Raw genomic sequence first — 136,779 nt, 5'->3', positions numbered from 1 at the left:
AAATTTATTAAAAATTTATTAGAAAATAGATTTTGTGTATCATCTGCAGATGCTCCACCAACTGAGTGGTCTCCAGCCCTATAGTTTCTTAATGTTCATTTCAACAAAGAGCTCTAATCTCCTAAGGTCTTTAAACTTCCTAATGCTGTGACCTTTTTAATACATTTTAATACATTTTCTAGCATTGTGGTGAGCCCCAACCGTAAAATTATTTCATTGCTACTTCATAACCACAATTTTGCTACTGTTAGGAATTGTAATGTAAAGATCTTGATATTCAACCCCCCATGAGAGGTTCATTGGAACCCCAAAGAGGCCATGACAGTCGTTGAGAACCATACCCTGCATATCAGATATTTACATTACAATTCATAACCATGGTAAAACTACAGTTATGAAGTACCAACAAAATAATGTTATGGTTGGGTGCTCAACTAAATGCCCGACCTATTTATTCTGGTATAGAGATCATTTCCCATATCCGTCTCCATCTCCACATCAGCCAAGACAACCATTACTTTCCGTCCTGTGGCTCGGTCTCGGGGGATGCCTCTTATGCACTGTCTCAGATACAGTCCTTTGTGACATTGTTTAATGCCCTTTTTAAAAATGGCATTTTAATTAGCATACAAAGTAACTTGTTTCTTTACAGCCTTTTTGTGGACTTGGTTGAAACTGAGCCTCCACTGCTCTCCTCCATCCCCGTGGCCCACTCGTTCCCCTTCACCCTAGTAGTCCCTTACCTCCTTTTCAATATACATTATTCATTTAGTCATCTATCTGCTAATCTATCTACAGATATGACTACCGCGATTGTTACTGCAAATGAGTGGTCTCAAATATCGTGCTTAAAGCAATCATTTTAGATAGATGTGTACCTCAGTGGTCGTTCCCTCACATACATGAGGCCCTAGATTCCATAGCCAGAACAAGAATTATCTAGACAGCAGATGAGTCGGCTGCCTAAGTAATCTCTTCTCAACAGTGCTCAAAGACTCAACTGAGAAGTGTGAATCCTGACAGGATTCACTGAACATCTGAAGGCTAGAATCATGCAGACATGTGCTCTCATGTCTGCAGTGAAGCTGGGGTGACTCAGAATGGAGCTGCCAAGGGAGTATGGAAATAGTCTTCGCATGTGGCTTTGCTCCCTCGAAGCACACTGACCTCTGAGTAGTGGGACTTCTTATGCAGTGAGACTCCAAGCTCGAGATTCCTAGCGAACAACATAGAAATGGCCTCACCATTCAGAACTCAGCCAGTGTCACTCTGCCACCCCGCATTGTTCAACACAGTCTCACATCGCTCCCATACTCGGAGAAGGAAAAATGGACTTCATTTCTCGGTGAGAAGAGCGCCAAAGAATCTGGACATTTTTGTTTATAGTAGAGACACTCTGGGGGCCTTGCCAAGATGGAGAGGAAGAGGCTTGCTATCAAGAATAATAAAGAACTAAACTACAAATATATCCATAGTTAAATATTTTTAATTCTAAAAGGGCTCATGCCAATTTAAAAACCAAGTAAAAGGAAATTTTCATAACACATGTAACACGCTAAAACTGTAGTTCGAAGTACTGAGTGTGAGTAATTGTGCAAGCACTGAGGCATACTTATGAATCTGGTCATAAGTTATGCTGCTGGGGTTCAGGGTCTGCACCAGATGTTTCCAAGCTCCTGGTGTCTTTTCCATGCATGAAATATATATGCGCACAGGTTGCAAAGAGGCAGAAAAACTTCATTTGAAGCATAGCAGTGATACAGATTAAAGAGGAATACACGGCCGAGATTCACAGCAGATCACAGGAATAAATACATGCAAGGACCCCAGTTACTGTGTGGGGCTTCCTTTTATGGGGTTCAAGAGAAAGAAGGAGGAGCTTGGTTACTAGGAGTGTAGTTTGGATGACTCTATTTTGATTGACAGGTTTGGATTATCTAGGCTTCTGCTCAATGTGTGTGTCCCTTCCCATGTGCATCTGGTTTTAATCATATTCACATAGGCATGAGATGGTAAATAGAGGATTTTCTCTAAAGGTTCACTTTGAGGATACAGCCTGTCTTATTATATACACACCCAAAGTCATAGGCCCATTGCCCATAGTTCCCAGATGGTGCTCCAGGAGGTCTGTGAGTAGCTGCAGTCCAGTGCTGTCAAGGGATTGCTAAGGGGAGTACATTGTTTCCATTGCTTAAAGCAATGATGCTCAATGCAGATGGGTGCTAGGTTTCTAACAGGTTGTTAGGTGCATTGTTTAGAGAGAGGTATATGCCTAGCCCAAGCCAAGATGAGTCCTGGGTTGCTAAGGCAATCTCTATGCTGTCTGCCTGTTACAGCCACCAATCCACTACCAGTGTCCAGCCTCACATACAGCATCCTCCAAAGAGCAGAAACAAATGTCTAGAAACTCAGAGAGGGCAGAACTAAGTCCATCAGTCTGATGCTGGCTAAGTTCAGGAGGATGACCACCATGGGATTTTAAAGGAAGCCAGTTCAAAAGAAAACATTCTCAAAGTAGTTTAATTGTCTATCTTTCTGTCAGTCTTTCTCTGTAGTCCAGACTGACCAGAAAATTGTTATATCTTAAGAGGACTGAGTTAGCCAGAACCAGACTATACCCTGGCAGTTTGAACAACTAGGCCTAAGTTTTCTGTGTTTTCCAGAAATGAACTAGTATCCAGGAACCTGTGGTCAGCCAATCACAGCCATGGGCAGCCAATCTGAAAACACCTTATCATCTGGCCTGAAGGAAGAACAGGAAGCTAGAATGAATAAGTGATCCCCCCACAGGAAGATCCCCAGAGCCTAACCAATTGTAGAATTAGTCAGACCTCTAGAGGTAGAGCTAACCAATCAAGTCAAAGGGCTCATACCGCTCCCTGGAATTCCCTTACTGACAATAAATTCTGGGTCTGTGAGCCCACTAGGTGTCTCCATTCCTGAATAAAGAGACCCCTGCAATGCAGGAAATTCAGTCGAATAAACCTCTTTGCTTTTGCATAATATTTGAGTCTGGGGTCTTCCTTCAGCAGTTCTTGGTTTGAGGCCCAGGTTGATTTCAAACAGACAGCAATCCTCCTGCCTCAGCCCCCCAGATGTAATGCTAGCTATAAGCCTTAGTGAACAAGACAATTAGCCCTATTTTACAGATAAGGAAATTGGAACATGGGTATTGTTGAGGAAGTTGATCATGATTCCTCAGCCATAAGATTCAGCATTCGACTCCCTTTTATCTCCTCTTCTTCTGGGACTCCCCTGACCTGGGGGACCACTTTCATTTCTTGCTCATTTCTCAATTCTTTCCTATTGTCTAGTGTTCTGTGCTAGATGCTAATTTTTTAAATCTTTCTTTCATATTGTTAATCCTCTCTTTAGCTCAGATGTGTCTGAACGTGCTTTTTGCTTCTTAAAATATCCATGACTTTTATTTCTCATTTCTAAGAATCTCGCATTGTTCTTTTCAAATCTGCCTCACAGTTTTACAGTATCTTACTCTCCCATCATATGTTCAGATTCCCCTTTTGTTCTTAAGCATCCGGTTCTAGGCCCCATTTCTTGAGAATGTTAAATTGAATCCAGAAAATGCATTTTATTTTTTTTCTTAGTTCAGCACCACAGAGAAAGACTGAGGAAAAGTGGAGGTATGTACTTGAATGCTTAAGTTCTCCTGAGAAGCTTAGGAAGGGACCCGGTGCATCCTGAGATACATCCAGCTGCACGGGGCACTCAGACCCCTTCTGGTTCAATGTCCCTGTAAAAGAGCACCAACCCTTTTTTCTGGGTAACAGAAGGTGTGGGAGAGTAGAAAGCATCCTTCAGGCAGGAGCTGATGCCGAGGCCATGGAGGGTGCTGCTTACGGGCTTGCTCTTCCTGGCTTGCGTGGCTTGCTTTCTTATAGAACCCAGGACCACCAGCCCAGGGATGGCACCACCCACAATGGGCTGGGCCCTCCCACATCAACCAGTCATTAAGAGAATGTCCTACAGGCTTGCCTACAGCCTAGTCTTACAGAGCATTTCTCACTTGTGGTTCAGTCCATTCCAATGACTGTAGGCTGTATCAAGTTGACATAGGACTGGGCCAGCACACACTGTAAGGACCCTACTTGTAAATAATCTCAGATGCTGTGGGACTGGGGTAGAAGATATCAATATAATATGGAAGCATATCATTTTTCCAGGTCTGATACCTACTGCTCCCCATCACACACCACACAAACATACTTTACGACTTACATATACCTGTACACATATGTTAAAAAAGTGAACTCTGGGTTTCTCGGCATGGTAGAAATGCAGACATACAGACATGACTCTCATAGAGAAGGTTATTTACACAGACCCTTCAAGCAGGAAATGACACAATTCTATACCAGAATATCAAAATGAATAAAGATTTGTTTCTTAAGCTGGGGAAATGGCTCAATCAATAAAATGCTTGCCCAGAACAAATACTGAGTTCAGGTCCCCAGCACCCACATAAAAGCCAAGTGTCTACAGATATCTATAATCCTAACACTGGGAAGGCCAAGACAGGCCTGTCAATGAAACTCATTGGCCAACAGTCTCCGAAAACAGCATTCTCCAAACATCAGGCTCCAAAAGAGACCCTTTACTGGGATTTTTTTTTCCTGTAAGGAAGGCTATGACAGAGTGAGTATGCTGATGGGTTTAGAATTAAATAATTTGAATTATTTCAGAATATTCTGGATTATAGAGTTGCTCCCTAACCACCCGGCTCCAGAGGACTTAGAGCAGGGGGACATTGCATGGTAATAAAGCAGTAGTTGGAGATGCTAGCTTGGGGTCAGTTAGTATGTATCAAAGAGAATTTACACATTTCTGAGGAGCCATTAGCTAGGAATTAGCTAGCTTCAGAGATGCACATAATGAATGTCAGTGCTTTATGACACAGAAAATAGAGGCTAGGAGGTAGTTCCATTGGTAAAGGGCTTATCACGCAATCGTGAGGACCTGGTTTTGAAGGTGGCTGACGCTCAGCATGGTGGTCCATGTTTGTTCTGTCAGCACCAGGGAGGCTAAGACAAGCAGGAATCTGGAGCTGGGCAGGCAGCCTAGCCTAATCACCAAATGCCAGCTTCCAGTGAGAGACCTTGTCTAAGAAACAAAATGGCAGGCTCCTGAGGAACAGCACGTGAGGTTAGGAGGCCATGGTCAGTGGAGTTCCTTGATCTGCGGCTGTCCTTGGTCCGCAGAGGCTCTCGGTCTGCTCGTTACTTTTCTCTCTCCTCGGCCTTTTCTCCTATTTCCTTGCCTTTTTTGAGCCATCATGTTTGTATCCCTGCTGAGTCATGTGTAGTAAAGAATTGGAGAATAAACAGAGCATAGGTTTGTGCGGTCCAGCTTCTGTGCACAGCCAGCAAACATGGAGCTCTGATGCCCGGCCACAGAGTCTTTGCTGGTGATGATTAAACATCTCTTCCACATAACACGGCCCCTCCTGAGTCTAAATCACTACTCATGAACACCTTCTGTCCTTTGCCCAACATGCCGTGCAATACAGAGACACGAGGCAGGGTACTATGCTTCCGCGCCTGAGTCCTCTCTGCTCAACTGCCCAGTTGCTTTCCCTTTGTCTCTTCTCAGCACGTTATTTTTCTCTCCTTGCCAAGCAAGCTCATATTTCAAGACTGAAAAGTAAACTGTCACTTTAAAAGGAAAAAAAAGCAGCCGCCTAGTGACCTTCCCTGGGAACTGGTTGCTAAGCTGGTGTGTTTTTTTTTTTTCCCTGAGACATGGCTGCAGCTTCTCAGGGAACAACCTCCCTTACCCCAGCCCACCCCTTCGCTCATTTCTAAAAGATTCTCTAGCTTGACACAACTGGTCTCTCATCTCGTCCCTCCATCCCAGAAAGTGGAATCTGCAAACTTCGTTTTGTAGAGTGGATTAAGGTAAATCGGTTTTTTAAAAGAAACAGGGCTGCAGACCGAGTGTCCTGCTTTCACCTCCTTTCCTTCCGGCTTGGAAAGCAGCCTCTCCCTGTGCCATGAGAGTAGACCGAATGCTTTAACATTAGGGACTCTCAGCTCAGCTCGCTTGCAGTTTTACTCTATGAATGCAAAGTGGGGGCGTGGGGCACTGCAGAGACAGCTTTGATTTCAGCTGCGGTCTGGTCTCTGGCTTGCAGAAGTGCAAACCGATTGGTTCACAGAGAGCCTCGCTGGCCAGTGTGCTGCCAACCCGCTAGCTCCATGTTTACTTTTTGGGCCCTTCAGTTTAAAACTGCTCCAGAAGAGGGAGGGCGGGCTGGAGGGAGTGCTTGTGCTGCAAACTTCCTTTTCTTGGTATTGGACAAAAGCTCCGGACCCTGGCCACCAAGCTCCCAGAAAGTCCACTAACCATCAACTAGATTGATTGTTTTCTTTTTTGCAAATGGTTGCTAAGAAAAGCTAATAAAGTCTAATAAATACGTGTCTGCTATTGCAAACGTTTCTACAAATAAGTGTAATGACAGTATGTTATATATAGAGGGGGGACTGTATATGGATAGAGGGAAAATGTGTATATATATATATATATATATATATAGTTGACCTAGAGTTCACTTACAGAGTTTTTTATCGAGCATCAATAATACGGCAAACAATGAACTCAGGTTTGCGGTGTACAAAACGGCGGAATGGGTCCATGCTGAAAGCATTGGGGAAGCAAATGTACAAACAGATAAAGGAGTGCACATGAGATTGAGCGCCAAGAGGATTGTAAAAGGTCTAAAGAGAGCTCTACGCACAAAGCAGGACTCCTGCCACAGCCCCCCTGAGCAACTGAGCAATCCCACTGAGCAGAGCCTGCCCTCAACAAGTGAAAGGTGTCCCCTCCATCTGATTAAATGACCACACACAGCTGTGTCACTCACCTTGAACTCTGGAAGCCGGGGCTAAAATAACTTGCCATTACATAATTAATCATTTTAAAGGCACGTGACAGCTCCTGAGAGTTCCCAGCTTTGAGTGGGCCCTCCCACTGGAAAGGAAAAGCCTCCTCTCTGAAGAGAAAAAGTGAGTATGGTAAAGGGGAGGAGGTTCCAGCAACACTTTAAACAGACAAGGAAAGGCCATGTCCTGGGCCCGGCTGGAGGAAGGGGAGAAGAGACTTGCTTAGGGCTGTGAGGGGGTGGGGACAAAAACTAAAGAGAGTAAGGGTGCGCAACCCCCTAAGGTGTTTTTTATGATTCTCTCCTCTCTGAACCGATGTTTCCCCTCTTGATCCCTTCCTCCCAACTTCCCTCCCAACTGTGACCTCTTATAACTATTCTTGTTGGAAAAAGATAACTCCAAAGAAACATTTGTGCCTCTCCTTCTGCTATCAGACTATTAAGACAATTAACTCTAAAATTGTATTTTCTCTCAGTACAAGTGCTGGGAGGAAGGAAAAGATGGGCTCAAGTACCAGCGTGAATGACTACTCTCAAAAAGAGTTCTGCTTGTCAGTCACCTTGCAAGAAGATACTGGGACAGAGAGACAGTGGTCTTCTTCAGTGATGGAAGGACCCACACCTTGACAAAACTGCTTGGTTATATATCCTCCTTTCTTTTATTCAGACCCTAGATTTCATCAGGACTCAGGAAGACAGACTTTGACATCACTGGACACCTATGTTCCACTTCCCAAAGTCACCATATTATCTCTGACTTATCCATTATTTTTCTCTTTTGTTGCCCTACTGTGGCCGAGCCTATCTTGTTAGAGTTGCCAACAGTTCTGACCCTAACTCTGGCAACATCTATAATAAACCCTACCAGTACAGTGAGCCTGGTCTGTGACAGTCACTTTATTGCAATATTTTCAGTACAGAGCCCATAAGAAACCATCGTCACCTGAGGTAGGAAGTATGATTATGAGTTTACAGAATCGGCTGTGTTATTTCAAGATCACACAGCTGGCAAGATGGAGTTTGACAGGACCATGTTTTTTTTTTTTCAAACACCTCACTTTTAAAGCCATAATTTTCTTTGGTAGTTAATACATCATCCTTAGGAGCAACATCAATTAAATTGGCTTTATATACTACAGCCCTCTCAGTTCTTTCTCTGTATCTGCTCGGTGTCCCTGGGTTCTTGGATATAACTACTATGACGGCTGACTTTAGAGATAGGTCCATGTGGTCAGATAGCAGTGTCGGTACTATCCGTTAAAAATGTGTTGTTTTTCTGTCCTGTGTGAAACAGATTATTGGCCTTGTGTCGCCTGTGTAATGAGGACACTGCTATAGTGTTTGTGGCTTTCCATTGTAAGTATTTTCACACTAAGGATAGTTTAGAAGAGTGATGGTAAACGTGCTTTAGCAAGACTAAAGTGGGACCAGGGGGAACTTTGGAGCCCCAAAGCTCAGAGGGCAGACTCTGAGCTTGAGATTTAAAGACTGTGACCTCACATAACTTTGGAAATCTTGGTTTGCTTGGCTCGAAGTTGGCATGCGTCCTACTGAGACCTGCCATGTGTGGGTGAGGAGAACTCATGTGTGGAGGGAACGCAAAGCTCCAGTTCTACACGCCCAGGGCTCCTATTCTGACACTGTCACAGAATGTATTAACAAGTGACCATGGCAAATGCTGACGACAGGGGCTTATTAAAGCTGAGGGGTGTTTATTCATCTTTTCGGGGCCAGTAATGCTCACAGGAGAAATAAATTTTGGTGTCATTTGATTTCTTTCAAAACTCATTGAAAGGCAATGATGGGGAAAGAATGGGAGAGAGTAACCGAGTCCATTACATCTGTCATTTTCCTCCTAGAGTTTCTTCTTCCATGTACGATTTGTTGTTGATTTATAGAGAGCCCATTTTCCACTTCCTAAAACACTTTACATTCTTTATTTCCAGCTTCTAAGGACCAGTCGTATTTGTCAAAGCCATTGATGTCTGTAGGCATCTCCTTGTACATTTCCTGCCCTCTCCAATACCCACACACACCTCTTTACCTCTGGGTTGGCTGTCTTCCTCTCCCTTCTCTTGTTTTGGAGGGGTCTCCATGGAGGACAACTGACTAGCAAATCATTTGGTTTTTGGTTTTTGGTTTTTCACATGCTAACCCCCGAGAGGGTCAGCAAAACCTGGAGTGAGCTGGCTAAGTGCCCCAATGCAGCTAAGATTTGGCTCCCATAAGATTAAGAAAGGCTTAAGATTTGTCAGCCCTGTGCCTAACATTTCTCCTCATCTTCTCTCATTTAATTTTCATAGCATCCTACGGAGCCTTTGAAGGATTCCAAAGTATGCCTGAATGGATCCGAATAGCAACTGAGCCGTTCATTTGACAAACACACATGAACTGTCTACTGAGTGGCATGGGCAAAGGCTCTGGGGAGAAACAACACACGAAGTGCTTGCTGCTCCTGCTCTCTTGAAGCTCTGTTCTAATGATGACGGGCAGACACTGACATATAACTACAAATGCTGATTGGTGGTGAGTATTATAGCAATAGAAGTTGTAAGCTACTCACAATGTCCTCAGAGGATTCATAACACAATGGAAAAGGTACTCTATAAAGGACTCTCAGGGAAGACCCCTCCCAAAGTGAAGTTACTAGAGACCCAGAGGAACCTTGGTGTGTGTGTGTGTCTGTGTTTGTGTGTGTGTGTGTGTGCCTGTGTGTGTGTAAAACATAGAGGGGGGAGAGAGAGGCAGAGACAGAGACTAATAGTGTAGCTAGCTTATAAGAGAAAGCTCTAGGTAGAAGAAACAGCAAGTGCAAAGGCCCTGAGGCCAGAGGGTCCAAGTGCAAATCCATGCAGGGGAACTGTAAGGTTTCAGCATGATTTTGGGTTTCACTCATTAAGCAAAGGAAAGTTATTGGAGGACTGTGAGTGGTGAGATGTCACGCTGTTACTTAAATTTCCAACCATTCAACCTAGCTTCCACGTAGAGACCACTATAGGTGAGCAATGTGGGGAGCGAAGAGTCTGGGCGTTGCCAGGGCAATCCACAGGAGAGATGATGGAGCTTGACTTGACCACAGTTTTAGTGCAGAGGTCTTACAGGTGCAGGCCTCGATACATCTGGAAAGCTGACAGGATTTCCCAGGATGGGATGCTAAATTAGCCAGAGCTTCTCAGGGAAATTGAATACTGTATATGCTGTCTCAGAGTAGAGATCATCTTGAGTATTGTCTCCTCTGACGCTGGAGTCCCACTGTGAGCAGTCTACAGTCTGGGAGCCTTGCATGTTGGTAGTGCAGGGCAACAGTCCAAGTCTAAAGGTCTCTGATCCAGGGAAGCCACTATCACTCTCAGTTTAGGTCAAAAGCCTGAGATGAGGGGCTGGGGCTTTGGGACTGGTGTGAGGCCTGGTGTCCTCCTAAGGCCAGAGAGCCTGGGCTTCAGAAGATGGAAACATCCTGGCTACTTAGAGGTTGAGGGAAGGCTAATTCTCCTTTTGTATTTGTTCTCTCTGGATCTTGGATAATTAGATAATTCATTTTGGAAGTGGTTCTTCTCCACCGAGTCCATTCAGACTTAAACACCAATGTAACTTTGGAAATATGCTCCCAGGCACAGAGAATAGTTATTTCTTACATTGTCAAGTTGACATATAAAATTTTCACAGGTAAGCTTATCATAGGAGAATGGTAACAGTTAAGGATAGTTGCAAAGGTTCTGTCCTGGGTAGAAGGGATTTGTTTCCTGTAACAGAAAGTCTGCAGCACAGGCTAATAGACAAAGGCCAAGGGTTTCATTTAGGACCAAGGGAAGGCATCTGTGACACAACTGCCTATTGAATTCTGAAGAAGTGTCTAAACTTGGGTGTCAATGTGGGAAAGATCAGTGTAGACATGGTACGTCAGGCCAAGAGTTAGGATTAGCTAGCCGGGAGAGTGAGAGGAGACTGGGTGGACCCTCGGAGCACTCCAGTGTTTGGTGCTGAGGAGATGAGGTGCTGAGGGGTACTCCAGGAGCGGCGAGTGAGGAAGGTGTTTTGATGACACATCTGACGAGGTTCACAGCACATGAGCAAGAGCACTGGTCATCAGACACAGCAATGCTGGGGTCATCCACAGACCCCAGCGGAGAGGCACAGGGAATATTAGACACCCCCATACCCATAATAATAAAGATTAGGCAAAGGGTGGTGGGTGTTTCCTGAGTTTCTAGAAAGGCTGGAAAATAGAGCAAGAGCGACAAAGAGAAGAGAAGTGAACAGAAGGCATTTTAGTGTGTGTGTGTGTGTGTGTGTGTGTGTGTGTGTGTGTGTGTGTGTGTGTGTGTGTGTAAGGAAAAGACGAACTCTTTTTAACTCTGAGAGGAATGAGCGTGAGAAGAAATGGTGTCCAGGCACCAACATAGAGGTGGGAGGTTACAAGATCATGGTCTTAAGGGGCGGTGATGGGACCCATTGACAGCCTCGATCTGGGCTAAGTGAAAGCAGAGGAGGGATCAGAAAGACCCCTGCACTGTACCATGGGGAAGTGCTGTGACCCAGTGGGGTTGGCAGGAGGTGAGGGGATTTAGCCTCTCTCTGGTTTCACCTCTCTGCTCCTTGAAATGAGCGGATTAAAAATGGAGACTTAGCGGTCAGAAAGGGAGGGGAGCCAGAAAAAGTCCTTTTGCATTCCAGCTGAGGTCAGCTGACCACCACGGGCTGTACTAGGGCAGAGGCCAGCCTCCCCCCTCCCCTCCCACCTCCTCATCCCCTCCCCCCTCCTCTTCCTCCCTCGAATCCCTGGGGTCTGCAATACTTGTGGTGAACAGTTCAACAAGCAGGTGCATACATAAGCTTCCCAGTCTCTCTCAAGGGCAAGAGAGACATCGTTTACTTCACTATGCCTGACCTCTTCCTTGCTGTTTCTCAATCAGGGATCCATCACGGACAAGATGAATCCCGAAGAAGAAAAAGCAAAAATAATTTCAGAGGTAAGTTACTGCTCAGCTTCCCCTCAGGGCCCTTTGTGAGTGAGCAAGTTTGGTCTAGCAACAGGCATTTATTGCATGTGTTAAACGCAATGTTTCACACAACTTAAATTTAGTATAATCAGGCCAGAAGAGCTGTGGGGAGCTGTGCTCTGCACGGTGGCAGATACACTAAGGGTGGAAAAGAGAAGTAGGGGCCTAGAAAAGCTTGCCTGACTTCAACTCAGTGCCGCCTTGTGTCTTGGTTAAGGTTTTCCTGCTGTGAACAGACACCATGACCAAAGCAACTCTTATAACAGACGAGATTCAACTGGAGCTGTTTGATTTGAACATGTTTGATCATTTGCTGGCCTTCTCCAAGACAGAACTACCTGTTAGACACACCCATTTCAGTTCATTTGCATACTGAATTACCATCCATTACAGCTGACAAGTACAGAGGCACCCTTAGGCCAACCTTACTTTATCATCTATCAGAGCACACACTCCAAGTGTTCTTTATCTGCGTTTGGTGGGGAAGGAGGCAGATAATGAGGGCTATGCAGCCCTGCAGGCACCCCAGGGTCTAATTTCTGAATGTTCCAGACTGTTTGTCACCCTTTCATGAACCCAGCACACAGCAGCTCTCACTGTATGCTACTGGGCCCAGTACTGAGAACACCAATCCTAATAAACCTAAGCATTTCTGACTATTGCAAGTTATGAAGGAAATCCTGTCCCCGGAGTCTTGCCATTTCTGACCAGACAAGGGAAGCCACCTACAGTGGAGCGTATGCCCACTCAGCAGAGGCCAAAGTGTCCCTTGACACTTGAATTAAGGCTCATGGGTCTGAGACCACAAGAAACAAGGCCTGGGGGCAGTCCTTTTTTTGTTTGTTTGTTTGTTTGTTTGTTTTTGTTTTTTCTGCTTTGGCAGTTTACCCGCATATATGACTGTATGAGGGTGTCCAGGAGACTGGAACTAGAGTCACAGACAATTGTGAACACCATGTGGATACCCGGGGTTGAACCAGGGTCTCTAGAACAGCAGCCAGAGCTCTTAACCATGAACTGTCTCTTAACCCCTGGCAGCACCCTTTACAAAATCACACAGGTTCACGTCAAGCAAGTCGTCAGGTCAGTGTGAGACACACACACCTCTGTCTGTTGCTCATTCATTTAACAAATAGTCTCTGGTGGTCTAGTAGTGAAGAGAGTCCTGTGCCTTTGAGCTTGCACTCCATCCTCCCATAATGACCACTGGACACTTCCCCCATGGACTGAGGATTAGCACACTACTTGAAAACCAAGGATGACCTAGATGTCTCGATGGTTTGTTCAAAGCCTATGAAAACCAACAGCTGGGCTTTGAACCATGCTCGCCCACTCGGGCATCACCATCCTCTAGGGCATCTCTCACCTACAAACAGTTCTTTGCTGGCAAGTCTGGGAAAGGACTTTGGGTGGGGCCTCAGTACTCTGAGTAGAGATCATTCACCACAAAACAAAAATCCAAGTCATTCTCTGACTGGGATCTCAGCTCCCTCCTCTGGAAGTGACCTCCATGTCCTGATCCCTGTGGCCAAGGAGGAAGGGAACGAGGGGGAAGGAGAGCATGGATCAGCCACCAGCACCGGGTTTCTACACTAACATGCAGTTTCTGTGTTCCAGTTCTGCCTCCGTGGATTTGGCGAGGCAGTAAGAGAATCGATGGGCTTACTGTTGAGATTGTCTCACTTTGGAACTCAGGCTGGCCTTGAACCTTCTGGGTAGCCTAAGCTCGCTGCTTCAGCTCCTGGGTGCAGGACTGCAGGTGTATAGGACACAGTCAACAAATTTTAAGTTTCTTGATCACTCAGAAATGCTGAGATCACCATTTATATAATTTCATTACTCGAAAATGTTGGAGCACTTCAGAGATCTTTAGCTCTAACCTCTCAGTTAGCAAATGTTTAATACATAATGTGAAAATAAAACAGACATCAGCCTTTTCCCTATCCCAAGAGATCTGCTGAAATTCCCTGTGAGTTGAACTTTCCCTGCTAATTCAACTTACAGTGTTCTTTCCTTTTATGCTTACCTGCTACTCAGCCTGGAAAACTGCAAATGAAATCTCAAGCATGAGTCCACTGTCTGTCCCTGCTGCCTCTCCATCTGTCCTGGAAGCTTCACTCAGTAGTCACCTTTGTTAGAATAAGAGTGGGGACCACATCGTACTTCCCTATAACCCCAGGACCTGATATGCAGTAGGCCCTCGATAAATGTTGAAAGCACGAATGAGCACTTGTAACAATAAAAATGAGAGCTTTAATACCATCCCACTTACAATATTTCAGTTTGAGCAGGAATTGTCTAGAGCACGCCTATTTTGGGAAGAGTGGCTGGTGGGTGGCCACTTAGATTTTGTTTACTGTCCCTTTGCTCAACACCTTGGTAGTGGGTGGTGGTGGGAACTGATGTCAGGGAGGAACTCAATACCTCAAGAGTCTCTTCTCTTCTTGCTTTGACAAAGGACTTCACTGGAGATGGTGTGGACACAGAGGCAGGAAGACGGAAGAAGAATTCAAAGGTCCAAAAGAAACAGAGAAAGAAAAGGGTGAGAAGTGATGAGAACCTTTGTCTGTCCAGGCAGAATATTACCGGAACATGTCCCTGAGGGACAGCCTGCCTGTACCTCTGGGGAGCCACACGGGAAACACCTGTAATGGCTAATCTTTGCTGTCAGCCTGACACTCGTGGAAAGAGGGAACCTCAACTAAGGAACTGGCCTGTGGGATATCTGTGGAGCATTTGCTTGTTTAATAATTGATGGAGAAGGGTCTGGTCCACTGTGGGCAGTGTCTGTATAATAAAGATAGGTGATCATGAGCCTGGCAGCAACAGAGTAAGCAGTGTCACTCCCTCCACGATCTCTGCTTCAGTTTCTGCCCTCGAGTTCCTGCATTAAGTTCTGGCCCTGACTTCCCTCTGTGATGATCCATTACCTGGATACGTAAGATGAAATAAGCCCTTTTCTCCTCAAGTTGCTTTTGGTCACAGGAATAGAAACTTAACTTGAGTGTCCCCACAGAAAACAGCACTCTCATGGGTACCAACTCTTGGCTTACTCCTGGAAGCTGTGAGGCGGGAATGTAAGTGGATGGTCTGATGTGTGAGATGCTGGTTGTGAGACTTATAGAGAGATTGTACTTGGAATAAAGCTATGACCAGTATTAAAACTTTCTTTCTCTCTGTCTCCCTATCTCTCTGTCTCTGTCTCCTTCTCTCTCTCTCCCTCCTTCCCTTCCTACCTTTCTTTGTTTCTTCCTTCCTTTCTTTGTTTCTTCCTTTCTTTCTTCCTTCCTTCCTTCCTTTATTTATGTATGTATGTATTTATTTATTTATTTCCTTTTCTATATATGTATTATCCTGTCTCTTCAAGTCTAGGAAGAAAGCAGCGATTTGAGTGTTGCCACTGATAGACCGTGGCGGGCAGTAGATGGCAGTGCAGGATTACAAATCTTAAGAGACTCCCTCTTTCTTCTATTCCAAGTCCCAAATTCTGCGTTAGTCTCAGTCAGAGATTAACTCCTGTCTCCCCAGCCTGCAGCCACTGTTCCCCCACCTCTCTGCAGGAGCTCCCCTCCTCTGCTGGAAACATCCCTGTAAGGTAACTCTGTTCCCTTATAAAGGAGCTGCTCTCCTGGAGAAGAAAGGCAAGAAGGGGACTGTTATGGACTTGCCTGGAGTAATCATTAAAACAGCCTGGGAGGGAGGGGAAGAACTCGCCATTTTGAGTTAGCAGTCACATGATGAGACTGCCGGCTGAGAGTGGACCTGGGAGGTGGAGGGGACTGGAAAAGAAGAGGACTAACCACCCTTCTAGCTCCTGGGAACTGTGCACACTTCCTGCTTCCCAGAAAAGAGAAGACAAGAGCTTCCTGCAGGCTGAATGCAGCCATTTGGGGGAAAGTGCCAGGGGCTGAGGGAGCTGCAGCAGCACGATGGGGCCACTCTGGGAGTCCGGGGACACCCACAGCCTCATTGTGCCTGGAGCTTTCATCCACCCTTACCAGTTCAGCCTGTTTGTTGCTCTGCAGCCCTGGGCAGGAGACCCTGAGATGTCAGATAAAAAGTGCTTTAGAATCACAGAGTAAACAGGGAGTGACCAGAGATAAAGCTGACTGGCATCTAGGACCAAGTAGTAGGAAGCCACCAGAGGGGTTTAATAACTCAGTGGCTGACTTTCGGAAACCGAAATGAACCAGCATCCTCCTGATCATTTAGCCTGCTCTAGAACCTTGATGCCAACCAGGGTTTACTCAGCTGTCTACCTCCTTTGAGTCATCTATTTCCGTCTGTATCTCTCTGCAGCAATTCCTCATACATAACAATGAGTTCACAGAGAGAGGGCAGAGCTTCAGTTCCTTATTCACAGCAATGCTTTTAGAGAATAAGTAGTTAGAGGTTTGCCCAGAGTTCACAGCCAGGCTGAGTTGGCTGTGAGCTTTATGCTGCCCGGCCACACAGACAGCCATCCAGTCCTGCTTCCTCAAGCTTATGAAAATACTATAGGCTATCCTCAGGTACACCCAGTATAGAAATAGAATCAGCCCAGATTAGCCAGTGTAGATTTAAGGTCCTTCCTGTCTATTTGGAGCTGGAGGTGAAGTGTTCTCCTGTGATTTCCTGCATAGCTTTAAGGTTTTTTACCCCTAGCAAATGTGGAAATTATCATCTTATTTTGGCCTGCCTCAACACTATGGTGGGAAGCCCCCTATTAGCAGCTCAGGCTGACCCCAGTGATCTGAGTAAGAAACCACAGTCTATAATAACATGGATGATACTAGGGCTCATCCCTTCTAAGGGGACCCACCACATCTTGAGAGGAACTGAGTGAGCTAAACTCCAGACATCTCAGACAACTCTGATCTATTCACAGCCACCCGCCACTCCTCCTGAGGAAATGGTGTCAGACAAATTCCAAGATGGTGGGCAGCAGGAAATGGTGGAGGAAGAGCCTGAAACCAACCTCCTGAGCCTGCCAGCCCGGCGGGGCCCCCGAAGTAAGTATCTTGGTTCATTCAGCTGGTAGTATTAACTGCCAACCACGAGCTTAGCACTGAGCACTATGACGTTTGATTAGGGGTATTGTTTTTATGTATGATGAGGGACAAGGTTGCCTGGATGGGACAAAGCAAAGTGAATATAATAATTCTCGGAGGTTGAGTTTTGGAAGCCCCTCTTTAAGGGGGCCTCACCCACTTTGTCACAGCTCTGTGAGGTAGCATCAGACTACAAGATAAGACACACAGTTTGGGGGCTTCTCTGTAACCAGGAAAGGTGGCTAGTAGGAACTGAAGTAGAAATAGCAGGGATAATCAGATATGTCAGAATTGCAAGGAGAGTGGCACAGAGACACGAAAGTCGGTGAAGACGCAGAGAGACAGGAATCAGACTAAAGAACAGAGAGGTTGCTACTCATCCTTTCCAACACTGGCACTCATCCCCTGCACACTAATCTTCCACTTCTAGGAAGCTTGGGGCTGGGGGAGGTGGCTCAGTGGGAAAAGCGCTTGGTCTTGCAAGTGTGAAAGCTCAGTTCGAATCCTCAGAACCTGTGTAAAAGCCATACATGGTAACACATATCGGTATCCCCCAACACCTCTATGTCAATGCTTCCTATGGGAGGTGGAGACAGGAGAATCCCTCAGTGCTTACTTCCAGCTAGCCTGGCGTGCGTGTACACACACACGCATGCACATACACACAGACAACCAAGAGACCCTGTGTCAAACAAGGTGGAATAAGACTAACACCTGTGGTTTAGAAAGGGCTCACTGAGACAAACTCATACCTGCACTTAGTCACACAGATGTGCAGGGTCATACATACATACACAGAAGGATGTTTTAAAGAGCCTTGATCTGTTCTTGGACTTTACAGCATTAGCTCTTCTCCATGCAGTGAGCATCATTCATTTTGAGCCCACTGTAGACAAGGGAAATGTGCTGCGCTCTCCCAGTTACACCCTTATACTGTGGCAGAGCTGGGGAGTAGAGGAACTGTTAGACCTTAGAGGCCCTTGCAAGCCACTGACCTAAGTCCAACCCTAAGAAAAGTGTGGCTCTGACAACAAGTAAGAGTCATGCAATTAGAGCTGCTAAGAATCCCAGAAAAACAGGCCAAGTTGATCCCATATAGCTGTTCCTTTTTCTTTGCCTTTATCAGCTTGGGCTGCCCTAACTAAATATCATAAATTGCATTGGCTTAAAATTTGAAGCATGTTTTGCTCACTGAATGAGGCCCAGGGACTTCCTTATTACCAGATGGAGTAGAGTTGCTCAAGCATGGTGGGTGGCTCATGGCTGTGAATTAGCAACTGGGCAAGCAAGCCGGCCACCTTCAAAGGAATGGGGCAGCAGGAAGGACATGTGTGAGGGCTGGTATTCAGGAATAGAGATTCAGAGTACAAGATGCTCCTTGGGTACTCAGGTGGACATGGTCTGTGGATGTAGGACTCTGGTGGTAAGAGAGAGAGTCCCTCCATGTAGAGCAGTCCTTTCTCCCCTCCATCCTGTCCCCTGAACGGGTTTCTTTCAGTACACACCTCACCTTCTGAGCATGTGCCTATGAACTGCTGGGAGCAGACTGCGCTGCTAGGGCAGAGCTTCCTCATGTGCACGGCGTTCGCTCTGCAGATTGTGCCATCCTTTGGTGCACAGGGGGTTCTAAAGTTGGATGTAGCTCCACTGATTGCTTTGTTGTTGACACTTGTACATTTGGTGTCATTCTCCAAAAGGTCACGGCCCAGTTCAGTGTCATAAATCTTTTCCCTTATCCACTTTGAGTTACTTTTTGTTTATTAGGTAAGGATCCAATTTCATCTTTTATTAATTAATTTAATCATTTACATTGTTGGGGGACATATGTGTGCCATGGTGCACCTGTGAAGGTTCCAGGGATAGAACTCAGGTTGTCAGACTTGGTGGCAAATGCTTTTCCTGATGAGCCATGTCACCAGCTGCCAGTATTGTTCTTTTGTCTTTGGACATGTGTTTTTTCAACTCTGTTTGTTGACTAGCGATGCTCTCCTATTGATTGGTCTTGGCACATCTGTTGAGGATCATCTGACCGTATAGTCAAGGATTTATTTCTGGGTTCTCCATTCTGTTCCATTGGGTTACGGTTCTGTGTTTATGCTACTACCATACAGTTTTGATGATGTTAACCTTGTAATGAGTTTTGGAATTAGGAAATGTGAAACCTTGAAGATTATTCACTTTCAAAACAGTTCTAGCTATCCAAGGTCTTTCAAGGACCCTTAACCACTCCAAGATAAGCATTTCTATTTCTGTAAAACAAAAACCATTGTGCTTTCACAAGAATTGTGGTAAATCTATAGGTTGTGTGAGTAGTGTTGACATTTTAACAATACTGAGTCTTTAAGTCTACAAAGAGTCTTTCCATTTATTTTTCTCATCTTTAATTCCTTTCAGCTGGATTTTAGTTTTGGGCATATGTGCCCTTCATTTCCTTCATTGACTTCCTCCTAAGTGTATTACTTAGTTTCCGATGTTATTCTAAGTAGAATTGGTTTTTTAACTTCCTGTTGAACCATTTGTATTTGGTATATACAAATTCAACTGATTTTTGTGCATTGGTTTTGTATCCCACAACTGTGTTGAATTCCTGTTTTGTTCTAACAAGTCTTTTATGGAATCATTAGAATTTCATTATATCAAATCAAATAATCACTAAATAGAGATAATTTGGCTTTTTACTTCCCAATCTGAGTGATTTCTAACTTTCTTTTTCTTGCCTTGTTGCTCTGGGTAAGAGTTTCAATACTCTGTTGAACAGAAAGAGCAAAAGCTGTTATCTTTCTTTGTTCCTGATCTTAGAGGAAAAAAGAATTTCGAGAATTGAATATGGCATCCGTTGTGAGGTTTTTATATTTTCTTTATTATGCTAAGGTAGGCCCTTCTCTTTCTATGTGATGAATGATTTTATCCTGAAGAAGTATTAAACGTTGTCAATTAATTGGTTGATTGGGATGATCGAGTGGATTCGGCCCTTACTCTGAAGTGCCTTCTCAGTTGGTTTTCATATATTGAACCTTCTTTGCATGCCTCTTCCTGTCCCTCTTTTAAATGTTATGGGGAAGTTTCTGTGTTTGCAGTCTGAACCCATGGGAAAGGCTTGTTGACTTGAGTTAAATGTTCCATAAATCAATTGCGAAGCTATTCATCATAACCACCTACCAAACATTATTTACCTATGGTTCTCGAGTAAAACCTCTAATTTTGGGTTCCCCCAGCAATGACAATGACATGAAATTTTGCATACCTGAGTAACACTGAGAAAGCTATGGAACTTTTTGGTTTGTCTGGACCTTTCCCTCTCAATAGACAGAGCCATGGATGTTGAAAGAAACAGATAAATCAGATAAATCTGAAAATGTCAAGAACTTCAGACCATGTTCTGAGCTAGGCAATGATATGGCAGGTACCATACTATGGTTTTTTATGTGTATTATATTATTTAATTTCTCAAGTAGTCCTATGCTCAGGCATTGTTTAGTAGGTTAGGAGACAAGAGCTAGGAGGCACTAACAGCAGAAGCCATGTGAGCAAGTCCTGGCTCTGATATGCTGACCTGTATTCCACTTGCTGCCTGCCATATATCACTGTGGATCCACCAACTTAACCTTGGGTACTCTTTAGACTTAATAATGCAACCCAGTACTATAAGCCCAGCAGCAGTTCTTCAGAGCCTATAGAAAACTCCTTTAAGAAGGCATAGAATCAGTTATAACCTAAATGAGATTATAGACCCAGCCTTTCCTGCTCTTTCTTCATAAAGAGTCTACCCCTTACTTCCCAAAATAACATGTTCATTATTGGATTTTTGTTATTGTTGTTGACTTTTTGTTTTACTCTGACTATTCCTCTTTCAAACGTCAATATACATTAGTCGTCTCCTTTAGAAAGCATTCCCTAGGACCAGTGGGCTCAGTGGACCCTCCTTGTGCTCCCACAAGTCTTGTGCGTGTCTGAAAGCATAGTGTTGATTCACAATCTGTCCTCCCTCTGTCTGCAGACACATCAGATAGCCTTGAAGACACAGACTGGCTCTGAATTCTGCCTCATGCAAGGCTAAAATTCAGATGTGTCTCACAATACGTGCTAGATAAACTGTGTCTAGAACTAGCCTATGTGTGCTGTCTTCAGGCCTTGTTAGTTTAGGCGTGTGTGCTCACTTACCACTCTGAGCAGACTGTGCTCCGCAGCCTTCCACTGTCTGTCCCCCTGGATGAGTTTCTGTGACCCTTACCTTGACCCTTCCCAAACCTCACAAAGTTCTGGACTTCCCATCGGTGTTCACAGCATCTTGCCTTATCTTGTCGCCTTCTGTCACTCTGTAGCATTCATACAGGTCTTCCTGTGTTACACAACATTCAGAGATTGAAGGACCCACATCTGTGACCTCATGGCTTTCCCCCATGCACAGGTCTAAACAGTAAAATTTCTGGCTTCTAAATTGCCATGTAAGACACATGTGGTCCTGACATTCCATGTAAGAGAGAATTTCATTAGATGCATGCCAGTTCCAAATCAAAACAGCATCTAGTTTCAAAGTACATGCATCCCTCCTAGATCCACCTTGCACCATCTCCTAACCAAAACAGTCCAGTGTGAAGCCATTCCTCACTAACATCTGCTTTTTGTTTTCTATTCATTCTTGCTAGTTTCTCTGATTAAAGTATTACTTCAGGGCCAGTTGTTCAGATTTGGTGGAAAAGAAAATCCAATGAAGTTTGAGTAAATGAAATAGATGATGCATTTTAGACGTACATTTTCAAAGTCATCAAGACCCAGAAAGACAGACATAGGACACGAGTGTTCTGATGTTACACCCATAAGAGCTGCCTGAGGGAGTGAGGCTGGGTTACTGGGGAGCATCTGGGATGAGTATGCTAATTAGGAGAAGCACACGACATAATTTCAATGTCCTGAAAAGCTATGCTTCTCTGATTTCATTTCTCCTTTCATCCTTAGAAATTGCTGATATTTAAGATTGAAATATATGTATAACCTTTAGAGGTTTTAAACATTTCCTAATTCTGATCTCCCTTCCAGAATGTGAGCAACATTACGCAAGGCCGTTGGTAGATGCTTTCACATCTGGTCAATGGTAGCAAACCATCAGTCAAGAGACTATATACACGGCAGCGATAAGGATGTACAGGATACATTAAAAGGAGCTTCAGGCAAAATACATGTCAGTGTTATCTGAGTCAAAGCTGCTTGTGGCGATGACTGTTTCTTTGAGCTATATTGTGAAACCATTGCTACCACGGTACCCAGTGGAAGCCAGGGTGCTAATTCGCTGTCTTTGACCTAATGGTTAGGTACTTTAATCTTTGTTGTGGTATAGTGTGGAAAACAGTTACTTTAAACTGATGTAAATACTAAGACCTTCTAAGACATTTCCCCCCAACTGGTTGTCAGTGATTCTGTCTCCATTACTGAACCAACTCTGCAGTTCTACACTGGCTGGGTTTGTCCTGCCCTGGGAGGAGACTGGACTTGACAGCTTGAGGGGAGGATGTGATTCCATGTACAGGAAGATACACATCCAGAAAATGGCTCAAAAAACTAGCAAGAACAAAGGTTCCACGTCCTCAAACATAGTGATTGTGATGAAAATAGTCCATAAAGTTATTAAAGATTGATTGGGCAGCAACAGATAATGACTCGGATATATAGTCACTGCCACTGTACCAGTAGGCATTGCTGCCTACTAGACCCCTTAGCCTGAGGCTACATCAGCCTCCTGTTCCCAGATGGCTTCCAGACTTCTGCGCTTTCCTATCATCTACACTCCTTGTACTCCACTTCTTTCTGATACATTTTTAAATGAGATGCTAGACACTTTCTATTCTCTTTCTCTGAATATGTAGCTTAGATATTGGTGCCAATTCTCATTCCAAGCTTCCTCCTGAGAACTCTCAGCCTGGTTCTCATCTTCCTCACCCGTCTCTCTCTCAGTAGCATCACAATCTCGATGGCCTTGGTCTACTCTTATCACCCTCGCCTTCTCCTTTATCTTCTACCAAAGACCTCCCGAGTGTAGATGAAACAGCCACACTGCTTGGACTTGCTCATATTCTGACTCAGTGGCGTTGGCTGTGACTTAAGAAAGAGTTCTGTGTGTGAGATGTTCCTAGACCCAACTGCTGTTGAGTACCATGAGCTGCATCATAGTTACCAGACTCCATGTTCCTCCCCACCCCCTGCCTCTGTATGTGTGTCTGTCTGTCTCTGTCTCTGTCTCTGTCTCTCTGTCTCTGTCTCTCTCTCTCTTTTCTCCCCCTCCCTCAACCCTTCCCTCATTCTTTCTCTCTCTTTTTCTGACCCTCTCTCCTTATGACCTCATGCTATGCCATGCTACCTGGGTCTCTGGTGCATACTGCACCCCAGCCAACCTGTATCTGCCCTCCAAGTGGAACTGTTGGAAACACTAATGACATTGACTCTCTCCCCCTGCTTCAGGACTTCCACAGAAAACAGTCAAGACTCCTTAGCAGGACATGAGAGGCTCCCCATCCCTTCATCCCCAAATCCTGCAAACTTAACCTGCTTCAGCTTCCCACTACAGACTCTATTCCAATGAGCCTAATATTCTGCCCATGGAATACCACCTCACTTCCTGTATTTTTCATGGGGTGGTGTTAGTTAGGAAAGAACAGAACTGGCACCAAATCTCTAGTATTCTATTTTCTGGGCATATGATCAGGGAAGCCAGTCATTTGTCATCTTGAGCTCACTGTCTTCATCAGCAGTGATGCCCAGTGATGATAACACTGGAGCCTGGAGTTATCATCTAGTGATGACCCAGAAAAGATGCTATGGAAATCCATATGATAATTCATTCCATACATAGAAACGTACCCAACAAATGATAGCTGTACACTTGTTCAAGTGGTTCCCATCTGCATTCAGTAATATCTATGATGTGCGCATTGTCTCAATGACATAGCCAAGGGCTATAGCTACATCTTCAGGAAAGATTTCTCTAGTTGAATTGAGGTTTAACCTGAAACCTCCACTCCTCAGTCACCCATTCACCCGAGAAGCAACATGGTAGAGTCCAGTGCTGATGGAGTTGGCAAATGTTTGTGCCTTGGACAGTCTGGAGCCACTCATTCTCATCTTGACTAAACCAAAATGACAATACCCAGCAAGACCCAGTTCTCCATGCCAGTCCTAAGACACCAATGCATGTATGTCCACCTTCAAAAGAGGCCTCAGCATTGTGGCCTGTTTCCTTATGTGTAGCTCTGAACGAGCAAACTTACAACCCTTTTTATATTTAATGCATCCCCTGAGGGGATAAATGTTTTGAAAGTAATTTCCCTTTACTTATTTATTTTTTAAGGCTTACCTCCCATCCCTTCAGCTTCCAGAACCGGCTTTGCAGAATTTTCCATGAGGGAACGCATGAGGGAGAAGCTTCAGGCTGCAAGGGTAAGACAAACAGCAGGAATGTTCCCTTCAGGACTGATTGCAGTTCGCTGATGCAAGTCTTGCTTGCTTTGTATGCTCCAAACTGTGTGGAGCTGAGAGCCATTCCATCGGTTTTTCAAGTCTTAAAATGTTAACACATATACCATTGGTAAAGATGAACATTCCACTGAAAAACGGTGGTCATTCTAAACTGTTTTCCTTGCTCTGCTCGACAGAGGGACAGTGTATAATTTTTGTTACTGACTATTCTTTATTGAGGTGGCAGCCAAGGTTCTCTGATAATTCATTATATGTAATAATTTCCTGTTTGGTTTTTAAGTCCAAGGCGGAAAGCGCATTGCTTCGGGATGTCCCCACCCCTAGGCCCCGGCGCCTGCGCAGTCCCAGAGAGAGGGAAACAGAGACTGAATTTGGCACAGAGGTAAGATATGGATTCTTTCTACTTTGACGTAAGGCTCTCCTACTGTCTGGCCCTGGTTCCCACTTCTGTAAAACCGAGACAAAAACCACAACCAAATTCTTGATATTGTTTATGAACTGAGTTAACATGAGTTAACAGTGTTTCTATCAGTAGCAGACACGTGATGGTCTCTCTCAGATGGGAAGTTTCTTAGTTTTCTTCCTGAACTAGATCCAAGGCCTTGAGCATGCCAGGAAAGTGCTCTATCGTGCCTTATACACATAGGTCTGCTTGGTATGTGTTCTGAAAATATAACCAAATATGTCCTTATCGGCTGCAGACAGAGAGATGAGAATATTACTAAATCTGAACAATATCCAAAATCAGAAACAACTCTGGTTACAGGGTGATAAGGGCCATTCAACCTGTTTAGGCGGAAGACCCAGCTCAAAAAATAGCCAGACCTGAGGCTCAATAAGAAAGTTGCCCTTGAATCCTGGCTCCTATGCTGGACTTAGATTTGGTCACAATTGATGCTTTTATTTGGAGACTGGAAATGATCTTCTGTTAAATGATTTGTAGATCTACAGAATAAAATAAGACTGTTCATTCAGGGCCCACCGAGAATTAAGTTTTTTATTTGTTTAATCTTAACAGAGCAGGGATAAGTAAGAAAACATTCAGCCCCTCCATCTTCAAGTCTGTGAACACTGCAACCTGTGGAATGACAAGATGATCAAAGAGCAGAAGATAAGCTGTTAGTAGATGGCTCTGGTTTCTGTTACTGTGATAAAAATCTCTGACAAAAAACAAGTCCACGGAGAAAGGACTTATTTGGCTTATAATTCCAAGTTTCAGTCTGTCATTGTGGAGAAGTAAATTAGGACATTACATCCACAGTGAAAAACAAAGAATAAATGCACAGCTCCTTGCTTGCTTGCTGTTTGTATTCATCTAACTTTTCTTACTTTTATATAGTTCAAGATCCCCTGCCTAGGGAATGGTGCCACCTATGATAGGCTTTCTCCTCCTATATAATTGACCATCAAAACACACACACACACACACACACACACACACACACGGAGAAGGGGAGAAGAACAGAGAGAGGGGGGTTTAGGAGTGGTCAGTCAATCTGGTCTAGACTATTTAGAACAAGAGTCTTCCCAGGTGATTGTAGGTTCTATCAAGTTGACAGTTAAGCCAGCACAAAGGCTAACCCTCAACTTAGAATACTCTATGTTTCTAGACTTCTTTTGGTTTAATATGTTTTTTTTCCTTACAAAGCCAAGTACAGAGGTGCAAGGCACTCAGCAAGAAGATGACACCCGGAGTTATTCAAGAATTAAGTTGCGTGATTCTGTACGAAAAATTAAGTCAAAACCCCAGGTTAGAAATGCTGCTTAAAAATTATATTTCTGTTTTTCAAAAATATCTAATCATAGATTCATAACTGACTCCTGTTGCCATGGAGGTGAGATTAAAATACTGCCCCATGTGGGAAGGGAAGAGGGGGACTGGAAATGGTAATGAAGAGATGTTGTTCAGCTCTTAAGTTGCCTCAGCTTTTATGATGGGGAAGGAATGACAGTACCAACTCAAGAACCAGAACAATAATAACTGTCACTTGTTAAAATGAAAAGATCCTATATTTCTATTATTAAACAACAATGTCTCTACATTGAACAATGTGCCTAGTGTTCGACACCTTAATAATCTTTCCAGTAGCACGTACTTTTATAAATACCATATTTTTATGCTTACTGAGAGGCAATTGTATAATTGTTCATACTTTTAGAAGGTAGAGGTGGAGAAAGATGGCTCACCTACTAAGAGCACTGACTGCTCTTCTAGAAGACCCAGGTTCAGTTCCTGGCACCCACATAGCCATTCACAATTATGTGTTACTCCACTTGTAGGGAATCTGGTGCCCTCTTCTGGCCTCTGTGAGCACAGCATTCACACGGTGCACATTTATGCAGGCAAAACACTCATACACATATTATTTTAAAAAGTAACTGGGGTTACGTATTTTAAACATTCAATAACCGCCTGCTGCTTTTGTTAAAATTCATGACAATGTGGTGGTCAGGAGGCCTCCACAAGCTACACTAGCATCAAGCCAGCTATCAGATAATTACATGGGACTCATTCAGCTTCCCCATCTAAACTGCTGCTGTCTGTTTCTCTGCAGCCCCCTCCTGGTTTCCCTTCTGCAGAAGAGGCCTATAATTTCTTTACTTTTAACTTTGATCCTGAGCCAGAGGAGCCAGAGGGAAAAACTCCAGTAAAGGGTGGAGATGGAGCCCATCAAGAGGAACAAGAAGGAGAAGAAGGAGCACATACTCAAGAGAGAGAGAAGAAAACGGTATCTAATAGTGATGGTGGTGATGAGGGGAAGAGTGGGAAGACAAATGAAAGAGGGACAAGGTTAGAGGGGAGCCCTTGGGACAGCTTGGTTGGAAGCAGAAGGACCATTATGCAATGAGAAATGATCTAGTGTGACTTTCTGCAGCCTTTGACACAACCCACAGATTGGGTTGTAAGGGCCTTAACTAAATCTGCCCATCTTTTCTTGTACAAGAAGAAATAAAGTATCATAGCATGGTCTCAGGGCCATGCTAGACTCAACATTTCACACATAGAGTACTTGGCTCCAGAAGGCAAGGAAACCTGCCTCTCTCCCATGTGTTTACCAGAGAGTAAGTTTTTGTGCCAAATACCACCCCTGGGTATAAATTATGTTACATGACTATGAACCCGGGTTCTCTAAGTAAATGCACTGGAATAAGCATCTTCAAAGGCTGCAAGCCCTGTTAGGATTACTGTTGTTTGGGTTTCCACTTCTGAGCTGGCTTCCTTTGTTGTATAATTTTCCAGGTAGCTGGAAGAATAGCAAAAAGCAACCAATGATAACCCACTTGTGAAATGTGAAAGGTCACATTCATCTGAAAAGACACAAAAGGGAAATATAGTTTGTGTGTATATGTGCACAGTGTGTGTGTGTGTGTGTGTGTGTGTGTGTGTGTGTGTGTTCATGTGTGTAAATGTGGGTGCTGCCATGCTCATGTGTAGGCCAGAGGAGATCTTCAGGTGTCTCTCCTCATCTTCCACCTTGCTTGAGACAGGATCCATTGTGTTTGTCCACTGTGTGTGGCCAGTGAACCTTCAGGGCTTCTCCTGTCCCAGATCTTAGTGGGAATATTGTGATTACAGATGCTCTTGTTACACCTGGCTTTTACTTGGGGTCTAGGAACTTGAAGTTGCATCCTCATGTTTTTATAGTAATCCCCCTTCCCTATCTCCCCCAGCCTGGAAACCACAGATTTGTTGTAAGGTGTGTTGAGTTTCATGGGTTCCGTCTTAGTAATTCTCTTCTCAAGTCTGCTAAGAGTCTTGGTGTGACTGTCTCTCGTTGCTTCTCAATGCTGTGTAGGAAGAGGAAGAGCTGCTTGACGGTAAGGATGCTGAAGACTTCCTGTTGGGCTTAGATCCCACAGCCCATGACTTTGTGGCAGTCAGAGCTGCAGAGTACAAGAGTGCCCACGTTCAGCTGCAGAAGGAAAAAGAAATCCTCTTCACGCCCAGTCGGCTGACAGGTACTCACTCTTTCTATGTTCAGCTCCGACACCTTCATTTTCCTGCAAATGAAATATGTCTGACATAGAAGGACCACCCTTTCCAGAGCTGATTCAAGGTTTGGATATGATTTGCTAATTAAAAACGATCTTTGGGAGCTGGGGAGATGCCCCAGTGGATAAAGTGCTTGCTGAGCACTCAGGACAGCCTGTGTTTGGATCCTTGGCATCCATGTAGAAAGCCAGGCACAGTAGCACCTCCCTGTAATTCCAGTGCTGGGGAATGGCGACAGTTTGATCCCTGGAGCTGCCTAGCCAGATAAGCTCTAGATTCAGTGAGAGATCCCATCTTGTCTCAAAAACGTCACATGCACACATTCACACTTGCCTGAGCACACACATACACCTGCTCTGTGGCAAGCAGGAGTCAGAGAGCAGACTGCAACCAGTAACAGGCTCTCTTATTCCCAGGTGCCTTGGCTGAAGAAAGGAAGGAATACAAGTCACATAAACGATGACTTGGTGTGTCATTGAGGAGATAATATGGGTGAAGAGCCTGTGTGATGACCAGACCCCATAGCTTCTGTCCCACTGCTGTTGCTATTGTAGATAGCAGTGGCTTTTAAAGAGCATAGGCTTATCCCAGGGGTGCAGCAAAAGCACCTGTCTAGTCTAATTTAAACACCTGTCTAAGTCTAATCTAAGTAGAGTATGTAATACATACACATATATATATATATATATGGATATATATATATACATACACACACACACACACACACATATATATATATATATACACACACACACACACACACACACACACACACACATACACACACACCCACACTCACCTAAGTACACAGATACACTTGCTCCATGGCAAGCTGGAGTCAGAGCAGAGTAAGTATATAATATGTATAATAATATAGTGCATATATGGGTGAGCAATCAAAAGTATTTTAACAAAGAATACTGCTGATCTGATGTTTTAGTCTAATGAATGAAGAATGATAAAAGAGTATGTCCTGTGTTTTCTGAGGACCAGAGGAGAGTTTTCTAGGGATAAGGTTATTTCTGGTTGCAAGGGGTGGAGTATATAGGAAATACGATGTCTGATGGCCATACATAGACAAGACAGCATGGTCATGTGCTTAATCATCCAGAATGAGATACTCATGGGCCCTTTACTATTAACTCTTAAGTTACATCCTGGCCCCATAGGCCACCCTTCTGTCTTCTCCAGTCCACTGTGCTGCAGTGGACCTCACAGCCTTGACAGAATCTAAATTCTGCTGGGGTCCCTCCCCAGCACAGAGCTTCAAGCTCTACCCCACACCTATGATCTGAATAGTTCCCATTGCTCTGCCCTACCCTGTATCTCCTCTTGCTACACCACAGCACTCCAGAGGCAAGCTTGTCTCCCAACATGCACAGCCTTCAGTACAGTAGTATCTGAGGGTAGGAGTGCATTCTGAGAGAAGTCATTAGGTGAATTTATTGTTGTGTGGTACAGCCTCATATACATCTGACTTGTGTTCATAGCACATTACTCCAAAGAGAAGACCTGCATAGCATGTCACCATGCTGATATTATAGGAACTTGAAGTTAAGTACAGGGACACCTGTAATATAGAAACCTTTGAGCACCACTGTAATCTCATGATTGTGGGCAGAGCATTGCCAATGGAACCACTGTGCAGTTCATGTGGATGACGGCATGTGTTCTCACTTGCAGGGTCTCTCCTCCGGCCTAACACATCTGCCTCTCGACACTAGGGTTGCACGGTGCCTGCCCCTAAGCAGACCCCCGCTTGTACCTTGAGTTCACCTCTTCCCTCCTCTCAACTTTGTGTCACTTCATCAGAAGCCATTCTAGCGCAGTGGTTCTCAACCTTCCTAATGCTGGGACCCTTTAGTCCCCATGGGTTGAGTTGTGTCCACTATCACCTAAGTGATTCCACACAGCATTAGCCTGACCTGAAACCCTGACTCACACGAGAATATGTCACTGGAAAGTTCACAGTAAAGATCTGCTTTTTATAAAAAAAAAATAAAAAAACAAAACAAAAAAAACAAAAAAACAAAGAAATCAAGAGCACACAGATAGCCCTGGTCACTCTCACCTCACTCACAGAATTTGTTCCTTTTTAGTTCTTGGTACCAACCGATGGCCTTATGCATGTTGACCCCACTCTCTACACAGACTACATTGCCAGGCTGTGAGCTTTTTAGTTTGCAAAGCATTTCTTTGGACTGGACATAATCTAATCCTCCCAGGAACTCAGTGAAGGAAAAAATTAGCAGTTCTGATACAAAAGAAAAGAGCTCCAAGTACCTGGACTGAATTTGCAAGGCTAAAATGCAATAGCTCTGGTATAGACTCTATACCCTGATCCTTGGCTCTGAATGCCATGTTCTTCTCAGAACAGCCCACTGCTTAGTCTGGTGCTGAATTATGTAGGTGTTGTGTCCTAAGTGCACGATATTATATGATTTTGTAAATTAACACATTCATCTTTTCCTCTGTTCTGCTTCTAGAAATTAATTTAGAAAAAAAATTTTTTAATAAACAAACTCTGATGCTTGTTTTAATTACCCAAATGGCAGTTTAAAGGTTGAGGCTGGCACTGGTGTTTATTGTATTTGTTTGTGAACTACATAGTGCCGACCTATAAAAAGCTTCCTGAGAATATACAGCCCAGATTTCTGGAAGATGAAGGTCTCTACATTGGGGCAAGACCAGAGGTGGCACGCACCAATGAGAACATCATGGAGAACCGACTGCTGATACAGGAGCCTGTGAGTGGGGACTGCATTCCTCAGGGGAGCCTGGCACCTCACGTCATACACTGGACTCTTCCTCTGTAGAGTCTGAAGAGACAGACTCTATAGCGGCTTCTTTCTACTTTTGTTTTTTGTCTTTGTCTCTCAGTACATTCTGAAGGCCCAAACAATACCAACTCTCAGCTGCTCAGAGCATGCCTCCTGCAAACTAGATGCTGACATTTCCCAGGTCCCCAAAATTTTAATTGTCAACATGGAGAATGATTTCAATACTATGTTCCCTTTAAATCTTTAACAAAGAGAACATATGATTCTTATTAAGCATTCAATCACTTGTCCCCCACCCCCACCCGCACCCCCCCAAGCCTTGGTTTTTATTTTGTTTTTTGTTTGTTTGTTTGGTTGGTTGGTTTTTGTTTGTTTTTTGTATTGTTCTGTTTTGTTTCTCGAGAGAGTGTTTCTCTGTATAGCCCTTGCTGGCCTGGGTGCAGAACTCCCTCTGTAGACCTGGCTGGCCTTGAACTTTGAGATCTCCTAGCCTCTGCCCACCAAGCACTGGGATTAAAGGCATGTGTCACTTTTGCCAACCCACTTACTTGTTTGAAATGTAACTTAATAGTGGGGTCGTTCATGAAGAATCAATTTCATGCAGACAGAAACTCTTAAAGTTCTTTGAGGGCCCAAGGTGGCACATGAAATATGCAACTAACACAGAAATTGTCTGCAAATGTTTTCCAAAATGTTTTCTGCCTGAATATAAAGACACCCAGTCCTTCTCTCTGCTTGACCCACAGGAGAGGAAGTGGTTTGGAGATGATGGCAGAATCCTGGCACTGCCCAGCCCCATCAAGCCATTTCCCTCAAGGCCATCACTGTCCACACAGGAGCAAAGCCCCAAGGCTGAACTGGAGACTTTGTACAAGAAGGTACAGGTGCCCTCTTTGCTTTAAGCCCTTGTCATCTCATGAAGTTGAAGTTACCCTGCTTCCTGAATAGCTTGAGCTGAGTTTATAACTTCACTTAGATTGGTTTTTACATAAGTCACCGCCTCCCTCACACAGGAGCCCAAATAGCAATCCTCGGAGTGAGCTGAGTGTTCTTATCCTCACATTCTGTTTGCCCCTTCTTATCTCTTTATTATCACACATGCCCGAAAACTGTTCTCCCCTCTCTCCTAAGGGATGTTTACTGTCCCTCTACATCCCTTCCTTCACATCTGAATATCTCTACCACACTGCCGGATTTGGGTCCTTGATTTACTGCTTGTGTGGTGAACTGGGTCCTCAGTCTCTTTGTGTCTTGAATCTTTTGCCTGTAGAGTAGGATTAGCAATAGCATCTTCTTCCTAGAGACCCTGTGCAGACTGAATGAGAAAATGTGTGCTACCATGACAGAATACCTTAGAGATTTACTAAGAAAAGACATTTATTTATATCATAGTTCTAGGGGTTCAAGAGCACAGTGCCAACAACTGCTCAGCTCTGCTGGGAGCCTCAGGGAAGCTGCTGTCACAATGATGGGAATATGTGTAGGAAAGCTCATGTGATGATAATGAGAGACAGAGAGACAATTTAAAATGGCAGGATCTGCTTTAAAACAAATTGTCTCTTGAGAACTGGTCCACTCCATGGGACCAGCATGAATCACCTCTGAGGACAATCCCTACCGTGTCAACAAGCAACAAACTCGAGGTGACCAAACTTCCAGCATCCAGACTCTGAGGGACAAACATCAGACATCATTTCAAGTTTGTAGTATCTTTGCACTGATTAAATAAAACAGAATGGGCATATGACAGCCATTCTGTACAGTGGAGTGGTGAGCATATGACAGCCATTCTGTACAGTGGAGTGGTGAGCAGACAAGATACAGGTCCCACTCCATTTGTCTGCACACACATATACTGTCTGCTGTGCAACTCTGGGCAATCCCTTTACTCTCTGGTCTCTCCTTCATTAAAAAGTAGGAATGATAATAATGTCTATGACCTGCTAGGTTCTTGTGAGTGCTGAGATGACCATTGAGATGACTCTTTTTAAATTTCAAACTTCTGTAAAGTAGATCTTATAGGCAGATGTTAATGAATGGCTGCTTTGTGCAGAGGGTGATCCTGGAAGTAGGTTTACATGTAGGTCCCAGCCAGGGGGATTTATCAACTACTTATCACTAAACAAAGATGTGATAAAATTAGTAATCAAGACAACATGAACTTATACCTATGTCTTTTAACCCATCAATCCATCTCTTCATCCAGCCATCTAAACATGAAACGTTAATATAACAAAGTACTAAATTATGGATAAAATTAGAAAACTTGGATAACTAATAGAAAAGCCACCTTTGGGAGGCAGTGAATCTGTTCCTTAGCAGTTCTCAGCTAGTTTGGAAATGTACCGAAGTTAAGGAGTCAGATTGTCAGTTGCACCGAGAGTAAAACTGGCCAGGAGAATGCCGTTAGGATGTAAAACCGGATGGTCCTAGTCCATCTCAGGTGTGTGACCTTCCCCCTCTAGACACAGGCTGAGACCGCTAAAACTATTTGATGATTTACCTCACGAAGTGCCAAAGAAATTGTACCAATCGCCCAATTTGATCTAGTCAATCCTGCAATGGAGGGGTCTCCTCTTGGGTGTCTCTAGGTTGTGTCAGGTCGACAGTTAAAACTAACCAAGACAACATATAGCACTGTGTGTTTTTCTTACTTTCAGCATGACATTTGAAGGATATATACACTATAGAATAGTAGAGTCTGGCATTACTGATTACCTGATGGTTAGTTTTTGTGGGCTGCTAATACTTAACAGGTAATCTCCTTATATTTTCCAAGAAAATACACCACCATCAAAGCACCATACTGTTCAAGAGATCCCTTAAAATTGACTCTTCCTGGCTCTACATATATATCCTCTGACTAACACCTTCCTGTCCTCTCTCACCTCACCTGCCACAGTACTCTTGACAGTAGCCTGAAACATGGGAAGAATCTCACTGGCTATCACATGGATGGATAAATAAAGAAGATGTGGAAGATACACACGGTGACTGTGTTAGTCAGCTTTCCTTCACTGTAACAGAATATCTGAAGTAATCAGCTTAAGAGGAGAAAGAGCTAGGTGTGGTAGCACACTCATTTAATCCCAGCACTTGGGGTGGCAGAGGCAGACAGATCTCTGTGAGAATAAGACCAGCCAGGTCTACAGAGTTAGCTCCAGGTCAGCAAGGGCTACAGAGAAAGACTCCGCCTCAAACAACAGCAAAATGCTGTGCCAAAGTCTATCCAGAAATGCCTTTCTTTCTAGTCCACTCTTGGACTCAGCCATCTCTTGTGCTAAATAGCTTTCCTGGGCCCTGGCTTTGTTTTATCAGCTGATGGAAATAAAGCCCCACTACTAGATCAGGAGTCAGCAACCCTTGGGCCTTTAAAGGACTCTTGGTGCTCACACTGAGAGGCCCCAACTCCGATGCTCACTCGGCCCAGCAGGAACTAAGTACCATTAAATAAAGCCGTTCTCCTACACCATCAATTCCAATGATGGATGTGTGTTGCTTAAAAGCAGGATAATGTGCAGCTTCTGAATTGAGATGAGGTTACCAATGATGAAGGAATAAAAACAGATGTACAAACACACAGTTAAACTTCAAAGAAACTATACAATTTAACAGGTTTTATGAGGGGACCAATTCAAGTCTAAAATTTAAAAAATACCAAATAGAACAAAACATAATAGAAAATGCAGTTTTCCCAATGACAGTAGCAAAGTGTGCTAGTCACTGAAGGCCAGCCCGGCAGCTGCTGGGCTCCTTCCACCTTCCCCTTCTGTGCTGTTCTGTCTTTAACTGGGAATCTGCTGTGTACTATGCTGTACTAAGTTTTAGGAATCCAAAGGTTGCAACGTCCAAAGTTGCCCTTAATCTTTGTGTGCCATATGAGGAGACAGAAAAGGAGCCAGAGGTTAAAGGTACTATGTTGGCTGGGGACAGCCTGCTATACCAGTTTGAGGAAATTGCAAGAAAACCATCCTCTTTGCTAGTTACTGCTTGATAACATTTGCACTTGCCCTTCCTGCTCTTCTTCCCAATTTCTTACAGAAAGTCTGCATTGGTTGCAAATGCCAGAAACCCAGTGCAAACTAGTTCCCAAACTGAGGCCAAATTATAAACCTGAAGGAGGAGGCAAAGGAAACACAGCCAAAGACTAGAACTTGGGCCGGGTGCTAGAAGGGTCTCAATCTCTCTCTCTCTCTCTCTCTCTCTCTCTCTCTCTCTCTCTCTCTCTCTCTCTCTCTCTCTCTCTCTCTCTCTCCCGCTTTCCTCTGATTTTTGCCTTTTGCAGAATTTTCCATATGTTGGGAAAGGGGTGTGTGTGTGTGTGTGTGTGTGTGTGTGAGAGAGAGAGAGAGAGAGAGAGAGAGAGAGAGAGAGAGACCTTTGATGGTCTAGCTCACAGCTCTAGAGGAAAAGAATGCTATTTCCCCATCTCACTCTGTCAATACTTAGACAAATAACAGTCGGTTGTAAAGGAATCATATACCCACCCAGGCCATAATCCAGGCAATATGGCAGGGTCCTTAGAAAAGTAAACTGAGAATGGTCTCCAAGAAGACCTGAAAGAGAAGACAAGGCATCTGCCTGAGGTACTGCACTTGATTGAGCTTTGTTATTATTTTCTCAGGACTATGTAGAGAATACTAGTAGATCACCCACCAACGCTTCCTCTTACAGCCTTACTTTTTAGTTTTCAAATAAAGAATGAGGAATCATGTCAACTTCACAAGTTGAAAAACAATCTGGAAATACTCTCTCTCCTTGGAAGGAATCATTGCTGTTTCTTCCATGACAGTTCTCGGTCTCTAAGAAATGGAAGCAGATGGAAGAAGACAAGACCCAGGGTTCTTTCTCCCTGAAACAGTGAGGGTTGGGCATTCTGAATGTCTGAGCTTAGCACTGAAGATAGACCAGCAGCAGTTACTGGAGGGTGAGCTCATCCTGAGCTGGGAGAGGAATGCTGGGTAAAAGTGCCTCGGGCAACACTGGGAATGCATAGCAACAGTCTACCACAGGCTCTTACTCATCCAGAGAATACAGGCTGGAGCCTGAGAAACACACCCTGAATGACTATAACTCTGGAAACGCCCATGGAGAGGGGAGAGTGGGACAGGACTCAGCCAGAGAGGAAACTCCCATCACACCTGTGATTGACATTTAATTAGCCTTGTTTTGCTACACTGAAGTTATTTTAATTAATGCAGATTATCTGAGTGGTCATAGGAATATGTGAATTTTATTGCCACCTCTCATTTCCATACATATTTTCCAAATTAATAGACTGTCGATGTGTAATAGCCACTGACTGAAGTCAGGAAGGATTGCTTTAAGACCAGTTGCTCAATTCTTTTGCTGGAAGGAGCTTTGGAAGCTATTTGTGTTAACCAGAAAATTGCAAGATTGTGTGGCATAAATGTTTTATTTGCAAATTATGAGGCTAAATGGATGTTGTAAAACTCCATGGCAGCACTGGTGATCCCACCCTACATCATCTATGGGGAACATGACCAGTACTATCTACATGTAATTCTTTTGCATGTCTCAGGTAGGTATACTGGATTGGGACCAGAAGTCCCAAGGCTACCCTGGCCTTGCTTTGGGACCTTGGGCAAATTTCTGTGTATCTCTGGGCCCTTCTGTATCTTCATCTACAGAAATGGTAGGCTGAGGAGAAACACTTAGTTGGCCTTTGTCCAGCATGTGGAGCCTTGCATACATCATCCTCTTTATTCAGCAGTGATTGGTGGATGTCTGCAGTCTACTGAAGTCCAGAACCAAGTAGCAGCCAACATAGAGAAGGAAAAAGCCCTTACCTTGTGGGATGAGGCTTGGAATGTGCAGAAGAGGAGATTCTGGCATTAGAGAGCCATGATTATAATGTTAGTCCACAGCTGACTAGGAAGAGAAGGAGCCCTCTCTATACTTTTGTCACATCTGTGTATGTCTGTGTGTGTGTGTGTGTGTGTGTGTGTGTGTGTGTGTGTGTGTGTGTGTGTGCATAGAAACATCTCATTCATTTAATAGAGTGTCTGGCTTTGCAGTTATTATTGTCAACATAGTTTTCTGTATTTGTACTTCTGGTAAAGCATGCTCATATGAGCCTTCTTTTGCTTCTTTGTACTGGAATTCTAAGAAAGAATATATGAGTTTTAGACAGTCATTTCTTACTAGTCAGTTCTACATGGTTCTCCCAGATGAGCAAATATATACACTATTTATGTATATTTAGAATTAATGGTTTCTTATAGGACCTAATATAGTGTGTCCTATATTTAATTACTGAAACATTCAGATTCTCCTTTAAAATAGCATTCAGCTTAACTTTAATGAGAAGCCATACTAACTTTTTATTTATTTTTGACAATGTCCAACATGCATGCAATTAATTATGTCCATATTCTGTTACTCCATCTTATCTCACTCCTGAATACCCCTGCTTCCTCCCACCTAGTCCCCCTCCTTTATCAGACCTTATTTTAAACATCCTTTTAAAACTGATTGTGTGTCTTAAAGCATCATAATCTTGAATAGGAATACATTAGCTATGTGGTTTGCATATGAACTGTACTCCACAAAATGATGACATGCCCACTTCACTGAGCTTGCTTTGAGAGTTTCTGGAAACCACACTGTCTCTGAGGCTCTCTGTATCTTCACCTGTAGAAACAAGAAACTGAGGGGGATTTAATTGGCGTGTTGTGGCTCGATAGACATGTTTCCAAATTCCTCACATGTATCATCTGATTTATTCAACAATAATGAAGAAATCATAGAACTCATCTGTGCCAAAAGCATTGAGTACTCTGTCTCAAAGCACTTGGTACTGTCTTAAAGCATTGGGTACTCTTTCTTAAAGCATTGGGTACTCTTTCTTAAAGCATTGGGTACTCTTTCTTAAAGCACCACTAATGGCAGTCTGTCTCTAACCAGGAATATAAGCACAAAATCAATGATGCTCCCGGCTTCAGTAAACAGTGGTGATTGATGGGAAATATTTTGGAGAGGTTCTAGAAGAAAAACAGTCTCATTTGATACACTCCATACCAAGGAATTCCCTTCTTGTTTTCTGCACCTAGGGCTCAGCCTTCCCCCACTTCCCTCCCTCCCATTATTCAACATGCTACAAATTTTTAATTCTTAGTTACCACAAAGGGCATCTGTGACTCAAATAGTCATGGTCATCAGCTACAAAACACAAGACTTCAAGAAACAAGGAAGTCTACAGGAAAAAGATCCATGATTGTTTGCATCTGACAGACTTTCCTTTGAGAACAAAACTCAAGTCTGCTCTCTTTGGCAGGCAGAGAAGTATGTCCACAGTAGACAGCACATGATTGCATCTGGAGAGCCTCCAGGAAATTTCCAACTGGACATCGATATTTCGGGCTTAATCTTCACTCATCATCCCTGTTTTAGCAGAGAGCATGTCTTGGCATCCAAACTGGCCCAGTTGTATGACCAGTACCTTGCAAGACAGCAAAGAAACAAGACAAAATTTCTTACAGATAAGGTACTTGTGTTCTCCATACTTGTTGTTGTTGGGGCTGGTTATTCTGATTAACCACTGGGGATGCTTCTAACATCAAACATTTCTGTCCCCATTTCACATGTTCTCTGTCCAGGGCGTATGACACTGTCCTACCTAGAGGCAAAAGGAAGGTGTCTTATTTCCTCTTCCGGTTGCTGTGCTAAAATGCCATGACAAAAGCAACTTGAAGAAGAAAGGGTTTACTTGGGCTCACAGATCAAGATAAAGTCCATCACACTGAGAACATTAAGGAGGCAGAAGCCTGAAGCAGCTTACCATATCCATTATATGAAGAGCCCAGAAAGCCTCACTGTTATCTTTGAAAGTAAACCTGTTTCTGAAATACTTAGTAAACTTTACATTTCTAATGAGCGGTCTGATTATCCTGCTCCCAGAGCAAAGATGGATAAATGTTGTTCATAGAATTCCAGATTCACACAAACAGAATCAGCAATGTTTTGTCAGTGTCAGCTTTGGTGCTTTTGGTGAAAGGCTGAAGATTGCTGGAGCCTTGAGCATCCACAGAAGAGCTCTCATCTTTCAACTCATGGTTAAAGAGTTTCTAACCTAAAACTTCTATTCCGATAGCTTCAAGCACTAAGAAGAGCTGTTGAGACCAGTCTTAACCCAGAGAAACCTCATCAGTCTCTTGACACAACCCAGAAAACCATCAATGAGTATAAATCTGAAATTCGGTGAGTAAAGTTTTCAAGGACTTCCCTTGTTCCATTAGATGTGAGTTTGCAGTTCATATTTCCAGACTTTTGAAAATGCATTGAATTCAGGTGGAATTCTGCCAAATGAAACAGTGTTAGTAATTTAACATATTAATGCAGCTCAATTTCCAAGAATCGAGGATGGCAGAAGAGCTCACAGGTCCTAGCTACCGACCCTTTACCTCTGAACTGTAGGCTATACATAGACTCTGAGAGAAGGAATCACTGTCTTCGTGTACCCACAGCTGAGGCCACCAGGGTCCAATAGACACCTCCAATCTCAGTGTCACACAGATTGTCCTTGGAGGGTCATAAATGTGATTTGTGGAGAGGGTTCATGGTGGACAGGGGCAGTAGAGAGGTAAAAAGGGTAAAGACTAAAAAGTGTATATATGTGAAGTTATTAAAAATAACTTTAAAAATTAGTATAGCACAAAAGGTGCCCACCAGCTGGAACGAAGACCTGGGGCTGTATAGTCTAAAGAGCCACATGCCTGTGTCACAGGGAGACAAATGCCGTGATGTGTAGCATCATTCACAAAAGTGAGATTGAGAAATAACCCAGTGCTACCAGGATCGCACCTGGGCAGACACAGACGTCTGTTCCTCAGTTTAAGATGGATGTGCCTGATAACACGCTCCCACATCGGAAAATCTGGGACGCAGTGTTCTATGGTAAACCCGTCCACATAGACTGTCTGTTACACAGTGTGGCCTGCTGAGAGCACATGAACAATACCCGTTTGTCTCAGGTAATCATCTGTTCTGTGGACAGAAAAGGTATCCATCCATTCTTTATCCTGGGAAGGAGGAAAGCGGTGTGAATTTGGCAGGGGGAGGGCAGCCTTCAGTTGTAATATCATTGAAAAGAATTCAGAGCATTGAGAGAAGATGTCAGTGGGCAGCATCTTGTTCAGTGTCTAGACTTTTCTCTTTCTTTGAGTTATTCATAATTTTAAAATTCAAAATGTAAGAATTTAATCATTTCTCCTAAATAAGGAAGTATAAAATATGAATGAGGGTCTATGTGCACATGTTTTATTGTTTTGGGGAATCCTTGAATATTCCTTTTGTCACCTGCTTTTTTATGTGCTCACATCTTAGTCCTTTTCTTCTCACCACACATCTGAGTCTGTATCATTCAAAGGCCGCCATTTATTATATAGATGCACTAATACATTTACTATAGAGTGTGAAGTCCCCAAGTGACAGGCATTGCTCAGATAGTTTTTAATTGTACAATAATTAAAATCCCTGTGTATTAGTGTGTGGGTATTTTTACAGAACCAGGTCTTAGAAAAGAAAATAGTAATCATGGAGTCTCAATGTATGTTTTTCTTTCTCCAATCTAGGCATGAGTTGGAAATTCTGCTCGCAAAGTGAGAATTAGTGCAGTTTGTATACTGGAAAAGAATAAAAAAGTATGCTTAAAATGTTAAGTATTATTCTTATTACAATTATGTTGGATGTTCGGCAAGGCCTTTCTCATTATATAGACAAGCCTGCCCTCCCAGTGGCAGTCCTCCTTCCTTAGCCTCTCAAATCCTAGAGATATAGACATATATGGTCCTAAAATTATTTCTTATATTTAAAACACAGCCTCTATTTGATCGTAGTTTAGTTTTAGCTTAGAGTAAGTATGAAAACAGTGATGGACTTGAGAGAGACAAACACAGAGAGAGGAATAAGAGGGAGAGAAAGAAAGAGAGGGAAGGAAGAAACGGAGACACACAGAGGTGGGGGAGGTGAAAGAGACAGAGAGAAGAGAAACAATCATGGTTTTCCCTAGAACTGTACTAACAAATCACTGAAAAACAGTTAACTTGGATCTGAGGCAGACTCATTACACAGAACCATTACAGTTACTCCCCAGGTACTGGAGATGAAAACTGAGCATTAGCAGAGATGATGAAGTCTTTTGTTTGTTTGTTTATTTTTTAAAAAGGAGTTCAGTCCTTCTTTAAGTTTTCACTAAGGAAAACTAACCTTAGGTAGATCACTTGTTGAGTACACCTTTTCTTTAGCCCCCTGAAACCAGCTGATCACATACACCCCCAATTTCCTGTGGTTTCCCCAGCCTGACATCTGCTGAGCCCTCAGTTGGTATAGTTGACCTGGACCAGCACCACTTGAAACGTTTCACACTTGAGTTTTAAAGCAGCATCGTGAGTCTCTTGGTAATCCCTTGAACAAGAGTCAGAATGTATAAGGCAGGAACCATGGACGCCATGTGCTGCAGGGAGAGACTTTAACTCTCTACTGAGGCTTCACACTGGATGTGCTCTCTCTTGAGTGAATAAGAATTTAAGGACTACAGAAGTCATCCAGTTATACCTCTGTATCACACTTCTACTTATGGCCAAACTTCTGGAAAGCATTCACATCTGTACCATCTCCACTCCAGTCACCCTGCCTTTGAGGCAGATCTTACTGCAGCCTCTGAGACCTCTGCAGCCTTCTCAGCTTGCGGACACTGGCTTTCCGGCTCTTCCCTGGTGACATAGCTGTCCTCCTTATTGTCCTTGGTCCAGTTTGCCTCCTCTATCTAGCTAATAAAACTGCAAAGTGTGTTGTCATCTTAGCCCTTTAAAACGGTATTCTCCCCTAAAAGGCATCCTCTCCTGTTGATTAACACAGAGGTTGGTGCCCGATCTGGGTGCCCCATCCACGCTGCAGACTCCGCGCCCCCCTACGTGGGACTGCAGTACTACCTAGTACCCTGCTCAAGAATCACCCTTCTCTCTTCCTCCACAGCTCTGCCATGCTTCTACTTAAATGTTCTGGGATTCTTTGCTTATTTAATGCATATGAAAATTATTTTTGTTGTTGAGAAAAGTCTTCAGCATTTCTGAGAGATCATCTTGTTGGGAACTGCAAAAGGAAGTAGAAAAAACTCTGAAGGTGTTAACTCAGTAAATTAATTTGATATTTCAGTTTTTAAGAATAAGGCAGAGGGCTGAGCAGTGGTGGCGCACACCTTTAATTGCAGCATTTGGGAGGTGGACACAGCAGATCTGTGAATTTGAGGCCAGCCTGGTCTATTGGGTGAGTTTGGGGACAGCCAGGGCTGCACATAGAAACCCTGTCTCCAATAATTAAGTAAATAAACAGACAAATAAGGCAGGGGAAGTAGCAAATAATGGGCTAAAGGAGGATCAGATCATCTGACAGTGACAGTTGACCTCTGTAGGACGGAGGCCAGGCTAGGGTCCACACACATATCGTGTGTGATAACTTATCCTCCCAGCAACCCTGCAAAGTGACTTCTGTTAACAAGCCTATTTCACAGATGACCTTGGAAAGTGACTTAGCTTGTCCAAGGCTAGCTAGTAGGTGCCAAAGCAGAATTCACACAAGGCTGTCACTCCCTTGCTTCCTAAGGACATCAGAGATTCCTGAGTCCTGGAATCCCAACAGTAACTGTCATACTTTGCCACCCCCTTATTCTATAGCCACCTGTTGACCCACTAAGAAGCCAGAGGCCCTTACTTCTCTGTACTGTCTCTATAGCCCAAGTCAGTCCAAGTAGAACTGTCATTCTCAGGCCTTCCCACAGCCAGGATGCTGATTTCTGCAGTGTCCTGCCCCCTTGGCTTTCTCAGGATGTTCTCATAGGTCAACCCTGTGTCATGCATTGCCATCACTTGTGTGTCCATCTTCTGGGCTATACTGCAAACTATTTGAGCACACAGACACTGCCTGTTTCGTAGGCATATCTGTGCACCCTGGACAGCACATGGCACCTGTTCAAAATGAATCCACTAACTGACTTATGTTGTATTACAGTGAATTTGGAGTCTGGATTTGGCTACCATTTATGAAGAAGGTTTAATATATATCAGATTATCCCAAAACAGATTAAATAACAGAAATAAAAAGAAAAGCATTTTCAAATGCCATCTCTGGAGTTGAAAGCAGATCCGCTTGTCATCTCATTAGCACTAAACTTCACAGCAAGCAGCACTGCATCCTCTCTGTGCAGAACTCAGCGATTTATGTCAGCATGAAGAGCTCTCAGTGCTTGTCTGACACCTGAAATGCCAGCATTCTTCATCCGAGACAACCACTCTTGCTACTCTCTTCCTGTCATAACTACACTCTTGCTACTCTCTTCCTGTCATAACTACAAAGGAAGCTGCCCATAGGAGGGACAATAGTTTGAAAAGGATTTTTAAAAGATAATTTAGCCTATCAAATTGAGATTCAGCTCAGAGAGAATAAATTAAAGAAAATGACCCCATCCTATTACCCACCCTTTTTCTACTTTCTTTCACAGCTACTAACAAAACAGTTTCTCAAAAATACTGAAAACTCTTAGCAAGAGAAAATTGCCATATGAGTGAATTACAGAAGCAAAGAATCCCAAATTCACTCAGAAGCCGTGGCAGAGCTGTGGAAGAAGAGAGAAAGCCGATATGACACAGGGGGCTGGGCTGCACTTTTGCATCCACACATACAAGGGAGGGCTGTCTGCGTCAGTACGTAGTAACAAAGCACTATTAACGTTTTATAAATGAACACAGCTGATACAAACTCACCAGTGATTACATCTCGTAGGCAGACTCGAAAACTGCGAGATGCTGAACAAGAGAAAGATCGAACCCTGCTTAAGACTATCATAAAGGTCTGGAAAGAGATGAAGTCATTACGGGAGTTCCAGAGGTTTACGAACACACCATTGAAGCTCGTCTTGAGAAAGTAAGGCTTCTCAGATACTGGTTTATCTGGCTGCGTCATACATAAAGAGAGATGTGGAGTGCATAGATACAGTTTAAAGCAGCCTTGTAGCTGCTTCCCAGGCTGAGAACTAGAGTGTCTCGGGCACCTGACAGCTCCCATGCCTCTCTCCAGCCTCGGTAACAGCTGTCTGCTTCAATGACCATCGTTTTCCTGCCTCTGTATGTAACCCCTGAGAATACACAATTTTTTAAAAAAATTATTTATGTTAAGTTTGTGAGTACACTGTCTCTGTCTTCAGACACACCAGAAAAGGACATTGGATCCCATTACAGATGGTTGTGAGCCACCATGTGGTTGCTGGGAATTGAACTCAGGACTTTTGGAAGAGCAGTCAGTGCTCTTAACTGCAGAGCCATCTCTCTGAGAATACACAATTTAATATTGCTTGTTTTCCACTTTTATAGAATCATTGTGTGAATACACAGTTGCTTCTTTGTGCTGTGTATATTTCTGTGATGGACAGCTTACAGCTACAGTATTGTTTTATAAGTCCCTACTGTAGGAGCGGAGAAGTTGGCTCAGTCCAAAGAATGCTTGCAGCATAAAAATAAAGACATGAGTTCAAATCCCTAGCACCCATGAGAAAAGCCAGGCATGCTTGCACAAGTTTTAAATCCTAGTGCTTAGAAGCTAGTGTTGGGAACAGATGGATCCCAGAGGTCCCTAGCCAGCCAGTCTAGCCAACTGATGAGAACCAAGTTCGGGATAAGATACTGTATCAAAAAGTTAGGCTAGGGACAATAGTGGAAGACACTCAACATCTGTCTCTAGCTTCCACACATGTGTACACACACACACACACACACACACACACACACACACACACACATACATAACCACAAACTTCACTACATAGAGTTTCAGACTTACCCCTTAGTGTACATGCACCTTGGTTTCCTGGATGCATGTCCCTGGAAGTGAAATTGTTTTCTCCCACTTGACAAGCTGACTCCAAATGCACTCCACAGGGGTGATGCCCCTTAATGCCTTCACTAGTGTCCCTGTCACCAGTTGCGGTCAAACATCGGCTGGTATAATTTCTATTTTCCTGATTTCTCATAGGGCTGGGTTTTTTTATGCCTCCTTTACCTGTCTGTAATTTGCACGAGTTCTGAAGATCCCTGGGACCTGAACTTGCTCATGAAATGTGCTTCATGATGACCTCTCTGTTCTTAGGAGCTCTTCCTCCCTCTTCCTCCCCACTCTGTTCCCTCTGTTCATTTCTGACCCCTGCCCTTCCCTTTTCCCTCTATTGAGAAAATTTTAGTTTTAAAACAATAGAATATGCTACTATTTATTGTCTGGTACTTCCTGTCTCCTGTTCCATACAGATAACTACTTCACCATCTCCTGTAATCTTTCTAGTTATGTGTTTCCCATTTCATTTCCAATCAAATTTCAGTTGTTCCTTGTTTGTAGTATAGGAAAGGTATACTTTGCTGACACGTGTGATTCTAGTTTGTAAGAGCTCCATGTATGGTTTAATGCCCCACCGTGCTGTTGGTTTCCATGAAGGCTCTCTCTGCAGCTGTTATTGGTCCCTTTCTGCGTGTCTCTTGGAGCAAATGGTATACCCATACATAGGTGTGAAAAGTAACAAACTAAGGCAATTATCTAACACTTTGCTTAACGACAGATACTTTGCAGTTAAAGATAATTATAAATTTTGATGGAGAAGCTGTAATTGTCCAAAACTGCAACCATTCATAACATGTTCAGGGTAAATACAAGTGTGATTGCTCTTTGAGACAGGAGCCTTGCCACATTGGGTACATGGAACTAACAGGGCACCTTCCACTTAACATCCATTCAAATACTGAGTCAAAAAAATAAACCTCAAGTTAGAGATATAGCTCAGTAGTAGAGCCTTTGCCAACATTTAGCCAAGATACTAGCTTCAGTGCTCGGCCATATACAATCAATCAATCAATCAGTCAATCAATCAATAAAACTGCCTCCCCAAAAAAGAACTCACAAATTTCTCCCAGGATTTGTTTCTGCACCCAAATTTTGGGCTAACCCTCATAGGCAATGGAGAAAATTGCAGAGTATAAAGCCAGGAAGGAAGACCACACCAGGTAAAACTGAGTCAGCAGTCCATACCTAGCAGAAACTCCAGACTGCCAGGCTGACGTGGGTGCAGCTTGTCTGTTATGTCCCCCTCAAGAGTCTTCCCAGTCAGGAATGAGGAAAAGGCTCCTGGAAGACCAGCAGGGACCATTCACATATATTTAATCCAGTACTGTCTTCGTTTCATTTTATTGCTGGGAAGAGACACCATGACCATGGCAACTCTTAAAAAGGAAAATATTTAATCGGGGCTGGCTTATAGTTTCAGAGGTTTACTCCATTATCATCATGAAGGGAAGCATGGCAGCATACAAGCAGACATGGTGCTGGAGGAGCAGAGAGTTCTACATCTTGATCCACAGACAGCAGAAAGAAACTATGTGTGACACTGGGCACAGCTTGAGCATATATAAGACCTGGAAGCCCTTCCCCACAGTGGCACACTTTCTTCAACAAGGCCACACCTACTCCAATAAGTCCACACCTCCTAATTGTGCCACTCCCTAAGGACCAAGCATTCACACACACGAGTCTATGTTGGCCATACCTACTGAAACCATCACAAGTACTGAGGTGGTATAGCATGGTTGTAAGGGGCGGGGTGGGAGCATCTCCTTTTTATAGACATCTACAGAACACATGGTGAATATACTCTTTTGACTGGGATGACGAATAGCTTGTCAACAAAATCACCAGAAAACCTGAGGTCATCAACCCAAGTTCAGGAAGTGGCTTAAGGGACTCAGTAACAAAGACATAATAAAATGATTAAAATGAGTCCTCAGGCACTTTTGAGTGAGAATTTACTCTGTCTTGACAAATCATGGGGACATTTAACCAGAATGGCCTATTACTAAATGATCCACAGCTCTTCCACCTGAGTCCTCACGGGCTAGTTTCTTAACTGTCAGTTACTGTCTCCTCAGGGTTGATGATAGCACAGGGCTCACAGCTTAACAAAAGCAATAGCTTTAGAAGAGACCCCTGCACAGGGCAAGCCCAGCATTGTATCTGCTGCATGGTTACCATCTTACTTCATTCCAAGAAATAATCAAGATCTGCAAATTCATTTAAAGGGAAAGAGTTGACCAGAAACTAGATGAGGAGGTATATGAAGCAGAGATTCAAGCTGAGATCCGTGAACTCCTGGATGAGCACATGGAAGACTACGCCCTGAAGATGGAAGAGTACCGAGCTTCTCGTCAGCAGTGGAAGGCCTGGAGGAAGGCCCAGGTTGGCAAAGCATCACTCAGCCTGGAGTAGGGCTGCCTAGGGAGGGCCTCAGAGGACAAACCCCTGAGACAGGAAGAGGCGATCTCCCACGGACTCTTACGGGATTGATTGATTGGTTAATATCTGTTATCCAAAAAGCCACCCAGACACCATATCAATAGCACTGTATATAATCAGTAATGTATATGTCAAATGTGTATTTTCCATGCATGGTCACTTTAAATGGAGAGTGTTAATGCCCCTGCTGGACGCTTTTCAGATGTTGCCTCATTTCAGAAGTCCTGTGTGTGTGTGTTTGTGTGTGTGTGTGTGTGTGTGTGTGTGTGTGTGTGTGTGTGTGTGTGTGTGTGTGGTGTCTGTGCTTGTCTTCACTTTGGGGGAGAACCGAAGCACAGGGAAATGCTGATGGAGCCGGGCTCGGGGTGGGAGGCGTCCAGATTTCTCTGTTCTGAGTACCATGCTCCTGAAGGCCAGTCCTGGAGACTGTTTCAAAACCAGGTCACCTCTTACCCCACAGAGGGCCAAAAAGAAAAAAAAGAAGCAAACAGCAGAGGAACACCCTGAGGAGGAGGAGGAGGAGGCTGAGGAGCCCTTTCCTGAGGAAGAGGTCAAGAAGCCCATCCACCCAGAGCCCACTGACCCGGCTGACATAGAGCAGCAGGTGCGGGAGAGAGTAGCCCACAGCAGGAGGAGGCCAGGGGAGCCCGCACTCATTCCAGAGTTGAGTCTGGCAGGGAATGTGACTCCCAATGACCAGTGTCCCAGGTAAGCACGTTCTAAGCATACATGATATTGGAATGTACAAGGTAAACATGTTCTGACCATTGATGACACTGGCGCCTACTCACATGCACCCACACACATGAGCACACAGAGAAGTATATGTGTGTGTGTGTGTGTGTGTGTGTGTGTGTGTGTGTGTGTGTGTATATATATATATATAAAATGTGGTTATGTAATATATGATCACACTATACCATATGAACAGAGGAATCTTGCCCCCCCCATACATAAGCATGAGATTGAACTATGTTAAACTGCCCATGTATGCTTACGTTGGAGATTTCCTATGGTTCCCCCATCTTTGCACCCTGCTTATTACTCAGGAACACTCTTCATAGAGCTGTCAGTAAAAAAAGAACCCCAACAAGTCAATGCCTGCTCTCCATAGTGGCTTCCTGTACCCATGTCCCCTCAGGCTAGCAGATATACTTAGGTGTCTCTTTGCTTCTGAAAAGCTTTAAGTCAGTTCATGTCTGGATATGTCTAACTTGTGGGAATATAAAATATCAAAACTGATACTCCACTTGATAATGATTAAAGCATTTCTATTAGGGATAATGAAACACTCTGGAGGTATGTAGCAATGACTATTGCACAGGATTGTACTTAATGGTGCTAAGATGTAGATTTAAAAATAGTTAAAATGGTTGGGCATGGTGGTTCATGCCTGAAATTCCAACACTTGGGAAATAGAAACAGAAGGATCAAGGCCAGCTACATAAACTCTGTCTCAAAAAAAGTTAAAGTAATCAACATTATGTTTTACATATTTAACTGAAATAATATTTAATTGCTATGCTACTATTTTTATTTGAATATCCTAGCTTTCTACTTTTGTCAATAGGCTGTAACTGCTATTGGCTAGCACTTTTTGTAGTCTCTGCAAATATATATAATAAGATTAAACACTAATCCAGAAAAATCTGATCCGTTTTTAAACTCTGTGTGCTTCAGCTCTCTGGATGTGCCAGAACACACTCCTTTGTAATTTGAACGGTTTTAAAAGTAAGACATGTTTCTTAACACTGAGCACCCACTGAGCAGTCAACTACTCTATGACAACATGGAGGAAAAGCATAGACCTTAGAGGAAGAGACCTGATTTAACTGCTACTGTATTTCCTGGGTAAAAATCTATCAGCTCAAACACAAGTCATCACTGCTCCATGCATTTTGAGTTAACTCCTTTTTAGAAAGATTTTGTTGTTGGTTATGTGTCTGTGTGTGTTTGGCACATGTGTGTGGGTGCTGTGGAGGTCAGAAGAGATCATCTCATGAACTCCCTAGATCTGGAATTAAAGGCATTATGAGCTGCCTGACCTGGGTGTGCCAACCAAATTCAGATTCCCTAGAAGAACAGGAACCTCTCTCTTCCTCTTCCCGTCTCTCTACCACTGAGTCTCTCCAGTCCTGAGTTCATTCCATTTAACAAGGAACATGTTTACTTAAGATTTGGTTTTATATGCAAGCATAGGTCCCATTTAAGAAATTGGAGAGACTGTAGTCCAACAGGGACTGGATTCTTGGTCTGTCCCCCGTCCCCTTTCAGTGCCTGTCAATGGCCTCCTCATTAGTTCCATGTCACAATATTTGATTGTAGCAAGCTCCCCAAGATCTGTCACTGTCTGGGTCAAATGGACTGGCAGTAACCAAGAGTTGCCACTGTGTCCCTTTGTCATGGTTGGTGTCCATCCAGTTACAAATGCACGGTGCTCCTTAGTAATCAAACACTGACTACAGCTGTGGATGGTCTCACTTTGCAGGGTGGAGGTCTCCAGGAGAGAAGATGTCAGAAGGCGCTCTGTGTACTTAAAGGTGGTCTTCAACAACAAAGAAGTGTCAAGGACTGTTAGCCGGCCTCTAGGAGCAGATTTCCGAGTTCACTTTGGACAGATTTTCAACCTGCAAATATTCAACTGGCCAGAGAGCTTAATGCTTCAGGTACATCTGTTAACTATAATCCCTGCCCCAAGAATTTTGTGGTAGCTGAAATTATAAGATAGTTTTAAATCAGCTATGGGCAAACTGGCTGTTTTCAAGAAGAATGGGTCAACCTCTTGGTAATCAAATATCCCTTTGTAATGTCAGTAAAAACAGATAGGTTACCACTTGAGGTGTCTAAAAAGGTTCTTAAACAGTAAAAAAAAAAAAAAGGCTGGTAGGGAACTACTGGGACCAGAGAGTTCTCTAGCTGATTTGCTGAAGAAATACTTCAATGTGACCATCTACTAGGATGCAGACATACTGTTACCTATCTCCTAGATAGTCCTAGATCCCATCATGTTGATAATACTGAGTATCACAATGTCCTATCCCAGGAAACTAGAGTAACTGAGAATCAGGCTGGTCCCCAGCAGGGTATATGTAAGATGGTACCTCCAGCACAAACACCAACAGTGTAGACCAACAGCTGAGAGCACTTTCTATTGCCACCTCTACTGGCTGAGTCTCTTCTCCGGATTTCAGGTCTATGAAACGATTGGTCATAGTGGTGCCACCTTGCTAGCCGAGGTCTTCCTGCCTATCCCTGAGACTACCCTTGTCACGGGCAGGGCCCCCATTGAAGAGGTGGAGTTCAGCAGTGACCAGCATGTGACATTAGACCACGAGGGAGTTGGAAGTGGTAAGAAAGCTAATTGTTTTCAGCAGCCCACGGTTTTCATTGTCACGTCTGAATCTATCATTTTCCACATCACAGACAATTAAAAGTTATCCTCAAATAATTATAAAATTGGTGTCAAAAATTCAAAAGAAGCCAGGAATAGTGGCTCGTACCTGTAACCCTAGCACTCAGGAAGCTATGACAGGAGGATGACCACAGTTTAAAGTATAGAATAAAACCCTGTCTCAAGGTGGGGCAGTTAGGGAGAAAGGGGGCAAGTAAAATGGTTCAGCAGGTAATGGCACTTTGTGCCAAGACTGAGGGAGTGAATCTAATCTCCAGGACCCACATGGTAGGAGGTTTTAGTCCTTAACACGGTGTTCATAAGACACATGGTTGTTTGCCAAGTCATTTCTTTATGAAAACACATATGACTATACTACTATAAAGTAGTTTGTAGTATGAATTAAAGAGCTTTAATATTCTCTTTGATCCCTTAATCCCACTCATAATAATCTTTTGTAAAGAAATAATTTGAAATGAAAATGAAGAATTGTGCATAAAAAGATATACCACAGTGACATAGGTGTATAAGGCTAAATAAAGGACACTAATTTTAATCATTATATAGAGATCATTCATTGTTGAGGTTTGGTCTTGCCGTCTACTGTACTGCTACATGTGGGCCCCCAAGACCTGGAGTCTGCATGTAGCCCCAAGGGATACTGCCGCAAGTTATTTCTGATTGGTAAAGATGCCAACAGCCGATAGCTTGGCAAAAGAGATGTAAGTGGGGTTTAGGTTTCCCAGGCTTAGGGTCAGAGGAGAACCAAGAGGAGAAGAAGGTAAACTGAGGAAAGAGAAGCCATAGAGAAGCCTCCATGGGTTAGGTGGTCCTGAGGGCTGGCCAACTGGAGTTAGGGCAGCCCAGATGAAACTCGGGGTTATCAATAGGAAAATAAATTCTAACAGTATAGAAAATAGGTATCTGCCCAGCTCTTGTGCCATTTAAGGCGTATTATAAAATAAAAAGGCTGGGTGTGTCTTTTATCAGAGAACTAAGGGGACAAAGACTGGGTAGGAATACTGGATTGGGATTAAATATCTTCAACAATTCATTAACATTCACTATCTTGATAAAATGTATGATGGACCTTATGGTTTAACTACTTTTTACATGTATCTCTTTCCTTCCTCAGAGATGGTGTTTATTTGTTTGTTTGCTTAGATGGGTTCTCTCTATGTAGCTGTCTCTCTGTCACTTGTCTCCTAGATAATGCTAGATTCCATCATGTCTGTCCTGGAATTTGCTACGTACAAGAGGCTGGCCCAGAACTCAGTGATCCGGCCTGCTTTTGCAAGCCTGGCCAGAAAGTGTTTCTAATCAGGCTTCCTTGGCCACAGCATGAAAATGGCCATACCCCTGCCCCCTACAGCATACATTTTCTCTATATCTTTCCTCATATCTTCTTCCTTAATGCTTAATGCTCAGCAGCATGCTAAGCCTTGATCTCACTTACTAGCACTGTTACATACACTCAAACACAAACATCACAACAGGACTCAGTGTTCTTAAAAGGTCACATCAGCTCCTCTCTTTTAATTTGTTTAATTTCTTCACTGCTAAGTTCAGCCTGAACAGGAGCTCATGTAAATGTCTTAAATAAATAGGCAAATACCTGACTTTGAAAAACTTCTTAGAGAGTGCTGTTATTCTCCCTTATATATAAAAGAGCCAAGGTTCAGGAAATGTAGGTAATGCTTCAAAGTGCTCACAGCTGTGAAGTAGCAGAACCAGGACACCGCACACCAATGGTCTCGAGGACAGTACACCATGGAAAGTCTACTCTCTGCTGGCAGAGAGAGCTGGAATCTGTGCAGATTTACCTGAAAAAAAATCTAGTGGATCATGTGCTCCATCCCCACCCCCCACCTACCCCAGGTTCCATCTCTGCCATGGGCACTCTTGCAGGCAGGCCTGGGTTCTCTCCTTTCTAAACACCACCCTGTTGGCCTTGCTACTCCCTTAGGGGTGCCCTTCTCCTTTGAAGCTGATGGCAGCAATCAACTGACTCTAATGACATCAGGGAAAGTGTCTCACAGTGTGGCATGGGCCGTTGGAGAAAACGGGATTCCTTTAATCCCTCCACTGTCACAGCAGAACATTGGATTTCGAAGGTAACAGGACTAGAACAAACTGGTGACTATATTAGAGACATGGGGAGGCTTGGGATGTCATGCTCTTTCCTTTCATTTCTAGTTGCCTGTATTTTAATGGCACTTTTATATTTTTTTCTTAAAATTTACAATACTAATCTCCTGATATACACAGGATGGCCATTGGTGTCAGATACACCAAAAAAATTTTGTTTGTTTAATTGTCTCAGAAACTCTGTGTTCACCTCTCACCTGGTGAATTCAGATGTACGCAGCACATGGTTATATATTTCTTTCTCGATAAAAGTTCTTTGAATGTGACTGACAGATCTTGTTAGATGTGAGGAAAGTTCTGTTCTTGAGCTTTCTTCCCCAACTGCTAGATCTTCAATCCTCCTCCAGAGCAGAAGGAAGAGCCCTGGCCACGCAGTCTAGATTTGATGGCCACTGTGGACTGCTGGTCCAGGCAGTCTGCAGCCTGGAAACCTGCATCCTTGTATCAGAGGCTCCCTCTGCCATCTTGGCATAGACAGACTCATTATCATCTCATCATTTGTAAATAAAAAGATTTACAACCATGCATACAGACACAGAGAGAGGAGGAGGAAGAGGGAAGGGGAGGGGAGTGGAGGAGGGGGGAAAGGGGAGGAGGGGGAGGAGGAGGAGAAGAGGAGGAGTAAGAGTAGTAGTAGTAGTAGTAGTAGAGGAGGAGTAGGAGGAGGAGGAGGAGTAGTAGTAGTAGTAGGAGTAGGAGTAGTAGTAGTAGTAGAGTAGTAGTAGTAGTATGAAAAAAATGATGTATCTCCATCACAGAGAAGATACTTTTCCAAATGACTTCAACATATGGAAAATCAAAATGGGTTTGCTTTGTCCTCTTCTTGTCCTGCATATCCCCATACCAACCTGCCCCAAATAAGTGCAGTTCTGTGCCAAATCAAGAACCACTTCTGGGGAAGCCTGGCCTTGCCATACAGTCAGGCATTTTCTGATTGTTTCACTGGAGTTAAGTACTAGGGACATTCCCTGGGGCTAAAGCTTTGGTTCCTCCTGAAGTAAGGCAGAAATGAACAAGTAAAGAATGGTAATTCATGCTAAGCATGGATCTCCTTTGAGTTCTGTGTCCAAAGCTGTTATCCATTGGCCTGAGAGGTGGATCCCTGGACCAGCAGGGCCAGGATGTGGGGGACACATCACTGCACTGGGCAGAGATGTATCACGGGGTCACATTTGCATGACTTGGATTCCTATCTCCATTGCCTTACAACATGCTTAATAATCAAGTAAAGAAAAATAGCCAGAGTCTCCATAGTAAGCTTCCTCCTATAGAAGGTAATGGCTTCTGGAAGCAGCACTGGGTGTGCTGAGGTCAAGCTGATTGCTTTTTCTGTTTGTGTTTTTGTTGTTTTCTCCAGTGCTTTAAAGAGAGCAGATGCCATCTCATCCATTGGCACATCAGGGCTGACAGACATGAAGAAGCTGGCCAAGTGGGCAGCAGAGTCCAAGCTTGACCCCAATGATCCCAACCACGCCCCGTTGATGCAGCTGATCTCGGTAACATTGCCAGAGACACAAAAGCCATCTTTACATCCTGAGATGACGAAAAACCCGACCCTTTGCGTACATTCTCTTTTACAGTTTTCTGTACAGCCGTTTAAGAATGCAAGAGCTGTCAATCACAGTTTAAATTTCAGCTCTGCCACCTCCCAGCTGCGAGACACAGTTGAGCATCACAGTCCTGACCCTGTGCTGCCCTCACAGTAGACCAGGAGGATATGTGCTGATGTGCATAAACTCTTAGATGTGTACACAGTCCACATACAATACATATAATTAGCTTGTTCTGTTACTGTTTCCTGCAGCCTGAGACACCCCTAAAGAAAGGCTCCATTTCTCCACTACACAGAAAGAAAGCCAACTTTAGACTCAGTGCTCACTCACAGCCGCACTGATAATGACCCAGGTCCCAGAGCACATGCTTTTCCTCTTATCCTTTCAGTACTGCTGGGGTATTTTATAAAAGCTCTCTACAACTACATGACCCTAAACACACCCACTTCATCTTTCTTGGAATCAAATACAGTGGGTTTAACTGTCTCAAAACTACCATAAACAAACAAGTGGGTGTCTGTGGGGTGGCCATACAACACATGCTTGTTCTCATGGCTTATCAGTTGGGAAACTTTCATTTTCATCTAGGTTTCAAGACAAATCATCTTATTTGATCTTTGTTCCTTACAAACTTTCCTTCCAATGTGATGCTGCTTAGCACAGAGATGATTCAGCCAATGCCACCTCAGGTGCCCCATAGTTCATAGAATGCTTTTGAAGTCACATCTTAGTTACTATCTTGAAATCAACAATAAATAGACTTCTCTATCATGTCCCTTTTTTTTTCACCCAATAATTTTTCCATGGAAAAGCAAAGCACAGAGATTCCCTTCCAATTGGCTTCCCTAGCAGAAGAGCCAGGTCTCCTATGGCCCCAGAGAGCAACTGCCCATTTCTCTGTTCTTCCTAGGAGGTGGTCACAGCTGGGAAAGAACCAGGGAGAAGCTAGCAGTGCCCTCAGAGAGGCATCTGGGAGCTGTCCTTCCTGAGCCCTAGAAGTTGGCTGGCCCATGCCCATCTCTGACTCACTCTCAATTACGAAGGCCAGGAGATCCTGTTCAATGAGGAGACCCTGATGACCCTGGGAACTGAATGAAGCCAGCTGACCAGAAGGGTTGATCTACACACAGGAATATAAAAGTCCTAGATATTTTACACATATTCAGTAATCTTATTTCCAGTAAGGCACCTGGTCAAGGCTCTATACTGACATAGCTTTCCCTTTGTGCTTTGCATATTAACACAAAGCACAGATACCAAAAGTGAAACTAACTGGTTTTTTTTAAATGATTTGAGGTGATTAAAAAAAGAACCACTAAGTACCTACAGCAGCATCTGTCTGCCTCCATTACATTTTAATGTAACTTACCTTTCAAATCTGTCAGTTGGAAACTAGTCGGCATTCCCAGAGCCCAGCGCTGGTAAATTTGGAAAAGGATCTGCACGCCATCTGGAGTTATGCACTGTCTTGCTCTTGTAGGTTGCTACCAGTGGTGAATCCTATGTCCCTGACTTCTTCCGTCTGGAGCAGCTGCAGCAGGAATTTAACTTTGTCTCAGAAGAAGAATTAAATAGATCCAAACGGTTCCGACTTCTCCAGCTTAGAAACCAAGAGGTGCCAGAATTCCGGAATTATAAACAAATTCCAGTATATGACCGAGAAATTATGGAAAAGGTATTCCAGGTAAGAAATTGTCCAAAGAGGTGAGTGAAGGATCTGCGGTGGCACTTGGCCTGCTGCTGGGTGTGTATGTGTCAGTGCTTTCAACATTGTTGCTTTCTCTACCACAGCACAATTAGAATTATTATTAATTAGGTTGAAAAATACCTTCTGAGCTAATATGACTAATGATGCCTGCCTTAGTCAAGGATGCAACTCCATTTGAGTAGAGTAAGTCTGTGCTAAGGCCTTTCCAGGACACAGTAGCAAAACATGGGGAGAAGAAGATGGATAGGATTTGAGCAGCCAGGCCAAGAAGGAAGGCGGGGACCAGGTCCAGCATCTAAGGGCAGGAGGGGAATAGAGAGAGGCTCAGCAGAGACAGCTCACAGAGACAGCTGAGACCTGTTGGCCCTTGAGGGATGATGGAGAATGCAATGTGTTGGTGGAATGAGCCAGCAAAAAGCAGTCAAGTTTGTGTGTGAGGAGGTGGGTAGAGAGGTTCTAAAAAACATTTTTTATACAGATATATTTAGTTATTTGGTTCTTCCCACTATTGAATTTCCTCAGCTATCAACTGCAGTTAATTAGATGAAAACACCTATCACTCCAGTTTCAGGGGAATCTGATGCCTTCTCCTAAATTACGTGGGTACTAAGCATACACGTGGTGCACATATATGCAAGCAAAACACTTATACAAATAAAATAAATCTTAAAATATATGTCTAAGGTAAAAAATAAAAGTACATAGACAGTGCAATACATCTATGCCTCAAGACCACCCAGATGCCAGGGCACTTCTCCATCCGTCTAGGCTTCTGGTGTGGTGGTTTCTTTCTCATTTGTACATAGGCTACTCCAGTTGACCACATGATCACTATATCATCCAAGTTAGGATCTATGGACTTTAATCAATGTGAGACAGAGGTGCCCTCCTCCCCCAAGTTAATAAACCTTGAATGACATCTCCAAATCACTCAATCTGTGTTAGAAAGCAGGCAGGCTGGGCATTCAGCTCTGATGGGGAATGTGGTGATCCCAGGGGTACCCACACTGTCTTATCAGTAGTTAAAAGGTTAAGTCTGAGTACATGAAAGCCAAAACAATCTATTGCTGTCCTCCAAGAAGCTGACCCAAGTCACCTGTAGATAGACGCTATGTGATAACAGTTTTCACAAAAGCTTTTCACTATGTTTCTAACCACTTTATTTAACACTAATAAGTCAAAACATGCACAGGGCTTGACCGGGCTGCATGGTATACATGTTAGTACACTGAGTTATGATAACTCCCTCTGCTTCTCCCATGGTGTCTGCTCTTGCCTGTGTGAACGTTTTAACTTAAAGACTGTACAGTCATTCCAACCTACTGACTTGGAATCCTGTGTACTGCATGTGCACCAAAGGTCCAGAGGAAGGCACAAGATTTAGAATCATGATTTATGACTTAAGCCACATGTGATAAATAATTCTGCAATTCCAAGAAAAACATCGGAGAGCACTTTAAAAAGCCTGACATTATGATGTCCTTCCTTTTAATTTTAGGACTATGAGAAACGATTACGAGACAGAAATGTAATTGAAACCAAGGACCACCTGGACACGCACAGAGCCTCAGTAGCCAAGTACCTTCAGCAAGTAAGAAAACCACTTAAGGACCAACTTTACAGGGAGAAAGCCAGGCTTGTAAGATGGAAGTGTTTCTGCTTTTATGGATGCCTATGACATCTTATGCAAGTCACGTAGTCTCTCGGGGCTTGTCTTCCCACATATATAACTGGTTGACAACTTCATCTTCATAAAAGTATTTATAAAAAAATGCTGTGGTAACCACAACACATTCTTTTTATCCAGATTATCTCTGCTATGACTTATGTACCAAAAATAATCGCTGAGGTCCTTTATTTAAATTAGGAAGTGGATTATTCTGTAAAAGTAACAGGCACTAACCAATTAAAAATTTCACTGGAACTCCCCTGATACATTCTGAGTAGGGGAGAGCCCTAAGAGTTTGTTCTCCAGCAGCGGTTGCACTCACCTTTAATCCCAGCTCTCCAGAGGCAGAGCTCAAGACCAGCTTGGTCTACAGAGTGAGTTCCAGGACAGCTTGGGCTACACAGAGAAACCCTGTCTCAAAACAAAACAAAACAACAACCTAAAAGAGAATTTGTTCTCAATTGTTCATGCTTCAAGACTACTCCTATTTTTTTTTTTCGGGGCTGGGGATCGAACCCAGGACCTTGCGCTTCCTAGGCAAGCGCTCTACCACTGAGCCAAATCCCCAACCCCACTCCTATTTTTTAATATATTGTTGGTGTATTCATTCAACACAATATCACTATCTTCTGTTTCAGAAACTTTTCATTCTCCTAAAAATAACAGTGAACAAAATGAAAATAATGCAAACCAACTGGTCCGACTCTGCCCTTGAGGAGTCTACAGTGGAATGGGCGGGGGCGTGGGGACTAGCGAGTTTACAGCCATACAAGACTGGTGGGGGATGGGGTTAGAGGGAGGACTTGGTAGGATGAAATCACTCAAAGAAACTGAGCCAAAGGACATTTAAATAACTCGATCATCTTTAGTAATGCTGATTTCTTCTCCCAGGTTAGGGAATCAGTGGTAAATCGCTTCCTAACTGCCAAACACCATTTTCTTCTTACTGATTTGGTAGTAGAAGAAGAAGTCCCCAATATCAGGTAAAAGAACAAAGCTACTGTTACTGCTGCTTGTGTTTGATCTTACCCCATTACATGGAAGATGTGCGTAAGATTCTGTCATTATACTGTGTGCACTAGAAATCTGGGTCAACCTGATTAATGCTGATGATGATGTTAGCGGAGGGATTTATGTAAAGGCAAACATCCTTGGGCCTCTCCGTCGTTTTCCAGGAGAGCTCATCCCAGCCTTCTCTACTCTCAGATCCAGCTGGGCAGCCCTTGCCATTTCCCTGTCCATTTAAATGACTCTAAGAGCATCCCCTCCTATATGTCCTCCCGGCCTTTCTAGTCCCCTAATACCAGGCTTTCCCAAACCTCTCAGATGGTGGAGGTGGCTGAGATCATATCCTCTGAGGTTCTAGAATCCCAAGGGACAGCCTGGTTCTGCCACAAGGCTGAGGCATGTGCCTGGTGAGACCACATGGAAAGATGGATATTTACATGGAAGTTGGCCACTGGCTTATCTGCTTGATTCCCTGTCAGCCTATTTTTCATACAGTCTCCTTCAGGAGTGGATGCATGGAAATAAAAAGTAACTCCCTAGAAGGGCAGTCTTACGGGAGTGTTCATTCTATGACCTTAGTGGCCAGGCATCTGGTCTTCCATGTGTAAAAGCTTGAGGCTGAATTGATGACTCAGCAGTTAAAAGGACTTAACGCTCTTCCAGGGGACCTAAGTTAGGTCCCCGGCATCCACATTGGGCTTTTCATAGCCACCTGTAACATCTGTTCCCCTCTTCTAACCTTCATGGGAACGTGGACCTACCCCCACACAGACACATGAATTAGACACAATTAAAAATAAATATGCAAAGGTCATTTCCTATGCACCCACTTCCTCTCCCTCACCAAACCAAGAAAGAAGACACGGTATTATCCACGGCAGTCCCTTGTAATTCCACCCATGTGCTAAAGGCAGCAGTGACCACAGGCCAAACCTCTTCCTTTAGTCTAACAGCTCCTTGAATGATTGCACAGGCATAAAATCCGCAGTTAGAGCAGATGATGATTTTTTCATGCTGTTTCTTTTTCTTTCTTTTCTTTATTTTTTTTTCTGCTTTACTTTCTGCGTTAAGTTCTGAAGGCTCTGGGTATGTTCTTTCTTTTTTTTTAATTTTAGTTTGTTCTTACCTTTAAATTAAAATGCTTCCATTTCTAAGAGTCTCAGTCAGCTATGTGCTAGTAGGGAGGCTGCTAGCTAAGGAGGCATTGACATCTCACAAGAGCAGTCATCTCAGGGGCAGAAAGCATTGGCAAGGGAGGAAATGTGTCATGTCAGGCTCCCATCTTTGGGCTAGGTATGTGTCCCATCAGTGACTAGAACATGGCCCAAGTTTAGACCCTAATTCTCTTCCTATACTAAGCAGCTTTCAGCAAATCAAGGCACCTATCAAAGTCTGCTTTCTTTATCTGAAAAGTATGGTAAATATAGTTGTAAAGATTAAAGCTGTTATTGTAAGATTACTAGTACTCCTCTAGATAATACAGAAGACATTGATAAATGGGTACCAATTCTTTGTAAGATGCTAGAGACCAAGTTGGAGCCTCTCCTGGAATTCCCTGGGGATTCTTTGTGAGAGGCACCGGTAGTGCTCAGGTAGCAGCTGCAGGGCTCTCATCCTCAGCCGGTGCATGTCACCTGCAAAGAGGGTCTGGAAAACAGTCTGCTGGGCCAGGCAGGTCATTACTTAGGAGAAGGCAAAGTACCCAAACACTACAGACAGTACTTGCCTATGTCCTGTGGTGAATGGCACTATCACAAGTCATCTTCTAGGCACATGTTTAGGTCTGCTTTCCTGCTAAGTTCCTCTCATGATTCAGTAACCTTGCTGCTTTAGGCTGTGGGCAGTGTGTGTAGCACAGCCTCTCAGTAAAAGGCAGAGAGGATCCCTTTTCTCCCAGCACCCTTCCACTTCCCTCAACTCTGGCATAAACTCTCGTATCCTGGTCACTGCCATACCAACGCTTACTCATTTCAGGGCATCTAGTAAGTGCAAGACAAGTGCCAGGGTGCTGTGCACCCTTCCTCTCCCACCACTTCAAGATGCTAGTACTCTCCTTCTACACATGATGAAACAGACTCTTTGAGGTGAAATACCTTGTCACAAGGCAAAGAGCAGAGCCACAATTCACACTCAGGTCTGTGTAGCCTCAGACAGTAAGAAGCACTATCCAGGAACTTCCCAAGAAGGCCAGAGCATTGTTGGAGTTAGTGAACGAGGTGACTAATGGTGTTCATGCTCAGGGGCAGTGCTCCTTCCAACAGATGCATCTAGCTCTCTGGAGGGAGTGGCAAGACTAGCCTGAGGGTGGGGGGGATTGAGCTGCTTGGTAGGAGTCACTGTGAAAGGTGGGGAGCACAAGGCATGCTAGAGGGGCTGGTGAATAAGGTAGGGAGCAAGGCAGGGCATGCAGATGGGGTATGGGAGGGGGTTTGGATAGACCTGACTTTGCCTCCATTAATGAGTGACAGCTAGAATTTTAATAAAGCATGCAATAGGATGGCTTCCTCCCTGCTGGGCTTGGCAGAAGTTTTAGACTCTTCCCACCCTCCTTTAAAGGGAATGTCCAGGGGTCTCTGAGAGGCCTTGGAGCATAGTCTAATAACCTAGACCTTCCTTTTCTACTGGATCCTAATGCTGTTCTATAATCATTAGCATTTTGGGCCTAAGCCTTTTCAAGCTGGCAGAACAAAAGCGACCACTGAGGCCCCGGAGGAAAGGTCGGAAGAAGGTGACAGCCCAAAACCTGTCGGATGGAGACATAAAGCTGCTGGTGAACATTATCCGGGCTTATGACATCCCTGTAAGGAAGCCTGTGGTGAGGTGAGAACCCTGGGAACAGTTCAGTGTGCAGAATGCAAACCAACCTGGACCTCCTTTAATAGCCTCAGTGCAGTGGGACCTGGACATCCCTGCAGACGCCAGGCCCGTATTGTTTGCAAGAACAACGTAGTCGTAGGCTCAAGAGTGTGTGTGTGGTGGGGGGTGTTGGAAACATCCTGTAGAACCCAAGGACAAGAGGCACAGATGAGCTGCATGATAAACGATAAACCATGGGGATCAAGGTGCTTTTCCTGGGTCCTCCTTGTCTCTCCTGCTTGCCTCTCTCTGTTTGCTTCATCTTTCTTATGAGATGGAAACAGTCCATGGTCAGGCCACCTGTAACAAAGAGTCAGGGCCTAAGAAATGAGCATGTGCTAGACAGGAACATCCGTGTCTGTCCATGGCTCACCTCTGCTACCTGTTCAGAAAAATGGGTGATGACTACCGTGGTCCACCATATTGGTGGCAGTGGGGAGAACATACCTATAGTGGAGTCAATTCTGATTTCTTAGATAGAAAGATAAAGAGTTGAAGTTCTTTTGTGGGTTCCCTTGTTAGTGTAATGGAAGAGAGTAGAGCTAGTCCATTCACCATGAACAGTACCATTGTCATTTTGTTTAATTCTCACCACTATTACTAGGTCTGTTTTACCAGGTGGAAATCAAGGAAAGATAGTGTGTGTGGCCTAGCCCAGGTCATCCCGCACTCTCAGGTTTCAGAGCCAACATAGCTTGCAGAGTCTTCTTTCAGATTCTCTAGGTGCTTTCTTTCTCCATCTCCCTGTCCTCTCACCCCACTATTTTGTCCTATTTTTCTTTTTCCATTTTGTGCATGTATATGAATGTGTGGTGTATGCACACATGTACATATGGCTGCGTGCACTTCTATGCTTGTGTTCAGAGGCCAGAGGAGGTTGTCAGATATCCTGCTCTATCATTGTCTGCCTTAATCATCTGAGATAGGGTTGCCCACTAAACTTGGAACTAGGTTGGTGGCCAAGTATCCCTCCTTTCTCTTACTGTCTCCACCTCCCATAGTGCCAGAGTTACAAGTGCATGCGCAGTCATGCCTAGCGTTTTATATGGGCACTGAGATCCAAACTCAGATTCTCATTCGTGCTCTGACTTGCCAGCATCTCTTCAGCTCCTGCCTTTTTCTTTACTATTCTTCATCCTGTTACAGAACATCTATTGATACAGTGGAAGAGAACCATCATGAGATCGAGTCAGGATTCTGCTGCCAGGAGGGACTGGGGTTCACAAGACTCAGACGCCTTTGAGAGTGGAAGAGAGGGAAAGATATCCTTTCCTCTGCTCTCAGAGAGACACGAAGGCCTGGGAAGGGAAGTTGGGGAAGGCCTTGGTAATTGGACCAGCATGTACTTAGATGTCAACAAGCTTAAAGTCACGGTAGCTGGCCCCTCTGACAGTTACCAGCACCACACATCTTTAAACTAGCTCAGTAGATGAACGTTCTTTGTCATTTCCTGCTTTCTTCCGGTTTCCCTCCTAGCAAGTTCCAGCAGCCATCAAGATCTTCAAGAACTTTCAGTGAAAAGCAAACTGCTTCTCCCAGCACACACAGCCCACTACACAACGCTGACTATCCCCTCAGCCAGGTGAGAGAACAAGGCTGGGTTTTTGCTTTAGATCCTGCTCTGTATGTCTTTAAGAATCACCTTTATACGGGCCTTGGATATTGCTCAGTTGCTGTAGTCCTTGTTTAGCATTCATGAGGCCCTGCATTAGATCCTTGGCATTGAGTAAACTGTCTAAGATCCTGGCACTTGGGAGGTAGAACAAAAGGATCAGAAGTTCCAGGTCAGAAGCTAGAGAGACAGCTCGCAGTTAAGCACCTATGACTTCCTACAGAGGCCCTATCCCCTCCTCAAAACTCACAACCACCTGTAACGACAAGTCTCAGGGACATGATGCCCTCTTCTGGCCTCTGCTGGGTACTAGGCATTGTTGCACATGCCTTTAAAGTCCTAGCACTCCAGAGGCGGATCTTGTTTCATGGCCAGCCTGGTCTACAAAAGGAGTTCAAAGCTAGTCAGTGTTACATGATAAAAATCCTGCCTCCAAATGTTTGGAACAAAGAATAATCTTGGTACAGCACAAAAAAGATAAAACAAACAAACAAAAAACCCACACACAATTTGAAAACAGTTCAGCAAAGCAATAATCCTTTTGCAAAATGGGTGCACCAGAACCCCAAAGAGGCTGGGAGCACAGAGGCAAGAAATCCACCTGGTCTTTGTACTTACACAGGTGGTGACTGTGTCTTCTCGCCTCTCAGTCTTTCACAATTGGCTAGTTTTGAAAGAATCACAAAGGAAATGTAGGAGAGGGGATGGGATCCAGTCACAAGAGGATCAAATTCCAGGAATGCGGGGGCAGTGTGGCTTTCTGTAAATACTTGTTTTACCAGATGAGGGAGATTAATGGTTCTTTATGGGAGATGTACACACACACACACACACACACACACACACACTCACACACACACACACATGTGTATATATATATACATATATATACATATACATACACACACACACACACACAAACTTCAAGGTCATCTTCAGCTTCATAATGAGTTTGGGGCAGCTTGGTCTGATTGAGTGGCAGAAGCCCTAGGGACATAAAAGGAGAAACCTGTCTCCTGGAAAAGATGTACAATTTTGTCAAATATCCTTGTGGAAGAGATCTGGGACTCAGCCAGTCTTGGCCAGTGAACCAGGCCTTGGCCAGTTCTGTTTAGTTGTATGTATGTCTTGTTTTCTATTTTAACCCTGCCCTCACCTCAAGATTCCAAAGAGGGGCTGGAGAGATGGCTCAGCAGTTAATAGCACTGACTGCTATTCCAGAGGTCCTGAGTTCAATTCCCAGCAACCACATGGGGGCTCACAACCATCTGTAATGAGATCTGATGCCCTCTTCTGGTGTGTTAGATAAAATAACAATAAATCTTAAAAAGATTCCAAAGATGACCTGGGAGGTGGTAACTAAATCTTTCTTCTTCCCAGTGTGACTACATTGAAGAAATCTCCCTTTTCTTCATTTCACTATTAAAAATTTACCTATAAACTCCTGAACAGGGTCCTGTTTCGTTTTCTTCTGAAAAAATACTACTTAATAAGCATGTACTACTTTGCCTGAGATAGAAAATGTTCACATATTTGATAATCATAGCTCCTTCTGTCAAGAACAAAATGACTTATCAGTACAGACATGGGTTTGCTTTTGACTTTCAGGTCTTAGTCCGGCCCTTTGTAGAGGTCTCTTTTCAAAGAACAATTTGCCATACAACTACAGCTGAAGGTCCAAATCCCAGCTGGAATGAAGAACTTGAACTTCCATTCAGGTAAGTGGAACTCTCCTCCGTAAGGAGCTGGAGTGGCTGAATCAGAACAAAGTGTCATGGTGGGGAAAATGGAGCCAGAGACAGCCTCTCTCTGTGGGTCAGCGGAGTGAAGTTGATGGGTGCGGTGGTGCATGCCTTTAGCCCCAACATCCTGAAGTGGAGGCAGGTGTATTTCTGTACGTACAAGAGCATCCTGGTCTCTCCAGCAAGTGCCAGGCCAGTCAGAGCTACATAGTAAGACTCACTGTAAAATCGCACTCCCTTTTGGAACAATCTACTTCTCTCCAGTCTCTGACTACTTACAGCCAAAGGCTTTTACTAGTTTATTACCCAAAATGACCTAAATTAACCCTCAACTTTCATGAAGAAGAAATTAAAACCCTTACAGGAAAGATGGTTTAAAGGCTTCAGTGGTAGATGTTACGTGTAGTCTGTGTCCCATGTGAGAGATCCTAGAATGAAAGACAAATTAGGATAGAATTTAGAAGTAATTAAAAGAAGGCATGGTCACTACCATCATGAACAAAGCAAGCACAGGAAGATCAGATGAGGATTGTCTGTCTCTGTGATACTCCAGTCTCTAGCCCTGCTATGGAGGGACATGTTTAACAGGCATAGCTGGGCCTTGGTGACCACGGTCCAGGAAAGAATTCTCTCACCCTTGTATTGTTTGACTTCGTGCAGGAGAGTGAGGAGTAGCAGGTGCCATTTCTTCAGTCATAGTCTAGCAGGATGTTCATGACTAGCAGGTACTTAGAAAGTTGGCTGGAGACCTTGTACCTTCCACAGAGCTATCTCAGGCCCTGGCAGCTAAGATCCTTGTAAGACTTAGCATGGAGTTTAGGGAATACAGTATTTACCAGTACAAGCCAGTATAGGATTTGTATCTACAGTGCCCAAAGTTCAGATCCAGTCCCATTGGAGTGTATACTTAAAAGATGTATTTATGCCCTTGTGTAAGAGCTCCTTGGGATCAAAGGACTGCATGTGCTCCGACTCGGCATTTTGGAAGCATTAACATTGAGCATTCATAGCATCTGTTTTGCCTGTTTTCATGGTCTCTTCATGTGTGGTCACAGGGCCCCGAATGGGGACTACAGCACAGCCAGCTTACAGTCGGTAAAGGATGATGTGTACATTAACATCTTTGATGAAGTGCTGTATGATATCCTAGAGGTGAGTTTCTAGTTGTAAGGGAGTCATCTGAACTCTGCACGTATATTCAGATCTCCTACCACTGTTTAGGTCCTGAGTATAGGGGGAAAGCATTGGCGATTGTGTCTGCAGAGTATTTCCTCTTCCAGGGTTAGGGAAAACCCTGCCACTTTCCTACTGGCAAATTAATTATGGGGCCTGGGAGAAAGATTCAATAAGCAAAGTGCCCACTGCCAAGCATAAGTTTGGAATCCTAGCACACACATAAAAGCTGAGTGGGATGTTGTACCCCTACTTGAAGGTAGAGGAATCCTAGGGCTTGCCCAGACTCCACTGGTCTAGCAGAAATAACAATCTCCCATTCAATGGGAGATCCTGTCTCAAAGGTGGCGAAACAAGTAGGAAATATATTGGCATTGAGTTCTGGTGTCCATATGCATAGCATGGTCAAGAGCACCTATCCATAGCTGTTCACATGCACACCGTTACTGACATAAATGTCTGAAGTGCTTAAATAATTAGTACTTCTCATGCTTCCTTTAGGATGATCGTGAAAGAGGAAGTGGGATCCACACCCGTATTGAGAGACACTGGTTAGGATGTGTGAAAATCCCATTTAGCACTATCTATTTCCAAGCGAGGGTAAGTAACTAAAGTCGGAATTAGATGAGACTAGGAAACACCTCTAGCTATCCTTACTGTTAAATTCTCAAAGCTGTGAAAATGTATGTGCACAGAGCTTGGACAAATGAAGATCACCACATCAAATTATTGACCTCGCATCACTGTTGCATGGTGTATATGTCCAACACCCCTGTTCCTTTGCCTTATCAGCTAAGATGTGACAATGTGAATCTCAGAGTCTTTAAAACATCAACACAGAAATGAAGAATGTGGGACAAAGTGAGAAACTGTCACAGATGACACAAGTGAAGTGGATGGATGCAAAAAACAGGGCGGTTGACAGCCCAGTTTGTCACAGGCACCCTATTGATATTTCTGAAAGTGTGTACTATTTAAAGCATGAAAAAAATCATTAACACAGGCATGCTTGACAATGACACCCTCTGCAGGCATATGGTTCAGCTTAAGGATTCCATGAGGTTGGCAATTCTTTCATGCCTTTGTAAGTCTACTGAGACAGCTGAAGATTCTGGAATTTCTTGGTGTCCCAGCATTAAATCTATTGCAGTAGGAAATTATGTGCTGCTGTGATAATGACATACACCAGGTGCTATCTGGACCACAGGGTCTCCACCTGGAGACCCAAACTAACCGCTACTCTAAGAGGCTCAGTTTGGCTATCAAGCATAAGCTGGAACTGCAATCTTAGCCAATGGGACAGTCTACAGGTATACAGGATGTGCAGTGATACGCTTGCTGTGAGCATTATAGTCCCTCTTCTAATAGACTTTAAAAGAAATAAATTAAAGAGCACAGCATCTTACAAGTGAAGCTGCCTGTAATGGTTGACACTTGAATCTCAGGTTTGGAGGTTATTTAAAAATCCTTCCTCTTAACGCCCTGATGTGTCTGCCTCCTTTGCATGTGGGGGCAGCACCCACACTCTTACAGCTCATCCTGCAGGAATTCACCTCTGGAGGCATATATACTTACAGTTAAAAACACAGCTATAAAGCACAGAGAGATGAAACAGAGGAGCTAAAACAAAAGTCCTTTTTGCAGAGCAATCATCTACACTGTGGCAAATACACACTACTGAAGTCAAGCAGAATATGCTAAAACATTAGTGAAAGAAACAAGCTACATATGAGGACAGAGAGTTAGCAAAGTAATCCTGAGATGACATTAGACCTAAGCCGTGAAACGTAGTTAAGATTCTGGAAGGCAGAGAAGGAAAGCTGGGAAATCAGAAAGGGAAGGCTGCCCGCCAGGGAGCATGCGCCACACACAATACTGTTCTCAGTGCCTTCATCTCTTAGCTCAGTCCCTGCCCACAACAGCTCTACAAATTAGGTCCTGGGGTTTTTTTTGTTTTTTGTTTGTTTTTGTTTTTGTTTTTCTTCTTCTTCTTACAAATGAGGCAGCTGAAGCACTTGAAGTTTAAGACAAGATTTGAATCCAGGAACCTTTCCTAACCAGTGCACTCCATAGCAAACAAAGAAAAGCAGTCAAGGAAGTATACAGCCCTTTCTGTTGAGAACTTAGAAGTTCTAGCCTGGATGGAGCTTAGTGTTTATCTGATGCATTAGATCATGAGAAATGGCCCTTCCCTTTGAACTTCTGTAACAAAAAAAAAATCACAACAGTACTTACCAAGCCATGTTTTCTTCACAGATTGATGGCACATTTAAAATAGACATTCCTCCAGTTCTCCTGGGCTATAGTAAGGAGCGCAACATTATCATGGAACGAGCCTTCGACTCTGCCCGAAGCCTGAGTGAAGGCTCCTACATCACCCTGTTTATTACTATTGAGCCTCAACTGGTTCCTGGGGAGCCAATTCGAGAAAAGGTAATGGGGTACCATCTGGAAAGCCACGGGGGATGCTGAAGCCTAAGGGATGCTTGCCAGGCTTTTATCCACTTTGACTGAAGTGTATCCACAGAAGTTCTCCTACTGCAATCTCCATTCGTTACACTTTCGGCTAGGACCTGAGGTGAGGAAGGGACAGACACACGTGCATTTGCTCTTCACCATCGAGTCGTTAAGGCAGTCAGCAACCCCAGCTTACAGGAAAGCCAGACAAATGTAAACATGTCCTGCTTTTAGAACAATGTTTTCCATGTGAATAAAATGAAGTATGACAATTAGAAAATCAGATTACTATTTGACATTTACTGGCAAGCATGCAAGGAAAGTTTTCCGTCTTTGACCTTGGGTCCCTGGCTGTACTATGCATCCAATCAGTTCACACGATCATAAAGTCAGGTGACCTTCAGATCACAAGGTGCCTTATGAAAAAATGTATGTGTCTTAAACAGCTCCAGAAAAGCTCGTAGAACTTTCAGGCAGCATCACTGTTTGAAGTCTTTGCTCTTTCCTGAGCACTGGTTCTCCAACTTAAAGCTGGGGAAATGAGTCTGGATTTATCTAGAGCCACGTACGCAGCATCCCGCAGACGTTAACGTTTAACTCTCCATTGTACGCATTCACACATCTTACTGGGTATCCAAGATGTAACAGGCATTCTTTAGGCACTAGAGGAAGGATGGCCTACAAAAGGAGATGAAAAGTCTATTGTGTAATAGGTGCACACTTTTAATCCCAGGAGAGATTAGGAGCAGATGCAAACAGATCTCTGAGTTTGAGGCCAGCCTGGTCTACGTAAGTGAGAACCTGTCTCAAAACCATAACAAAGTCTACCATGCTTACATTACATCCTGTGTAAACTTAACTTTAAGGTTACTGTGTTGTAACTTACCGTGTGAAACCTGGGTTTCCAACTGTCATTAAGTCTGAAGAGGAGATGGATAACTGAGCTCACCTCTGTTTTGCTGTTTTTCTAGTATTGCAGAGGGAAATAGTAGGACTAGTGCTCACCAGCAAGGCCTGTTCAGGAAAGGAAAAGTTTGGGAAAACACAAGTGTACTAAAAATCTAATCTCAGATCCTCGGCTTCATTGCTAACACTGAGCTTCCCAAGAAAGCAGGATGGATCCATGTCAGATTATTTTCAGAAAGTGAAATACTCTGAATGTCTGTCTCTAGGTGTGAGCTCAGGAGAAAAACCACAAGCATGTTCACACACACACACAAATGCTCTCAGACCAAAGACAGAATTCTGACTTCAAACTTAGCCTGACAACCTGTTGCTGCCTTTGGTGACATTTCTCCGCCCCTGTGGCTGTATGCAGCATTTTCCATTGTCCTTTCATATGACAGCCAAGATATGATATCCTATAGATGGAGAAGTAGAAAGGCCCACCTGCGATGTCCCCCACAGGCTGTTAAAGAAAGAGAGGCTTACCCTGAAATACTAGGGACCAGAGCCTAGAAATGGTTTCCCACTAACAGCAACTTTTTAAGATGGCAAATTAGAACCGTCCCTCCACCTTCAAATGATTTTTTTTAAAGTATTTACTAGAGCAAAAGTTTTGTAAGTCAGTAGCAACCATAAAGTACTTACTTTAACATCCCTGACTGTAGATGTTTTGGTTAGAAGCCTTCAAAGCTGGTTGTAATACTGTTTTTCTGTCATTTCTTTCTTATTGCCTATGGTAGATGAGTGGCATGCTTAAGAAGGTACCGAGCATCTTCTTTTATAATCCATCAGCCAACGCTTTCACTAGCTGCTTTTGTTTACTGCCTCCAGGGGACAAGTGCTGGGTGCCAGTGTATGTGTGATCCCTTGGCCATGAACTGTAGATGCCTGTGATGCCATAAAGAAATCCAGCCATGTGTGTAGCATGTGCAAGGCACTGGGTACAATCTCGAGTAGAGAAGGAGAAATGCCTTTTGGCCCATTTACTATTTCCCTTTGTCTGCAAGTGACTTCACTGACTGTCTGAACGTTTTCTGCATTTGGGGAGCTCGGCTTCACTTGCCAGAACTGTTTCTTAGAGAAGCAGTGCAGAGCTAACGGGTATCTCTAGTCAGTTGAAGGTCGTCACAATTGACTATTCCATGGTAGGACGAACATATTCTGTTTTCTGCAAATGTCTCATTAACTGACAGGTCAAGGAACTGAACCAGCTAAGAATCTGCTACATGCATTCTGAATAAACCTGAGTTTGTTAATTCCGTCGAGATTTGCTTCAGAATAAACAACTCAAATTCTTGTAATATTTGGCCTTTCCATGAAACGTCTCACATCACAAACAGCACACTTCTCCTTAGGTGCTGGTGTCCTAAATGCATATTAATGACTTGATAGTGACTAGGTGCCAGCATGTGTATATTAGGTGCCAGGTACAGGAAGCAAAAGGTCAAATACTGCCCCTCCCTTCAAGATGCAGAAGAGCATTTGACTCCAAGAAGCTGAGACATTTTCTGCCACACTTTTCTCAGCCAGACAGGCCAACAGCTGCACTGGCTCAGGATCTCTTGCTTGGGTCAGTACCTGCAGCTGCTTCCCCTGCATCCGCCTAGGTCTCCCCATAGTGTCCTGTAGAATCTGCTCAAACTCCTCGGCTGTTGGTTGGTTATCTTTCTTCCTCTCTACAAGGTCCTTAAGATTTTCTTACTCCTTAATCCAGAGTGTCTGGAATCTTTTAGACTCTTGGGAAATATTTTTCAAATGATTACATAAGTGAGTAAACGACAAATTTAAGAAACCAATTTAAAGGAAAAGTATAAATTCAATCATTTATTGCTCCATAATTTTCTGTTTTTCTAAAATCACAACAATGTCTGACTTGACAGTTCCACCCCAGGCATCTGTACCCGTTCCCTTTGACATGGGATTCTGAACGCTCTCCCCCTGCAGAGGACGGACTCAGAGCACACAGAAAACTCTGTTGCGTGTACTCAGCAAGCAGATCAGTACTTCAGCCTTTAACTTGTATAGGCTTTTTTGTTTGTTTTATTAATCTAATAATTTTCATAAGGCTTGTCAATTCACTACTTTCTTTCGGTCTTACTGAATATAAATTAGTATTTAAGTATTATTTTGATTCTTAAATTATCAATACAATTAAATAAAGCTACAGAAATACCAAGAAAAATGACTTTATTAAGAATCATTTAATCATACTTCCCAAACCACAAATTCAGTACATAGTGTCTATGAAATCTGAATGTTTTGTCTCCTGTAATCATATATACCCCCATGAAGTATTTCTTTTTGAAGTTTGACACCCAGGAAGATGAGAAATTACTTCAAGCAACAGAGAAATTTCAAGCTGAATGTGCCTTAAAATTCCCCCAGCGTCAATGCCTCACAACAGTGACTGACATGAACGGAAAAACAGTTTTTATTACGCGTTACCTCAAGCCTTTAAACCCTCCTCAGGAGCTTCTTAACGTCTACCCCAACAACCCACAGGCAACCGCGGTGAGTCTGCCATGGCCAGTCAGTGCAGTTACAAAAAAGGATTTAAAATTTCAACATACTGTCAAAATGATTCAAAATGTTTTACCGCAGTGAGGATTTCTTTTATTTGGGGAATCTGAAAGTGCCAAAGATGATGAGAATCCTTGGTTCGTTCTTTCCATAGATAACTGAGTGCTTACTATATATCCTTTTTTATATTTTATATTAGGTTTTATATTAGGTACTGAAAAATTAACATAGAAAACTTTCAAAATCAAATTTGGTATGCGTTAGGCTATACCAAAATAACTACTCAGTATTCTACTTAACGCTATAAGCGTTCCTAACGTGAACTCACACTAAGACACTAAATAGACACGAACCATTCACTGGCTTCAAAACTCCATACCCACCGTAAAATTCACCATACATGAATGACTATGAGCCATATATATGTTAAGCCAATTTTAAGTGAACCCATAACTGTTGTGAGGCTATGTATAGTAAAGGGAGCAACTGTTTCTAAGTTTTTAATATGGTGAGAATGATATAGATAGATATAGGCATATAGACAAATAGATATAGATACGACTTCACTATATATAGTTAATTTCTATAGGAAACTAATAGGACTTGTGATTTGCTGGTTGATTCCAGGCCTTGGGCATTGCTCTACCACTGAGCAGCATCCTTAGTGCCCACAACAGCGGTTTTTGTTCTGCTTGGTATTGTAAATATGCATGAACTTCTCCCAGGAAGACTGTTTAGAATATTTCAAACATTATTAAAGTTATGGCTACGATAGAACGAAGAGAAAAGAAATCAAAAAGAAGAAAGCAGAGTACACTAGAGTGATAACCTGAAATAGTGTTTGATCTCAGGTTGTCTATTAACTCATGACTAGGTCTGGGTATTGATGAGCCTCAAGGCTGAGGGACAGAGCAAACAAATCATGGAGATAAAGCAGACGTGTTAAAGAGATAAAACACCCAAAATGTTATCTAACCCAGTTTCTAATATTGTTCTCTTCTGAAACCTCTTGAATTGGGACTCCACAGTTCACATAGCTCTCAACATTACTGTCTTTCAAGATCCTGGTAGGATGACCCATTAAACTCTGCTTACAGTAGTCAAGCACTTTTTCTAGTTCAAAGTCTCAAAGTCTTCTACATCTGTCTAAAAATCCACATGGGCAGATGTGTAACACAATAGCCCAATTCCTAATACCAACTTCTGACTTAGTTACTTTTATGTTGCTATGGTAAAATATGATCAAGACAACTTCTAAAGAGTTTGGGGGGTTATGGGTTCAGAAGGTTATAGTCCATGATGGTAGAATGTAGACCTGCTGAAGGAATAGCTGGGAGCTCACATCCTGGTCCAAAACTAGGAAGCAGGGAGAGGGAGAGAGGGAGAGAGGGAGAGAGGGAGAGGGGAGAGAGGGGAGAGAGGGAGAGAGGGAGAAAGAGAGAGGGAAAGAGGGGGAAGGGGAGAGGGAGAGAGAGGGAGAGAAGAAGGGAGAGAGAGAGAGAGTGCGCGCGAGCGCACACATGCACTGGGAATGACACAGGTATTTTGAAATCTCAAGCCTGCCCCCAGTAACACAGCTTTAATCCTTTGTATACAGGGACCAAGTGCTCAAATATATGACTATGAGAGCCATTTTCATTGAAACCCCCCATGCATGTGTTCCAAAACTCAAACTTAGGCCATTAACCTCAAACAGCAAGTGTGCATACCGGCTGAGCCATCTCACTGGACCCCAAATATCCAAATTCTTAAAACGAAATTCATAGAAGTATAAACATGGAAAGGCAATAACATATAATTATCCCCTGACAGATGAAAAAAGTGTGACCAAGTTTGACTCCAATATTTTGTCCCCTCCTAAAATGAGCCAGTGTTCCATGGAGGAGTGGCTGCTTTCAGGGATAGACTAAGAAAAGTACAGAACAAAGAGTCTTGTGCGTCAAAAACCAAGGAAATACAGATGAGAAAAGAAATGAGGGAGATAAGGACATTTCAAAGGGACAGGGCCAGCCTCGTTGTAAGACTATACAGATAACCTTCTGCATGGCTTTAGGAGGAGATGAAGATATTAATGTAAGCACCTTGTGAAAACCAGTTTCATGCTTCACACATACATGAAACTTCTTTTAAGAAATTGAGTAGCGATGAAGCTTTCTATTTCCTGGAAGTTATCTGTAAAGTTAATTTTCTTTACACAGGAGCTGGTAGCCAGCTTTCTATTTCCTGAAAGTTATCTGTAAAGTTAATTTTCTTTACACAGGAGCTGGTAGCCAGCTTTCTATTTTCTGGAAGTTATCTGTAAAGTTAATTTTCTTTACACAGGAGCTGGTAGCCCGGTATGTGTCCTTGATCCCTTTCTTGCCTGACAGCGTTTCGTTTGCTGGAGTCTGTGACCTGTGGAGCACATCCGATGTGAGTCTTCCTCCCTCGCTGCTTCACTGCCTTAACTGCACATTAGTGAATGGCTTGCATAATCTTCAACTGCATCCTTCACGAGTTATTATAAAAACCTACTTGCCCATCTGTTAGCAGGATGAGCTAAATTCTGAAATGATTTTCTTCCTGGTTCGATTCTGTCAAACTTCAGAAGCTAAAGAAAATAGAGTCAGATGCAGATATGTGCACCCAACCAATGAACAGAAGCTGCTGACCCCTCTGGTTGAATTTGGGAAAAGCTGGAGGAAGCTAAGGAGGGCAACCCTGTAGGAGAACCAGCAGTCTCAATTAACCTGGACCCCCAAGATCTCTCAGGCACTGGACCACCCACCAGCCAGCATATACCAGCTGAGATGAGGCCCCATCACATATACAGCAGAGGACTCCCAGGTCTGGGTTCAGTCAGGGAAGATGAACCTAACCATCAAGAGTGGTGGGGAAGAGGTATGGGATGTGGAACAGTCAGAGGGTGGACCAGGAGGGGAATAAAATCTGGAGTGTAAAAATAAATTGATTAATTAAAAAAAAAAAGAAAATAGGGCTGGGGATATAATTCAGTAGTAAATGCTTGCCTAGAGGTGCAAGGATAAAGGTTGATCCTCAGCAACCTCCCACTGCCTCCCAAAAGTATTGTTTTGAAGTATTATTCACACAGAGAATGAGAATAACATTTCATCTATCTTAATTCTGTACTGTCCTAATACTGCATTAATAATATCAAAACTTTGATTAGAAACAGTCTAAATCTCATGCTACATGAAGAAATTTCTCAATCTGTGGGGCTTCCTAAGGTATACCATGTCAAATATATTCAGTGTATATTTCTTAGTCACTACCACATACACTGGACTAAATCATGGATCACAAGGTGATACAAGGCAGAACAAACCTATAGCACCACAGGTGTTTAATATGATTCTGGATTTCAAGTTGTCTGATGTCTCCATAAAATTTAACATATACATTTTCTTTGGTGAAATGTCCTAAGCATACCTTTAACTTTTTTGCTCCCAGTTGCATTTTGGCAACATAAGTCGAGACGTTTTCAGACATACGGATTTTAGAGCCAGGAGGGATCTCTTTCTCCAGAGGATACATGAAAATAAAGACGAAAATAACAGAAGAGCAGGGCTGGACTAGGTGCCCACCTCAGAGGTGTTATTACCTCATCTTCGCCTCCACCTCATCTACAAGGCTGGATAAGAAGAGTACGGCCCTCAAAACACTGCTCTGGGATAATCGAGCAATGTAATGCACTGAGAAAACAATGAGAAAATGTTTAACACTCAGATACACATTAAAGTGAGAACATGGAAAGCTACTGTTTCTATCCACTACACTCTACTGATTCTAGATATTCATTCATCAGCATCAATGTTAAAGAAAACATGATGTCCACTAAAGAATCAGAATATTAACAAAATTAGAAGATTGAAAAATGTCTGATACTTTAAGGCACTAATCTCAACATTACATTTTGCTTGAGATCCTAATGTGATGGGACATGCATGCCTTTAATCCCAGTACTTGAGGGAAGGAGACTGAGGTAAGATGATTGCCAGTTCAGGGCCAGCCTGGACTACATATCAAGTGTCAGACCACTCTGAACCACAAAGCAAATAAAATCCTGCACGGTCGATCTAGAATGAAACAGTCGATGTAACGTTTTTCTTGTTGTTTTGTTTTTTTCTTTATTACAGCAATTCCTTGATCTCCTGGCAGGGGACGAAGAAGAGCACGCAGTACTGCTATGCAATTACTTTCTGTTCCTGGGTAAGAAGACATGGCTGGTGATGGGCAACGCGATTCCTGAGGTACGGCCAGTTAGGGTGCTATTAACAAGACTGTGGCTATCTATCTAGATGCTTTTCATGGGCAGGGTGTTTTCAGGACCGTACTTTGAATTGCTATGGAAGTGCCAGAGCAGAGACTCAACATGGAGTGGTGGTACCCATTAACAGCATACTCAGGGCTCTCTGCCTCAGACTATTTTGGCAAACCTGAACACTGTACCATGACAACCCCTATCTGATGCACCCTACTTCATCAGTGCTCTCTCAGTCTCAGTCCCTTGGCAATATCACACTAATGGGGCATAGGGAATTCTCTCCATTTACCCTTTTTCTTTCACTGCTGCTCATTTGGGAGGAAGTGGCGAACACACCAGTTAAACACATTAGAAGGGACGTTGGCAGCTCTGTTCTGCTACTGTGTCAATGTTATTAGTGTACAAACTTGGTGACTCTCAGCGTATCCCCTACCCCACTGCAAATACTAACAGCTGGGGCACAATGAGTGATTCCGGATCCAAGATTAAATGTTCACGTGATGTAGCAGCTCTTCTGAAATGGTCCCTGAAAGACGCCACGATGCTCTAGAAGCCTTGAGGTTCATATCCCTTGAGTTACCACCTAATACAAGACAAGGCAAAAAAGGCATGGGCCTCTGTTCTAGCTTTTATGGCCCTCAGCAAATTCTGTCCTAACTCCAAGGCTGTGTGTGACACCAGGTGAAATCATGCATCAGCAATACATGATGCTCACTGAAAAAAAAAAAAAAGAATTCACAAAATATGACTATTCCAAGTAGGAAGTAAAACTCCTTCATCTCAACAGCTTGGTTCTAAATCTATGTGTTTATGTACCTATGTGTTATGTATCTATGTGTTATATACCTATGTGTATCAAAGGTAAATCACTTTATTAGGAACTAAGGAAGTATTTTGGCATAAGCAGCCTTCTGAATATTCAAATGGCAACTTTACTGGCCCTGGAAAGAATCCCACTAACAAGAGTTCTTCAGCAAGCCTTCAAACATACTGATTGGGTAACACAATACTATAACTGCAGTATACTAGTATCAAATCCAAGATTTTAAAAACATATTTCTGCTAAATCCATTAGCCATCAAATTTAGAAAGCAGAAGTTTCTAAATGGAGTTGATCTGGGAGCTGGAGAGATAGATCTGCAGTTAAGAATACTTACTGCTCTCACAGAAGACCCAAGTTCAGTTCTCAGCACCCATATTGTAGACCTCACAGCCTATAGATCATGTTCTAGGAGGTCTATTGCGCTCCTATAACTCCTCACGCAAGAAACACGCAAAAAAGTAAGCATAGGCAAGCATGTGCGTGTGTACACACAAACACACACGCACACACACACAAAACAATCATTTTTTAAAAGAATTCTACAAACTACTATAAACTTGTTTTATAATTAACTGAAAAATATTTTAATAGCTATTTATTTTCAGGGTCCAACTGCCTATGTGCTAACTTGGGAGAAAAATTACTATTTAATATGGAATCCCTGCAGTGGACATTGTTACGGACAATTTGATGCATTCTGCCCCTTGAAAAGTGTGGGCTGTTTAATTGGTCCTGATAATGTGAGTATTACCATTTCCTCTTAAATATGATTATTTTTTAGGTTGACCAATTTATTTACATATTTTACATAGGTAAAGACTGTTTACATGAGTATTTAAATGAATAGTTATATAAATATAAGTTGGCAGAATTGGTAGAAGTGCCCACTTTGATTAGTCCTAAATTAAACTTGGTTTAATTAGTCACCTGAAGAAGAGTACAGAAATTAAAAAAAAAAAAAAAGAACTAAAGTATTTAGATTCAGAGGATCCAATTTCTATCCTGGCTCTGTCTTGCCCACAACAGAGCTTACAATGCCCAGTTCCTTCTGTCAAAGCAAACTGCTCACCAGAGAAGATTGGGTTTCACTTTTAAAAAAGTCCAATGTGTGTGTGTGTGTGTGTGTGTGTGTGTGTGTGTGTGTGCGTGTGTGTGTGTATGGGGGGGACAACCAAGATATATAACTGATTGTAAAATTCATAGAAACTTAAAATTTAATGGAAAACTGTAGCCTGTGTGAATCTTTGCTTGATCACTATCTCTCCCTATATCATAGACACACATCTGTGTACATATCTGCTAACATATATCCTAATGTACTTTTTTTTAGATTTGGTTTAATATTCAACACCATGATTCGCCATTAAGAATAAATTTTGATGTCACAAAGCCCAAACTATGGAAGTCTTTTTTTTCACGAAGCCTTCCATATCCTGGCCTGTCCAGTGTTCAGGTATAAATATTCTACTAATACCCAAATGTGGAAAAAAAGATATGAAATCTTTATACAAAGTAACTACATATTTGTTGGCCCTCAATTCTACTCCTAGTTATGTAATTTACTAAATTTATATAAAATATAAAATATTAGTTTTCTAATGAGATGAATTTACGTGAAGAAACATACATTCACAAATATGAAAAACATTTTAGACATATTTGGAAGTTTTAATATAGGAACTATATGACTTAAACAGAATCATAAAAATACAGCTAAACTTGTATAATATTAAGTCACTAAATTAATTTCTTAAGTGCTAAAGATGAAATCAAACTACAGGTCCAACCCATTCATAAGATTAATTTCATAGTCTGACAAGTAGATTCCAATTTGTAAGCATGGATATTATTTATTAAACATGTTTGGGTGGACACACAAAAAACTGAGTTTGTGATATAAAATAGCTTTTTACCATGGCACGAACCTTTCTTTTTTTTTTTAATTTATTTACTTGTTTGTTTGTTTATTTTTTCTTAATTAACTTGAGTATTTCTTATTTACATTTTGATTGTTATTCCCTTTCCCGGTTTCCGGGGCAAACATCCCCCTAACCCTTCCTCCTCCCCTTCTATATGGGTGTTCCCCTCCCCATCCTCTTCCCATTACGGCTCTCCCCCCAACAATCACGTTCACTGGGGGTTCAATCTTAGCAGGACCAAGGGCTTCCCCTTCCACTGGTGCTCTTACTAGGCTATTCTTGCTACCTATGAGGCTGGAGCCTAGGGTCAGTCCATGTATAGTCTTTGGGTAGTGGCTTAGTCCCTGGAAGCTCTGGTTGGTTGGCATTGTTGTTCATATGGGGTCTCGAGCCCCTTCAAGCTCTTTCAGTCCTTTCTCTGATTCCTTCAACGGGGGTCCCGTTCTCAGTTCAGTGGTTTGCTGCTGGCATTTGCCTATGTATTTGCTGTATTCTGGCTGTGTCTCTCAGGAAAGATCTACATCCGGGTCCTGTCGGCCTATACTTCTTTGCTTCATCCATCTTGTCTAATTGGGTGGCTGTATATGTATGGGCCACATGTGGGGCAGGCTCTGAATGGGTGTTCCTTCTGCCTCTGTTTTAATCATTGCCTCCCTATTCCCTGTCAAGGGTATTCTTGTTCCCCTTTTGAAGGAGGAGTGAAGCATTCGCATTTTGATCATCTGTCTTGAGTTTCATGTGTTCTGTGCATCTAGGGTAATTCAAGCATTTGGACTAATAGCCACTTATCAATGAGTGCATACCATGTGTGTTTTTCTGGGATTGGGTTACCTCACTCAGGATGATATTTTCCAGTTCCCTCCATTTGCCTATGAATTTCATAAAGTCATTGTTTTTGATAGCTGAGTAATATTGCATTGTGTAGATGTACCACATTTTCTGTATCCATTCCTCTGTTGAAGGGCATCTGGGTTCTTTCCAGCTTCTGGCTATTATAAATAAGGCTGCTATGAACATAGTGGAGCATGTGTCTTTGTTATATGTTGGGGCATCTTTTGGGTATATGCCCAAGAGATGTATAGCTGGGTCCTCAGGTAATTCAATGTCCAATTTTTTGAGGAACCTCCAGACTGATTTCCAGAATGGTTGTACCAGTCTGCAATCCCACCAACAATGGAGGAGTGTTCCTCTTTCTCCGCATCATCACCAGCATTTGCTGTTACCTGAGTTTTTGATCTTAGCCATTCTGACTGGTGTGAGGTGAAATCTCAGGGTTGTTTTGATTTGCATTTCCCTTATGACTAAAGATGTTGAACATTTCTTTAGGTGTTTCTCAGCCATTCAGCATTCCTCAGCTGTGAATTCTTTGTTTAGCTCTGAACTCCATTTTTTAATAGGGTTATTTGTCTCCCTGCGGTCTTAACTTCTTGAGTTCTTTGTATATTTTGGATATAAGCCCTATATTTGTTGTAGGATTGGTAAAGATCTTTTCCCAATCTGTTGGTTGCCATTTTGTCCTAACCACAGTGTCCTTTGCCTTACAGAAGCTTTTCAGTTTTATGAGATCCCATTTGTCCATTCTTGATCTTAGAGTATAAGCCATTGGTGTTTTGTTCAGGAAATTTTCTCCAGGCACAAACCTTTCAAACCAGTTTTACACTGCCCAGGATAAATTCTCACCTGTGACAAGGTGGTATATATGAGTTTTCACAGGAATTAGATCTGCGATCATAAGGATTGGAACAACAGGGGCCATATTATACTACATGACAGAATACTTTGCAGTAGTCAAATGATTGCCTTAATGAATCTTAGCTCTGTAAAAGTGTGTTATTAGCACTAATACAATGCAAAGGGAGAAAAAGATTTTATGTATATAAAAATAAATCTAAAATTTAGAAAACAAGGAAAAACGCGTGGATGTCCTAAGAATACAATTCTGTAGAATAACTCTGAGACCCAATGCATTGGGTCACGTTGTCTTCACTTACTACACTGTGAACCAGACGGGTTTGTTTGTGGCCATGTAGTGATGCCCACTGCCTGTGATGTGCTCGGCAACAGTGCATTCTCAACATCAACTGAATCAAAGATGATCTGAATAGAACTTCGGTTCATCATTACTCGTGTGGCAAAAGTTAAGGGACCTGCAACTGAGGAGTAACAGAGCACTGTAATTTATGACACTTCCTTTACCACTGGTTCTACATTCCTTGGCATCTTAGACTGTATTTTCTTATTCAGCCTCAAATTTTAGTACTTAAAAAGGGGGGAGAGAAATAATAACTCACAGGTTAATTCTGCTCCTTTTGCAGAGGACTTAGTTCAGTTCCAGCAATCATCTATAACAACAACACTAAGGGCTTTTTCTGACCTCTGTGGAATTTAAGATAAATTTAACAATAGAAGGAATGCCTATTCAAATTAAATGTAGGTGTTTACTTAACTTTCTCTCTTATAGCCTGAAGAGCTAATTTATCAACACACAGACAAAGCAGCTGCTGCAGAACTACAAGACAGGTAATAAAATACCCATAAGTCCACAGGCTTACTCATCACTAGAAGCACAGTAACAAACTTTAGACTCTCAGCTTGGATCAATATGAAATGATTAGGGTAGTTAAGACTTTATATCTGCAGACAGAAGTACAGATGTGATGTCTAAACCCCGTGGCTTAGACCCCATGAAGGAAGTCAGCATAAACATGTTGTATGACACACAGGGGTGGACATTAGTAACATGTAGGACTTCATCTAGTTTGTGAAGCTAACCCATAGAGAAGGCTGGTTAAAGCTGAGTTTTTGTTGTCCCATCAATGCTGTAAATTGACCTTACTCTCCATTTCACAAACATGGGAACTGAGGTTCACAGTGGTCCACATGCTTGTGAAGTGTTAAAGTGGGCTTCCCACACCAAACAGACCATTCCGGTTTCAACATCTGTGCTTTACCCCTTTGAACCATATTGTGTGAAGAATGGTTTGTCAAATTATACAAGATTAAAGACATATTTGAGACATTACTACTAGGAACACCAATTTATTCCCAATTTCTCCATAAAGCCTTTGTGTGAGACCTCCATCTAGAGCAGTGGTTCTCAGCCTTCCTAAAGCTGCGACCCTTTCATACATTTTCACGTATTGAAGTGACCCCCAACCATAAAATTTTCATTGTTATTTCATAACAGTAACTTTGCTGTTATGAATCATAATGCAAATGTTTCCCAGTGTTCTTAGGTGACCTGTCAAAGCATTAGTCAATCCCTAAAGGGGTCACAACCCATGGATTAAGAACTGCTGCTCAGGAGGAACCAACCTACTTACAATCCCGAGTCTCATCTAATGGCTTCAGCATACTAACTGATGGATTCATTGATTCCGTCATTTTTAAAGAGTCTGACAGTCCACCCATGATTTTTCACTCAGTCCATCGTACAGCCCAATGATTACGTATTCAATGCTAAGAAAGTGAAGCTATGGCCTCTGAGCAATGAGATCCCTCAGCCTGTGCTCAAGATGGCCAAGAGGTTTTAGAATAAGCAGCGTCTAACTTGAATGCTACTGTCCTTGCCTTGGTCAAGTTATTTATCCTACTGTAAACTGTCTCATCTGTAAAACTGTAATATCCCCTACAACAAAGCATTATTGTTGGATATCATTCAAAATGTATGAGACAATTAGCACTGTGGCTAATAATGGCTTAGCAAATGGTAAATTTCTCTCATTCTTTGTTTACACTTCATAGCCTATTAACCCAATGCTATAATTGGCATTTTAAAGGCAATTTTTAAAAACTATTAAAAATAAGTAACTCAGTTACAAATGTTGGTACAAGGTATTAAAAGCTTTGTAGCTACTTAGGATTCCCAACATAATAAAAACCTTATGCCTACTGGAACCTAGAAGACAAGGTGTATGCTACAAACGGTAGAGCTGGAGAAGTGACCCAAGCTCTTGGAGGAGCCTAGAAGATTGTGGGTGGATCCCAGACACTGGATGGAATGTTAGAGTTTGATTTTGCTTTTGATTGTGACTGTGCCCTGATATTTTTTCCCTCTTGAAGGAAGAAAGTATTTTAGTGGAGCCCACAGTTAAGAGACTTTGAATTGAAAAAAAGACTTTGAATTTTAAAAGAGATTGGATATTTAATGGGACTGAAATTTTAAAATGTAAAGACTGTGGGACTCTTAAAGTTATTTAGACCTTGGGGATGAATAATAAAGTGAGGTTTAATAGTGATGTGGTTGTGTGTCAAGTTGACAAGGGGTCAATTGTACTGACTGGTTTTGTGTGTCAACTTGACTCAAGCTGGAGTTATCACAGGAAAAGGAGCCTCAGTTGAGGAAATGCCTCCATGAGACCCAGCTGTAAAACATTTTCTCAACTAGTGATCAAGGGGGAGGACTCAGCACAGTGTGGGTGGTGCCATCCCTGGACTGGTAGTTTTGGGTTCTATAAGAAAGCAAGCTGAGCAAACCAGGGGAAGCAAGCCAGTAAGAAATACCCCTTCATGGCCTCTGCATCAGCTCCTGCTTCCTGACCTGCTTAAGTTCCAGTCCTGACTTCCTTTGGTGATGAACAGCAACATGGAAGTGTAAGCTGAATAAACCCTTTCCTCCCCCCCCCAAAAAAAAAAAAACTTATGCCTGGGCCTGATTTACCTGCTTATTGTATTACCAATGAATAATAGGAAGATAAAATGTTTTAGATAAATGTCTTACAGAATGTATTCAATTTAGATAGCCCTGTGTCATCCTAAGCATTGTATTCCTGTTTATCCTGTCTATGCTGATCTCTTGTTGGAATGCATATAATTTTTGAGAATAAGGATCACCCATAAGTAGCTAATGGCCTAGAAAAACCACCACCCAAGAAATAACAGTCAGGCATTCACTGGAACCCGATACTGCAAACAAATCTTACAGTTTCAACATGGGAAATGTTAAACAACAACAACAAAAGGTTTTTGTTTTTTATGAATAGGATTGAAAAAATACTAAAAGAAAAGATCATGGACTGGAGGCCACGCCACCTGACCCGATGGAACAGATACTGTACCTCCACCCTGCGCCACTTCTTGCCTCTGCTGGAAAGAAGTCAAGGAGAAGATATAGAAGATGACCACAGGGCAGAGCTGCTGAAGCAGCTGGGAGACTACAGGGTAAGCACATGTGCGACAAAATGACCAATGGTTTTTCTCATCTTCAAACTGGAAGCTACCCAGTAATAATTTGGGGGAATTAAACTACCTACACAGACTCATGAAGCATATATGTGAGGTAGGGTAACATACACCGAAAAAGAAATGCAGCAAAGCATTTTAAAACCCAATAAAACCCTATGAGAAACAACACTTTCTATGAAAGGTATCCTACTCTAATACGTAAAAAACACCTGGCTAAAGCATTAAACTATACACAAAAGTGAAAACACTTTTGGTTAAGTTTTGAGGGTATGATTTGTTTTGTTTTTGTTTTTCAAGACAGGATTTCTCTGTGTGGCTCTGACTAATTTTTGTGTCTGGGGTGGAATGCCCTGGAACTCTGTAAATCAGGCTGTCCTTGAACTAACAAAGATCCCCCTGCTTATATCTCCTGAGTGCTGGCATTAAAGGCATGGGCCACCACCACCTGACTTAAGGGTATGATCTTATAATGATTGATTTTTCATTAAAGGTTCTCACTAATAAACCATGTATGCTGTCTATTACCTGTTGGTTCTTCCTATATGTCATGTACTATAACTAAGTAATAAAAAAGGGAATTTCATAACTACTGCATTACAATAAACATGAAGGCCGAAATGGATCACTGAGAAAATGCAATCAACAACTAATCATCAAAATGTGTTCCGTTGTCATAGTAAACTTGAGCAGTGTTCCAGTTCTCTGCAAGTCTTCCCACTCTGACCTCCATGTGGTAACATCATGAGGCAGACTTCATTCATAAAGACAAATGCTAGAACAAGTCCATAACATATTTGCCCACACTGCCCAAAGCAAGTCATCTGTGTCTATCCATGTCAAGTATCCAGAGACTCACACTACATGCCCAGACCTGTAAACTCATTTTTGTGTCTGGGGTGGAATGCACTGGCTAGCTCTCCCTGTCTGTGGGAGTACATGGGCCATGTGTGTACTAAGGGCTAAGAGAGATGAGAGCAATGAATGACTGGGCCTACTATTAATATGCTAGTAATGAAAAAAAAATCTTCATTTTTTTGTTAACATAGTAAACAGAAACAAATTACCTCATTATCCTAAAGGTTTAATATTAATATTATGTAATTTACACAAGAAAAAATTATTTTTCTTCAAACTTTACTCATCAGTACAAATATGTTCTTTCTCCTCAGTTCTCTGGATTTCCTCTTCACATGCCTTATTCGGAAGTGAAGCCTTTGATCGAAGCTGTGTATAGCACTGGAGTCCATAACATTGACCTTCCTAATGTTGAGTTTGCTTTAGCTGTATATATCCACCCTTATCCCAAAAACGTTTTGTCTGTTTGGATCTATGTTGCTTCCCTTGTACGTAACAGGTAATTTTTCAATGTGCTTTTTATATCACCTGAAGAGTATTGGAATATACATTTTAAATTATAATGGAATCAAGAGAAAATATTATTTTGAAGTTATGAAATAAAATATTATTTGTACAAAACTGTTTTAGTCTGTCTCCTCGTGACACTACCAGACTGTCTATGAGCACTAGCCTCCCAACTTTTGCACCTGTTTGTCTGGAGTACCCTTCACTTCCTTCTGTCCAGCAGAATGATGACTCCAAGATCTAGTACATTAACTCTTTATAACTTGTCCAGGGTAACAAAGAGCAATTCTGTGGCATCAAATATTGTAAATGCTGGTGATCTCATAAAATTAATGGTACTTTATAAAAAACAAGGCAAGCATTTACTCTCAGAGTCTTGAAAACAATACAATGCTGGGGTGAGCAAAGAACTGTATTTATGTGTCAAAAGGGATTTCAAAAAGAAAACAACTAAGGTGTGGCTATGTCCTTCACACCTTTGCTCCTTGAAACTCAAACCAAGTCTCTCATCCCTAGTATGAAGTATTTCAAGATAAAGAGTTTTGTAGAGACGGGGCTGGGATTTAGCTCAGTGGTAGAGCGCTTACCTAGGAAGCGCAAGGCCCTGTTGGTCCCCAGCTCTGAAAAAAAAACCAAAAAAAAAAAAAAAAAAAAGTTTTGTAGAGACAATTAGGTCACGAAGGTAAAGCTTCTACAAGGTTGTTACTGCAACTCTTTACTGGTTTTTAGTACAACTCCAAATTAGGTGCATAGAATATCAACACCCCACTCTTCCCTGCACAAGCAAACACACACACAGCAGGGTGGGAGGGAGAATTCTTTTCTGCCTGAAGGCAAGATCTTCAGAGGGTCTTCCCCATCGTATCTGATCCATATTACTTTGGAAGGAGTCCAAAGCCCTTTCTTCTTTCCTATTAACTTCAGGCCTGCTCCATTTCTTGTGTTCTGGGTTGCTGCAGAGAGTCTGAGTTTGGAGGTGCTGGGAGCCTCTGCTGTGCAAAGAGACAAGCTGCTCAGAAGGCAGAGAAAGAACAAATCAGAGGCTTCTTGCCTCCTACAAACAGATAAATAAAGGAGAGAGACAATGAGGTTTAATTGTTTTTAAGGATAGAAGGGAGATACAGCAGTTGTTTAAGTATACATGGAATAAAGAATACAGGCCTTTGACCTCAATGTAGGAAACAAAGGCTCGTAGAAAGTCAGTCTAACTCAACAAATAGAGATACTACCCTCCATAAAAGGGAGAATGAATGAGAAAAATGCATTAAAGAAAATTTTAAAAGGTCTATGCCAGAGCAGGCAGCTGAGTTCTTTGAACGTGGGCAACACGGGAATTCTGAGATTGTTTAGCCTGGTATGACAAATAAATAGCCTGGAAATAGGCTTGTATAGTAAGTAGAAGGGAATTTAATTGCAGCTAAATACAAGGATGTTGGGTTGGGGATTTAGCTCAGTGGTAGAGCGCTTGCCTAGGAATTCAAAAAAACAACCAAAAAAAAAAAAAAAAAAAAAAAAAATTCATTTAAATACAAGGATGTTAATTCAAGTTATATAAAGAGAAAGGGGAGACACACACACACACACACACACACACATCCAGAGATTAATCTGCATAAAATGGAGAATTTAAGTATGTGTAGATAAATAAATTTAAGCCTTGATCTATTAAAAATTAATTGTGTAAGAACAAGACAGGGGATAGTGAAGGAGCACTGTCTCAATGAATAGTAATATTTGCTTAGATTGCTTTAATTGCTTTGAATTGCTTTAATTATCAAAATGTGTGTGGTTATAAGTTTGATGGTTATATTAAAAATCCTCTGGGAGAGGTCAAAATGGAGCAGGTCTAAAGAGAAAGGGGGCTGCTAATTTGAATCAATCGATACCTTTGATAATATCAGGTTACTGGACCAAGGACAAACTATTTTGGGAGAGAAGCTCTGTATCTGTTTTAATAGGAAAGAAGAAAGGACCCCTTCCAAAGTGATATGGATCAGATGTGATAGAGGAAGATTCCCTGAAGGGTCTTGCCTTCAGGCAGAAGAATTTGAGATCAAACAGGACAGGAAACATGCTGATTCTTCCTCTTGGGAACAGCCCTGTAAGTGGCTCAGACACAAAAATGTCTCTAGCCAAAACTTCCCCTGAAATTAGACAATAAATCTTGTTAGTTATTAAGTTCTTAATATTCATCACACCATCCTTCACATGGCATGAAGATCTGTTACAACTGGATATTGATCAAATTAACCCATAAAAGGATCACTCCGCAAACAAGGAGCAAAAATTCATCCTTAAGAGATCTGAGCACCTTGCATAATAAATACAAATATCTTAATAGTCCTAAAATTTTGGTTCCAAGATTCATATATTGCTTCTATACAGTTGTGGAAAGATTCATCCTCGGGGATGCTGAAATGACCTGCTGCTCCAGTTCCCTGCCTCCTGATGCTATTTCCAGAGACTTGCTTCCAGAACGGCTTCAGGAATAGCTGCTGACTTCTGATGGACTGGGTTCATCCAGCCTTTCAGAAGATCCAGTGAAAACTTGTCAAGCCCTGTGCCTTCTAAGCATACAGAGACTAGATAACAGATGCTAAAGCTAGCTTTAAGTCTAACCAATTTTTCTAATTTTCTTGCCCTTCCCACCCCTTTAAAAAAAAAAAACTTTGCTCCAACTCAGCAGGAAGAAGTTGTGGAGAATCATCAGTGCCGAGAAAGGAAGAAGATGCAGGTTTGAGAGCTGTAGAAGACAGAATACCAATCATGTCAGAGCCGGAAAAGGGTGGCCCCAAGCACCCCACCCTGATTGGGTCTAGGGTAGCAAAGATGCAATATAGATTTTAGTAAGTAATAACTTAGGGGTATCAGAGGGGTGGCATTAGCAACTTGAAATTTTGGGAGTGACCCAGCCATTAAGCTGATTAAAGCATACTAAATAGAAGGCTGTGTGTGTGTCTTTCGTTCGAGAATCCAGAGCATTGGGGTGGGTAGGGAAGAGCTTGCTCTGCTTCCAGGAAGATTAGATCACATTAACTATCTACCTCTACAGCCTTGCATTTAACACTTATCAGGTACTGTGATATAATTTATATAACTGTTACATTTTATTCTCAGAAGGAAATCAATCACAAAATCTCAAGTAAATTGAAACCAAGTATATAGAGTCATGTTAAACTATATTAAGAATAAAAAACAAGAAAATGTATACATAAAATAACCTTCCATTACTTACAATTTCAGGAAACCAGCTGTTTAAAATTATTAAAGATAATATCCAAGGCTACAGAGAAAAAAATCTCCCTATAAGCTATACTGTTTCTTGATTACCTATGGGATAGGTAATCTCTTATCATGATAATCCAAGACCATTGTCAATTGTGTATTTTCAAGTTGATAATGGGAAAGTGAAGTAGACATTTGCATGAGACTCCTTCCTGGGGAGTTTTCGGTTTGTTTTCCCAAAATGATACATGCTAGCAACTTTTAAATAAAGCTTTATTATACACTGAGAGATAAAAACAGTCACTCCAGCAGATCATACAAAACTGTGAAACTTCTGACTTGACACTATACTCGACTTCTTTTCACAATCTCACAGAAAATGAGATATTGGTTTTCTTTCTGTACGTACTTATTAGAGGAAGTTAATTTTAGTGTCCCCTAAAGACTTGATGACTTCATCACAGAGGTAACATCCTCAAAATCTTAAGATTACCTGCTTTTACATGTGCTCGGCCCTATGCCAAATTTTTAGGGTTCTCTTTTGTTTTCAAATGATAACAGTAATTCTTCAAACTGAAAACGCTTGACAGCAGGGTAATACTTCAAAGAGAATGTCAGTAGATACACCAAAGTGCTTAATTCATATGTCAAGTGAACTGCAAAGTGTTCCAGAATTCCTCTATGTTCCCATTAGATCATTCTTGCTCAACTTCAGACACACTGGAAACAGGTTTGCATCAGCCTGAAAGGAGACCTGCTCTTTGCAGTCACGTCTTCCTAGCTCCACTCTTTTGCAAACAGGCAGAAAATACTTACAGCCACGGAGAGGCTGACTCAGGATCACTTCTTCCTTCCACAGCTTTGCTTACACTCAAGAGGAGGGAGGGGCACTATTTTCTCCTCATGACAAATAATTATAATTATAATTAACTTCAAAAAATTTTAATTCAGTAATATTTAGTATCTAAACTGTTCAATGTGTCAGGATCATAATTTCATGGACACTCAAAAAACAAAACATTTAGTAAACTTAGATTGAGATTTAAAATAAAATCACAACACAAAAGATATTGCTTGGTAAAGTTCTCAAAGTAGATTTTATTTATACATTTCTTCAAACAATTGTGGAATTTTTAAAAATACCTCCCGAATTCAACAGTTGAGGGGCAGCCGTGGAAGCAGGTGTCTACAGCAGTACAAACAGACTGCTGTTCTGCTGGCTCGCTGGGCCGGCACCAAGAGGCCAACTTATTCTATAGTCTTAAAGAATCTCGCTTCTAAGTGTGTTTGAATTGGCCCCTGAGAATTGTTCAAATAAAGAAAACATTAGGGGAAAAGAGATTCATTTCTAAAATGTTCAGACTTTGAAAATAAATCTTCAGAAATGTATATTTGAAAGGAGCTGCAAAACTTGGTACAGTGTTTACACATAAGAGAACCAATAACCCCCATTGACTAAAATGCAAATAATCTAAAAATATTTTAAATAGCATGGTATTAGTGCTATTCTTTTTAAAGCATTTCACTTAAAAGAAACCAGAAAGACTGTTCTCACCCTAACAAAAAATCCTAATCCTTTTCCGAAACAAAAATATATTTTGCAAAGAAAAACAACATTGTACAGTTCACTGCTAAATTAAATTTCTGAGACTGTAAGAAATGGGGCCAAAACAAGACACACCCAAAATGGGTTAACACAAGAAATGTGCTATAAGTAAAGTGCATGAAAGGAAGCCTGCTCAGCTAAATGAAGTAGACAAAGGTCAGAAGTCAAGGGTCATTCGCCAGAGCGGCAGCAGGCTCGAAAACCACACTGCAAATTCTGGCATCCACTGGCGGTGTCAGCATGAGGACCTGTATGAAAGTAAACAACATGTGAAGGGAGGAACTTGGAGGTCATGCAAACAGTTCTGCCGATGATTCTAACCTGTTTCACTAGCACTTCATTGACATCACACACACGACGTACAATCTTAAAACAGATACATTAAAAACTCAGACACAAATAATCAGCCAATAGCTGTCTGATTCCATCTAAAATATCCTCCTTGGAAGAAGAAACATAATAAAATTTCCCAAGAAAAGGGGGACAATCCACAGAAGCAAGACTTCTTTGAACATCCTTTCTAGAAACATAAGACAAAAAACAAAACCTAGCTGAACTGTGTCAGCTAAAGAATGCAGCAATGAACAATTAGAATAAATGTCATATTCAAAATTTAAAACAATATATATGTCTTCCATACTCTGAGTATTTGTAGACCTCTGAACAAAAACAATAGATAGCTTGAGATGAAAATTTATCCCAGTGGTAGGCGCTTACCTAGGAAGCGCAAGGCCCTGGGTTCGGTCCCCAGCTCGAAAAAAAAAACCAAAAAAAAAAAAAAAAAAAAAAAAGAAAATTTATCCCAAAACTGAATGCAAAACAAGTGGTCAATTAAACATCTAGAACATAAAACCATGATTCACTTACAATAATAAACCACTTATGGAATAACTGGAATTTTACACCAGCTGTACTATACTACCCAGAACTAGATAAAAGATCTAGACTTATTCAGGAACATTATTGGAAATTAGAAAAGTAACAAAGAAATTTCAGAGTTAGAGAATGTTCTGAATAATACAATTTTCATGAGAGGAAACAAATGTAGAGGATTGTTTCTAGCATTTCGAAGACTCAATGTAACTGGTATCCTGAATTAATAAGGAGCAGCTATTAATACTTCCACGGGAAACCAAAGCTTGCAAATGTGATACACAAGAACAAAACAAAATGAGAAGACATGAAGCATCAGAACATGGTTACAGAACTGATCTAATGAACTTAACATCGCATTACCCTCAGTGCTTCCCAGCCTAACAGAATCTACTTGCATCCTACTGCTTTACAGGAGCAGAAGTATGCTGCGGAAGAAGGTGACTATGCTCACACCCAGAGACTGTAACTAATCCTTGAAGCTAAACATTTAGACTACATGTATCACCACAAGTACAACTTTTCCTTTTAGCCCAAGACAGCACATATACAAAAGTGAAGAACTTCTTAGGATAAAGTCATTAAAATATAATGTTCATATATTTTACTATGGAAATGACAAATTATCTTTAAGCACTGAATTTTATTTATGTGTAGAATTGCAATCGATTGTTCACACTTAAGACTGACGTACCTGGGATTAGCTTCAAACAAGGGAAAATGGGCAGTAGTGTAAATTTATAAAGAGTGAGCTCTGATTTTAGACAGTTGACATGCTTGTAGGCTTAAAAAGCACCCTTACAACTGGAGTGCTACAGGCCAATTTTTATTTAATAAAAATTAAAATCTTCCATTTTTAATTGTTATATGTGAAATTCTTAAAATTTATAACACCATATTAGGCAGCATTTTCTGGATAAAATAGGACATACAGCTAAAATTAGAAAGAATTACTGTATATTTGTAGTTGCTGGAAATACCTTGGTAAAGAATCATAAACTTTAACATTCCTCTCCCACCGTCAGTCTTTAACCAAGTTTTCCTTGTAACATATTTCCAGCTTGCCTACACACCAGTCAATCCTCACCCATCCCCTTGCTTAGCTTGGCTTCACCCAGCACATGTTACTGCTTTGATATCAAACACCTGATATCTCTGTAAAACCCAAGCACTGCCTTCCGCCATCTCTCTATCCACCCCTTGAGCCTTAATCTAATTAATGCTTAGACTGCTAAATCTTAGCAAAATGTGTACCTATCATTTATCAGTACATAAGTCTATTCTCAGCAACTGTTGAAGACATGAAGAAATTAATTTTCCAAATAAAAGACCATACATGTCTATATTCATACAACACACACACACATTTTTGTTTACTTGTCTCTATTTTAAGAGACAAGATCTTATGTCTCCCATGCTGGCTGCATGAACCTAGGTTCATCTTTGTACCTCAGCTTCCCAAGCAGCTGGACTACACAGCTCCATATACTCTGCCTACATACATGCCCTTTAATTTTAGAGACAGAAGGGTAAAGAAGGAATATTATACTGAATTCCATGGTGGTCTAGGAAAACAGTCAAAGCTGGAAGCATCAAAGAGTGCACAGCTAGTTTTTAAGGGAAACAGTAAAAGGGCTCAACAACACAAGTGGTCAAGGACACTATTCTCCCACCTGACTCACAATTCAAAGCATCATTCCCTATGCATATTTGACTTCTGCTAGCAAATTTCTATCTCACTGTTGAAAAAAGGAGTAAGACAATTATTATATATCTGGCTAAATTATAGTAAGAAGAAAGAAAATTAGAGTAAAATGTCATACTTGTTAAAGCAAAGAATCCTTTTTTATATTTAGATGAAAAGAGCTACAAAGGAAGTTGATTCCATTTATAAAATGACGTGTTTTTTCTTGGTTTTACGTATATATTGCTCATGCTATGAGTATGTCTGCACTTACCTTCACTTACCTTTAATTCCTTTTTTTAACTTAAATTAGAAACATAAGAAAGCAAATCATCTGAGACTGTCACCTTCAGAACTACGAGCTAATCTACCTTTACTGCTAAATTATGCAAACTGAAATGCAAAGCAGCACAACAAAGTTACTCACTAGCATTGTTCAAATGTTCTTCAGAGCTCTACACTATGCCATACAACAACTTCATTAATGATAAAGGTTTGTGTAAATATTATGGCTAAGACACTTCACACATCTAAATCAAGTAACAATTTAAAAATCATGGCGACTCATTCAGAAGAATCAGATATTTGATTGGCACCAGAGCTTAGTACAGTATCTTGCTCAATATAGCACTGGATAGCTGATGGCTCACACCTTTCCCGGTGTCTCTGCCTTTGCTTAGGAGGCAGACTATGCTCTCTTTTTGTTTACTATCTTGTCTACAAGTAAATTTTATCAGCAGTAACTTCTTTTACTAACAATGTGGTAATATGTAGATTTTCTTTTAACAAAATACATTTTAAATTAAATGTTACTTCAAATATGTGTGCTTCCTCATTACTCTGAATTAACCATGTACTAGATTATTACTATTTTCAGAAATAAAAATGAGGGCTTCTTAACCCTCAACAAGTATTTCCTGTATAAGTTGAGTATTTTTGAAAGAAGCCATGTCAATGGTGTCACCTTTTACAAGTGGGTACAATTCCAGCACGTTCTAAATTGTATATTCTTTTACAAAAAAAGACTGACTCTTAATTACTGCTTTAAAAGCACCTATCTAGACTCCTAGAAAATGCATTATATATAAACTTTAAAGCATTTCCATTTCTTCCAAATCATGCTCTATCAAGAAAGGAAATTTAGAATTGTATTATTTGTATTATTGAACTGTAAATAGCTTTCAAACCTTAAAAGTCAGATCTCTCAAAAGTTTCTACTAAAAATTTGAAATAAAAAAATTTACATTTAACAGGAGTAAATAACTCCTTTGGAATGCTAATATTATATATTTAAAACAGATTAAGATAAATATTGAGAAAGTACAAAAGATTTTAAGCACTTTAACCTTTTCATCTAAATATTTTCCAAAAAGTTTAAAAACAGTTAAGTACAAAGTAAGTAGGCAAATAAGACTGAGCTAAGTCTTTACACTTCCCACCAAATACCTATCTCCATTAAGCAAAACAGAGTTCACTCACTGTGAGATTTGTTGCCAAATGCAACCTACACCAAAATTATATAAGCAACTCAAATGTAATACACAAATAAAATATCTTCATTAAAATTATGTATTCATCTTAAGCTTAGGAAGCTTTGTTTTGTTTTTTCTTTTTTTTTTTTTTTTTGGAGCTGGGGATCGAACCCAGGGCCTTGCGCTCGCTAATCAAGCGCTGTACTGCTGAGCTAAATCTCCAACCCCAGGAAGCTTTGTTTTTAAAAGCCATATTTATTTTTATTCGTTCAGACTGCATAGACATGTGCATGGGTACACATACATATGAGTGCATTGGCCACAGGAGGTCAACAGGTGTTGGATCCCCTGGAGCCAGAGTTACAGGCTGTTGTGACCTGCCACATGAATCTATTGGGAGAGCAAGCTCTGATCCTCTGTAATAGCAATATGGGGTCATCCACTTAACCACTGAGTCACCTGTCCAGTCCCCCATGGCTTTATTTTTAACAGTAAGCAAAAACTTCCATTCATGAACATAATTTTGCTTTTATTTGTTCAGCTAGATATTTAAAAAAAAATCATTTTTCCACTGCTTGGTTACACTGCCATCAAGAGAGAGCAATACAGGCTCCACCAAGTTGCTTCTGTTAAGAACATGTCAACTCTTCTAGAAATAAGAGCTGAGATCTCCTTTCTTCTCATTTATTTTAAGAGAAATCTAACTGCTAAGCAATAGAAAACTTGCTAACTTCTCTGCATTCTAAAATATTATTATTCTCTCTAGTTTCCCTGAATCCATGATTGTTCTCCCTGAGATAAACTCTGGTCTCCCCTCTCATTTGAGAATAAACTGGGCTCTCAAAACCAAAAGTATTCAGTATAAATAAAAGATACGTGAATAAGAGAATGGAGCTATTTAAATCTGTTTCCAGTTACAAATGCAGGATGATTTGTTCTGTTTATTAATAATCGAGGAGCAGCTTTATTATGCTTCTGAAATATTCAGTTTTTACTACATGAGATCAAATGCTCCAAAGAACAACAAACATAATTTGAAAATGCATGTTTAAACAGGCTCAATGAAAAACAGATGAGAAAAAAATGGGGGGGGGGTGTTTAACTAGTGGTACGTGTATATCTGTCTGTGTTTGTGTGTCTGTAGGGGTTAAGATGGGGTCTCACATAGCCCAAGCTAAACTTGAAAGAAAGGATGTCCTTGAACTACTGACACTATCTCCAGAGTGCTGAAGCGAATGACAAGCACCGAGCCAGCACCCTTGTGTTGTGTGATACTGGGGCTTAAACCCTGCACTTTATGCATGCTGGGCAAGCACTCTTCCAACCAGCTACATCCCATGCCCTGCCTCGTGACTTTTAAGTTGGCTCAGGAATCAGCTTCTGAAACAGTATAGAAACTGTCATGCCTGTGCCTCCTGAGGAGTTCCCAGTCAAAGTCTTCTTTTGTTATCTACCAAACTTAAATAAAGCAGTGCTGTGAGAAAAATGTGATCCTGTCATTCCTAAGAAATCAATACTTTTAAGTTATTCATGGGTAAATGCTAGAATACTACAGTGGAATTCCCAAAATCTTAATAATCTTAGTATTTCTATAACAATTTGTCATTTTTAAGTGATTTAAACTATTACATGCCTAAAATTCTGGTACAATGGACAAGAAACTTACCTTCACAAAGTAAAAATGTGTGGCATTTTGCTTTTATTAGATTAAGGAACCAAATCATTTTAATTTATTAAATTTAAAGGACTAAACCTGAAAGTGAGACAATTTGTGCAATTAGGAAATAAAAACTATAAAAAATTACAAAAATCTTAAATTCTTCAAAGTGTCTCAGTTAAAAGGCATTACCGTTAATGTTGTCACAGTAGTAGAAGTATTCGTCATTTAGGGAAGGACATGCTGAGACCAAATCCTGCAGTCCTGCACCAGTTACAGTCAGACAGCCAGAGAGATTCAGGTGCTCCAAGTAAGGCAGCCCTCCTCCCAGAGTCAGAACCCTGCAAAAGAAATACTGTGACAGTCAGGAAAGAGTAACCTTTGGAATTTTTAATATTGCTATGGCCCACTTGTATTGTACATACCTCTCAAGTTGGCAATAAGTTATGAATTTTTATAAAACACTGATAACTGACTCCTCCTTAGACAGAAATACATCCGACTCAAGAAAATGTTCTACATTTTTCTTGTCAAGACTCCAATAAAGCATATGACACTTTATAAAAACATTACAGTAACAATTCTCATACAAACACCGAGACCTAGGTTGTACTGTTCATTTTCCCACCAAGCTGTATAAGAGAATAAAAAAATCAAAAAATATTACTGAAATCTGAAACCTAATTACCAGTTCCCCCCATAAGTCAGTGAGGGGTGATACCTGCAGTTTCTAACAAAGAAGTAGGCTGAAGCACTCAGAGAGATTAAGAATGAAGACCACTGCCTAGATCGTCGACCTAGATCAGACGGCGGGGGCGTCTAACGCCAGGCAGTCATTGCTGGCATACTTAAAGCACAGTACAATCTGGGAGAAGGTTTCCAGGTAATATCAGCCAATTCCAGGTGCACAATAATGCTTAAGGTGTGACTATATAGAAACTCTATTACAAAGTTCATGTCACCACGAAGGTTGGTTCTATAGCTCAAAGACCTAGAATCTAATGTGGTTTCTGACCAATAGCAAGTACATATGCTATCTCCCCTAAGGATTAGGAATGGTCTAGGGAGAAGAGTCTGGGGTAATTATTCTGGGGATTTGAGTGAGAAGTCTGTCTCTATAGCAAAAGGGGGTGGTGGTCTGCCTCCACAACCAGCAAGGTCACCAGGTCATTAACAAACTCCACTCTCAGCTTTCTGGATGGGATGCAGGTATCTAATTATTATCTCCTCCACTGAGACACTCCTGCATGATTAACATTCTGCGAGTACCAAGACTCTGTATCCCCCAACAACCTAGGAATCCCTCTCCTGGGTATACAAACACAAGAGAACCAACAGTCTTACACCAAAACTAGCACAGAAATGTCCACAGCAGCGTTATTCACACCAGACAAAAAGCAAAACACCCTGAACGCCCACTGATGGATGTATAATTGCCAACAACTGAGGACAAGAAAAAACTGGAGTAACTGCTACAAGTATGGGTTTTTTATTCTGAAATACATTAAAATTTAATATATATTGAAAAGATATTAAAAAGGGGGTTCATGATAGTAAATTTAATACCATGTAAATTCATTTCTGTGTTTAAAAAGAAAACATAATATCACGTTCAAGTCTAAAAACCACAGTAGAAATTAAAATATAAGAATAAAATAGGGACTGGAAAATTTCTATACAATAACTAAAGGAATATTAAAACATAAAAAAAAATGAGATAATTTGATACAAAAAAGGTAAATTACAAAACTAATATACCAAATTTAGTTTTAAAATTAATGCAGTTAAAGTACATTAGGAACCAATGTAAGAAGTAAACTATTATGGAAATAAGAACAAACTATGAATTTCTGGGGTTTTTGGTTTTTTTTTGCCGGACAGTACTGACTAGCCTAGAAGTCACTGTACAAAATAAGTTGGCAATGAACAGCAGTTCTCCATCTACTGTTTCTCAGAGCTCAGATCAGGCATATGATGCATCTGGCCAGGCCTACAGGAATTATCAATACTCAGAGAGAATACTGAATGGTAAAGATTGGGAAGGGCATGTTTTAAATCTATTTAATCTTATATTCTAATCTTATATTTCTAATTTTATATTCTAAATTCACCATTTTCCCATCTCTATAGACTTCAGGCTAACAATGGTGGTAGTTCAGAATCTATGTGGTTTAACATGAATGAGGACATTTTTTTAGACAGGGTCTACAGTCCAATCTGACCTTGAACTCATATACCCAAGGATGGTCTCAAGCTCAAAATTCTTTTGCCCAAGCCTCCCAAGTGCTGGAATTAACTGGCCCAAAGAAACTTTTTAAAAGGAAGAAAATACTTAAAATTCAAAAACTCTTAAAGTCTAAGACCTTGAGAAGTTCGCAATAAAAAATGTACCTTTCAAAGGGGAGTCTGAAAGCTCAAATGGTGTCTGAATGAAGTACAATGTTACAAATGTGCCTATATCTGTCACTTGGTCAGTCACTGGCTTTACTGGCTCTTAGTGGAAAAACAAACTATAAATACAAACAAGCAATTACAATACCTTTTGACAAATACTCTTCTAAGAAGACACAGAAGGGTCTTGAAAGATCAGAAAATGTTTCTCATACTAGCATAAAGGCATATGCTATGAAAGAAATAATGAGCAGAATTTAGCCACAGTACTATGTTACAAAGAGAAAATACAAAAAAAAAAAACCCCAAAAGAAACAGTACCATAAAAAGGGAGAAAATGGTTGTTTAGGGCTAACATATATATATGTATGTACATACTATGTATGTATGTGTGTATGTATGTATGTATGTATGCATGCATGTTTGTGCAAGTATGCCTGAGTATTCATTTATGTATCTGTGTGTGTGTGTGTGTGTGTGTGTGTGTGTGTGTGTGTGTGTGTACACGCATGCACACACGTCTTGAGGGCAATGATGAGAATGAAAAGAAGTAAAGGGATATCAAAGTTAAAATACTGTCTTTAGCCAAAGGCAGTATATCTCATTGAAAGACTAAGGTATGGTAACATACAGTAAGAAAATATATTCCTCATATTGGGGAAACATTTAAACAATTAAAGCATACAAAAAGGAGAAAAAGCTACAGAAACATGTATAAGTTATAGAAATGATACAAACAACAGTGACTCAAAGGAGCTAATCTTTGTTTGGTTTGTTTTTATTTTTCAAGACAGGAATTCTCTGTGTAAACTTGGCTGTCCTAGAACCTGCTCTGCACATCAGGCTGGCCTTGAATTTATAAAGACCCACCAGATTCTGCCTCCCTATGCTGGGAGTTAAGGCATGTGTCACCACTGCCTGGCAATAGGAAGATTATTAAAGAATAAAACCATGTCCCAAATTCAACAATATATAATTCGAACTATCTAGTGCCCAACCAAAAACTATTAAATATTAAAAAATCTGAAAAAATACATCAGTCAATAGAAACACACAGAAATAAATTATAAAGATGGTAGGATTAGTAAGTGATGGCTTTAAGAACTTTTAGAGATGGCAGCAAGACAGCCAACTAAATGCCCTAACAAATGATCTCTCCCCGGAAGACAGCAAAGACAACCAATGACACCAACACAAGGAGAAGGACCAGTACATTAGAAACCCTGCCAAGCCCAGAGCCTGGAGTAGCCTCATACAAAATGAAAAGCATCTCATCTCCAAAGCCCAATCCCCAACTAGCAACCAGGATGCACGTCTATTCAGGGTACAAGGAACCTCTAGGAGACCCGCAATCACCTTGAACACTGACAGTCCCTCACAGGTATTAAACGCAACAGCTACCTAGAGACCACACATCTCTGACATGCCACAGAGGGAGCCAACACTCTGTCCCATCTCCAACCCACACAACAACTACATTATATATTTTGAAACCATGAACAACTGCTGCCCTGCTCCAGAGGGAAGTAATCATGGCATCCTTCCATCTTTAAGACTTTGTAATCACAGTCATCCCTGGTAGCCCATGATTCCAAAGTCCCAGAGAGTCAATGCCTTAATCATGATTATGTCCCCTACTTGGGGTGAAATAGTGCCCTGCCTCCAGGGAATAGTACCTTGGTCATCCTAAGCAGTCATACTATTCCCAGTTTGAGATGGCACACTGTCTTCTGTGGAAACTAAAACGTAGGACCCTGGGCTCACGATGCTGATGGGTGCTTCAGTGTCACTGACATTAGTTTTGGTTTTATTTTATTTTATACATATGAGTGTTTTGCCTGGATGTATATCTATGTATCATGTACATGCCTGGTTCCAGTGGAGGCCAGAAGGCAGCATCCGATCCCCTGGAACTGAACTTACAGACATCATGTAAACAATCATGTAGGTGATGGGCATTGATCAAAGGCAGCAAGAGCTTTAATCACTCCATCTCTCCAACTCCAGACACCAGGGTTTTGGCTCATCTGAAACCAAGTCTGCCTCAGAGATTGACAATCTTTTAAGACTCAAGTATCACACAGGCTTCTGAGATTGTAAGCCCAGAACTGGATTCTAGAGCTGCTCTCAGAGGCCTACACTCTGAAATACAGCATTTCTGCAGCTGCTTCTAAAAGACATGTCAGATTAGAGGGGGAAAAAATGGCAAAGTCAAATGCTGTCCTGGCAGTAGGTCTCTGGAAGGTTTTGATGCATGACTAGTGAGTGGCTCACTAAGGAGCTGAAAGAAGGATTAAATTAAATGACAGAGTGGGTGAATGAAAAAGATCAATTCTGGGGGCAGTTTCCTTCCCTATAGTAAGCTTTGTAATTTCTCCCCTATAAATATATTGAAGGACAAGATTATTCACTCAACGGAGGGCCTTTGAGCAGCCAAGTGTGGCCCATGGAGAGGCTCCTGGAGCCTGTCAGAACCTATTAGTCAGCTCCAGGAGCAGCCCTGGGAAGCACGTGCATAGCTTTACTCCCCCTTATCCTATCCTGAGCCAGAGCAAGCAGTGTAAGCTTGCCCTGCCAAACTCACGGGAGGTAGCAAGATACCCAGCATCCCTACAGCAGCACTTCAGGTCTAAAATCCCAGCACTCAAGAAAGACAAGGGAGCAGCATCAGGAGTTCAAGGAGGCCAGTTTTGAATACATAAGTATTCAAAATAAGTAAATCTGAGGTCAGCCTGAACTACGTGGGATGAGATTCTGGATCTAAATAAATCCCTTACTTACTCCCTACCTATGAACCCTACAAAAAAGATGAAAACAGTTTGAAGGAAGGCTCCCTGCATGCAGAGGAAAAAAAGTACTCTTAAAAGTCACAGTACCAGAAATGAGCTCCTCTCTATGTTCTGGCAGCCAGGGAGGCCACCACTACTGTTTTGTTTAAATAAATGTGATATGCCTACATACTAGATTCTACAAACATATGTGTTTATGACCACAGATTGCTGTGGCTGTCAATCTTAGTTCTGGAAGAAAACTTTAAGCAATTTTTTCAGAGACTCAGAATTTGTCAAGCTACTGGAACTAAATGACAGCTGCCACTGTAGCAGGTGCTATAATGAATGCGCAGACGTAAATGGAGCAAAAAGGTCAGATTTGTGTACCAGCCCCTCCAAAACCCAATACTATCAGGGATGTGGATATAGGATGAATCAAAGTGTTAGAGGAAGGGGTATTGTGTACTATTCCTCCAGTAAATAAAAGGGGGAGGGTGAGAAAACTCTTCTTAGAGCTGGTTAAAGGGAGAGCTGGGTACAGCCTTTATGACTCATCGTGGGCTTTTCAGTGGTGCAGCTACCTTTAAAATCCATATTTAAGATCAAGAGACTCCAGAGAGCCAATCTTAAATAACAGAAGCTGGAAGACAAATTTCTAAACTTATTACAGAGCTATGGTCACTAAAACTGCACTGTCATTTCTACTTATGTTAAAACACTGTAAGTTTAGGCAGAACAACTGGATAAACAAAACAAAGCAAAGGCATCCAGACAGGAAAGCTGTAATTTAAATAACTGGCTATGTTACATGCAGAAATCCTCAAGGATTCTGAAGAGCTCTTTGACATATCCAAGGTCCTAGGTACCTCATAGTGGAAAAGGGTCAAAAAAAACAAAAAAAAACAAAAAAAAACAAAAACAAAAAACACACATACAAAACACAGAGCTAAACGGTTAAACAAAACAGAGGTTTAACAAACCAACACATAAAAAACTAATTCTGTTACTAAACACCATGAGGGCATACATACATCTACAACCCCAGAACTTGGGAAGCTGGAACAGAGTTTGAGGGAAGCCTATATGGTAAACGCCGGTCTCAAAATCAAATTATTTTCTATATACTAGCAATGAACAATTGAAAAAGGAAATTAAGAATGTAATTCTATTTACAGTTGTATCAAAAACCACAAGATACTGTAGTATTTGACAATTTCAGCTTACTTTAAATTACAGATGTGTATGTTTCTGCATTTACTGCCTCTAACATTGTATAACTGGGGCTGGAGAGAGGACTCGGAGATTGAGTACTAACTGCTCTTCCAGTGGACCCAAGTACTATTCCCAGCAACCACATCAGGCAGCTCACAACCAATCATAACTCCAGTTGCAGAGAATCCATTGTCTCTGGCCTCTGCAAGTGCTATGTGCAAATGCAAAAACATACACCAGGCCAGCCAAGGTTCCTTACGAACAGTGTCTCAACAACGGCAGCAGCAGGTGGACACAAGTCAACAGCAATTTGGTTTATAGGCACCTCATGGTATAAAATCACACCAAACTACCACAGCCATGGTTGGCAAAGTCCTCAATATAAAATTTACTTCTGTAATATGTCCTTGAGATTATAACCTATAACCTATACATTAATCTACCAAATTGTATTATAAAAATGTAATGTGGCCAATTCCTGAGCACTTAAACGTCTAAATGTATATTCCTCCATATCCTACAATGTATCTGAACTGACTGAAATGGGACTTCATGTTGGCATCAGAAGCACTATTGCCCCAGTACTTGTAACAAACCTTGGTTAACTTTCTTGCTTAAATAAACCAAGTAAAAAACTTAGATCAGGAATAATATTTCATCTGAGAATAGATCCATTTCCTAGTAACTAGAGCTGATCACTCACCTGAGACCATGGTCTGTGATCTGGTAACATCCAGACAGACTGAGGAACAAAAGTACTCGTCCAGTCTCTTGGTCAGACTTTTCACTCCCAAAATAAATTAAGTCTTTCCCCCTGGGCAACGTAGTCCTTAATGCTTTTCTACACACTGCAGAAGCCGCTGGGAGTGCAGACATAGTTCTTAGAGCTGTCCCTGTGCAACAGAATGAATGACCACAATACGCAAAGGCTGGAGAAGCACAATGCTGCTGCCAACAGACACTAGTCCTTAATCCCACAATGTCCTTGCTGTAACAACCAGAGGAGGAACAACCAAAGTTGGAGGCTGTTTCCATCACACAGAGACTTTCAACGTTTCTGTGTCTCCATTCTACAGCATCTTCGATATCGGCCAAATCTTCAGCATCTAGCATCCACACGTAGGGAGGAGTGAAACTTTCAGAAGACACAGGTTCAGTCCAAGTGTGCTCGTTGTCTATTTCTTCACCAACGCCTTTGTTAGTTAAATTGTGCAAACAGGCATACTGCGTGGTGGATGGCATGGTAATGTCTTTATTTGTCCATGGAGTTGAAGTAGTCTTGCCTGCACTTTTCAGAACGCCACTCTGATGAGATGTCAGAACTCCAAGAGCTCTAGAAATCTTCTCCAGAGCCATGTCTGTGATTTTTTCACATCCAGACAAGTCAAGATGCCGAAGACTCTGGCAGCAACCAAGCCAAGACCAACTACAAAAGGGAACAAGACTATCAAATTCCTCGAAAGCATTAAACTATGTATACATACGGGCATGAACATTAAATACAAAATCATTACTTAAACATTCCTGGAATTTCTACCATCAGGAAATATTTTAAGTGCTGGAAATAAGAAGAAAAAGGGAAAAAAAAAAACCCTAAGCAAGTCATTTTAAAGGGGGAGGGGTGGATAGGAGAGACTTAGTTTCCTGTACTAAAAGTAAGCACTTGGAGGGGAGGTAGCACACACATAAAAGAGCTGCTACAGCATAATGAAAATAAAAAAGAAATGAACACTGGAGACAGGTAAAGCCCTGTCTTCCCTGTGAAACAGGGTATGTCAGAACTATAAAGAAAGGGGAACTAAATAAGAAGAAACCTACTGGTCTCTAAGAAGAATCAATTACCTGGTTTGAACAGACTGGTACTGAACCAAAAAACAATGAATTAAATGAAAAGGGAGTTCTGTCAAAAAACACTGAAAAACTGAAATAAAACCTTGAGAATAGTAATACTGATCTACACAGCAATTATAAAGCAAGCTTAGTAAACCTAGATAAGACCTACAGATGGCAGTACTAATGTTCTGGGCCTGTAAACAAAGGAAAAGACTTGGGAGGATTCTATTAAGTTACCACCATATATGGCAGGGATTCAGCAGCAACACAGAGTAGGAGTAGTAAATAACAATTATGTAAACATGAAAATAGACAATTTTTGCTAGTTTTGTTCTATTTTATTTATTATATTTAGATATTTAAAATAAATAACCTGTCAAATGCAGAATCGGAAATGTCAGTCTGGGTAAGATCCAGATGTTCCAGATTAGGACAAAGCTCTAAAATCTGCCTAACCTAAAAAGGAAAGGAAAGCCATCGTGAGGACCTGTAGAGGAACTTCAGTTAGACAAGTAACAGACAATGATAACTATAATACAGTGGTTTTTCCTAAGTCTACATGCATACTGAAAGAAAAAAAAATCACTCAAAGAACACATTAAAATAGTTACACTCTGGTGTGGTGTATGCGGATGCCAGAAGTTAATCCAGTGTGTCTTCCTCCATCTAATTTTCTGAGACACCATCTCTTACTGAACTCTAGGTTCTGCTGGTGTAGTTGCACAATGAGTACCAGGAATCTGCTGCCTCTGCCCCCATTTGCCCTGGCCGCCAGCACCGTGGTTACAGACACATGCCATTGTACACACATCTACATTCTGGGGATGCAAACTCAGGTTCTTATGCTTGCACAAAAGGCACTTTACCAAATGTGCCTTTTACCTCTCCAATTCTTGGGCCCACAATTCTAGTAATTGTCTTAAAGATTCTTAAAAATTAGACCCAGAAAAAATCACCCTCTTAAAGGAATATTCAAGGAGATTGCATGTAGGAAGTCATAATCTTATAAAACTAGTTCATCTCACTTGTGCATCTTGCCATGCCTTACATGTTATAATCAACCATATAGAATTAAGACTCAACACATAACATCTACAAATTCAAGTAATGCTTAGCTGACTAGTTTTAGTTCCCTTATCTATGACACAGGCAAGATTCCTACGCTACAATACCCTAAGAAATGAAATTATATGAAAACAAACAGTGCACTCCTATCCATGGGAAGACACTATTCTCCCTCTTAAATAAGCATTAATAACCAAACCAAAGTTGTCTGACTGCTATTTTTCTTAATACTCAAGCTAGGGTTCATTTGTACATACCATTTTGCTGGAGACTGCAGAGCTGTATGCTAACACTAAAGTTTTTACAGAGGTACCAACATATGGCAGAACATTATGAATTAAGCCATGGAGTAAACGTTTTTCCATTTGTGCAATGCTGATAGCAACCGATTCCTCTGCAGACTCTTCTGTAAAATGAATTCAAACATCTAAGAACTATACACCAATTATATAAGTAGGCCACCAAAAGGATGCATCAAAATACTAAATATAAAACTCTATACTATCCTCACTTTTGCAAACCATTCACTTTCTGGCAACAAGAAAAAGTTCTGAATAGTCAAAGAACTGTAAAACTTATTCAGGAGAAGGAATAAATGATCTACAAATTTCTGGCTCTTTTTAAAAGTAACATCAGTTATTCTACCTAATTAAAAAAGACACTGCTAGATGTGAAACAACTCCATTAACCTTATCATTATGAAGACACCTTAGCTCATAAGAAGTTGAACAGAAGCAGGGCCTTTTGCACTTAGTAATTTTTATAGCGCTTGGATATCTCTATAACAAGATACTTCTCTAACAGCAAACAAAAAAACCACAGGATTAGCCTGTCAGAAGACAGGCTGGGTGAAGGATGGGTGAAGACCTGAGTTCAAGCCCCAAAATTAAGGAAAAGAACTTTTCTTACAATTCCAATTTAATAAAAAGAAAACACACTGTATGTAGGCCTAAAATATGTTTCACTTTTCAAGATTCTATCTTTACTATACTTACCTAAACACCTAACTTGAATGTCTCGAACCATAAAGCAGCTTAATATATTGAAGATTTATTTAAAATAAAATTGCATATAGTAGTTAAAAGAAAGCTATGTGAAGAGTAATTACTAAATATTTTACCGACTTCGAATATTTTATAAAAACCTCAAATTCTTCTTTTACTTAGACAATATGTGTATCACTAAAAAGCACTTCAGCAAACATTATTTATTACACTACACTTTTATTCTTAATTCATTCTTTTCTCCGTGGCCCTCCCTGTCTGAGTATGCTTTATTTACTTAAAACCAACTACAGTTACATTCTACTGCCTGCCACAGAAAAGCATATGACTGAAGCTAACTAAATTAGTCTGTCTTATTAAACGAATTTCCAAACTCCTAAAACTATACCAAAATGGGTCCTCTTCAATTCATAAAGCCCAAAACACTTTCACTACCAAAGCAATAATCATTGTAGTTATTTCCTACACATACAGCTCTTCCATCAGACCAGCTTATCTTAGCTTTATGAACAGAAACTTCTTAAGATTTCTCATCTATAAATTTTCACTATTGTATGATCTTTTTAAAATTACCTAAAGTAACGTCAAAGACACAATCTGTTTTCCTCCCCTATACTTTCAAACATCACTGTGAATCTCTATTACAGCAATTCTAATTATGTACCTCAAACAAAGACATTACGTAGTCTAAGTTCTACCATACCTCTATTTATTTAACAGTAGGGATAAATTTTATCCATTCCCAGACCATCCCTCATATCGTACTTTGGGTGGACCAAAACTGTGCAACACAATTAACTTTCATGTCTGAATTATCTTTTATAGTGTGGGAGACTAAACCCAGGGCTTTACACATGTTATACAAATGCTATAAGCTACTCCCACCCAAAGTCTCTCACTTACACACATCACCTGTTGGCTCTATCACAGGCTGGAGGCAAGTGCCATGACTTTACATCATCCTGTCTCCCATCTCTCAACTACAGACGACTCAATAAACTGACTAACCGAAATACCCCTCAATCACATATTGTAAGCTGTGAAGCACTATAATGAAGATAGTTTATTTCCACACAAAAATAGCCATCACTTTCTGATTTTATTATTTTAATATTTAAAAAAAATCAAAAGAAACCATTCTCTTTAAAAAAAAAATACTTCCAGCAAGAATTCTAAATGTACTCAAATTCCTCAGAGAAGTGGGCTTTTAAAGTCTTTAAAAAACATAAAACACATGAATTTTAAGGCCTGATAATTATTAACCAGAATGCCAATTATTTAAACACCATGTAATAATTTTTATTCCAAGCATGAAATACCAGATTCATCTATATCGGCATCTTCGTCCCATTCCTGGAAAGCACGACTTTCATCTTTCCTACTTCTCACCCATTCCTCATCAGGTTCAGTATCAAGTTCAGTGGCAGGGCCACTATACCAGTCACCTACACAGTGAATGGGCAAGAGGAGCAAAGTCAAATTAGATAGATCACTATAATCTCCTATTCACATTTGAACTTCGGCAATGGCTACTTTTAAAAATATCTGTGATTTATAAAAAAAAAAACTACACATATATAGGCAAAGGAGTCAATTTAAAACATAAAAAAAACTATGACTGTATGAGTTTAATTAATAGCACTAATTACTAACCAACAGGAAGTATCTCCCAGAGTAATCTTTCTTTAAAACTAAAAAAGAACTTGAGAGGCTTACATAGTCTGCTGTATCTATGTTAACCTTTATAAAGGGTATGAATAATAAAGCTTAGTATAATAAGGTTTCTAAGTATAATCTGGTTTTTTAAAAAAATTATTATCAGTATCTATAGGCACAATTTTTAAAATTACTAGAAATAACCTAATCTTTTCTTTCCTACTGTGACTTCACTTTGGGCCCAACAGTAGCCCCATTCTGAGAACAGTTAGCTTCTCTATAGTGATTGGTCAACAATGTACAGGGGGTAGGAACAGAAGACAGTGGACACACTGAGGTAAAGCAAAATCATAAATGTAAGCGTCCACAATCACAGTACATGTATTATATGTTCATGAAGATTGGAAAATAACAATCAATTTATTAAATTCTTAAAATTACATCTCCCTTAAGATTTCCCAACCTAAATACCATGGACATCTAGGGCTGGGTAGTTATTTGACATAAATTACTGACTGACAGTTTGTAAGGTACTTAGCAGCAAGATAGGCCTCTACCTATTACATCAATGGTTCTCAACTTTCCTAATGCTACAGCCCTTTAATATAGTTCTTCATGCTGTGGTGACCCCCAACCATAAAATTATTTTGTTGCTACCTCGGAACAGCGATTTTGCTACCATTATGAATCATAATATAAATATCTTATATGAATATCTGATATTAGGACTCCCAGAGGAGTCCTAGCCCCATAAGTTGAGAACCACTACACGTGCAGTAAACAGAATCCAGGTAGGCAAAGATGTCTCCAGATACTGCAAATATCCCTGACAGGGGCAAAAACTAATATAGGCTTGGTTGAAATATGTTAAAAACAGAAAAACATGAAGTAGCTTATTTACGATGCAGTGGTTTCATGAAATAAACACAGCATGATCACCTCTGATAGTGTTCAAACCATTGAGTCTGTCTTGATTCTTAATTAAAAACAGCTGAACAAGAAAACACTGATTCATTCATGGGCCTTATCTGATGTTTTACTCAAATTTACCATCCTACAAGTAATATGAAAAATAAATCCATACAAAACTAATAACTGATAACTTCCAAAACACTATTGAAGAACAGCTTATTTCAAAACTGCCTCATCAGTTGCCTCTAATTTTAGCACTAAGGAGGCTGATGCAGGAGGATAGAGATTAAGAAGTCATGCTAGGGATTGGGGATTTAGCTCAGTGGTAGAGCGCTTGCCTAGCAAGCACAAGGCCCTGGGTTCGGTCTCCAGCTCCAAAAAAAAGAAAAGAAAAAAAAAAAAAAGAGGTCATGCTAGGCAATAGAATAAGAACACTTTTTAAAGTGCTGCCTTTCAAAAAAAAAAAAAAAGCTACACATCTTACCAAATAAATTGTTTTTAAATGATACTCAAAATTTAAATCAGCCAAATTTTTCTTAAGAAATATATATTTCCATTGCAAAATGCCCTATAAGGGGAAGATGATACTTAAGACACCATTTTAATTCAGTGACAAAACAATGTAGTATGCAGTAGCTGTAAACATGCCATGATCATATTACACACTCATGAGAAGTCTCTCTAAACCTTCATATGTGAACGTAACTCAGCACAATGAAACTAACGTGATTTAAAGAACAATACATTAGCCATCATTGTAAAAAGCTATGTTAAAGACAAAACCAGAGTCAGTTACTTTAAGCCACGACCAAAGGAAAACTGTATCTCACCTTTATATTTTACACAACTAATTCTATGTTTAAAATACTCAAATAACCTAATTATTTTACAGTTCTAAAAATCAATTACATTTATCTTAAACTTTTGCTATGAAAAATGCCAACAATTGTCATATGTACAAAGATATAATACGATGAATTTCTGTGTACTCATTTATCTTCAACAATTATCAACATTTTACCAGTGGTTTTTACAATCTCTTTGACATATTCTTCCTCGTTATTCTTAAGGAAATCGTAGCCATTAATAATTTACTCACAAATACTTCACCACTGCTAGCTCTTCTAAAATGTACACTAAAATCACATCAACTATAAAATCTATTTTTTGGTCAAACCCTCAGAGTTTCCCTTCCCTGGCATTACATATCAATGGCTATGACTATTTGCCTGAAATAGGCAGACTGAAATACTTTGTGAACAAATTGAAAGTCCCATTTACGTACCTCTTGCCCAATGAACAGGGTAAAGATGTTTCCACAAAGATCCTGTTTTTGCCAGCTGAGACCACTTAGTGCTGACTTGACTGCACCGACACAATTCTTGAGGATTAAGGTAACTGAAAATGGACAGCATTACCTCAGGAGGAAGATGGGTTATACCTGTGGAGTGTTCTGACACTTCCGCTTCTGAAATAAAAAAGAAAATGTTTAATAGTACGGATACATGAGCAAATGCAGTAAGAAATTACAATCATAAGTAAAAGCCAGTGCCTGTAGTTAATTCCTTCCTGCTTGCAACATGTGAAAAGGAAATAACACGTATTAGAGGTAACATGGGGATGTTGAACTTGTTAAGAACCCGTAGGGTTAAACTATCAAGGCCCAGATCATACTTCATCAGTGGGAGCTACAATAATGAACACAGAATTGACTTCCTCTTACAAAGGCGTCATAGAAAAAACAATACTCACTTTGTAGCATAAGCAGCAGCATTTGAAAAAGGAACCAAACAGGTTACACTGCTTTAAATCAGCAAGCGCATACTCAGCCAGATTATGAGGTCTACAAAGCACTGTTAAACGACACACATGCTCACATTTTCTATTCATACACTAAGGCTCCTGTTAGATCCTTCCTTATGTTCGCTCTGACTTTGACATTTCATGTACAAAGTCTACAAAATCAGCTTTCTTTAATCTACAAATACCATAAACTATTTAAGCCATGTGCCTACTCTGTAAACAAATTTCCCTTGGTGCACAGTAAGAAATCTTGTTATTAAGAATTGTACAAAGATACAACTTCCTATGGTCTCATAATCTATTAACATTTTTCTGGAAGAAAAATGAACATGGGGTATTATGATAAACTGAGTTAAATACTATTTAAGAATTTGAGATTTACCCGGCAGTGGTGTCTTTCAGGAGGCAGAGGCAGGCAGATTTCTGTTAGTTCAAGGACAGCCAGAACTACCCAGAGAAACCCTGTCTCAAAAATGCCAGGAAAGGAAAAAGAAAAAGAAAAAGAAAAAGAAAAAGAAAAAGAAAAAAGGAAAGAAGGAAAGAAAGAAAGAAAGAAAGAGAAAAGGAAGAAAGAAAGAAAACAGGAAGAGGGGGAAAACAAGGAGAAAAAAATTTGAGTATCATATATATGGTTTGTCTTCACAAAGAATCTTAAATATAGAAACATATGATCAAACTACTTTAAACTGCCAGTTTTAAAATGCCAAATATTTTAAACATAATGCAGCTATAATTTGCTTTGAAGGAGAGGGAAAATTAAATGTGTGTGATGCTTTTAAACTCCATCTTATAGTTACAATTAAACAAGACTTAACAGGCTTTGGCATGGTATCCAAAGCACGAGTTGTATTTCAAGAGTAAAGCTCATAAACTTTATGGGTTTAATCATAGCTTCAACTTGTTTTTGTTTAAACATGAATCTGACTACTTTAATATTGGAAAAAGACCAACTTCAAAAAACTGTACAGTATTTTACAGGACTAACAATGCCATTACCAATCTAGAAGCACAAATGCTACTAGAGTGAAGATGCCAACCATTTTTTTTTTTTATGACAAGTCAGTTTTACTTACATCGGGGCTGTCCAACAAAAACATTGTTAGCCATTCATGATCTGAATTTGGTGTATGAATTAAATTATGGTAATATTAAAACCATGAGACATTTGTTTTATAATAAATAAGGTAGTAGAATTACTCATTAATAGCCTTTTTAAGATAAGCTATTAGGTCTGCCCTTTCTCCCTTCTTAATTCCAGCGAAGATCATTTTTGTTCCAGAGATATATTCTTTGGGATTTTCCAAATACTCCATCAGGGTATCCTCTCCCCAGGTGATGCCTTTGTTCTTGTTGGCATCTGTGTAAGAGAATCCAGCAGCCTGACCTGTCTTCCGCTCAGACAGACCATGGAGGTATGGTCCAGTTTTATGCTTGCCTCCTTTTTCCACAGTGTGGCACTGGGCATACTTTTTTTTTTTTTAAACTGGGCACACTTCTGAACAAAAATCTTCTTGCCTTTTTCAACATCACCCATTTTAAATTCGGTCCGGGCTGGTCAACACCACAAACAATCAGACTCTTGGACAGACATCCTGCTCTCTCCCATTTGTACTCTTTTGTTTGTCTTTGTCTATGTAGCAGTGGTGGGCCTGGAATTTGCTATATAGACTAAGCTAGCCTCAAACTTGGAGATCTGCCTACTTCTGTGCCTCCAAAGTGCTGGGATTAAAGGTCTGGACAACCATGTCTAGAACCAACTGGTTTTTTAATGTTTTAAAAGCAAAACAATTGAGATGAATAAAAATAAATCAAAGTCTACTGAAGAAATAAACATCTATTTTACTTGCACTTCTTGCATGCATTCTCAAATGACTAAAGTTTTGCTTTGCTTCTCTCTCACTCACTACCCTGAACATTACTGGAGATAAACTGAGAAAATGATAAACATCAGAGGATAAAAATAAAATTATAAATATTCCTTTCCTTAACTCACAATAAATTCATCCTAAGTTCAGTATATGCGGAAACCAAAGTGCCCCTAACCCAGCAAACACGAGTTAGTAGATCGACTATTCTCCATGAATGACATGGTTGAGCCCTGGAATAGCCACGGCTGACTAGGAACCGTGCTAGCTCACAGCTGCTCCCTAGCACTTGGACGTTTAGAAAGTCTTATACTTTCTAAACAGCACGTAAGCTAGGCCGATAGAAAAAGGGTCAAAATTCAAAACTGAAATATGCAAATTAATTCCATGTCATTATAAAACCCAAAATTTCTATGTTAAACCTAAGTCAAGACAATGCTTATAAATTAACTGGCTTTGAAAAGTAAAACATGCTACTATGCAGCTGGAGCAATGCCCCAAAGGTTACCTAGCTGTTCTCCCTGAGGATCCATTCACAGGATCCACATGGTAGCATACAATCAACTCTAACTCGAGTTCTGGAAGACCTGACACTGTCTTCTGGAATATGCAAGTACTGAGTGCAAACGGTACAGAGATACACATACAAACAAAACCCATATGCATATAGTGAAAGTAAGTAAAAACCCTTAAAGCTGTCTCTATAATCAAGAGAGCTCAGAAAGCTGGCTGACACTGTATTACTACTCTGAGCATGGCAGTCCTGAATGTTCACTGGTCAAAACAGTACTCACTTTATACCTATAAATTCACTTAAGAAGTAACACGCTACATGTGAGCCAACCCTAGTTGGAAGATTATAAACACTAAATTCTACTGAATAAAAACTACTGTCTTTAATTATAGCTTTATTGAAAATGGTTTAAACTGAACACAGCATGACCCTGATCTAAATTATTCCTCAAACAGAATCTATAACTAAATGTCAACAGCACTGACTACTAAATTGTTCTATCAAAAACAGGTGAGTCTTACCTGCATCTGACTTCTCATCCACAGAATATTTGAAAACTTTCTGTCGCTCTTCAGCTTGATTCCACAGACTGAGCCCTCTGAGGAGTTCTGCTGTGTCCTTCTGTGAGCAGTGTTGTGCGATCACTTTCTTTTTGATATCTTTAAGCTCTTCATAAGTAAAATATTCCATTAACATGGGCTGAAAAACCTAAATTGAAAAGTATTCATGGGGAAATGTTTTCAATTTATTTTATCCAAAACTCTTTACTAATGGTTCAAACTGGGTATTATGAATATACATTCAAAGAGATAAAAATTGTAGTTATTACTTCTAAATTATCAAAGTTTTAAAGAACATAGTATAAAGTATCCTTCTCTATGATTTTGCAGGCCTCTATGAATTTTTAAAGAACAGGAAGGTTTTCCTGCACCACACTTGTTAAACAATCAATCATTGAGCTATTGTTCAGACATTTAGCCCAGTACCTGCCTATGGTAGTTTAAGACCCCATAGGCTCATATATCTGAATGCTTCGCCATCGGGGAGTTGTACTACTTGAGGAGGATTAGGAGATATGGTCTTGTTGGAGGAAGTATGTCAGTGTGGGTGGGCTTTGAGGTTTTAAAAGCCTACACCAGGCTCTTGTGTGTGTGGGGTTGGGGAGGTGCTCTCATGCCCACCTGCCTGCATACAGATCAGGATGTAGCGCTTAGTTACTTCTCCCATGTTCCCTGCTACACTCACAGACTTAGTCCCTGAAAGCGAAGGCAAGCCCCAATAAAAATGTAATTTTTATAAATGTTGTTTTGGTCACAGTGTCTCTTCACAGCAATAGAACTAAGACACTGCCTTCGGGTAGGTACTGAGTAACTGAAATCTACCAGAAAAGGGCCTTTACCTTACATGAGTATGATACCCAATATACCAGAACCCTAACTATCTCAACTCAGTTGACATGAACTATCCAACATTGCTAGTTCAAATCATTATTTGAGTTCAGTGGGTCCTACAAAACTTTTCAGAGATTTCCTCTGCAAAACTGCCCTAACCTCCAACTTATAGGGTTATAATTTTTAAATGAAGAACCAAGGCTTTGTTGTTGTTTCCAGTTTTATAGATATGGCTTCCAGTTCGGGTGTTTATGGGATTCCTGGGTATGCAACTGAGAGGCTCTCTGACTCTTGTGCCTTCTCTTGGGTTCTTTTTCCTTCTGTTTGTTCTGTTCAATTCTGAGCACTAGTTTTTGTTTTATTTTATTATGATTTTACTATTCCACAGAAGCCTGTCTGTTGTCTAATGAGAAACAGAAAGGGAATGAGATCCAGATGGAAGGAGAGGTAGACAGAAGCCAGGAGGAGTAGAGGGAGGGAGTCTGTAACCAGGAGAAATTAGGAGAGGGAATAGAAAGGACTGTTATAGTTACTTTGGCTTCAGCACTGGCTGCATATGACAATGTAAACAACAACTATCAAGTGCCAAAGAAAGAGCACCAGGGCAATGCTGCCTCTCCCAGGAAGAGCTCTGAGAGCAGCTTACACCTCATCTTATTATCAAGGCATTGGAAGATGAAACCATAACGGCAAGTCACAACGATAAATGATTTACAACTAAGAGAGTATCTACAGGCCAACACAGTGGCTTAGTGGGTGAGAATATTTGCTCCCAATAAAGATGACCAGAGTTCAATTCCCAGAACTCATAGTAGAAGGAGACAATTCCCAAATGCACAATAAATGTTTTGATTTCAGAGCAGGGCTGGAAAGACGGCTAGGCAGCTAAGGCTAGTTGCTGCTCCTGCAGAGGGCCTGGTCCTGGCTTCTAGCACCATATGCCGACTCACGGCATCTATAACTCCACTTCAAGTGATCAGACGTTGTCCTCTGGCATGAAGTGCACATGCAAACATGCAGAAACAACACTCATACATGTAAAATAAAAATAGAACTTTAATAGAAAGAGAAGCAAAAGTATGCAGTCCTCATAGGATAGTTTCTCTGTATCTTCCATTGGATACTCAATCATCCTTTATTACTGAAAGAAGACAAATTGTTTTGCAGTATGTTCAATGATATGCTACTGCATATATGTGAGGCACAACAGTAATAAATTTAAAGTCACCATTTAGTTACTCAAGTCCACTCATAAAAAAAAAAAAAACACTAAAGACTCTTTAAACCTGACATACAGAAAATATTTAAAGACTTATAGAATCTTCTAGAAATTCTGAAAAATTAGTGAAAATTATGAAAATGTACCACAGTACCATCACACATAAAAATATATTTATTTCTTAAGTAAATAATGTCATTGAGTAAAAGTAGCAACCTTTCTAAAAAGCTATGCTTTTTTATAATTCCACTGGATTTATCCCTGTTCCCAAGAAAAAACAGCTGATTCTATCAACAGAACATTCTCTTTTAGGCATTATTTTGAGGAACTTAAGGCAAAATAGCATTGTCAGTTAAATTATAAATATGAATCACAGAAGAGAACCCTGCTTACCTCCTCCTCCTCTTTCATGTGGGGAAGGAAATCTCTCGTGAAGGCCTCCAATCTCTCCTTCAGCTGCTTTGCATAATTCAACTGTTCACACTCATTCTAGAGACAAAGAGAATACACATGTAGCAGGAAGCAGAGGCGCTTATCTTTAATGCCAGAAGTCAGGAGGAGGAACAAATGGCTCTCTAAGTTTGAGGCCAGCCTAGCCTACATAGCAAGTTCCAGACCAGCTGGAGCTACATAATAGGACCCTGCCTCAGTTAGAGCCTTGCTACGGTGTAATGTTGAATAAAGATTTGTTTCATTATGTACTGCTTGATCAAAGCAAGTCCATTTGGTTTTCTTTTAGCATAAAGATGTCCTTGGAGCTAGGGTGCAGCTCAGTGCTGGAGCTCTTACTACTGTGTCTGACACTCTACACTCAGCCTTGGCACACCACCTCCCACTGACAGCCCTTAAAACAGTAAGCTCTGAATTCCTTACTAACACCAATCCTGGTTTTTAAATTTTATTAAAATATAGCAAATATATTTAAAATATATTATAAATATACTATAAATTTCCATGATATATTTTAGATTATCCTAACAGGCCATGTATATTAATATCGACATCTCTTTTTTTTTTAGATTTACTTATTTTATGTATGTAAACACACTGTCGCTGTCTTCAAACACACCAGAAGAGGGCATCAGATCCCATTACAGATGGTTGTGAGCCACCATGTGGTTGCTGGGATTTGAACTCAGGACCTCTGGAAGAGTAGTCAGTGCTCCTAACCTCTGAGCCATCTCTCCAGCCCCTAATATCAACATTTCTAAAGGCAAGGCACTCCTACTTTAAAGTAAATCATTGTAATTCTAAACACCTCTCAAGAACCAAACAGTTCTTTAACATATGAATTAAAATCACACCTCTCTGTAATTTATCCATCTTTTCCAATGTAAAAATACAGGAACATTCAAAATAATGAAATATTTAATATGATACTGTGGTGTTCTGCATGAGAATGGTCCCCACTGGCTTTGGCACCAGCCTAGTAGCACTGTTGGGGAGACTTAGGAAATGTGGCTTACTAAAAGATGTATGTCACTGGGAGCAGACTTCCAGGGATTAAATCCTCATTTCTTGTTCATTTCCAGCCAGTCTACTTGCTGTTTCCTGTTTGTGGTTTAAGATTTGATTACTTAGTTCTCAGCTCCAATCACCATACCTGCTGGCTGACAGACAGACTGACAAGACACGCATGCATGCACGCTCCCATGTGCACAGGGAAGGAGGCATGCTATGGACTCATCCCTCTGGAACTGTAAGCTCTAAAGAAACTGTTTTAAGTTTTCTTGGTCATGGTGTTTTACTACAGCAATTAAAAAAAAAGTATGACGAGTACTAATTTATCTCTGTCCTGGCCTGTTTTTTTCCTCTTAGATATGTATTCAATTACTTTCCAATATTCAGTTCATTGTTGAACTCCGCTGAGATTTTTACATATCCTTTAAACACATCCATATGTATGGCTTCCAATTCTACTTATATGCTAATAATTATCAAATCTGCATTTTACAATACTTCACTCTTTGCTCTTCAAATCCACCAATGCCTTCTCCAGCTATTAATAAACATACACTTGTATTATCTAAGTAGTTTACGATAAGCCTTAATCCCTAGCCCTCTTCCACATACAAAGTCCAATACAATTCTCACTCATTTCTTTCTCTTTCCTCTGCCACTTTGTATAATCCCAGGATTCTTCTGGTCTTAGGTCATACATAATTGCCAAACATGTTACTTCCCCTATATTTTTAACAATCACTACTTTGCTTCAGAAATTACTGACTACATAATACATGAGTATGTTACAAAACACCAAGAGCACCAAGGAGTATTCAATAAAAAGGTAAATCTTTTTCTTACTATGCAGTATTCATCCCTCTTCTAATCAACCACCTCTCCTCTGGATATCTACGTAGTGTTTTTCCTTCCAGAAACTACTGGTAGAATGTCTTACTAATGGTCTTCAATTTGAGTGTTTTCTGTCCTTTGAGATTAATCTTCCCTTTCACTGAATCTCTTTTCTAAAGCAAAGTGTCTAAGTAGATGGTATATGGTGGCTCCTATGTCACACTGAACTAAAAGGGTTAAACTAAGATTAATTTTCAAATATTGTATAAGACAAATATAATTAAGAAAATATACATGCATCACTATCCTAAACTATATTCACAAGTGCATTTCATTTTCTTTTTCATTTTTTTATCTTTTGTTTATGAATAAAAAAAATCTCACTATGTACCCTGGGCTGGACTTGAACTAGTGACTTTCCTGACTACTGGAATTTCAAGTAAGTGCCACCATTTGTGCCATACAACTGAAATTGTCTTCTTTAACCATTCAGTTTCCTACAATAGAGAAAAATAAAATACAATAAACACTGTAACTGTCATTCAATTTTTTTTTCCACTACTAGAGACTGAATTCAAGGCCTTACTCATGCTAGGCAAGAATTTTGCCACTGAATGACATTCTCCACCTTCAATTCTATTTTGTTAGTTTTATTCTGCTTGAAAACAGATCTCCTTACATAGCCCTGGCTGGCCTGGAACTCGCTATGTAGACCAAGCTGACCTTGAACTCACAAAGATTCTCCTTCTGCTTCCAGAGTTCTGAGATTTAGTTCACTGGCAAAAATCACTTCAGCAAAAATCCTGTAGAGTTGATTCAACAAGAATCCTCATGTTTTCTCTTAGTAATTTTCCATTCACTGGCTCCTTCCTTGCTTCTTAGCCCTTAACTCCTACATTTTCTTATATTCAGAATTAAGTTCTATCATTCCACCTTGCTATAAACCTCCACTGTAACAACTCCTCACGAACAGTCTTCCTAGCCATCTCAAATAAATTATCTTTCCATAAATAATATCACTTCTTAAACTTGCTAATAAAAATTACAGTACCATCACATACCCATTTTTGCAACTTACCTTAACATTCTTCAGCCCCTTTTCAAAGAGACTAAGCATCTCGGAGAGCTTATTGTCAGAATGCACATTGTAAATGGTCTGACTGCGTTGCTGAAGTAAACCAATAATGTATTCATTTTCAATTTGTTCATGCATTTTAAACTCCTTGAAAGTAGCATATAAAGACTGGAGAAGAGCACGGAAGTCATTGTTGTTGGAAAAGTTGGTTTTAGAAAGCTGAATAAAAATTTAAAAAGTCATAGTTAATAGATGTAAGAGGTAAACAAGAAACATTCAAATGTACACTTAAATTTTATAACAAAGTATTTCCTTTATGGTTACATTAAAGTACAAATAAAGAAAATTCATAAAATAACAACTTATAGTTGTAAAATTTAAAAGTACCTAGATCAGAAAGCTGAAGGTTGCATCCTCAAGTACTTGATGATACAAGAAAAGGGGTGGGGATGGGAGATCACATAGTTTATTTAAATAAAAACTATCAGACCCAGTTCCCTCCAAGCCTGAAATGCCATTACTCTCCCTGTGTCATAAAGAGAAGCAGATACACCAAAGGCACATACATTAGAAGAAGCTTAGAATAATGTGGCTTCTTTTCCTCTGTTCAAAATTATCTTAATGCTATTACACTGCTTCTACAGTTTAAACATTGGAAAACACTGTTTTTGGAGACAGTGTCTTATTATATAGTCCTGGTTAACCTGAAACTCACTATGTAGACCAGGCTGGTCTCAAACCAACAAAGACCGACCTATGTCTGCACCCCAAGAGTTGGGATTAAAGGCATGAGCCACCACATCTACAAAACAGGTATATTTTTAAGAAAACTGACATAAATATGTAACACCTTAAATGTGCTATCATTTTTTTAATTGTAGCAGTCAATGAAAGGAAAATGACCATTCTAGTGTAACTCCAAGCTTTCACGTTTAATAGAAAATTAAATTCTGTTATTTAAAACACACACGTCAATAAATGTTTTGGCTTTTAAAGTAAAGTAAGCTAAGCATAGTGAGATGCACACCTTTAATCCCAGAACTTTGGAGGCAGAGACAAGTGAATCTCTGTGAGTTCAAGGCCAACCTGCTCTAAATACAAAGTTCCAGGGCTACATAGAGAGGCAATTAATTCATTCATTCATTCATTCATTCAAAGTAATATTCAAACCTTCCACTATCTATACCAAATCTAACTTCTATTGTTCAATTCTAATGACAAAATTCATTTTAAATGGGGAAACAATTTAGGTTAAATTCAACAGGTGGAGAAATTAACAACAAACACTAAATGCTGCGGACACTAAAACTCTTAGGCTTCCTTTCCTAAAGAAGAGTGCACTCTAAGCTGTTTTACTGGCCTTTCACAGCAACAATTGTGGTGAGATAGCAAAACACTAAAACTGCAGTAAAGCCAACCGACCCAGAACAGAATTAACTAAATATCTTTAGATGGCAGCATGGATCACAGAGTTCTATAGATTCAAATTCCCGGAGACCCAGCTCTAACATTTATTTAGCTAGATAACTCTTGTCTCTCAATGTCTTTTTGTGTGCTTGATGCTAACCGGGAACAAATGCCTATTGTCTTTTAAAATTAAATATTCACTTTTATAAATTCAGATACTTTATGTTCTATTCCAATAATCAGTGAGTGAGCAGCTATGATACATGGGGGAACAAAATAAAACTCTCTGCCTCATGGAGTTGACACCCTATGGAACAGACAATAACGAATAGGTAACCATACTGCTTCCGTCAATCATCTAGAACTGGGGTTGGCAACATTTCTGTAGAGTCAAACAGGAAATATTTTCATTTTCCCAGGGTATAAGCCTATGCAACTACTTAACTCTGCTGCTACAGACCAAAAGAAACCACACATGATATGTATGTAAATGACTATCACTTTATTTCTATAAAACTTTGTCTTCAAGCACAACAAAGTTTAAAGTTTAATTTTCACATGTCACAAAACAATGTTTTGTTTGCAACTATAAAACGATGTAAAAATAATGCTTAGCTCCCTTCCATATTAAAAATATGTATAATAGAGTTGGGATTCTCACTTCAGATTTTAAGAATGTTCAGATATACCACACCAGATTAAAATAAGCTTCATTAGTGGCTATTAGACACAAATAGTTTCATGGGTAATTTTGCTTAAAATGGAGGGAGATGCTAAGGAGGGCTTTAAAAAGTCTTAATGTAAGAGGCTAGGAATATGACCAGCAATAAAAAAGACCCCCGAACAAGCACTAGGCAATAGGTTTGTTCTCAACTCCGTGAGGGAAAACAAATCTTAGTAAACATATGACATAAAAATACTAACAGTCATAAACTTTTAATGCCCAAAGGTATACAATACACTCATGAATTAGGTTGTGACAGCCAACTACTCTGTATTTGAAAGTTACTACCAGAGTAGATCTAAGATGTATTTTTCTTCTATCTACCTATACACAAATTAAAACTATGTTAACGGACTGGTTAATCAATTAGACTTGGGCGATTATTAAACATTGCAAATGCATACCATACCACTGTACATCTTGAATATATTTAACTTTTTCAACTACACCTTAAAGCTAGGGAAAAAATAAATCAGATTTGAAAAGTGCTTTCTGGAGAGAAAAAAAAATTGCTTATAGAACAGGTGAAGAAAATAGAACAGGTCCTAATAAAATAAGTAGATAAGGCCAAAAACAAAGAAAAGGGAAAACTGGTTCATAAGCTATAACCCACATCATTTTTGTCCATGTAAAAATAATTTTAATCTGGTACCAAAAGTTAGTTAAAAGTTAAAAACATATCTGTGCTGAAACTCAGCATGAACACTAAGCATGAACAAGTACTTGAGTTCAATCTTCAATACCACAAAATACAAACAAGCATAAACCAAAAAAGGCTAGGCCACACACAACATAACTCTGCAACAGAGACTTTGCTTCTATAGCTAATTTATGTCATAGATAAAATGTCTATCCCACACAGAAAGCTATCTTTTTGAACCCAAAAAGTAACTGATCAGAATAATTGCTCAACACAAAAATTTCACTATAAGAAACATTGTCCCCCAAGAGATAAAAGGGAATGTCTGGGGACAGTTGAGTTTGTCACCAAGAGAGAATGCTATGGACACAGGGTGGGTATGAGCCAAGAACATGGCTAAACATTATACAATGCAGAGGACAGCCCCCACAACAAATTATGTAGCCCAAAACGTCAACAGTGCTTCAGCTGAGAAATGCTGCTCCAGCCAAGCGTTTTACAAACTGTTTACTACAGAGGACCTTGTTAGTCTCTCAATACACAAAATATGATGAAACAATGAGTGAAATCCAGACAGAGAACAAATACTTCAAAGGTACTTCAGGAGAAACTCTCTCCCTCGGTACTCTGGGATATATTTACATTTCTACTTTCCTTTTCTAATGCTATTTCTGATGCACAAAGTTGATTGAAGACCTACTAGCGGGTCATAAGATATACTGTGAAAAACAATGCTCTATGGTAGTATGAAAGCTCACCCTACACAATTATACAGTCTGGTGTCACCACATTCAACAAAGAACCTGCATATAACAAGACACACAGATCAACACCAGTCAAACAGTAACACGGTGTTTTTCACATGAAAATGTATAACTGTCTTTCTGTCTCAAGATACTGTACAGCCTAAAATAGAAAGGCTGGCCTTAAACTGACAGCCAAAAATAACTAACATAAAGTCAGTAAGTTAAAAAAATAGGGACAAAAATGCACAACAGGAATCCAAACATTATCACCCAGATGCATTTTTTTATTTTCTGTCCAATTATCCAGATCATACTTTCAGTAAATCAGAGATATACAGGCTCTGGCTAGATTTACAGATGGAAAAAAATGACCTACAAATAAACTGTTTTTCATAAAGAGTTAGTAATAAGTAACAAGTGAGGTAAGGCTAAAAACATGGGTTTCAGAGGAGAAAAAAATTCTAGGATTAAAACTCAGGCTCTAATTGCTGAGTGAGCTGGGTAAGTTATTTAACCACTAAGACTATTTCCTCACTTTTAAATGAGGGATAACACTTGTCTTACAAAGCTCTTGTAAGGATTACAGAAATAATGTCGGCATGCAGTAAGAATCCATTAAACTCCCTTTCCTTCCTCTCAGCTCAAGATTCAGTATTATGTCTACTATGTCTGTCTTCCAAATGCCAATACAGGTATGTAGAAAAATGGGGTGGGGGGAGCCCTAACTGTAAAGCTACATTTGAATTTCAGAAAGTAATGTATTTAATTTTGCGTTTACTATCTTCTTAGTTTTGGTTATAAAATATCCTTGTTTATAAATGATAAAAGTAGATGGTATTTTTAATATCCTTGCTTGAAAAACTTGGGCACCCTCTAACTGCTTTCACCACTAATATTTTTAGCTGGGGGAGGGTGTTCTGTCTGCATGAATTTCTATTCACATATGCACATCTAATGCTAATGGAAGATTGCAGGGAACATTAGATTCCCTAGAACTGGAATTACAGACCATTGTGAACTAGCATGTTGGTACTAGGAATAGAGCCTAGGTCCTCTGGAAAAGCAAACTACTGCTCTTAATTGCTAAACCATCTCTCAAGCTCCTCCAACTTTTTTGTGACTTGGGTCCAGTGTGTGTGTGTGTGTGTGTGTGTGTGTGTGTGTGTGTGTGTGTGTGTGTGTGTGTGTGTGTGTGTGTGTGTGTTCGTTCTCTATAGAAATCAGAAACTGTTCTCAGAAATCAATTCAAAGACTACTCCCAATGCTTGCTGTGGACCAGGTACCTTCTTCCATTTGCTCCCACTGCACTCTTTGGATTTCTGTATTAGCACAGATGATAATCCATATGAAAACATGAACTCCTGAGGAAAGCAATCATGTTTCACAATGCCAACAGAAACTACTACAGGGCAGACAGAAAAGAACGAATGGAAATAAGTTTTGAGGGTTGAAGGGAACCCTAAAAAGTGGGAAGAAAACGGAGAACGGATTATCTACCATTTGGCTCAAATTTTTACTACACATACTCCAGTTTGGAAGACCAGTGACTTATGAAACAAGAGTCTTGGCAGACTGTTACAAAACAAATCAAAAGCTATCTCAGCTTCAGATGAAGAAAATTAAGCTGGGAGTCTTAAAACTGATTTGGGTCATCATGAGTCTCTCTCACTATCTTACAAAAGCTCTCACCTAACCAATCCCGGCCTAAGAATCCCCAGTATAACACAGACTCAAACAATACTTTTACTTGCACCAAAGGCCTGTTGTCTGCATAGCAGAGATAAAGAAACCTTTCCATAACACCCTTTTCCCCGAAAACAAACTAGCAAAATCAATGAGACAAAAATACCGAGACAGACAAAACAAAACATATACACAAAACAGAAAACTATGGAGTCTGTTTTATATTGGTCAACTGCTCCTAGGCATGGGGAGTGTGGTGTTGTTATACCCAGGGGCAATCCATTAGAGAAAACTCATCAGTTGTAAATAACTACTAGATTAGGGCTGGGACTCTGAGTCAACTTTCCCTTCTCTGTGCTTGTATTTTGTCTGGTTGACCTTTTTATATGAGAAAATCTACAGGCAACACATTGAACAATTAGATAGCAATAGTTAACAATATCTATAAACTACTTAAGAATAACTCATTGCTCAAATCATAGAAAAACAGATTTGATACTCCTAAAGAAATCATTTTTAAAATATACTGTGCTTTACAAGTTCAATACTGGAAATAAAATTGAGATATTTATAGTTCCTGAACATTCTTAGTTAAAATTTAGAATACTTTGAAGTAATGTACTTTGTAGCTTTTTAGTTTTAACCAATGACTAGTTGTCTTTTGCAGTTCTATAGAAGGTTGTGGGATTAATATCCTTGATCTACACAGTTAAATGAAAGATGAGGACAACAAGCCTGGAGAGGACAAACCAGTCAAAACCACTCTCAATCCTTTAAGGCTGTTCTGCCATAACAAACACATTCCCCCACTTTTGTACACAAAGGACAACCAGACAACCTTCAATTGGCCATTGTTAACTCCAAGAAATGATGAAAATTCCTGTGCAGTTCCTTTTTCTTTACTAAATTACCTTATTCCTAGTTAAGAAAACTGGACTTTTAGTACTCTTGATGAATATATATGATAATCTCATTAACTATATTCAACTAATTCAGAATTAGTGACACTTTTTAGTGTTGGCGATAAATCAGTGGCAATTTTGACCAAAGCTGTACCAAATTAAAAATGCTTTATTAAATTAGTTTATGCAACAGGGAACATTTAACTACCGAGATGAATGCTATTTGACTCATTTTCTTTAAAAAGTCAACTGCAGGGGTTGGGGATTTAGCTCAGTGGTAGAGCGCTTGCCTAGCAAGTGCAAGGCCCTGGGTTCGGTCCCCAGCTCCGAAGGGAAAAAAAAAAAAAAAGTCAACAGCATTTTCAAAACTTATTCAAATATTCTCAAACACAAAGAGGAGACACAAAAATAACTGTGCCCAGGGTAATGACAAATGCCTGTGATCCTAGAATCTAGAAGGTGGAAGCATGAAGATCAGGAGTTCAAGGACAGCCTTTGAAATGTGGTGGGTTCTCAAGGCCATCCTGGACTAGGGTAGACACTACCTCAAAAACCAAACCAAACCAAAGAATAATGAATGACTTCCTCAATATTTTAAAAAGAGACTGGGTACTACATTACAAATTTTGATTACCTGGGAAGGTCATAATCCTTTGACAGTTTGAAACATCTTAAGAAATACTAGCCTGGTGTGATATCTCATACCTTTAATCCCAGGCAGAGGTAGGCAGATCTCTGTGAATTCAAGGCTAGCCTGGTCTATAGAGTGAGTTCCAGACATAGGAGAAACCATGCTGGAAAAAAACAAAACAAAAAAAAAAGAAAAAAAAAAAAAAAAAGAAGAAGAAGAAATATAGAAAGCACTAAGGAAAATGCACAAATTGACAAAATTTCCCCTATATCACCAGAAGGTCTCTGGACTACCTCTCCCCAAAACCAATCAGAGAAAAGTGTTGGGTTCCATTAGTCCTCACTTAATTCTCCATTTGCTTTTCGAGAAATTCCTGAAATTAACAGACAGTGCAAGGGGGGAAAAATTAAAAGGTGGAGAGATTACAAAAACACAACCACTATCTAACTGAAAAATACCGAGATTACACATATTTTTCTGCTGAAGGCTTAGCCTCCTTAAGCCTCCCCTGGAAAAGTGGTAATCACATTTGCTGAACCCCATTCTCACCTGAGAGCTCTAAACTGTACTTGACATCTGGGCTCTAGGCTCAGCGATTCCGATTTGAGTTAGGGTTCAGTCATCAGAATTTTAACCCGCTTGGGTTAAGTAATAAGCAACCAAGTAGTGAACCATAAGCCTATATAGTCCTGGTGTTTGTTTAAAGGTACACTTGCCTAGAACTGGGTTTGGACTTTTTTTTTTTTTTTTTTTTCCCAAAATGGAGGGAGAGAAATGGCTGTGGGGCATGGATGCTAAGATCTGTAACTTCAAATTGCTGGTCTTCCCATGGCCTACCTGTGAAGACATTGGCTTCCTTCCTAGCACCTCTCTAGATTGAAAGACAACTCTTGTTTACTATTAATAGTGGCGCTAATTCCATTTAATCTCTGATAATTTGATTTATTTTTATGTTAAGTAATAATTACTTAACAACTATTTATTTGGTTCACTTTTTAGAAAACAAATGAATTTACTCATATGACCTTGCAAACATAAACTGACAATTCAGAGTTTGAAGTATCATTACTTCCACACGTAAACTGACAATTCAGAGTTTGAAGTATCACTAGAAAAAGGTCCCCAACTCATCTTCACAAGAGTGCTTCTTCAACTTAGACTACATCAATTAAAAGTCCAAAGTGAGTTCCACAGCAAGGCAACTTTTTCTAGAAGCCCCTCTCATTTGCTTCCAGTAAAAAGTCCAACAGAGGAAGAGCTGTCTCGGAACAAAGTCTACAAGGGAAAAATATTCGCGAAGAATAAAAACTGGATGGAAAAAGAATAACCAGAAAAGAAGAGTGCAGGTCTTCCCAGTCCGTGTACCAGACTTGTGTATCGAACCAAACCAGTGCAAAGCCAGAAGGGAAAATAAGCCTGCTCCAGTGGCTGCATGACGCTGCCCGTAGAGCCAGGAAGCAAGTCAAGAGGTCCAGAGAGAGGATGCAGTGTTTGCAAAGTGACTAAAGAGCCCGAAGGGGCCGGGCGAGCGGTGCCCTGGCTGCTAGTAACCGCAGAAGCGGCCTGCGGACCCGGACCGGGAACCCGGCGAGCGGCCGACCCGGACTGCCGGGAGCGCCCCTCACCCCGGCACAGGTCAGTCACGCGAGCGCCCGTCCCTAGCCGCAGCCCGCGAGGGTTCCCAGGGCCCCCGCGGGAAGGTTCGGGGGCCGCGCGGGTGACGGGGCGCGGGCGATGGCTCGCGCGGCGCCAACGCGGGGGTTGCGGGAGGCGCGCAGGCCAGGCCGCCCAGAACCCTCCCGCTCCTCCGCACCGCCCTCCGCACCGCGCTCCTTTACCTTGTCGCAGTAGCGCCCCACCAGCTGCTTCATCCGCCAGTGTGGGGCGGTGAAGACGTCCACTTCATCGGGGAAGGGCGCCATCGCCACTGCCTCAGCGTCCGCCTCAGCAGCCGCGGCCGCCGCCTCTCCATAGACACCCTCGCCGCGGGGCAGAGGCGGCGCGCCCCCCTGCGCATGCGCCCGCCCCGTCGGCGCGCGCGCCCGAGTGGCTCCGCGGGCCGTGACGCGGGGCGCGCGGGCCGCCGCCATGCGGTGTTGCAACCCACGTGACCGGCGCGCTCTGAGGAACACAGCTCCCTCCTCTGGTGTGCATACCCTGCGGAAAAACGCACTGTACAGGGGAGCGAGGCGGTCTTCAAGGACGCTTCTCGGTGCGCCTGGCCTTGAGGCAGGGGCAGCGGACCTGCGTGGTCGGATCGAGCCTGTGTGCTCCGTACCGACTGACCGTGCGCGCGCTGGGCCCTCAGCTGCCTTTGCTGCCTCAGGGTTTGCTAGGCCGGGAATGCTGGCCCTGGGCCTAGCTAGCCTGGCCTCTTCCCTGTGGCTGAGAGCTGGGGGACCTGGCAGCCCCTCCGCACTCCCCACCCCCGCCCCACTCCCCAACTCCCCCGGCGCGGAGCAGGGTGGGATGGTGGCCCTGGGGAACTGGAAACACCACAGGGAGGACAGACACCTAAGATCGGGAACAACAGTCCCAGAGCAGCCAGATGAGCCTGCTAGGGTAAGGGCGAGCCATGATGGCTGTCTAATAGGGAGAGAGCCTTAGCACAAATCCCGCCATTTTAAACTGTAGAGGCTCAGACAGGAAGAAAGGGCCATAAATGAGGTCACTGCGCAGAGAAAAGCCAGTACACGTCACCTGTCCTCATCTAAGCCCTCCAGTAGACTTTTCCCAATTATCGGAGGCAGCTCTCATCCCTGGCTTTCGAATTCATGGGAAAATGGGAGAAAGAAGGGCAAGGCTGAGAACCTGGGAAGTCTGTATCGTTTTCTCATCGGCCATAAACTTCTGAAGAGTAAGCAGAAAATGTGCTATGTTCACCTTTATATTTCCTACCACAAACTTATGACAATGGTTAAAAAGAATGAGACTCTCAAAAATTGAATAGAAGGACGTAAGAATGAACCCCGGAATGCATCTAAATCTAGTTCTTAGCTTTTGATATTAACACGCAAGTTGAGCAGGAAAACAGACTGTAGAGACGAAACCTAGGTTCACGGTTTCAGCAAAACCTAGCTGTACTAACCTTGGAAAGCTGACTTCTGCGTCCTCACCACAGGATTCTCTTATGTAAAATGACGTGGGGGCGGGGGGGAGGGGAGAAAATACCTACTTTATAAGATTTTAAGGAAAATTAAGTCCGTGTATTTGAAGTGCTAATAGGAATACCTCATCATGAATACTCCCTGTAAACAATGTTAGAGAAAACAACTATGACATAAGAAATTAAGACATCTCCCAGGGTTTCACAAATCAATATGTGAAAATTCTGGCCAAATGTTTCTAGATCCGATGATAAGTTTGCTCCTGTGTGCTGTGTTAGTTGGAACAAAGAGCCGAACTAAAAGAGTTAGTTGGCCGAAGGAAAAACAACAACAACAACAAAAAAAAAACCGCTTACAGAACTGCTAAGTCCTTGACAGATTTCTCCCTCCCTCTCCACCCCATTCTTCTCCTTTGCTCCATTCTTCTTCTTCCCTTCTGTTGTCTGCTGTTTCAGCAGAGATTTGCCTCCACATTTTTAATGATTCTCAAAAAATATTTGCTAACCCCTTATTTGTTTTATCCTTATCTTTCACTCTAGCCATCTTGGAATATAGAATCAGACTATTATTCTCTGTAGCTGAAACAAGAATATCAGAAGAAAGAAAGAAAAAATGAGAGGAGCACCCAGCATCCCTGTGATTTTCTCACTCTAACTATGGCTACATCATATTGTATGTCTCATTCACATATTTGTGTCCCTGTTGCTTGCTAGCACACTCCTAGAACAAAACACGTTTAGTAAGTGTATAACAATAAAAATAGTCACCTATATACTGAGTTTTACTGTAATCTGGATTGGAAGGTGTATAGTCCACTAGGAAAAATAACAGCTACTCTGAAATTTGGCTATTTCAAGGTCTCAAATGAAAGAAATAAGTGGTTTAAAAACTAAGGCCTGTGAGTCATTTTCCCTCTCAAGGAAGCTGTTAACATTATCCCCATGGGCTGAGATCAATTAATCATCCGGATATAGGTATGACAAATTCATGTTGAACTTTACCCTAAGAGACAAGACTGATTAGTGTTATACGGTGACTGTAAGTTCCTACAACCACAACAGGTTTAAATTGTTACTAAAGTCCAGGCTAGCAGCTTAGTCATCTCTTTGTGACCTCTTTGGCTATGACAACACACTAACTCTAGCAGACCACCTATCCACTTACCCCACAAAGGGGCTGGGTAATATAAGTGCAGTAGAAAGCCACATCCTTGGATTGCTGGCCTTTTTTCCCCTCTCATTCTTATCTGAAACAAACACAGCGGGGAAGGTGTTGAATTGTTCTCTGGAAAACTGAAACTACATTGACAGAAGGCATTTCCTGGAATTACCCAACTGTATTTTCGAAGGCTTGAGAAAGAATTCCCAACACCACATGGTGGCTCATCTGACCTTCATGGGCATCAGACATGCATGTGACAGTCAGACATACATGTAGACGAAACACTCATATACTTAAGTAATAACGTTTTAGCAGCCAATCAACATCTGCTACATTGAGATAAGTTGATTTCTGGATACACTTTTAGTAAGAATAATGGCACTGATGAATGAAAAGATAGCTAATAAGTTGAAATTCAAGACCAAAAGACACACACACACAGGGGGAGAGAGAGAGAGAGAGAGAGAGAGAGAGAGAGAGAGAGAGAGAGAGAAGAAAGAGGAAGAGAGAGATCCTCCAAGCATTTACTTTCTTTGTTTTGATGAGCAAACATTATTTCCCCTCTGGTTCTTACTACACAATAAAGACATGCTGCAGTATTCATTTGCTTACTAAGATGGTCATAACATAATGCACATCCTGAGAGACTTAAACAAGAGTAATTTATTTTCCTTCCGCTCTGGGGGGCCAGAAGTCCAAGGTTTGGTTTCTTCTGAAGCCTTTTTTTTTTTTTTTTTTTTTTTTTTTTTTTAGCTTTTGAACAGATAACTTTTTTTTTATATATTTTTTATTATTATTAACTTGAGTATTTCTTATATACATTTCGAGTGTTATTCCCTTCCCTTTCCTGGTTTCCGGGCAAACATCCCCCCTCCCCTTCCTTATGGGTGTTCCCTTCCCACCCTCCCCCATTGCCGCCCTCCCCCAACAGTCTAGTTCACTGGGGTTCAGTCTTAGCAGAACCCAGGGCTTCCCCTTCCACTGGTGCTCTTACTAGGATATTCATTGCTACCTATGAGGTCAGAGTCCAGGGTCAGTCCATGTATAGTCTTTGGGTAGTGGCTTAGTCCCTGGAAGCTCTGTTTGGTTGGCATTGTTGTACATATGGGGTCTCGAGCCCCTTCAAGCTCTTCCAGTCCTTTCTCTGATTCCTGAAGCCTCTTTTTTGGTTTTCAAATGACTACTTTTCTCTCTAAATGCCCCTGAGGCCTAGCCAGAGGAAATGGACCTATGGGTGCTGGACCTTGAGGTTAAGAGCGTGCCCTCACTTCCTGTGCTGTCTCTTCCTATTGGTCTGTGGAACAGCTTTGAGTGCTCCAACCATGTGCTTGTCCCAACATGAGGAACTGACTCGGCTCTCAAACAGTAAGCCGAACCCTTGTTCCCTTGTTTCTTGTTAGATACTTAGTCCCATCAACAGAGAAAGCAACAAATACAGTAAGTTATGCCAGAGCTATGCTAATCATGGCGACCCATCCTTCCTCACATCAGAGACCAGGGCCAAGTGTCTCACCTTCCTGACACCTAAGTCTCTCAGCTTCTCACTGGGAAAGCACTCTGAGTTTTTTTAGACCAAGCCCTACAAGACACACATAAAGCACACTGTCTTGGTGAGTTCTCCCTAACTACCTGAAATAGGTACCAGCTTCCTTTAAGGTCCAAACAACTGTCAGAAGTCTTATATAACTTTAATTTTTTTAAAAAAACCTGTATCTTTTTACAATTTTTGTAAGACTTATTTATTTTTATATGTGTATGCTATAGCCATCCGCAGATACACCAGAAGAGGGCATCGGATCTCATTACAGATGGTTGTGAGCCACCATGTGGTTGCTGGGAATTGAACTCAGGACCTCAGGAAGAGCATGGTTAAGACCTCTTAACCATTGATCCATCTCTCCAGCCTTCAAAACCTATTTTTAATAACAGTTCTTAAATGTTTTTTTTTTTTTTTTTTTTTTTTTTTTTTTTCCCTGAGCTGGAGACCAACCCAGGGCCTTGCACTGCTAGGCAAGCGCTCTACCGCTGAGCTAAATCCCCAACCCCGAGTTCTTAAATGTTTTAACCTCCCTTTTAGCCCACCACCCACCAGAAGTAGTGGGAAATAAAAAAATACAGGGGTAGTGGCCTGGTTCTTTGGAGCAACTCCCGTCTGTTTGTATGGAAATGAGCAGTTAAGTTTACCCATCTGCAGCAGCACTTGATCCACTCCCAAACACTTCATGGATATACCAGCAGTCCAGTTCCATAGAGTTGGGATAGCAACCTCGAATCCACAGCCATAGCACTCCTTAGCAGATACAGCCAAGCCTCATTCTCAGCACAAGTCAGCAAGAGGGACCAAAAGGAATGCCCGAAGTTCTCCGCTGTGCCTCTCTCATTGAAGCGAAGATCAGTGAAGACTTGAGAGGGTTGCACAGCTCGCTCTGTAAGCAAGCCAAGCTCACTTCTGTCACTGTCTGTCAAGTCCTATTTATACTTCCTCCAACCTTACTCCTCCACTGGTCTTGCCTCAGCATGTGTGTCTATCTCCCAGACATCATGCTGCTAATCAGTTCCAGACCTTGGAACCAGCAAGAAACTGCAGCACACCAACAGAAGTTTTTTTTGGTGCATTTCTCTCTATGGAGTCCCAACAAACGCAGCTCAACTACACAATGTAAGGTGGACCAATACAAGTGTGTGGTTAGCAAAGAATCCTTCATCACATGTCCTTTCGTGTGCTTGCTTAAACAGAACATCTGTTCACCTGTGTCTGCTGCAGCTAAACATTCCTTCATGTGTTTGCCTCGGCAAAACATCATCCAACCAACTTTCCAAAGAACCCTTAAGTTTCTACTTCAGGGACATGTCTCACCTTGTATATTTTCCTAATTGGGGTCCTCTTCCCTACACAACATTATTAGTCTTGGTGTCCATTTTCAGAATCTCAAGTTCGAATTTGCTATGATTTACCTAAGAATACTTCAAAGCCCGTGCGTTAAAGGTGTGGTCCCCAGTTCACAGTGCTTTGGAGAAGTCACAGAACTTTAAGAAGTAGACACTAGTAGGAGTTCATCCATTGGGCAGATGTAATCGTAAGGGGAAATACAGGAACTTTAGTTCCTTCTTTCAAGTTCCTGCCATGAGCTGAGTAGTTTTGCTGCCCGCTACCACCATGATTACAGCAACAGAGAGCTGGCTGATGAAGCACATGATTCCCTTCTTATATGAAGTCTATGAAGCTCATCAAATTGGGAGACAGGTACTACATAATGTGCCCTTTTTTGAAAGTGTGGGATTCTGTTACCTAGAGGTAGCTCACTGATACTCAGTACATGAGAAGGAGTTGTACATATTCAAAGGCATGAAATAAGAAACCCAAGAAGAGAAGGAGTAAAGGGGAGGGGGAGGATAGATTTGCTAGAAATAAGAAGAGGAGGAGGAAACAGTGAGGTGGCTCAGCAGGGAAAGGAGCTCACGACCAACACTGATGAGCGGAGTTTGACTGCAGGTCCACATGGTGGGAGGCAAACCTTACCTCCGGAAAGCTAACCTCTGACCTCCTCCACAATGTGGCATAGGATGTGCATTTACACAAGCATGTATGAATACAAAAATTTTAAACTTTAAAAATGAGGAAAATCAGAGCAGGGGAAAGAAAACAGGAAAGGAAAAAGTAGATGGAAAGAAGTGGTACTTAAAAGACAGCCGTGCATCCCTCAGGCATTTATGAGGTTTTCCATGGGATCGTATGTAATTTTATGTCAACTGTTATAGACTTCCTACTAACCAGAAAGAAGATGATGTACAAAGACAGACATTGGCTTGTCCAGTATTATAGTGTTGGTGAGTGCAAAATATTAGGGTCTAAATTCGTGTCTTACACATTCATCCTGGTTCTCAAAAGGTAATTTCTGTCATTCGTTTATATCAGCCTATTGAATGCGTAATAATATGTGCCATTACCCTCTGGGCTAAACTCTGGGCAAGTGACTGTTGTTGGGACTCCATTCTCTGTCCTAGTGAGCTAGCAAACATGTAAAGAGAGTAAGTCATATTAGAGATGGAGTAAGTAGAAGGATGTCTTGCTCTAGTTTCCAGAGAGGAGTAAATTACTCAAGTGTACAAATGTGGGTGTTTTCTTATTTCTTAGGACACCTCCCCTCACCCCTGCCCCCCTTTTTACTCTTCCTTGGGACTCTGACTGTATAATCCATTCTGACCTGAGACACGTAGCAATTCTCCTGTCTGTTGCCTAAGCACTGGGATTACAACCTTGTTTCTTTGCAAACCCTCCAGACAAGAGCCTTCCATTTCCCAAAAGTCTGTGTGTCACCTCTCGTAGACTTTTTTTTATTGTTGGTTGGTTGGTTGGTTTGTGGGCTGTTTTTTGTTTGTTTTAACTGGTAGGTTCTGAGCCCCTCCCCAACTCCCATTCCCCTTGTGCATGCCAAACAGGAACTCCACTATTGAGTAAGTAACCCCTGACCTTTCCACCTTTTCTATTGTTTTAGCATAATATTTTATTAATTCTTTGAGAAGTTTATGTATGCATGCAATGTACTTTGATGATGTTCATCCCCTCTCCTTTTCTCAATAACTGTTGCTAACTGAACACCAGCTTGGAGTTTCCATTAACACGGTCCCAGGCTGGGTTCTCAGGGAGTGTTGGCCTGGGAGGAGGTGGCTGGTTTCACAGCCAGCTCCACTCAGCTTTTACCTCGTAAGAAGTATCAAGCAGCTAGAATAAAAGAGCAAGAAGCTTCTGTAAATTGTTGGATTTAGCATTGTAATGGTGAAATCTGGTGAGTATTTGCCTAATCCCATGCAAAAAGGGGGAGAATGTTTACAGAACACCAGTCTGTTTCCTTCCTCTCTAGCTCTGACTGAGTGGAGGAGGATGGGGACACAGAGGTAGGGGACAGCACACAAAAACTTTCCGGTACAAAAATGATTCATAACTATACAAAGTAACTAAATGAAAATTTACAAAGCTAAGTGTAGTGAGAATTTTGGTTCCTTTATTATTTTTTTTAAAGATTTATTTATTCTATATAAGTACACTGTAGCTGTCTTCAGATACACCAGAAGAGGGCATTGGATCTCTTTACAGATGGTTGTGAGCCACCATGTGGTTGCTGGGAATTGAACTCAGGACCTCTGGAAGAGTAGTTGGGTGCTCTTAACCGCTGAGCCATCTCTCCAGCCCTTTGGTTCCTTTAAAAACACAAAATATTATGTGAATGTGCTTTTGTTTTAATCCCAGGTATGAAATATGAGGCTGCTTCAAATTGTCCACAGCAGCTGACCATGATTTGTCTCATGCTCTGGAAGGGATGTGATAATGCCAGCTGAAGATAGTTTACATTTGGAATTCTGGGGACTCTTCTGGGGGTATAAAAATGATGCAGCAAAGTGAGGGGCTGTTCCCTCTGTTGCTCCTCCTGCTGCTCCTCTTACTGCCAGCAGCAGTGATGGTTACTGTTTGCTGGATTGCTGGATTGCTGGATTGCTGGATTGCTGGATTGCTGGATTGCTGGATTGCTGGATTGCTGGTTGCTGGATTGCTGGATTGCTGGTTGAAGATATCCTGACAAAGAAGATTGGACTTGCCCCAAGTAACTCCATTACCCTAATCAGCAGGAAGTAGTCTAAGGAGATCTGTACCCCCAATCTTTCCCCTCTAACCTTCTTTCTCTCCTACCTAGTATGGGGGGGGATATGTAAGAGATTGCAGTAGAGAAGGGTGGTAGATATAAGACCCCAATAAAGTAGCTGAAAGTTACAGGTACAACTAAGAACTCTGTGGTCAAAAAGACAAGGATTCCTATGGACTGGCTAATCTCTGTTCTTCTGAAACAGCCACAAGTACATGAAACATTGGCCTGAATTCTAATCTTAATTCAGCCATTACGTATGACAGTCCCTGTATACAGGGACTCATTTTCCTCAACTGAAGTCTTGGTCTGGGATGCTTCTCAGTGATAAGGGAGCACTGTTAAAAAAAAAAAAAAAAAAAAAAAAAAACTAACTAATCTCCAGCATGTGGAAAAATAACTGTGTCAGGTAAGTACTAATCTGTTTTGGAAAATCAATCATCAATAAGCAAATAAGTCAGTCAATGATTATATTACCTACAATCAATTATTACTTTGTGTTATCAGGGTAATCATGATTCCTTCATTCACTGTCCAAAATGTCCCTACCGAGGGGACTTGTTTGACTCACTTTGGTCATTTTCCTTGTATACAAGAATATAACAAAACCGATATGCTTGTGATTGATTTCTTCCCTTTAGGGGCTGGGTATAACATCCGGGGACTTGGACGTGCTAAACATGCACTCTACTCTTAGGCCTTGAATTATTTTAAACATATCTTTATTATTGTTTTATTTATTGTGCTTACTCATGTATTGTGGGGGCACACCACACAC

The 136,779-nt window shown here is 41.3% G+C and overlaps 2 protein-coding genes and 1 pseudogene across 3 annotated transcripts; 1 reads left to right on the top strand and 2 right to left on the bottom strand.

The window, feature by feature from the left end:
- The first annotated feature begins 16,762 nt into the window (after positions 1 to 16,762).
- Cc2d2a (coiled-coil and C2 domain containing 2A) lies at positions 16,763 to 85,955 on the top strand. Of its 2 annotated transcripts, XM_032916004.1 has the most exons (35): positions 16,763 to 16,886; positions 24,265 to 24,353; positions 24,673 to 24,774; positions 26,041 to 26,142; positions 26,948 to 27,121; positions 28,190 to 28,352; positions 30,997 to 31,133; positions 31,913 to 32,044; positions 38,464 to 38,673; positions 39,280 to 39,386; positions 43,965 to 44,105; positions 47,294 to 47,450; positions 47,968 to 48,215; positions 49,996 to 50,173; positions 50,699 to 50,855; positions 52,865 to 53,012; positions 54,404 to 54,542; positions 56,080 to 56,283; positions 57,806 to 57,898; positions 58,868 to 58,959; positions 60,056 to 60,070; positions 61,637 to 61,804; positions 63,317 to 63,422; positions 65,061 to 65,170; positions 66,250 to 66,346; positions 66,869 to 66,967; positions 68,624 to 68,800; positions 72,077 to 72,280; positions 74,612 to 74,701; positions 76,426 to 76,539; positions 77,982 to 78,116; positions 78,707 to 78,829; positions 81,757 to 81,815; positions 84,278 to 84,455; positions 85,649 to 85,955. In XM_032916004.1, the coding sequence occupies exons 1-35, from the start codon at positions 16,787 to 16,789 to the stop codon at positions 85,835 to 85,837; spliced, it is 4,737 nt and encodes a 1,578-aa protein (XP_032771895.1). In that variant the 5' UTR covers positions 16,763 to 16,786; the 3' UTR covers positions 85,838 to 85,955. The 2 variants fall into 2 exon arrangements, with proteins under 2 accessions (XP_032771895.1, XP_032771896.1); XM_032916005.1 differs by lacking the exon at positions 60,056 to 60,070.
- Positions 85,956 to 90,136: 4,181 nt separating this feature from the next.
- Positions 90,137 to 128,106, bottom strand: Fbxl5 (F-box and leucine rich repeat protein 5). The gene is made up of 11 exons (XM_032917166.1): positions 127,933 to 128,106; positions 119,365 to 119,580; positions 116,388 to 116,483; positions 113,906 to 114,092; positions 110,488 to 110,670; positions 107,954 to 108,079; positions 105,888 to 106,036; positions 104,939 to 105,021; positions 103,436 to 104,158; positions 96,551 to 96,699; positions 90,137 to 90,920 (listed from the first exon to the last, which is right to left on the bottom strand). The coding sequence occupies exons 1-11, from the start codon at positions 128,014 to 128,016 to the stop codon at positions 90,844 to 90,846; spliced, it is 2,073 nt and encodes a 690-aa protein (XP_032773057.1). The 5' UTR covers positions 128,017 to 128,106; the 3' UTR covers positions 90,137 to 90,843.
- On the bottom strand, positions 111,771 to 112,669 carry LOC116912909 (annotated as a pseudogene).
- Positions 128,107 to 136,779: the final 8,673 nt, after the last annotated feature.

Source organism: Rattus rattus, chromosome 11 (genome assembly GCF_011064425.1).
Source record: "Rattus rattus isolate New Zealand chromosome 11, Rrattus_CSIRO_v1, whole genome shotgun sequence".
Taxonomy (NCBI): Eukaryota; Metazoa; Chordata; class Mammalia; order Rodentia; family Muridae; genus Rattus; species Rattus rattus.
This window is presented reverse-complemented; position numbering and strand designations above follow the sequence as displayed.

Coding starts and splice junctions, on each gene's coding strand:
- Cc2d2a (XM_032916004.1), top strand. CDS start 16,787: ATGGTGTCAGACAAATTCCAAGATGGTGGGCAGCAGGAAATGGTGGAG. Junction 24,775..26,040: donor AGACTGAATTTGGCACAGAG/GTAAGATATGGA, acceptor TTCCTTACAAAG/CCAAGTACAGAGGTGCAAGG. Junction 76,540..77,981: donor TGGGCAACGCGATTCCTGAG/GTACGGCCAGTT, acceptor ATTTATTTTCAG/GGTCCAACTGCCTATGTGCT.
- Fbxl5 (XM_032917166.1), bottom strand. CDS start 128,016: ATGGCGCCCTTCCCCGATGAAGTGGACGTCTTCACCGCCCCACACTGG. Junction 119,581..127,932: donor TGGGGCGCTACTGCGACAAG/GTAAAGGAGCGC, acceptor ATTTTTATTCAG/CTTTCTAAAACCAACTTTTC. Junction 90,921..96,550: donor CTACTGTGACAACATTAACG/GTAATGCCTTTT, acceptor ACTTTCATACAG/GTCCTCATGCTGACACCGCC.